Below are 144,179 nucleotides of genomic sequence, written 5' to 3'. Positions count from 1 at the left end.
ACCAGAGAGCTGGCACACTCTGCTTCTCTCCCCCTCCTTTCCTCCCTCCCTCTCTGCACATGCACCAAGGAAAGGCCTTGTGAGGACATAGTAAGAAGGCAGCCAGGAAGAGAACTCTCACCAGAAACCAAATCATCCTGAACCTTGATCTTGGACTTCTGGCCTCCAGAACTATGAGAAAATTAATTTCTGTTGTTTAAACCACCCAGTCCACAATATTTTGTTGTGGCAGCCCAAGCTGATGATTACATATACGATCCCTGTCTTCTCTTTTTTTATCTGTCTCTTTACCGTTTCCCTGGCAACCAGTCCCTAGGCTCTGGTCACCACAAACTCTGCTGCGCTGCATCTCTCACCATGCATGAAGGCTTTGAAAAAAATATTCCAGAAACTGAAAGACACTAAGGAGGAGAATAACTGAGCACAGTAATTTGGGGGCTGCATTCAATCTATGCTTACAACCTTAACATTAGCCTTGTCTAAAACTTTCAACAATAAAGATAATTTTTTTTTTAAAAAAGTGTACTCTATAATTTCATTTAAAAAAACAATAATAACTTTTTTCCTTATTAGATAAGTGTTCAGTTCTATAAGTGATGTTTCTGTAAAATTGGCAAAATTAACAAGTGTGCTCCTGTGGCCTGATTTCATGGGATGGTGTGTCCTTATTGGACACCAGCACAATCTCCTCCCATCCCATTTCCTTACTCTTCCTGTTTTTCTTAATATGATTAGCCCAGTCTCACTCCATTCTCAGGCCTTTCCCTCCTAATACATTATCAGCAAGTGATCTCAATATGGCCTATTTCTCTGCTGTCATTCATTTTAATTTGTGAAAACTAGGTTCTCATAAGATATACTCCAGATAGCTATCCTATAAGCCTTATAAACAATAAGATAATCTAAGAGAAGTATAGATGCTTAGAGGTATAACAAGGCTAATAGTGTTCAATTAATAGTTTTTGGCCAAGAAAAAAAGTCATCGATTCAGATAACAAGCATTTCCTCTACAGCGTACATGCTTAAAACGTTCTTTAAAAATTCTCCCTGAGAGCTAAAATATTCTTTATTTGCATTGCATGACAAATTATGCCACTGGAAATGAGTCCATTTTGACTTTTCCTTTTTTAGGTATAGAAGCAAAGAAATGGCACATTTACTTACTTAAAATTCTATTTGGACATTTTTACCAAAATAAATAAATAAATAAATCTAAAAAGTGGTTGAACTTTATAGATTCCTGTGTGGATAGACTTCAATGAGAGGTAATGTTAGTGAAACCCAGTAAAAATAATAAATGAGCTTAAATGTGATTTGAAAATACTTTATGAGTGACTAAAAAAAATTCTTTAAAATCTTCTGGATGAGCTTGTCAAGAATAGCCTTCTGGGCCATTAAAAACTGAATAAAGTTAAACGACTCAAGATGCAACAGTGCCCAAATATAGAACAGCCAGGTCCACTTAGCTGTCAAGCTTGGATGCAAGTGTGCCTCTATACACGGCTCTAGAAAACATCATTAGTCAGAAAAGTGAGCACCAGACCTCACTAATTTAAGAATTAAAGTACTTAGCGTTTTCTAGAAATGCCCAAAAAGGTGTTTCATGGGATCCCCAATACAGGCCTTTCTAGTTTTCAGTTCCACAATCCTATCACAGACCTCATTCTGCAGTCGAAGTAAATTCCTCCCCGACCACTCACGCTCTATATTACTTTACGTTGTTTCCTGCATAAAACCTATACTATCTGAAATTATCTAATTGATTTGTTTGCTGTCTGTCCCTTACCTCTCAGAATGTAAGTCTCATGAGAACAAAGATTTTTCCTTGTTTAGTGCTAGATCTCCAGGGTCTAAGACAGTGTTTGTCACATAGTAGCTACTTTATAAATATTTATGGAATGAATGAATGAATGACATAGTTCCCATAAACATATGAACTTAATTGCCTCTGTGCCTTTTCATATACAGCTTCATCCATCTAGATTGCCTATACACTCCTTCCTCTATACATCTTCATGGTCCATTTGAAATTTTATAACCTTCAGGCTTATGTCAGAGTTGCCATGTACAAGCTTCAGCTCCCTTCACAGAGTGGGAGATATTTAAGGGATCAGCCTTTGATGGTTTCTGTTCACACATACAGACACACACACACACACACACACACAAGCACAGTATCACTCAACAAGCATTTATTACATTAATAAATGAACCTAATGTAACATTCACCTTAGCTAAAAATTCAACAAGAAAAGTGAACCCATTATTTAATTAGTGTTGTGAAACAATAGGAGAAAGATATCAGTTACATGTATTCGACCCACATAGAAACAGCCAGAGTGACAAAATTCTGATCACTAGTTAATAAACCTGGATTTAATTTTGCCATGTTAAGGTCGGTTGTCTCCTGCCTGGCTCCTGGGACAGACCCAGGGCTCCCTATGGCATTCTGATGGGAGTTTGGAAACAAAGAGAGGGAAAGAAGGAAAAACAGAATCTTCCCGAACCTACATAAATCTGCAAGGGCCTCATGTCTGTCGGTTTATGTCAGGCTGACCTCTGCTCTGCTCTAGTTGGAGACTCTGGCTGGAACAGGTCAGCCGTGATTTATGAAGGCAGAAAGCGAAATGCTTTTGTTCACCCCTGAACTGGAAGGTCTCAGGACCAGGTCAGTCATGCTAGTCCCGCTCATTTACTCAGCCACCAGTTCCCTCTTCTCCTCCCTCTCCCTCCAGGCATTCGGTCTCCAACAGCCTATTTAGTAACAAGTTCTTTCAGCTCTAAACAAGAATCCTCATGACTTGTAATGACAGTGAGTTCTCTGACTATAAAAAGTATCAATGTTTAATCTCATTCTTTTTCTCTACTCTGTACTCAGTCTTTGCCTTATAACACAGAAGTGTGTCTTTTTTATTTCATGTTGCTGTGTAGTATCTCTGGCCGGGTCTGGAAGGGAGTGAAATCTGTGGATGCTAGCACAGTTGGCGCCTGTATTTTGTTTTTTTTGTCAAGTGTGAACGGGGACTTACAAATTGACCAGTGAGTCCCAAAGTCCATTTTGTGATACCCAGGTTGTGATAGCCCAAAAGGTATTATAAAATTCTTAAAACTAAATTAATGTGGATTCACCTTTAAATTTCTGAGATAAATATGGGGCAACAGAATTCCCGGACACAAAACATGACAAAAATTGTTGCATCTCCAAACAGATTAGGAACTGTTGTTCCCAGAGGGAGAGACCTAGTCCATCTCATGAGTACTGTTCAGTTACTTACCACAACGTTTAGATGTTCTGTCATGATAATAAATGAATTCGTGTTTCCTGCATTTAAAGCCTTTGTATTTTAAACTATTCACCCCCTCTGTAAGCCCTTGGAATTAGAAACCTGACGTGGGCGGGCGAGTTACATAGACAACTACTAGGAGTTACTTGCACCAAGTGTTACTTCCAGGCCTTAGGATGACTTGCGAGCATTAGAAGACAGGCAAGAGTTACCCTGTGGACGAGACACAAGACAGTGGCGCGGGTAACAGCGGCCCCGCCGCCTCCCGCAACCACATCAAAATTACAACTAAAACACAGAACCACCATCACTCAGGGCCTCCTGAAACCTGCCTGAACAGAAGCCCCACAGCCAGGGAGCTGAAGAGGCATCGAGACCGGTGGGAGGGGCGGAGACGCGGCCGCGGGCCCACACCAGGTGCCTCGGGTTAAACCCGGGAGGGAATCTCGGCGGTGGGGGTTTCCCGGAGGAGAGAGGGGCCCAGCCCCACATGGGGCCCCCCGCTCAGGGCTCCAGGGCTGGGAAGAGACGTCCCCACAGCTTCAGGCTGTGGAAACCAGCAGGGACTGTCGCTAGGGGAGCCCCAGGCTTTCCTCTTAAGGGGCCCACGAACACACGCGGACTCACTCGGACGCTCCCTCTGAGCCCAGCGCCGGGCGGCAGCCTGAAAGGACCCGGGACACTCGGGGAGGAACTAACCTGCCTGGAATCGGGGCGAGAGGCGGAGGGGCGGCTTCCTCCCAGGCAGAAGGGCTGGCGGAGGCCATGGCTCCTTTGGCGAGTCCTCCCCACACATAGCGGGCAGGCAGGCGCCATGTTTGAGTCGCCAGCCCCTGACTCGCACCTTTGGCCCTGCCCCGTGATCCCGGAGGCCCCGCCCCTCCCCACCTGCAGCTCATCCAGTTCCAGGGGCTTTTCTGTGCAAGTGGCCTCTCAAGCTCCATGCTTAGGACTCTCCTAAAATCTCTCAAACAACCTGTACAAATTGGGATGTAAATTAGGAACAAGAGGAGGTGATAGGAAGGGTTCCTTGTGCAGCCTCAATCCCAACTGCACAGTGCTTAGAGATGGAAAGTATTTTGCTTGGTACCAGGGCACTCAACACAAGTAACATTTGATACTTATTTACTTAATAGTATTTAGAACTTATTAGCTAGGTTTTATTTAGTACTTAATATGTGCCAGGAATTGTTCAAAGTCCTTTAACACATTAGTCATTTAAACTTCACAACAGGTAGGAGGAGGTAGGCAACTGTTGCTGTTTCTGCCATTTTACAAGTGAAGAAACCGAGACACAAAGAGAATAGGCAACTTGCCCTAAGTCATATGGGCATTGAGTGGCAGAGCTGTTTCAAAGCTGGGGATTTATGGCTCCAGAACCCATACCATTAACTGCTATGCTACATGCTTAAGGGGTTATAAAGCATGCCTATAAAACTCTAGTGAAAGATATCTTGAAGTTACAGAATATTCAAGAAGCATTGCACAAGAACAAGAAAAGTGATGCCAATCCAAGGGAATGCATTGCTGCAAACAACCCCAGAGAGACCGCAGACTAATCTAGATCCGTGCAGACTGAAGTTACCAAGATGGGTGCACACATGACCTGCATCATCACTAAAGGAAGACATTCCACAACTGCAAAAGAGGAAACCTTTAAAAACCATCCAGAAAAAAAATTATGCATTTATTGTAGACAAATCAAATTACTAAGAAGCATGGTAAGTACTATAATGATGGGTTTTCCTCAGTCATATTTAAGGGAACGTTAGATATACCCTTCTTGGCATGACAGCTGCAAACAGGTATGCAAGAAAGGAAATGAGCAAATATCGAGTATGACAATGAGGCATCGTTGAACAAAGGTCACAATAATCGTGAGGGCACTGGAGGTGTTTTGAAGAAACTTCATTACTCCTTCAAAATCATTTCTCTTTTAACGGAGTATATCCATGGTCAGCACAAAAACTCCTTTAGGCCATGTGAGGAGCTGAATCAGTGATGAACAGGTTGGAGTTCCATTACTAGTTAATAGTTTTCCTTGTTTCTTACTTACATCTTCATTTCCTCTTCGCTCATTCTTCTTTCTCCTCCTGGCATCAACATACACGGCAGCGATACACAGTTTTACAAGGGAAGAACTCCATCTAAACCAGGCAGGCCCAGAGGCGGCACCTAAACATGCCTGGATTGGTGAATCCTACCATATATTGCTATCACCTTGGTAGAAGTAACCAAAATTACGGAGATATTACTTCAAGAAGCCAGCCTTAGAGGATCATGACTTAAAAATCCATGCTTTGAGTCTAATAGAGACTCAAACTTGTAGATATTATTAAATAAATTAAATGCTACTATTTCAGCAACAGGAAATATTACAGCCGTCCTATTAGTTCTCACTGAGAATGGTGATACCCAAATGCCCATGTTAGCAACCAAGATAATGAATAAAAGGAACTGCTTGCCTTATGAGATACAAGTTTGATGTTATAATCAGTGAGATCATATGAAATGCAGCATTTCTAATCTATTGATTTACTTAGTAGATCACTTGAACAATTATTTAGCCTTAACTAAAAATTTTATTTTGCACATAGGAACTATAAATATTTTACTCATACTGGTTTATTTTTAGGAAAGTAAATACAAAGTTAAAAATTAAATTATACCTGCAAGTGGAAAATAAATGACATAAACATATTTAATTATCTACAGGCAATATTAAGACACCTTAAGATATGCAGAGCATTTAACCATGTCTTCAAATAACACCTTTGTCAGTGGCAAATGAGTTGCTAATGAGTTACATTTAAGCCTTTATGATTTTTAATAAACCCGTAGACTTAAAGCTTCAGCAACATAGTGTTTTAGCATTTACTCTCTGGCTCATGCCAGTGATTATGTAAACTAATAAAATTATAAAAACAAATATTTTATTATTATTAAAGTCCATTAAGACAAACACCATCATTCTCACATATATTTTTTAATAAAATAACTAAAAAGTAATAATAATGCTGAATTATGTGCTATTATAATTAGGACATCAGGGACATTGTACCCAGATTAAACTGCCTGAACTAAAAATGTTATGGTACAAAATCTTCCTGAGGAAATAAATGTATTTCATTGGTTCATTTATTCATTTATTCAATAAATAATTATTGAGTGGCTACAAAATGATGTAACATATGTTGTACTGCCTACTAACTTTTGATAAGTATTAATATATTAATTTATTGTATTTTTTTATTCATACAGTCTATTGTAAGTGCAATTAAACATTGTTCTTCTTAGATGCATTTAATGAATTCAATATTGAAACTCTTGAGAAAATCCCATATAGTTTCCTCAAAATGTTGTCTCTGGGACCAATTTTTAATTGTAGAGAAATGCACATCAAAAAATGGGGGCGCCTGGCCCGGCATAGCTCAGCAGTTGAGCATTGATCTAGGATCCAGGCGATTGGGGTTCAATTCCCAGTCAGGGCACATGCCCGGGTTTCGGGCTGCAGCCGGTCAATGACTCTCTCATCATTGATGTTTCTATCTCTCTCTCTCTCCCCCTTCTTTCCTCTCTCTGAAATCAATAAAGGTATATTAAAAAATGAATTAAATTAAAATTAAAAAAAAATTAAAAATGGGGGCAATGGACCACATCAGCAACTTACTCCCAAACGTTTCAAAGGAAGAAATTACTGTGCTGTACTTGAGCCTTTTCGGTGTCGGATTTCTTTTTCAAACTGGTTTTGGGTTTTTTTTAATATTGAAAAAGAATAAAAAGACAGGCTAGAAATTGCATTCTTTGAGACTCTTGAATAGCTCCACTGTAGAATTAAGCGGGAAGGCTCTAAGTGTCCTTGCTTTCCTTCCGCATGATCAGTCCTCCGGCGTTGGGGCCTGTGTGCTTGAGTTCTTTCTGCGAGGAATGCCTCACCCCGAAGACGTCCGTGGCTTTGTTCCTCACTGCACTCGGGTCTTTGCTCAAATACCATCTTCTCTGGCAGTGCACGCCTCGGTCACTCTCCATTCTTTCCCCCGCTGTAATAGACTTATGTGAATCTGCTTTGAAACATTGTGCTTGAAATAGCACCAAGAAGTGCATGTGAAATGGACTCAGCATTAAGATGTCCCCGTAGCATGGATCCTGAAGCCAATCTTAGCATTATTCAGCCTTACACATCAATAAAGATTCTATTTCCAGACATAATGACATCTACTGGCTTGGAAACTATTTTCGTCTTAATAGTAAAGACTACTACTTTCATTAAAACTCTGATGACATTTGCTGAGTGAATTTGAAAGTCAAGTTTCTGAATTTGAGAGCGAGTCCACCTCAGGCACTAGAAATGTGGCTTTTGAAGTTAGATAAACTTGGCTTCAAATCTCAGGTCTGCAACTGACCAGCACATAAGCACACCACTGAAACTACTCTCATTAAAAGCACCTAAAACCTTCTCATAGTTTAATCTGGGGGATTCCAAGACGGCAGATTAAGTGGAAGCCAAGCTGACACTCTCCCAGGACCAAACTGGAATTACAACTAAAATATAGAGGGAAGAGACAGGGGATGACTGTGGATGGATTAAGTTTTTTGGGGGGGAAGGGGAAAAAGGGGCCTAAAATTAGATTGTGGCGATCGTTGCATAACCCAGTGAATATTTGAAAACACACTGAATTGTACCCTTTAAATGGATGAATTGTATGGTATGTTAATTATATTTCAATGATTTATAGGATAACATCATTTACTAATTCAGCTCCGTGATCAGCAGGCACAGAATTGACTGTCACGAATCTTCACCGCTTTACCCTGTCACAGCAGCGTTCTCCGTGCAGTGATGGCTTTGCTTTCAAGCTCCTTGCCTCTGCCTCCCCTGCCCCTCGATGAGCGGAGAGTAAAGTTCAGAGTTTCTTCTTAAGCCTGTTACATCCAAGACCTTGTCATTCCAATGAAAAGATTGTTGCGTGCGCTCCTCAGGTCTGAGCTGTCTATTTGGGGGAACCTTGAACACTGCTCAAAAATATAGAGACGTACACCCTTTTCGCACGTTCCCTCTGGTCTGGTTTTACTGATTTGCCAGTGACCCTTTACCATTAGGGTTGGGAGTGATTGCTATTTTCATTAAAGATGTTTTCTACTCTGTTTTTAACCATGGTGTTGCTTTTAATTATTTTGGAGATAACAAGGGGGTAGAGTTGCCTTTACCATTTTTTAACCAGAATTTCCTCATAATTAGCAATGTGAACTATCATTAACACTTCAAATGTTCTAGCCCTCTTGAGCACAATTGGAATTCGAGCATGCAGTCTCCCAGCTCCCTGTCTCCCGGCTCCCTGCCGAGGTGCAGGTGCCATGGGCTGCCTCTCACCAGCCATACAGCCCTGGGCCTAGATTTAGTCCCAAAACTCTTTTCAGCCTAGCTTTCCAGGTACCGCTACTGATTGATGAAAGTGAGCACATGGCAAGATAATCATTTTTCATTCTGTGTCTATATTTGTGATTCTTGCATAAATAAATCATTTACTTGTGAAATCCCTCCTTTGTAACTTCAAACAGTGCCATTTGTCCAGTTAATCTTAGGGAGATTTTTTTCCAGTGACATCACTGGTGGATCATCTTTGCTGATGTTTGGATTTCTGAAAATCCAACTTGATTCACGGTCTTGACTTCCAACATGATCCATAGTCAGAGCAAGTTTTAAAGCTTCTGACTTGAAGGCACAGACACATATTAGAGAAATCTGAGAGAGGAGCCTTACCAGATGCTGACCCTAAGTGTCTCTTTACCTGTGAGCCAGGGTTGAGTCCGTTCCACTTTCACCACTCTGCACAGACTCTCAAAATTCTAGCTAGAATTTATAATCTGCAAATGGATGGAACACATTACTAAATAAATCAAATTTCCTATTTATTCTGGACTGCCTAAGATTAAACTACTAGCTTTGGATTTATAGGTTTTGCTCTCCGAAAAAATACATATGTTTTTAGACATTGCCGTTGAATGATAATCGAAAACCTTTGGAGTTATTCTCTTTGTAAAGATAATTCTAAAATAAGGCAAGTTTAATAGGATATTAAATTTGATTTTTTTGGTTCCTCTTTTTTTATACAACATATTCCATTACGTACATCATAAAACAAGGTGTTTGACTACTTCTTTATTTATTCACTTATTCATATGTTCAACATCTGTTGAGTACCTACTATGTGTCAGGTACTCTTCTAACACCTAATGATACACCAATAAACAAAACAGACAAAAATGCCTGCTTTGTTGCCACTTACGTTCCAGTGGGCATCAAAGGCCCTGGGAGACCAGCTCCTCAGCCCCCTCTGGATGGCTCAGAATCCACTGGGGTGGTAAAGGGGCTGGTAAGGGGAGCTCAAAAGAGCCATTTGAAACACTAATCTATATTCTCCAGAATTAGAGGAACACAGAGGCAAGTTGCTTGATCCATTACTGAATAAAAAAGCAATGTGTGTAGCCAGAGTTACATATGGAAGAAAAGTCTGTATCAGTTGAGAGCTGGGCAGAGGGGTCTGTTTTCCACGGATAAGGGACAGACCCTGTGGGATGACTGACAGTCAAATCCACTAGCTGGCCACGAGTTCCACCAAAATCTCCTGGCAAAAGTGAGGCAGCTTCAATGGCGAGAGAATGAAGGTGTCCCATGGATGCAGAAGCGGGGTGCAGGGGTGAAGTAGGCCCCCTGGCAGCAGCATTGCTCATGCTGAGAAGTGCAGGTGCCGGTTTCAGGGAAAAGCAGCACCCCAGAGGGAAAGGTGAGCCTTGCTTTTCCATCACGCTCAGCTGCCAGGGTCACCGCTTTATAACTTTACCAGTCCAGGACTTTTTCTGCCCCCCACTTCCTCCTCTGTTCCCTTATAAAAGGGCCTCAGAACAGCAGCTTTTCAGTGGGGAACTCAGTAAAGTGAGAAAAGAAAAGCGTCAGACCGAAACCCCTCCCTACCCCATCCTTTCAATCCCCTGAACCCGAGGCAGACCTCAAGTGGGGAAGAAGAGATTTTACAGTGAATGAGGTTTGGGGCTTTTGATATTCATCTGTACCGTGCTTTTAATTATTTAGTGAGACAGAAAAACCTTGGGACCTGACAGATTCTATGCCAGGGGCAGGAAATAACTAATACAAAAAACAAGCGAAGAGGAGTAAAGATGCTTTCTGCTACACTTTAGTGAGTGCAGCTCGTTCAATAACCAATTAAATAAGTTTAGCTGTCATGAGTAGGAAGAAATCCACAGTTAGAAAAATGTCTGAGTTAGACATACTGGAAAAACGGGGTGACATAACTGTGGACTCTTTTGATATTGGAAGTGAAGCTAAACAAAGCCTCCTTGATCAATTTCTAAATACTCTATGTCATGGACAACAGGGTGGTGATTGCTAGGGGGAGAGCGAGGGGGTGGGGGTGGAAGAAGACATAGAGGGGGTAAACAGTGATGGAAAAATAAAACAATACATAAAATTAATAAATAGTTAATAAAATATAAATACCCTATATCAATGGAAGATTAGAGATTCATAGACAATTAATAATATATAGCCCACTATTGGGCATCTTTATTGAATATTCCAAATATTCTACTAATTCCTGTAATTCAGGATAGGGAGATTGTGACCCATGAACTACAGAGCTCCCAGGTGAGTAATTATTTTTCTTTTTTACTGAAGCTGAATTTGAGCATCAAGGCCTGTAAAAAGGTTCAACTGTGGTCAAATAAACACAGTTTCTACCGCCTTTTCAATAGGATGCAAAGTTCAACCAGGACAGGAGATAAAGGAGTCAGGTGAAATATTGTAGATGTTTTCGGATCGGCATGCCCTGGTAGCACAGATCCAGGAATATTTAAGACATGTCCTAAACTTATCATAGAAACATCTTTCTGGACACATGGTGGGCGGCTGCGAAGCCGAAACATAGAGAAAGGACATGGGTAGGACCTACCTCTGGAGAAGAAAATGAAGTAATAACCCTAAAAATTATAGCCTGGTAACCTTAACTTTTATACCTGAAAAGACCAAACTCATCAATCACTTCATTTATAAAACACTAAAAAATCACAGGGTGCCAGTGACTGGGAAGCTGGACTTCGGGAGGCTAAATCAGCCAGACCTATGCGCTATCAGACTGCCAGCCGTTATTGATGGAAAGGGAAGAAGAAAGCCCTTAATCCTGGTCTTAAAGGACATGCTCATAAATAAAGCCGGGAGAATGTTTTCAAAGTGTGTAACTGTAAGAATTCTCAACTTATTAGAAAGCAAAACAGATGGGGTTTATTCTCCCCTTTTCTTTCCTGGAGAGAGGGCAGCGAGAGGAATGGCTAAACCTTAATTGAATAGATCGGGGTGGGAGTGACCCGCTGCCAAATTTTTGTAAATTGGGATGATGTGATTTCATTCTGCAGTTGGAGAAAGCACACTTTCTTCACTTGGAATATTGTAAATATTCCCCGTCTGCAATATCCATCTGTAAATGGCTTTGCAGATGGATTTATTTTATGCTACACTAATCCAAAAAGAATCAAAAGCTAGGGGATATTGCTCCCAAGAAAAAACGAGAGGGGTTCAAGGGATTCAGAAAACGTAAGCTGGCTGGGGAAAACCAGGACAAGCGGAACAACCAGGCCGAGAGGAATTCATGGGATCTGAGTAAGTTTTACCATACTGAGGAATGGAAAGGACTTTCATCCATGTAGATAGACTCACAAGAGGATAGGAATTGGGTGCCGGATTTCGTTGACTTTGAAACCATTTTGACCTGAAGCTAAAAGGGCACACTCCCACAGGGACCAAAGAGGGATTACTCAGGGGGATTACTCAAACTGTAGCAGACCATTCGAAAGTCTCGGAATTTTCTGCAAATGTTGCCTCAACTGAAATGTGCCTTTGCTATGATAATACAACTACCTTGGAACCTTTCTCACCAATGGAAGCCATTCTTTTCCCCAGTCCCTGTCTTTTTTTTAAAAATATATCTTTATTGGTTTCAGAGAGAGGAAAGGAGAGGGAGAGAGATAGAAACAGCAATGATGAGAGAGTCATTGATCGGCTGCCTCCTGCACACCCCTGACTGGGGATCGAGCCCGCAACCCGGGCATGTGCCCTGACCAGGAATAGAAGCCCGATCACCTGGATCCTAGGTCAACGCTTAACCCCTGACCCACGCCCGGCTGGGCCAGTCCCTGTCCTTAACTGGGCAAGAGGAGATACAGCTCTGAATGGTCTTTGCTCCAAACTACTCCATCAACAACTCCTAACAGCTTTTATTACTCATTGCTATTACTTACAGGTCATGTCACCATTCCTGATGACTTTAATCAATGAACTAGTCTTTCTATTCATCTGATGCCCTACCCAATGCCATCCCTGTTCTTATCAACTTAACACCTAGCTCCATGGCTACAGAATTCCTCCATTCCCATGATACCTACGAATGCTTTATTTCAGTTGCAAGATGGCATGACCACACTGGGTTTTATTATATAACATTGCTTCACCTCCAAATTTATAAAACCTGGGTTTCTTCTATACAACACTTTCATTCCCTCACTTGTATTAAACTCTTTCTTAAACTTCACTAGGATCCCTAAACCTTGGACACTAGAATAAACAAAACTAAATTTAAATACAAACTTTCACACTTGCAGGCCATATGCCTTTATAAAAAGTTACTCCCCAAATCTCAGGCTGTTTCTTGGTATAGCAGCCTACCAGCATTGCCTGATAAAACTCAGTGCACCCTCAATTTAACATTAAAAACCCATGACAATACACGAAATGACAAGAACAGACTACAACATCGTCAGCTAAAGATGAGAAGACCACATGTCACGTCTGAGTGGAACTTCCACGAGCTGCATTGTCATTCAACATGGATTAAGAAAAATCCTTGGACTGTAAATCACGTTTTCCACAATCTCAATAAAATAGCACAGAAACACAACCCTACCACCCCAAAAAAGGGAGAAAAAAGCTTTGCCTCTCCCTTGCTATATGTTGTCAACTCTGCAATACAAGGACTATAATAACCAGCAAAACAAACCAGTGTTCCTCAACCCTATCAACCAAAACCAGAATCTGAAATAGTCGTGTTCTTTGGTTTCTCTACTTTATTATATTCGTGGGTCCATATGATATAAAAAATGATTGATTGAATAAGGAAGTACATGGTGGAGAAGAGACAAACCTGCCATGTAGAATTATAAATAATTTATGTAGGTGCTTCGCTCTCATGGAGGTGGAGCATAGCTCCCTGTCCTTGACAATGAACTGGACACAGTGACTTCTTTCCAAAGACTATAGTATGGAAAGAAGGGTGGTCAGGGGAAGAAACCTTACGGTAGGGAAACCTGACGAACACCTGGTGATCTTGTGGTGATCAGTGATAAGTCATGATGCTAGAAAGTATTTTTGACATAATGTAATGAAAAGGGTAATTTACCTTTGTGATCTTGCTCCCCCAAACCCATAAGTTCAGTCTAGTCATGAGGAAAAAAATCAGGCAAATCCCAATTGAGGGACAATTTGCACAACATCTGACCAGTAGTCCTCAAAACAATCACAGTTATTTTAAAAAGTACACAGAAAACAAGTCTGAGAAACCATCACATCCAAGAATTGTCTAAGAAGACATGATGGCTACGTGGAATTTGCCCTGGAGAGGATCCTGTAACAGAAGTACCTCGGATAAAAACTAAGGAAATCTGAATGTGTGGACTTCAATTGATAATAACATATCAATACTGATTCATCAATTGTAATAAAAGTACCATTCTAATGTAAGATGTTAATAATAGTGGAAGCTGGATGTGGAGTTTATGGGAGCTCTCTATTTAACTCATTCATTTTCTGTAAATCTAAAACTATTCTAAAAAATAAACTTTATTAAAAACACACACACACAATTTCTCCCTCTCTAGGAGCAGGCTCACACAGTGCCACCCCCAACCCCACCATTAGTACCCCACTGGAAGGGAATGTTTCTTTTAAGAAATTACTATAAATTCAACAAAAACATCACATTAAAATTTTTAAAAGAAATAACTGGAGCAGGGAGAGCAAAGGAGAGACAGTAGATGAGGCTAGAGAGCTAGGAAGAAGGCCCTCAGGCTGTAGGAAGATTTTGAACTTCACCTAAGGGAGGCACTAGTTTTCAGCAAGGAAGTGACATAATACAATTTGCATTTGCAGCAGTTTTAAAATGGTATCCATAATGGCATGTGCAAAAATATAAACTCATTTTCTATAACACAACTAGCTTAAAAGTCCTCACTTCCTCTTAGTAGCAAAAATAAAGACCCGTTTTTAAGGGTAACAGTCACTCTGGGGGAAAAACTTAAGTACTTCTTAAGTAACTCAGTTTCTTTGAGATTAGATATTTAGTGTTTCTTTCTCAGCCCTCAGCCCTCAGCCCTTGATACTAGAGGGCGAGAATTCTGGGTGACTTATGTGATGTCTGTTATTAGACAGAATTGTACGGTACCTTTCTTTGGTACTTCGGCCTCTTGTTCCTGTGCAATTTTCTTGTCTCAGCACATCCTTCAACACACACTGGCATCTACTGAAGCATAATTGTTCCAGCCTGGCCTTAGGTATTAGGGAACAGAGGAAGTTTTGCATGGTGATTTGAAAACCTGAGTGCTGGAGCCACATGGCCTAGATTAAAACTCCAGTTCTGCCACTTACTAACAATCTCTGTACTGGACTTTCCTCTTCTGTAAAACTTAGATGCTTATAACACCCACCATACAGGGTTATTTTTCTGGTGAGGACAGAGTTAGTTAGCCTAAGTGTAGAACTTAAAACAATATTTATCATATAGTAAGTGCTATGTAAGTGTCAGCTGCTATTATTAATGAACATAGGTTCCAACTTTACACTTGAAATAAATAATTTACTTTTAAATAATTTTAGATATGCAAAAACAATAGAATTCCCATGTACCCTTCACCCGGTTCCCCCTAAAGTTAATATCATGCACAACCATGATACATTCACCAAAACTAAAAGATGAATGTTGGTACATTTATTTCGTTAACTCCAAACTTTATTTGGATTTTGCCAGTTTTTAAATTAATGCCCCTTTTCTCTCCCAGAATCCAATCCAGGATAGCACATTGCATTTAGTTTATTATATTTCTAAAATATCACACAGGAGCTTCTGCTTCTAGCCACGGCAGAGGAATGAAAACCAGACTCTCAAATACAACTATGGACAAACTAAAGTGTTCAGGCAATGAGCAACAGTCAGCAAGTGAATGAGCATTGAAAAAGTAGACACACTCAACGGGAGCCCCACAGTCACCTCGGATGTTTGTCAGGAGAGACAGAAGAAGAAAGCAGAGGCCTGGTGGCACAGTGTACTTGTTGGGCTGAAGTGTTAGAGACTTCTGAAGCAGCTGGGATTTGTGGAGCAGGGTACCTGAAAACAGGGAGCTGCCTATGACCAGAAGGCCAAATGTCTGTGTGGAACTCACCACAAGGTCATGTCCATGGGCTGGGCCACCTAAGCACAGAACAAGACTGCTCAAGGCCTAGCAGGAATTACCTGCAACAGAGATGAGAGCTACATTATGATCATACATTGAAGCCCCAACTCAGCCAGAGCTGAGAGGTCTCACTGACCATCTCAGAAACATCCTTGGAGCTTCAGAAAGTCCATGTCTTAAGAAAGAACCACGCTCCAGAATAAAAGCACATCCTAGAAATAGGCTCAAAATTGAAGACTGACAAGACCAAAAGGGTCTACCAGTAGTTCACTTGACCACAAGAACAAAATTTAATATTTTTTATAGTGGAAAAAGTCATAATCCAGGCTCCCAACAACATACCATCCATAATCCATACATTATAATAGATGCGTGCATGTTTATAAATATAGAGAGCATGAAAGACAGGAGTGGCAAAGGATCATACATTTTATATAAAATTTTACGCAGTCTTGACTCTAAGTAGGCTGTTTTTAGTATGCATGCTGTAGTCCTGAGAGCCACCCTGGAACATAATGTGAAGAAGTACTGCTGAAAAGGCTACAGAGTGATTATACTAGAATACTAAAATAATATTCTATTAACCCAAAAGAAGTCAGGAAAGGAGAACGAGAAAAATAAATTGATACATTTGGCAAATCAGAAGCAAGTGACAAAAAGGACAGACCTAAATCAAACGGTATCATTAATTTCATTAAATGTTAAAAAAAATAGGTTTGAAAGAAAAAGAATGAAAAAGATACACCATGTAAATGGTATGCAAAAGAAAGCTAAACGAGTTTTATTACTATTAGACTTAATGGGCCCAAAGACAAGAAGAATTCTCAGAGACAGAGACATTTATGATGATAAATGGGTCTATCCATGGAGAAGACATAGCGAATCTAAAATGTAGGTGGCTAATAACTGAGCTTAAAAATAGATGAAGCAAAAGCTGACTGAACTAAAGAGACAAATAGAGAAATCTACAATCAGAAGTAGACATATTAATTTCCTCTTTAATAGCCAGATATTACAGAAGGATGTGGAAGATCTAAAAATAACGATTAACCGCTCTAACCTAACTGACCTTTATAGAACAATTTATCCAGTAACCGCAAAATTCACATTTTTTCCATGTGCCCACAGAGCATTAACCAAGATAGACCTTGTGCTAGGACATAAAACAAATCTCAGTACATTATAAGTTTGAAATTTTAGAGGATATTTTCTCTAAACACAACGAAATTAAATGAGAAATCAGTAACAATTAGATAGCTGACTCCCATCCTTTGCCTTCCTCTGGGAAAAGAACTCCTTCTAATCTGCTGTTCTAGTTAATATATCTTTTTCCTCTGAATACTGCTCCTCACTAAAAGCAAACTCCACTTGTCCCAGGATACCTAGGCTGGCATCTATCTCTCCCAAGGCCCTTTTCTGACTTGCAGGTAATTGTTGTTTAATCCACTGTGCATTTTATTGTAATCACGTGTTGTTGATCTGGGTCCATTTAGGATACATATTTTGTACCCAAAAAATGTTGGGTCCTCCAACTAGGATTAAATGAGTGGTAGTCAAAGCCAGCTTTAATTTGGTTTGAGTATGTATGCCATAAGGCCTCCCACAGCCTTCCTCATCTCAGAGTGAGGCTGTTCCTCAGATCTCAGATCTACCGCTCAATGCCCAGGCTTTAATCTCATCAGGAACCCATTGCTTCCCTCCTTCCTGCTTAATAGCTTTCCATCCACAAAAACTGGGGTGATTTGCGTGCATGCATAACACACTGTGGCATATTGGGCATGCTGCCATTATATTTTTACTGTTATAACCAGAGACCTTGTTAAGCATCTGACCCAGCAATCAGTGTGCTATGAGCCACATACCACATGGTTTAAGGCCCCAGGAGGAAGCAATTCTTAGAAATTCTTTCCCAAATGATGCCCTTTGCAGTGGATGCAGCTTGAAAACAGTAGTCAAAGACACCAGCATATTGCTAGAGTTCAATTTAGTCATTAATAGTTTATCCAATTCAACAACATATCATATGACCAGAATGTCCCCCAGACTCAGGTTTGCAGACTGCCATCCAACCTTGTCAGCTTCCAAAAGCAGGGGTGGTCTCGGTAACCATAGCTCACTCTTCTGGGCATCTGGTATAATTATGCTCAGAGATAATGTTACTCTCTTACTCTGAGCTCTTGAGTTATTAATACAATGTTGGATTTCTCTCACTGAGTAACCCTCATACATTTCTTTACACTAAACTATTATTTCTCCTCTCGATTTGTCATTTTCCCAGCATGCTGTGACCAAGGCCCCAGATTGCTCTTAACTCACACGGTAGCCCCTACTTCCCGAGTTAGCAGTCCATTTTAAGTCATCAGCACGTCATTGGCACAGCAGTACCATAGACACCCACACGTGTTCCTTTGATATTAATAGAACATTCTTTTCCTGCCTACTGCCATCACGATGCACACAATTATAAATTATTCTCTTCTAGCCACCAAAAAGTATTCAGTTAACTTACTGTAAATTGGGAGAGTTGGCCTTCCTGCCTCTTTCCTTTGGAAAGTATAAAATAATCATATCTTTCCTGACATCCAAGGCTTTTTCTTACCACAATGTGGACTTGCCTTCCTCCCAGGCTTTATTATACTAATTCATGCCTAAAAGATAGGACTTATTACCATAAAAACAATTTACCATTTTGAAGGGTAGCAGAATACACCACCCCAAAATATGACTCTTTGGCATAAGGATTATTTTGAACTAATTATTTTAAGAAACTGTAGGCACAAGAGAAACTCTGAAAACAGTAGAAATTACCCGTCTGTAAGAGAAATCTACATTTGTAAAGGAAATTTACATTAGAAAGGGGGCCTGTACCATGAAGACACCTAGTCTGCAGATAAATTTTTCACCTGAGAAAATTATCTGCATGGCAGGGTAACCTTTGTTTACTAAATATTTCCTCTTCTCAACTTCCCCTGAATTGCCTTCCCTTCCCCTCTTTGAAGCCCCGGACCCTAACCCATTCCTTAGTTCACGGTATGTTATATAAGTCTCAAACCTCTGGCCGTCTTTTGAGTCATATCTTTGAGGGGCTCCTATAAGAACAAAAAAGCTAAGTAAATTTAAAGATCTAATTGATTTTATTGAATGATTCATGAATTGGGCAGAATCCCATCTAGTAAATGGAGAGGTGTTTTGAGAAGTGTACAGAAAGGAAGGTTTTTATAGGCAGAAATAGGGCAGGATGAGAAAGGGTAGGAGGGGTCTTATCAGTATAGCTCACTAGTGTTGATCGGGAAACTCCAGGCTGATTGGCTTAAAATTCACTCCTAAGAGGCTGAAACTGCGATTAAGTTAGGTATTAAGTCTTGGTGGGGCTTAGCACAAGTGACTTCATTTTGGGTCTGTTGTTTCTTTCTTAACAGTACATGACTAAAATAGGGTGTTGTTGTTCTTGTTTCTCCTGTTAATCTGTCTCCTTACTCCAAGCCCCTAAACTTCGGCCTACCTTCAACCTGAGCCCATGTACATCTCCTCCTGAGAAGAAACTGTCTTCAGGATAAAATGAAATACTCTCTGAGCTACTACCTGAATGTGCCGCCCATTCACCCCACTTGACCACACTTAGTTCTTTCCAGCTTTGCTTACTCTTCTCTTTTTGCTTGACTCTTGAGCCCTTGTGGTCAGTGTTCTCCTATCGCAATGATCTCCCGCCCCCATTTCCCCATTTGCAATCGTCCCTTCCCCTCTCTTGCAATAGTAGTTTTGAATAGAGTCTCTTGTTCACTAGATCCAGATTTGACTTTTATCCCAGTCTTGTCTGTCATTTTTCTTGCTATTACCTACCTTGTAACATTCAAACATAAGGGTTTTATGTTTCATGGTTAACCCTGAGTTAATGCTCGGGATGAAATAATGAGACACCACCTGGAGCAGAGGTCATCGTCGCCTGCAGCAGCCCCACTGACAGCCCAAGGAAGACCTGAAGGACTTCCCAGTGGAGCTCAGTAGGAAATGCCAGCCTGTAGAGTGATAAACTCAATAAATAGTGTTGTTTTAAGCCTCTAAGTTTATGGGCATTTGTTATGCAGCAAATGGATTAATAATACACTGGCTGAACACATGAGTGTGTCTGTATAAGAAATGTCCAAACCTGTAGAGAATTTTTATGAGTTTATTTAAGTCAAACTGATGACAATTGCCAGGAAGCAAAATCTGGATGGACTGAGAAAAATGCTCTGAAGAATGGCAGTTTTACAGCTTACTTTATACATGAAATTTGTTGGTGGTAGATTAGGGAGGTGGCAGAAAGCAAAGCGGGAGATCTCTGAGGTTGGATAAAGGCTAAAATGGAGAGACACATACTTTTTTTTACATTGTTGGGTACAGAAGAGTTAACAATGAACATTTACTGCACATAGAGATGGTATTGGGGGGAAATATAACAATGAGGGGTTCTGTGGTCTTGTGCCCTGAGGGCTCTGGACAAAGAGATTATGCTGACCTTCCAAAGGTATATTATCTTAGATGCAGAGAGACAATAGACAGGCTCCTTTAAGGTGAAAATTGACCTTTGTCAAGGAAGCTACAGGCCTAGGATGTAACTACCTGCCAGGGTCCACTTTTTAGTCAGGATTTTTATATCCAGACCATCCTATGTGGTTACTTTCGGTCTCTGACTTACTAGGGCCTGCCATGCAGGCCTCCCCTGATCTTGCCAGGTTCGGTATGTGGCCCATTTTTTTGTCCACAAATGGAAGAATTAACAAACAAATGAATAAAATAGATAACGTCAGTCTGGGATTGTGCTTCTTCCCAAGGAGGAAGGCAAACAAGGGGCTCCAAAGCAAGTTGCTACCGGTCCTTCTGTTCTGAGGTGATACATAGTACATGAGCTGACAAGGATGAAAATATGACTTTTGAGTATATTTCTGAAACTTCAGTTGCTATGGGGGTGTTTGGAAGTGTAGCAAATGTATCACCCACCAAAAATATGGAGTCGTCATGCTAAAAAAATATTAGTAACTTCTCTGTGAGTCATGCATTCACTCCGGACTAGAAAATATCTTTATGATGTTGTGAAAAGTCAAAATCACATAGGGAAATTGAATTGGTCTCTAAGGCATCTTTAAAACACGAGAGCATCTTCATTCAACATTGATTTAGTAAAATACATGAGCCTTGCCCTCTATATATCAGGTACTTTGCCAGATGCTAGGAATCGGCCAGAAAATAAATAGTCCTAGCAATCAAGAATCTGACAGTCTAGTTGAAAGAATTAACAATTACAATGCTAAGTGTAATAACAGCAGTAAGAAATTTATTGCCTGTGTAAATATTTTGGGTTAATGCTGATATCGGGTATGGCTGGATTCAGGGCTGAAATTATGTGATCAGAATTTCATTTCTCTCCACTTATTAATTCTGCTTTCCTCTATGGCAGTCTCATTTGTTCGGTTCTATATGGTAGCAAGATGGTACCAACAGTTTTAGTCCCTATGACCTCTGTGGCTTCAGATCCAAAGAAAAGAAAACAAACTCTCCTTCTTAGATGTCCCAGCAAAACCTCCTCTTCTTGAGTAATTTGTCTACTTCAGAATCAGTCATTCTGGAGGGGAGGGAGAGGCACTAAGACTGTGACTCATTAATTGGTCAAGTCTGGACTATATATTGAACTTGCTGGAATTCTGGGGTTCGAGCTCTCTCCAGAACCACATGAACTGAAAATGAGAAAGGGCAAGATCCCCACATGTCACCAGAAGTAGAGCAAATAAATGATGATATTCAAAGCACAATTACTGTGGATAATAGAGGACCTAGGACTTGTCATTCTTATTTACTGAAAAAATTTACCCACAGTTTATGGTTTGCCTTTTGACGTTGACATTTATGAGTTGAATTTTTATTGTTCTGGTTGTTAAAATATGTCCATGTTTTTCTCAGTGATTATTTCAGGAACTTCGGTGAAATTCTCCACAATTCTCACCACACTATTGGTTATGCTTTCTTTTTTTAATGGGAAAAAATGGAAATAAACTGTGAGTCTTATTATTCTCAAGAAAGCCCCACCAAATACACCTTAAAACAAGTGGAATATATAATTTTGTACAGTTTCCATGAATAAAATCTTTGTTCAACCTGTAGCAGTTTACTGTTAAAGGCTCCTGGTTACCTATATTAGTTTGCTAGGGCTGCTATAACAAAATACCACAGACTGGGTGGCTTAAACAATCAGAAATTTATTTTCTCACAGTTCTGGAGTCTAGAAGTCTGAGATCAAGGTATCAACAGGGTTGGTTTCTCCTGAGGCTCTCTTCTTGCACACGTCCACCACCTTCTTGCTGTGTCTTCACATGGCCTTTCCTCTGTATGTTTCCCCGGTGTCTCTCCCGGCCCAAATTTCCTCTTCTTAGAAGTACTCCAGTGAGATTGGATTAGGACCCACCCTAAAGGCCTCATTTTATGTAATCATGTCATTAAAGACCCTGTCTCCAAATGTAGTCACATTCTGAGGGATTAGGGGTTAGGGCTTCAACACACGAATTTAGGGGATACAATTAACCTCTAACACTACCTTTCTGACCTCAGCCACTTCTCAGACTTCCAATTCCGTTTCCTCAACTGAGAGAGAATATCTGGCACTGCCTAGGTGCCCCCTCCCTGTAGTGTGGCCTGGAGACGTTCTTCGGGCAGTAAGCTGGGGCTCATCTAATTTATTTCCCTTTCTCAGGGTTTATTCCACCTCTCCCTCTCCACATCCTCTGTGGGTATTAAATCTCTGCTTATCTAGGTGGTTCACATTCTTCAGAGAGCTCTTTCAGTTAGGGGCAAATACTATTACTGTTAGCTTTCTTAGATATAGCTGAATGGGAAAGGGCTTGATCACAGAGGCCCTGATTTTGATCTGCTAAACGTAAGCATCTCCTGCTGGGGGGTGGGGGGGATCAGTGCCCACTGTCAGCATGTATTAGCTTTAGAATTACCACAGTTATCCAATAAGACAAGAGTGAGTGACCAAAGGCACCATAACTGATTTAGTGAGTGATTCACAGTTTCAGTGCACTTAGACCAGCTGTCCCATGGATAATCTTTTCATTAATTAGCACAAATAATGCTTGAAGGCTTCACCATGCTTTGGGCTCTAGTGCTCTCCACTAACTTTCTTCTTAATATGTTTTGAGCTATGGACTCTTGTACTCTAGATTCTTCATTAGTCTATTACAATTTGCTATATAGGGTATTATATTGATAAAATTATATATACTAGCATAGCTAGTATATATACACTATCATATATATACTGGCATAGTAATATATATTACTACGTATTATATATACTCTATATTATACACACCATGTATATATGGGAAAACTCCCACACTTCTTGTTCACTATGGGTCTTCCATTGTGTTTTATGGTGCTGTTATGGATGCATTTTTTGATGGATATATATTCTTTTTTTTTTTTTTTTTTAATTGATTTGGGGGGGGGGGAAGAAACATTGATTTGTTGTTCCACTTATTTATGCATTCATTGGTTGATTCTTGTATGAGCCCAGACCAGGGATCAAACCTGATGTGAGAGTGACGTGAGAGTGAAATATCAATTGGCTGCCTCCTGCAAGCCCCCCACCTGGGATTGAGCCTGCAACCCAGGCATATGCTCTGACCGGGCATCGAACTGGCAACCTTCAGCGCATGGGACAATGCCCAACCAACAGAGCAACACCAGCCAGTGCTCACATAAGCTCTTGAAAAGTGGAGGAGGAAGATAGAGGAGTCCGTCAGACAGATGCAGTGTGAGAAGAACTTGACCCACTGTTGCTGGTGATGGATGAAGGGGACCCTGAGCCAAGGAATGCAGTGGCCTCTCCCTAAGCAGACAGCCAGTAAGGAAATAGGAGCATCAGACCTAGAACCACTGGGAATTCAGTTGTGCCAACAACCTGAATGGGCCTGGAGGCGGATTATCTACCTCCCAGAGCCTCCGGAAAGTAAAGCAGCCTTGCTGACAACTTAATTTGTCTTGTGAGACTCAGGCTGGGAAAACAGCGAGCCTCAATTGTGCTGTTTTCAGCCGCTAAACTTGTGCTAATTTGCTATGACAGCAGCAGAAAAGTAATACATTGCTATTGGCACTGCAGTGAGTAATACCAATACCAATCTAGATCTTCAGTATGGAATTAGCTTGTGACTTCTTCAGAGGCATTACTAACATTGGTTAACATCTTGGTACAAACCAAGCATTGGAAAGTGATGTAGTATCACACAGCAAAGGAAGGAAGAATGAAGAATAGTGTATGATACTCAATTTTCATTTGTGATTTTTGTTTCACAGAACTAATATATGCTCTTGTGTCAGTTGAATTACTATCAAACAGATCACCCGGATTCAACAACCCTCAGTTGTTGAATGTAAGTGGAGTATCGGGGTTTGGTCAGCAGCTTAGTGCCTTGACCTAATTTTTTCGAACTGAAGACAAGATAATACAAGTTTCTATTATCTCCCAATAAACTGTTAAGTGGGAATGCAGTTGATGAACTGGTTTAATAGATGCCCAAGGCTCTGTGTGGGAGGAATCAATGGGGTGAGAAAAGAAATGCCTGCCATAGCTGAGTAAAGCAAATTTAGAGTATAAGAATTACCATACAGACTGAGAGAACAGGAGGAAACATTGTCAGAAGGAATACTTCTTTTACTTGACGTCACTTTCAAAGGTTAAGAATAGGCTCCCAGACTAACTTCTCTCCCAGCTGGACATAAGTCTAAATAGAATTATTATATCCAAATACTATTCAACCTTTATTCTAAGTTGTTTAGACAAGTTCACAGTTAAGTGCTGCTTTAGCATTCCCGGTTTCTTACAGAATTCAGTGGGTTGACTGGAGATGGTGTCATAGTATGATTTGCGAGCAACTCCATCTGAATGGTCCACCAGGATAGTAGGCAGACAGAAGTACCACTCACGGTCTAGGGAGGAGCCCTGATGCAAACTGCAGTGGACAACGGGCCTTGATTCTAGCTCTACGCACTTTTCCAGACCACTTAGCTATGCCACATTGCACGCACGGGTTGTCAAACCCAAGGAGCCAAAGACTTGCAATGTCATCTGCTTCAGTTTCAAGGTTAAGTGGAGTTTGTTTTTTTCCTGACCTGCTATCTCATGATGACACCAATTGTTCTGGGGGGTTTTTTGTGTTTTTTTTTTTTTCCAGAATTCATTAGACCTCATTTTGTTTTGGCTTATGACCTTCAGGTGGATCTAAACCTACCCACGTATGTAGTCATAAAATATGTATACATTCACCGCATAATACAAGTAAATGTTTTTCTAGTCAATGTTGGTTTTTCCCAATCTTGCTTTTTTTTTTTTGTAGTAAACTTCTATGACTTTATTTGAGACAAACTACTGATGACATGTTATCGGGGAGCAAGATCTCAAATGCTGCCTTGTTCTTTTTTGTGTGTGTGTTTAAGCTGACTAATCCTATTTAGTAACCTGCATTCACACACATACAGCTCCACCTATATAATCTTTCATTGTCACAATTACTCTGATGGACCTAGGCCGTATTTTACAACTACCTTGGCTAAAATTGCTTAGCGATAGCTTACAAAAGAAGTGCTTTAATAAAGAACATTGACTTCTTTTAATATGATGACTGACTTAGCAAGGTGTTAGATCTATTAATTTACCTTCTCTAAAAAGTGCTTGTAATTTTATACAGGAAGACTGGGAGAGGAATAAAAGCTAATGATGCAATTCTAACAACGAAAACAGTGTGACGGACAATTTTGGAAAAGAGTATGCCCTCAAATAACAACTCTAAGACATTATTAGTTCTCCATAGGTAAGTGCCTACGTTGGGTTTTAATGTGTAAATTGGAGCTTTTCATTTTCCCGATTATGGATAATTTTCTGCTATATGCCTTATTATGCTATCAGGTTACAGAAACTTTTCCATTTCTTTCTTGTCTATTTATGCTGACAGAAAAATTTTTCTCCTCAATTTAGCTTTCAATACCATGGGTATTTCACACACCCCTCTTTTTAAAAAAAAAAACAGGGCAAACACATTAATTTTTTAAAAAATGACAGGACACTATTATTCAGAGAGATTTGGTGAGAGATTTGGTTAAACAGCAAACAGGGCTAACAGGTAGCAAACCCTTCAGATGAGTCAGGTAAATACAGCTTTTTAGGGAGGATCCTTTTGGGAGATTGGTTACCAAAGGGCAGGGCTAATGAGATGAAAACTAGCAGCCTCATTTCCCTTAAATATTATATTTGGATAAGACACCTTAGAAATATGTCTGGGAAGTTCAGTTCTCTAGGTAGTTCCACTTTACCTTAACTCCACTAGCTTTTACTTCAGTAGCAGTGTTTTTGTGGAAGACTTTGGGTTTTGGTCTTGTCAGTTTTGTCACTCACAGGATTAATGTATTTAACAATATGATGGAATTCTTTTAAATATTAGGGCTTAGTTTTGTGTGTTTTTTAAACCCTCACCCAAGGATACTTTTTTCCATTGCTTTTTCAGAGAGTGGAAGGAGAAACACCTTGATTGGTTGCCCCCCGCACGGGCCCCAACCAGGGCTGGGGTCGAGCCTGCAACTGAGGTAGGTGCCCTTGGCTGGAATCGAACCTGGGACCCTTCAGTCCACAGGCTGACCCTCTAACCACTGAGTCAAAACGGCTAGGGATAGGGCTGTTTTTATTTTACATTTACTTTCATTTCTCATTAATGCTTTCTTCCCTTCTGTTTACGTCTCCCGAGTTGTCTGACTTCCTTTTTATATTTCTGTGTTTTGCCATGCTTCCTCTTCTCTCTTCTGCTTCCTCAGAAGATCTTGCCAGTAGAAACTAATAAGGACTGTGTATTTCCAGAATAGTCTTTATACATTTATCTGGTATTTACCGAAGTATTACAAAAGTGGTAAAACTAAGCACTGACAGTGTTTTCCTCTGAGACTTCTAGGCTGGGGTCATATTTTTTGTCCCCTGAATAAGGCACCTAGACTATTTTATGTATTTCTCTTACATTACCTAAAATATCATGGCATTTCCCAAAGGGTTAGTCACCTGCGTGAGATTCACCTGGCTGCTGGTAAGAATGCATATCCATAGGCCTGACCCCAGACCTGTGGAGTCAGAATCTGGAGGAAGAAGCCAGGAATCTGGTTTTATTCCTCTCATGTGCTGAACTTTTTCCTGTGCCTTGGCCTGAATTTTCAATCACTGCCTGGATATACTTACCTGAATGTATTTTTATCCCATACTCACACAACACATCCAAAACTAAACCACCTATGGGCTGTTTCCAATTCTGTCCTCACGCCATTATCCCTGGAGTCATCTCTGGAATCACTCCTCTTCACATTCCATCATTTTTACTTCATCAGTTTGTCGGCCTTTGTACCAAGGACTGAGAAAGACAGTGATGAGCACAGACATGGGTCATGTCCTCAAGGGTTGCAAAGATTCTTTCATAGAGTAACTTACTCCTATAGATTCTTTTGTGTTTTTCTCAGGCTACTCCCTTTCCTTGTCAGCACCCTGATCTAAAATCTCACCACTTATGCTTGGACTGCTGTAATTTTTTCCTAATTAGTCTCTTTGCTCCTAATCTCCCATCTCTTCTGAAAGATTAATCTGCTGAAAGCTTAATCTTCAAAACACCACTTTGAATATAGTTTACCCCCACTTACTGTCTTCATTGTTCCTAATTGCTTACAGGCTATTTTCCAAAGCATATTCGAGGCCGTTTACAACCCACCCCACAAATGAATTTTTCCTGAATAAACTCTTTACCCTTATCAAATAGACATCTAAACTTAATGTAGGTATTTTTACTTATTTTTTGAGCTCATGACTTTAATCAAACTGATTGACCAGACCATACTTTTCTCTCTTAAGGCCTAACCTTCCCCCCACCAGCACAGCTGGCAGCAGCACTTGTTCTTGCTTCAGCTCCTGTGGTGATTCTGTTTTCCTCATTAAGCATTTTGCATGTGATCCTTGGTACTACTACTTCTTTACGTGCTTTTCTATTTCTTCAATTATATCATAAATTTCCTGGATATAGGAGCAATGTTTTATATGCTTCATTCACTTATGCACTCCATCAAAAAACTGAATGGCCATCGTGAACCAGTATGGTGCCATCTTTCATGGAGCTTACAATTTAGTTGGAAAGGGGTATTTTCAGCAAATAATTAAAATGAGATCAACTGCTTTATTCATCTGTTAGTCAAGAAATATTTGATAAGCAGCTATCACAGGCCAGGTATTGTTACATGCTGAGACTACGAAGTTGAAGCAGGTAGGCTGGTGGTGGTGGAGAACCATAAATAAACCACTAAAACGCAATGTTATAAGTGCAAACGAAATATCCTAGGCGCACATATGAAGGTGAAACTATCTCTGTCAAGGAGTATGGCAGGCTTCACATTTCAGGTGGGTTTTTGGGTTTGTTTTGCCCCCTTTTTTTTTTTGTATTTTCAGGTGGGTCTTGAAAGTGACTATGAACATGGGTTGGATCATGCAGTGTTCGTACAAGGAGAGTGGTTCTTGGAAAGCTGGTAAGGCCGTTCCTATATTATTCTGAGAAGAAACCCGAGCTGGGGATGGAGGGTGAGCAGCTAAGGCAGAGTCGAGGCGGATGGCAGCCTCCTGGTGGCTCGCTGCCCGGGCCAACCGCTAGGTTTTGTTGCTGGGCCTTCATTCTAGGCCCTTCCCTGGCCCTCCTCCCTCAGCGTGGATAGATGTTACTAGGGAAAGGCTCTCCTTGCCCTACAGTGTTCAAAGCTCGTGAAAATTAAGTCAGGGGTCTTTTCCCTCTAGAATCATACCACGGTAACAGAAAAAATACCAGAAATCACCCAGTTCAGTTTCTAATTTACATCCCCGAGAATCTTAGGGATTCTCAAAAAGGCAAATGAAAATCCGTAATCAAGTCTTACTATTCCAACAAGCCTACCAGAAATCGCACATATTTTCTGGTGGTTTTAAAGGCCAGACGTCCTTGTTCTGTGCTAGAATTCTATCAGATCCACGTGAAACCGGGGTCTTGACTGAGCTGTGCTCTGCTTAAACACGTTTTCCCATCGTTGATACGGTTCATTTGGTAAATAATTTTTCCAAATGCAAGAGTGAGCTCACGGTCGAGCCCACAGACGTGGTAACATGAGCTACGACGTTTCCCACTCACGAAGCACTGCCGACGGGCTTCACCTTTCTTCCTCACGATCCTGTGCAACGGCTTCAAACGCCAGAGCCGGGAGTCCCTGCCTCGCAGCCCAGCGCTCCCTAACTGCTCGGAGGTCCTGGGTCCCTGCAGTGCGTCCCGGGCCACAGGGGCTTCAGTTCCCTCCTCGGAAGCACCTGTCGCGCCTCGGCCGCCGGTCACGCCGCCCGCCTCCTGCCGCCGCGGCCGCTCCCGCCCCAGTTCAGGAATGCGGCGCTCCGCACGCATGCGCGGCTCGGCGGCTGCCCCTGGGCCGGGAGGCGGGGATCCTGGGTAACCCAGGGCGTGCGGGCCCGGCCGCTTTCTGAGCGCGTCCCCTCCACCCACGCCGCCACCCCGACCACGCATTCCGCTCTCCTCCACCTCATCACCCATTAAGAGTGCCTGCCCCGCGGTACGTCACGAACGAAAACAGCTCTCCTAGAGGGCCGCGCGGGCCCCGAGGCCGCCGCCGTCACCGGAGGCGCGCCGTGCGTGTCTGAGCAGCGCCCGGGCGGCGTCTGAAGTCGTCTCCCCCGCCGCTCCCGCCCCTTCCGCCGCTCGCGCACGCGCACAGCCGGCCCTCGGCGCGCCCGGGTTGGCTGCGGCGGGGACGGCGGCGGCGGCGGCCTCCGGAGCGGTAGTGGTTTCCACTCTGCGTAATTAGTTTCCTCCGCCCCCTCCCGTCGGACGCTGTTGTGTGGTCGCCTTACAAAAAAAAATCAACTTTATTGTTCCTCAGCCCCACCTCCTGGCGCGGCGCGCGTCCTCAGGATGCACTGAGGCGGCGGCGGCGGGTCGCGGGCCCTCTCCTCCGAGAGCCCGGCCGGAGGGGAGGGAGTCACGATGTCCGGGAGCCGCCAGGCGGGGTCGGGCTCCGCCGGGACCAGCCCAGGCTCCTCGGCGGCCTCCTCGGTGACTTCCGCCTCCTCGTCCCTGTCCTCTTCGCCGTCGCCCCCTTCCGTGGCGGCTTCGGCGGCGGCGCTGGTATCCGGCGGGGCGGCCCAGGCCGCGGGCTCCGGCGGCCTCGGGGGCCCGGCGCGGCCTGTGCTGGTGGCGGCCGCCGTGTCCGGCAGCGGCGGCGGCGGCGGCGGCGGGGTGGTGTCCGCGGGCCTGTCCCGGCTCGGCTGCGGCGCCAGGCCCAGCGCCGGCGGCGGAGGGAGCAGCTCCAGCCCCGGCAGCGGCAGCAGGAAGCGACCTCTGCTCGTCCCGCTCTGCAACGGGCTCATCAACTCCTACGAGGACAAAAGCAACGACTTCGTCTGGTGGGTTTGAAGAGCATCACTGCTCGCTCCCGTCGCTCGGGTCTGAGCTGCTGCGCTCGGGCTGGTGGGTCGGGTGAGGTGGGCTGTTGGGTGCAGCAGGGGCGCTGGGGCTGAGACGGGGGAATGTCGGGGTCCCGAGACGGGGTGGGGTGCAGACGAGGTAAGTCCTGCGGTGGCGGTGGGGGGTGAAGGGAGTTTAGGGAATAAATAAGGGGGGGCGAGATGGAAAGGCAGTAAATGGGTGTGCGTAAAGGGAGAAAGCTGGGCGGGGAGGTCGGGCCTTGAATTTTCCGGCTCCCTGGTGAATTAATTAGGCTCCTACCGGCCCGATTGCTGGTCGAAGTGGATTCAACTTGTAAAGGGAGAGGGTTAAGCTTTTCGGGGATGCTGAGGGATGGAGCTGTGGGCCGGAGTTTGCTTCCTGAGAGTGTGGTGCGCGGTGCCCTACGCACGGGTGTGGATGTTGTAAGCAGCCGTGTTTCGTGTAGGCGCCCGTGGGGTGTGTGTATAAACAGCTCCCGTTTCGGGGGGCGGGCCCCTTTGAAATATGCTGTTGAGGCTCCTGTCGTAAAGAAAGTCTGTTTGCCCCCCCCCCCCCCCAAATTTTACTTCTCAATGTCTTGAAAGAGGGAACCACGTTTACTAAATCTCGCCGGGTGTCGGCTGTAGCTCGCACCCGCGCGCGGCGCCGGAGGCTGCGCCGAGCTGCTGACCCGCGGCGCTGGGCATCGCTCAGTCCGGCGTCTCCAGAGGCTCAGCTCTGTCGTCGTCGGTCGCGATGGAGGAGACAGCGGCCGGAGGTGGACGACGGAGCTGGCCCTTTGGTTGAGAGTGTTTTGGGATTTTCATTGGGTTTGTATCCAAAACAAACGGTCAGATTGGTAGAATTGTGGGAAAGGAATCGCGTTTGGGCGAGTGAGAATGGGTAGGATTTTGTGGTTTTTCTCCGGAGGAAATTGTATGTAGACTTAGAATATTAGTGATATAGGAAGTTGGCTTGCACGCTCTCATAGGGGAAGTTGATTCATTTTCAGGGCCAAAGATGATCTGAGTCGGTGTCATTACAGGGGTTTGAAGTGCCCGGGTCCATTTGTAGGTGGAATTTTTTCAATAAATACGGTTGGCCCTTGGCTCCGTGGTTTCCAATCTATAGATTGAACCGACGCTGAACAAAGACAGTGTTTCGCATACCTAAGGGCAGATAGGAGATACTGTTTTCGGTCCCTGATGAGTTGAGTCCACCTTGCCAAGGGCCAACCTTAGAGGTAGAAGTTATAAGTGGATTTTCAGCTGTGTAGGGGTTGGTGCCCCTAGCCCCGGTGTTATTCAAGGGTCAGCTGTAAATGTGATAGGAAGTTATTGATTAGACTTAATAATTTCTAGTTCTTGCAGTCAATAATGTCTTCATGTTTTTGCTTTTGTCTTAAATTTTTCTGGATTCCGAATTAATTTATTTTTAATTGAAACTGGCCTATAATTGCGATTGTTACTTATAAATAAATTACTTAAGTAGCTTATGATTGGGTCTAAAGGTGTTTGGGGTCATACTCAATAGAGAGCGCCATATGATAAAGTAGAAGCTAATGGAACAAAGTGAGGGTTTGCAGGATTCAGTTGTCTTATTGATTGATTGAATGATTTTAGAGAGAGAGGAAGAGAGACAGACAGACATTGATTTTTGCTCCACTTATTCATGCACTCACTGATTGATTCTCGATTGTGCCCTGACTGGGAATCGAACCAATTATATCTTTTTAGGCACCGTTTGCATTTCAGTTTTCTGTAGGCTAAAAGAAAACATGCCAGCATTCGTGTAAGTACACTAAAATAGTGTAAAAGATGTGAGAAGTAAGGGAATCAGGTATTCATTCAGCAGGTATTTATTTGGCACTCACTGTCTGCCAGGCACCATATGAGTTTCACTGTATTTACTACAGGCTATTTTATAGGAAATTGAGAGTGATGGGGGAGTATAAGTAGCTGGCACTTTTTTTAGGGGTAAGGTTATTTTTGGTGAAGTTGACTATTTAGAAGAATTCATTAATGGGAACCTAGTTTCCTGATTCTCAAGCTAGATTTGATTTTGCCAATCTTTTGGGGTAGAAAGATATGGATTAGGCAAGGCTCAAGGAATCCTTTTCATTTCTAATTGACTCTGGGTATGGTTGGTCTTGTATGCTTCAAGGTCAAACTGAACCAATCTCAATTACTCCATGCTTTTACATCTAAATGAGGTTGAAGTTTGAATAATGATGATACTTTCTTATTCATTACATTTTAAAGATGTTTATACTTCACATTGCATTTTATCCTTAGAGAAATTCTGTGAAGTTATATAGACTTCCAATTTTAATACAATACTAATGTAATTATATTTTGATTTCAGAGAGAGGAAGGAAGGTGGAAAGAGAGAGAGAAACATCAGTCTCCTGGTTCATGGTTCTGCACTCAGCCACTGAGCCATGCTAGCTGGGCTAATTATATTTCTATTGAGGTACAAAGAAGTTATGTAACTTTGTTTCAAATTGGACGGCTAAGGGACAAAATCAGAACTCAGATCTCCCAGTTCTGGACTTAGTGCTTTCTTTGTATGGAATTAGAAGACTCCAGACCCACAGGTTTGAGTACAAGTATTTAGCCTAGTGGTAGATTGGAGGGAAACAGTTGTTTCATAATCACATGAGATAAATGGTTTTAATCCCTAATCGGTCCCTCCCCCTCCCTGTCAGCCTGCTCACATCCTCAGAGGACGCATCAGAATTGAGGCTGGAGCAAGGCAATGTAGTTTTCAAAAGCTCCCCTGGTGATGATGACTTATTGTCTTCTTGAGAACATTCGAATTAAAGTCGAATGCTTAATTTTCAGTAACACATATTGGCTTGCCTAGACTTATATCATATATAAAAATAAGTTTATGTTTAATTGCAGAATTGATGAACATTTTAGGGATTTATAGTTTTCACTTTAATATTTTCTTTCTCACAAAGGATCGAAAGTACCTATTAAATTGCAAGTACTTCTAAGTGATTTTATAGATAGAGAATGTATAGTACAGGAGAGAGTAGTATTTAACTTGAAGTTGGGAAGATCTTTGACATTCAAAGGAAATCTTTGTTTCTTTGATTTTTCAAATGTTTCTTCATGATCCATTTAACTAAAATTACTTGAGTCTAGCCTGTATTTGAAAGATGACTTCTTATTTTATCATGGTACTACTTACTGCCTTTGCATTAGCTTTTCGACTGCCTGAAATGCTTTTTTATACCTCTGCAAGGCCCAGTTATTCTCTTAAGTTGCAGCAGAAATAAGTGTTTTTAAGTAGATAGTAAGCCCCTTGTGGGAAGGGTTAACTCTAATCATCTGTCTGATAGGAAGTAGGTAGGATCTACATTAAATAGACCTACCATTTATGAAATCTGTCACTGCCTCTGAGTCAAACTATTAATAATAGACTATCCTGAAGGCTCTCACGCTTAATGCAAAGAAAGACTTTTTAATAATTGTGTCATATCCTGGCATCATTGCTTTACTTAGGTGTTAAATACTCTTCTGAATTCAGATGTTATCTCACTGCATTGCACCCTAGGCAGCCATTACCTATAAATCACACTTAGCACTAAAGATGAAACCTGGACCATTCTTGCTTCTATGTTTTCCAAACCATTAAAAAGTGTTTTTAGGAGATGTTAAAGCATATTCAACTGCTGAAATAAACTAGAATTCATCAGATTGTTATTATAGCAGCATCAGTCAAGCACTTCCTTGAATCTGCAAAACAAAACTTGGCCCTGGCTAGTGTGGCTCCTTTGGTTGGAGCATGGTCCTTTACACAAAAAGGTTGCAGGGTTCCATTCTGGGTCAGGGCACATGCCCAGGTTTTGGGTTCAATCCCTGGTAGGGGTGAGTTTGGGAGGCAGTCTATTGAGGAGGTGTCTCTCTCACCTTGTTGTTTCTCTCTCCTCCCACCCCTCTCCCCACTTTACCCTTTCTCCCCCCCTTTCCTTCCTCTCTCAATTAAAAAAAACTAAAAACAAAACTTTTTTTAAAAAAATTTGTTTTTATTGTTGAGGGTATTACATTTGCCCCCCCCCACACCTCTTTGCTCCCCTTGCCCAGCTCCTGCCCCACCCCAGGCCATTATTGCGCTATTGTCTGTGTCCCTAGCCTATGCATATATGCACATAAATTCTTTGGTTAATCTCTTCCTGCACCCACCCCGCACTTTACCTCTGAGATCTGTCAGTCTGTTCCATGCTTCCATGTCCTGGACCTGTTTATTTGTCAGTTTATTTTATTCATTAAAAACAAAACAAAGCAACAGAAAAAACCCACCTTGATTCTTTTGCTTTATAATACATGTGTTGTTTGGATGACGATGGTAATGAAAGGTACTTTGCAGAATTTGTCAAATCATAGCAGTTCATTATGGTCCTTTTGTCAGTGTCAACACAAGATTTAGGTGCATCAGATGGCAGAGAAAATGAATGAAGATCATGAAGCAGGATATAAATACTATTATTAACTTGAATTCTGGTCTATAAATTGAGAGGGAGGTACTTGTGGAGTAGTTTATTACCAAAGAATGTACTGATTGAAGGCTACCTTTTCCCTTTACGAACCTTTCTTGATAATGAACCAACATTCTTTAGTTAACCCTATTCCACCTAAGAATTGGTAAAATAACTACAACCTTAAACTCTGTTGCTTATTTTTTCTCCTTGCATGCTCAAGTTTGTGCTTGATGGTGATTTCTTTCTGTTTTAAGTTTAGCCTGCAACCCTTTTCCCTCAAAGCTTTAGCTTGGGAGGAAGGCTTTGACAGTCATTCTTCTTTTTCCTGTTAAAATTTGTATTGTGTGAAATTAAAATGATTCTTAAATTCTTGACTTGTTTTTAACATGTGTCATCTCCCCATCTTTGCCTCTCACCTTGCTTGTTCTTTGCCCTGCCTTTTCTCACGTATGCATGTGTCAGGTTCTGTTTGTATAGTCCCTACCATCTCAAATAATACTGTCATTGGGCAACATGTTTTCTCTTCATATTCTCATATATAAAAGTTAACTGTCCTTTCATTTTTCAAAATTAAGTTTAATGAACTGATTTTTGTCTCTGTTTTTATGTAGAGAGAAAGGTGGATTATAATAGATGATCTGATTTCAGTTTGTATTTCTGGTATCTTTGGGGGTCCATCCTTCTCTCTTCCTAATCTGTGTGGTTTGGGGTGGGTGCTCTTTGTCCCCACATTCAGAGCTGGAACACATGATCCTAGGCCCAAGTAATCTAGTGTATTTGAATCCTCTGCCCTCAGTATTAGTTCAAGGATGAGCATTTGGCTCAAACAGAAATAATGAGACAAACTGGATTAAGTAAAAATTACAGATAACTGTTTGGGGACTTTTTTATAGATACTTGAAACTCAAAGGTCGTAAGTGCGAAGTCCACTCTAAAGTGAAGATTGAATGTGCTATACTAACAATTGGTTCGGTATATTAATAATAATAGTATGTGCTCTCATGTAAGCTGTTGTTATTTGCCAGGCCTATTTTAAAGGTTTAACTTACTCATTGCAACAACTGTTTGATACAGATACTTTTATAATTCCCACTTTAATAGATGAGGAAATGAGGGTTAGAGAGATTATGTTACTTGTCTCAGTTCATACAGTTAATAATGGTGGTATCAATATTTATATTCAGACATTATGGCTCAGGGCCCAGGTTCTTTTTTTTTTTTAAATATATCTTTATTGACTTCAAAGAGAGGAAGGGAGAGAGAGGGAGATAGAAACATCAATGATGAGAGAGTCATTGATCGTCTGCCTCCTGCACACCCCTGACTGGGGATTGAGCCCACAACCTGGGCATGTGCCCTGACCGGGAATTGAACCGCGATCTCCTGAATCCTAGGTCGATGCTCAACTGTTGAGCCACACCCGGCCAGGCCCTGGTTCTTAACCATTATGCTACCTTGCCTTTATTTAGAGGCTGGAGATTTTGTTTAAAATCAGCTTTATTAAGATATAATTTGCAGCCAGGCCGGGCGTGGCTCAGTGGTTGAGCGTTGACTTAGGATCCAGGTGATCAGGGTTCGATTCCTGGTCAGGGCACATGCCCGGGTTGTGGGCTGCAGCCGATCAGTGACTCTCTCATCATTGATGTTTCTGTCTCTCTCTCTCCCTCTCCCTTCCTCTCTCTGAAATCAATAAAGATATATTTTAAAAAAAAAAGATATGATTTGCATACCATAGAACATACCAGTTATAAGTGTATACAGTGTTTTGACAAATGAATACATCTGTGTAACCACTACTCTAATCAAGATATAAAACATTTTCATCACCAGAAAGTTTACTTGCACTCTGTCTTCTAACCTTACCTTTGACACCTGGCAACCAGTGACCTGATCTGTTTTCTGTCACTGTAGTTTTGCCTTTTCTAGGATTTTATTAATGGAATCATTCAGTACATTGTCTTTTGTGTCTGACTTCTTTCATTTGCCATAATATTTTTGAGATTCACATTAAACCATAGTAAATGTATACATAGGTGTGTATGTACTTATGTGCATAAATGTGGTTATTTTTTAACTGATCATGTGGAGTTTTACTCTGGTCGTATATGAGTAGTATTCAGCAGTGGATTTGAAGAAAGCCCTGTATAGATTTGTAGAATTCTTTGTCCTTATAGCTCCTTCCTCTGGTGTCCTGTCCTGTAAATTCTTTTCCCTTTACCTTTCTGGGCCTGTGAATCTCTCTGTGACAACAGAAAACTGGTCTGTGATGGTGCTCACTTACTTGTTCATCTTCCCTCAAAAATATCAGTACGGTGTTGCTTAGAGTCTGGTGTCTGAAAGCAGTGGTTTCATTTACCCTCCTCCCCAGTTTTCTAAGTGTATGTAGAAAGAACATATGTCTGCTTGCAGTTAAATTTTAACCTCAAGAGAACTGTGAGTTTTGTGTTTCACTTTGTCCATTGGCCCATCCAAGGCTCCTTTCTTGCTTTGTTTTACTTTGTTATATTTCTTTTATTTTGAATTGAACACTTTTTCTTCAACACTTTGGCATCTCTGAAAATTGGATTATGTGTTACAGATGATGAAATTTAAAAAAACTTCTGTGGGTTAACTGGCCATTGGATATAGTAGCCATCGTTTCATGCAGGTGTGTGAATGTAGAAAATGCCTGCCTCAAAACTTGAATATAGGTGTCAGCAGATTGGAAGAAATTCTCTGAGACAATTGTGAATTACTGTTTTATTCCTTATGAACTAAATGTTTGTTATGTGGGAGTGAGGGGTGGAGGAGATTCTGGGATGTGGTGAATTAGACATGCTTAGCAACATTCCTAAAGCTGGAGTCAGATGTAGTTTAGCTGGCTGAATGTAAACCTGGCTTAAGATACCAATACCAATCAATGGCTTTTAGTTCTATTATATATTCTCTTAATAAATGCTACTTCACCAAAGTAATGGAAAATATTGTGTGGGAAAATCTGGATATCAGTGAGTTAGTCAAATATTGATTTAGAGAAGTTAGACACCGAAGAATGAGAATTTGCAGGAAAATCCTAATTTTCCTGCAAATCCTAATTATGTGTGTATACGTACATATATGTTTTTCTCGTAAAAGTAATACATGATAAAACTGTTTAAGTCTAAAAGAGCTTTGTAGAGAAGCATAAAATAAAACTCCTAACTGGCAGGAAAATATGATGATAGGTTAATTAGTAGAGTTGCTTCTTATTTAGAAGTATGCAACGGTAAATTGTATTGTTGGTGACATTTTTAGCCCCTAGTGAGTAAGGGACTGCACCCCCCCACACTTCAGTTATCCTTGTCTCCTGGCTTTCTGTTCCGTTGTGATTTATGCATGTCTTTGAATGTGTGTATCCCTGCGAAATGCGTATTTTACATGTTTTAAATGTATATAAGTTGTATCATGCCACAGATCTCATTTCATTTCTATTTTCACTTGACAAAACATTTAGCTATGTTCTGTGTACCTTTGGTTCATTCCTCATGACTGTTGCATGATGTTTTATAGTATGTATCCAAGTGTATTTTACTTCTCCATTCTAGTAATTGTGAGCATAAGGCTGCTTCTAATTCCCTGTCACAATAAGTACCTGGCTTGTTACAAGTATTCTCATACACATTCCAGGCAAATGTGGGTGTTTTTCTTGGCTGTACACATACACACACACAGCCACATATATATGCACATAAATGCATATACACCTATGTATATGTTTACATATATATACACATACATATACTCAGGGATAAGTAGATGTACTGTATATATCTGTATTTAAATATAATCTCAAGAGTGGGATTACAGGGGTATGTGCCCTGACCGGGAATCAAACCCACCACCTTCTGGTGTATGGGATGACACTCCAGCCAACTGATCCACAGTTGCTAGGTCAGGGAAAATTGTTTGTTTGGTTTTTTTATAATGCTATGCATTTTTTTCTGATAGTGTGCCTTCTGAGATTAGTAACTATCATTTGTTGGCCAGAACTACGTCATAGTTGTAGGACTTGGTATTTAACTCATAGTGTCTGGAAGTAGTATACAGTTATGGTTAAGATCATGGACCTAAGTTTGAACATCTCTGTACCTCAACTTTTTCATCTATAAAATGGGTCCAGTAATAAGTACCTGCCAACACTGTGTTGTTGAAAGGAATAAATGGGTTAATAAATGTCATTGTTTTAATGGATATAGATTGTTCTATTTTAAATATTAGCTATCATTACCATCTTCATTACCTGGAAGAGTTATTGAAATTAGAATTGTAAATTTATCACTCAAGGAATTAGTTTTCTTTGAGATGGGAAATAAAAGAGCAATTGTGAATTAGTAGGTCTGGGTAGTTGTTTTTGAATGTGGATGATCAAAGAAGATGATAGAGCTTTCTTAAGGACTCTTGTGATTGTATTGCACCGTTCACAATTATGGGTGAGTTCAAGTATTGAATTAATATACTTACTTAATTCACTATAGAGCTTGATGACCCTTAGGGCCATCTTGAACAAATTGTCATTTCACCTGCAATCCCCTGAAGTTTATTCAGCTCAATAGACATTTCATCTCTTATTGATAGGATGTTTGGAGACTTAGCTGTGTATGGAAGTAGGATTTTGTTGTATTGTTGCTCGCCTTTTCCAATTTGAAATCACTCTACTTTAAAAAAAAATGTCAATTATTTTTCTGTTTTCTTTTTAGCCCTATCTGCTTTGATATGATCGAGGAAGCATACATGACGAAATGTGGCCACAGCTTTTGGTAAGATGATTTTATTTAGCAAATTGTCTTTTGGCAGTCTTAAACTTGTGTGTAAATATAGTCAGTGAGAGGTTATTTTTTTAAAACTAATTTTGGTTATCTTGTAATCATATTATTTCTTTGGCTGATCTTTACAGGTTCTTTGGCTCAAGGCAATAAGCATATGGTTGGTGCATTGTATCTGTGAAATACTTAGATTTACCATAGGCCTTACAGGTGGATTTTAAAACATTTGGGTTTATTAATTGTTAAAGAGCTATCTTAGAAAATTGGGGTGGTGGTGCTGGGTAATCAGGATGAAGCACCTATACGTCACTTGTGGGGATAGGTATGAGGCCCAGTAAAGCAGGCTAGAAGGACATTGGGAAAGATATAGAGGATTAAAAAGTTCTGTGTTCTCTTCTTTAATACTTTTCTCAGTGTCATTAATATGTATATATTTAAAAAATTTTAGTTGTGGTAAAATACATATAATAAAAGTTACCATCTTAACCATTTTTAAGTTGAGTAACGTTAAGAACATGCACATTGTTGCTCAGTCAATCTCTAGACCTTTTTCTTGAAAAACAGGAACTGTATACCCATTAAACAACTCCTTATTTTTTCTTTCCCCAGCCTCTCTGTCAGTTGCCATTTAACTTTCTGTTTCTGTAAATTTGACTATTCTAAACCTCATATAGCTGGAATCAAATAGTATTTGTCCTTTTTGTGACTGCTTATTTTACTTAGAATAATGTCCTCAAGTTTCATCCATATTATAGCATGTGTCAAAATTTCCTTTTTAAGGCTGAATAATAATATTCCATTGCATGTATATATTTTGTTTGTCTATTCATCTGTCAGTGGACACTTGGGTTGCTTCTACCTCTTAACCATTGTTAATAATGCTGCTTTGAACATTGATGTATAAATATCTCCTTGAGACCCTGTTTTCCGTTCCTTTGGTTATATATTCAGAATTGGAATTGCTGGATCGTAGGTAATACTATGATTAATTTTTTTTTGAGGATCAGCCACACCGTTTTCTATAGCTGCTGTACTATTTTACATCTCCACTAACAGTGCACAAGAGTTCCACTTTTTCCACATCCTTACCAACACTTGTTATTTTCTGCCTTTTAAAAAAAATAGTAGCAGTCCAAATCGGTATGTAATCTGTGAATGTGTAATTTGTTTATTTTTTGTTTTGGGGTGGTGTATTCTGCTTGCAATCAATCATCTCCATAAATTATTTACACTATTGGTATATTACTTTAGCCTTAGTATTTTTGTTGTGTTCTAATTGTCATTATATTCTACTTCATGTTGGAGTTAGAGCCATAATTTTATACTGGAGTTGAATATGGTTTCTGTTAGGTTATTAATACATTAGTCAAGAATCTGGAGTCTGAGGCTTCACTGATAGGTATGTCCAATCTGCCAGTCATTTAAAAAGTAGTTTAGAATAAAAATCGCTTTCTTAGCTAACATTATTATGTTTCATGAATCACTTTCTGCTCTATGCTGCTATTGAAATTCTGGTCATGTGGATCTTGCTTCCAGGCTGAGACATGTATGGTCTTGGTCTTCTCAGGTAGATGATTTAGCAGGAGTGTTCTCTTTGGCCCATGAATTGATTCAGCACCTTAGCATTCCATAGGAAACCATGTACTTCTCTTAGAGACTTTGGATTTTGATCATTCTAGAACATTTAGATAGAACAGGTGATTTATATAGAACAGGCTTTCTCAGCTTTGGTAGTATCGACATACTAAACCAGATAATTCTTTGTTCTGGGTGACTACCATGGGTATTGTAGATTGTTTAGTAGTGTCCCTGGCCTCTAACCAATAGCAACCCCTGTCCCCTCATTCATGACAACCAAAAATGTCTCCAGACATTGCCTGATATCCCTTAGGGGACAAAATTGCCCTCAGTTGAGAACTATTGAGATAGAGCTAAAAGAGCAAGCTCTTGAAGTTTGCAGACCAGGGTTCTAGCTCCGGCTTTAAAGCTTATCTTACCTTTGTCAAGTCACTCAACCTCTCTCTTCTGCTGCTGCTCACTACCCCTCCCCCATCCTCTTCCTCCTTCTTCACCTCTTCTTTCACAGATTTGAAGGTGTTGGAGTGTGAAACAGACTGTTAAGTGAGGCTTTAATTTTTCCTGACTGCCCTCTAACTTCTGTGTTCACTTTGGCATTTAAAAAATGTGTGGAAGAGTCTGCTGAATCAGTTCAGTAATCTTGCTTGATTATGTGGTGAAGTGTTATCAATTACTGATTGGCTTTATAACTAGACAGGGCTGGCCTCTTCAGTGAGTCCTATAATCTTCATGGTGTGTCTGTGTCATTGGAAAGCTTCAGTGTGGGGTTTTTTTTCAATTACAGATTGCATTCAATATTATATATTAGTTTCAGGTGTATTGCATAGTGATTAGACATGTAATTTACAAAGCGATCCCCTCCATAAGTCTAGTCTTTGGTTTCTTAAGTATCTGTTTTCCCCCTTCAAATAAAAATAGTTTAAACTTACTCCTTGTTACAATTCAAGTTATGTTACACCCTGATGTGAATGTGTTTTAAAGTATCTACTAACGAGCAGCTTTTGGTTGGATAGAGACTACAGCTTTGCAGGAGCTAATAAACCTGGAGGTCCTCATTCCCATTGTCAGGCTTGCTACGCTGTGAAACACTTCTGCACTTTGTTTAAAGCAAAAGCTCATAATTATTTACCCTATCCTAACATGTGAGACCTTTGAAACTTCAATTAACAGTAGCCTGTTGTATCAACTCTTTGCTAATTTGAACCCTGGCTGGTAATCTGGAGCAAGAAGTGTACCACTTCAAGTCTCCATCCAAATTATTAGCATTAAATTGAATTAGACTACATTAACTGTTTATCCCTTGTCCTGCTTATAAATGATGGTAACTCTTTGCTACTAATAGGTTGGAGACAATGTAACAGGAACTTCTTTCACTTTATTCATTCCCACTTGACAGTGAACCTGCGATTAGCTGTAGCATAACTGAAATTCAATAATAAAAATTCTGGCTTCTATATGATACAGAAATAAGGATTGCTCTCTCTCTTTGTCCCTTTACTGCCTCTAGCTTGTCCACTGCACCTTACTTCTCAGACCTCATGTCTATCAAGTCCTCATTTACTATTTTGCTTCATTAAAAATAAGTTGTAATTCACAGATTCCCTCAGTGTTGTCATCTTCCAACATATTCTCTCAAACCTGGGTGCCAGCTTGCCTTTGGGGACTTTTGACTAATTCATCATCTTGCACCTTGCTATTAGTCTTTCTTTATTCCTGGTCACTATATATGACCACTGTTTCTGATTTGTCTTTGCTATTCTTGTTATAGTCCCTTCTAGAATTTTATGATTAGTCGCAATTTTCTACTTTTATTTATCTCTCTTTACACGGACAGAAAAAAAAATCATATTTTGCAAATAGACATATACTTGATAGAAGAAACGGCAGCCATATGTAGCTATAGAGAAATATTCATTTTCTATTATCAGATATATACTTAACAGAGGACACAGGCATCCTTTTATATCAGCACATTGTAGTACTGAATAGTTTTTTTTGAGAGTTGCAGTGTAGCTCAGTTGGGCATCACCCCATGCACCAAAAGGTTGGATTCCCTTTCAAGGCACATGCCTGGGTTGCAGGTTTGATCCCTGGTAGGAGGCGTTCAGGAGGCAGCTGATTGATGTTCATTTCTCATATTACTCTTTCTCTCCCTCTCCCTCCCCCTTTCTCTAAAAATCAATAAATATATATTTTAAAGGTTGCAGTGTGAGTAGCTATTGAAAATTGCTCAGGTTTGGTTGAATAATATTTTAAAAGTTTTTTATTATAAGAAAATACACAATTGTAAAAAGCCTAACATTACAGAAATTTATAAGGTAAGAAAGAAAAAATGTTTTGTAATAACATTTCTTCAGGTATAACTATTATTAGTAATTTTTCATGGCCATACTTACATATTATAATGTGTTTTTTATTGGCTATATACAGTACATTGGATTGATATTTACAAATTTGTTTAGTCAATTTCCTAGTATTTTGATTGCTTCTAATTCATTTTGTTATTTACAGATAACTTTGAGTTGAACACATGTCTACATATGTATTTCTGCTTATTTCCTTAGGATAAATTCCTAGAAGTAAAATCGCTACATCAAAGGGGATGTACATACAGCCTTAAGGTTTTTCATGTAATTTGCCTTCTAAAAAGTGGCAGTTACATTTCCTGCAACAGTACATGAGATTGTTCATATCCACATGTACTCCGTAACTTTGACACTGTTTTCTTTATTTTTCCATTTTAATTGGTAGAAACTAGAATATAATTTTAAATCAGTTTTTCATCCTAGTGAAGGTGATGGTTTACTCATGCTTATTGACTAATTTCTATCATGTTGATTTTTCTGTTTTTCCCTTCTTTTCTTTTTTTTTTTTTTAATTTGAATGAGCTCTTTTTGTATTTAAGGATATTAACACTCCAGGAACACAGATAGTCTGCTTAATTAAATCATAGGCAGTTGCTTTTCATGGTGTTGTAATATACTATTTAAATTGCATAAACTTAAAAGTTAGTACATCTTATTAAATTTTATATTTAGTAGATTTGCTACTTTTCAATAACTTGTATACTGTTGTCTAATAAATACCCTGTGTATCTTCTTTAAGATGTAAAAATATAGGCTGAAATAAATTGGATAACCTTTTGATTACTTATGTTGAAAATGAGGAATAGAAAACTAATAGGCATTATTATGTGACCAGTTTATTAATCTATCACTGACTTAATCAAACCTATTTTATTTTTTCTCTGCTAATAGCTACAAATGTATTCATCAGAGTTTGGAGGATAATAATAGATGTCCCAAGTGTAACTATGTTGTGGATAATATTGACCATCTGTATCCTAATTTCTTAGGTGAGTCTTTGGAATGATTTTTTATATTTTAAATATTCTTTCTCCCAAAGTGTATGCTAGCACTAATTTATTCAGAAAACATAGCTTAGAGTAAGCAAGTCTCTCTTTCCTACTCACCAGCTGCTTTCCCCAGTCTTATCTGGGTTGTGACAGATTCCACACCATATCATATTATTTTTAAGTTTCTTTAAAAAAATTTGATTCACACAACTCTTAGATTCTTAGATAGATGGCTGGACAGAATGTGAGGCTAAAGGAGAATGCAAGATGTTTAGAATACTTGTCTCTATATAGTGTTGTGCATTCCTGCTGTTTCTGCTTCAGGGGTAGAAGTGAGAAACAATGGAAGAAAGGGTTAGTATAGAGGGGGAAAGGCAACAAACACCCTTTTGGGTATGAGAGTCTGTGACCCCGGAGGCAATAGAAAAGTAAGAACTGGGGAGGGAAGACATGGATGTAGAACTTTTAAGAGGGGGATGGTAGCTGGGGAAGAGAGACAATATAGGGAACCCTTAGAATAAATGATAAATGGTTGATAATCATCTAGTCAGAGACAGATTGTGATTATCTAAAAATTCTACATGTTCAAAAGCCTAAAATATTGTAGGAAACCTTTAGATTGGATTTTTAGGAATGAAGATTATTTTTCAGATCTGCCAGGCATGAAGTAGGGTGTTACTGGGTATATTTGTCAAAAAGGCGAATTCTTCATTATAAACGGTTACATTCTCAGAGTTAGGGTGTGAGATTTACTTGTATATTAGATTCTGACCTGCCATTGCTTCACTTGCAGTTTGACTTTCTCAGCTCAAATGCTAGTTTATAATCAACCATGAATTTGAACCTTTTTAGCTGTGGCTTTTGTTTCTACCTCTGCTCCAAACTTGCATTGGCCACGATCCTTACTATTTTCTCTTTTCATTACAATTCAGTATTTTTTCATTAAGGCAAATCACTGGATGATTGCACAGCAGAAAGGAACCTTGGAGGAAATAATGTGAAGATTTTCTGTTGGAATAACAAGTTCTTCTACATAGATAAAGTTTTATGATAAATTTGTAGCAGGAGTGTAGGAAATGAGGAAACACTGAGTGGTTTGATACTCTGCAGGACTGGACTTCATGGGCCAGGTTAAATAAAAGGGAGAGCAACGAACCCTTTGTTCCTCAACTCAGATTGGTGCTGCTGTGAGCTCTAGAATCACTTTTCTGTCAGTTGCATAGCTTTGGAAAACAATTTCTTTCGGAACAGTTAAGTGTAGAAAGGAATCTAAAGTTCTAAAAATTTTGATATTTACTAAATTTTTCAAGCACCGTTTTCCTTAATGAGTCCACAAGTTAGAAATTCTGTTATGTGAGTTTCTAAATGGAGAGAGAGAGAGGTACTACACTATACACTAGCATGGAAGGAATATAAATAAGTTTATACTATATATGTGTGTGTTTATATGTATTCACTAGTGAACAGTGAAATCACAATTACTGATTTTTCTAAGCTAGAAATTATCTTGGTGATGATATAATTTTTAACCTCTTTTTATGGATAAAAAATTTTGGTTTTGGGTAATTGCAGGGTAAGTATTTTTAAAATCTTTTAATCATAGTGCAGCTTCCAACAATATTTTATATGTCAACTGTGGAACATTTCATCCTGATACATCTATTTGTTTTTCTGCCCATCTTCATTCTTTACCTTTGTATAGTGATGGTGAAATCCTTAGGTTTCCTCACAGTAGGTAAATCAGGATTATATTTCTTGTGCACTCAGGGTACCACTGAGATCTGTTTCTAAAATGGAATACCACTTGGGTTTTTTTCTATACTGTAAAGCTCTTCTAAGTTATTTACTTCCATTGCTTCATCTTGAGGTTATATGATTTGTTTGATGCTTGTACTTTTGGGTTGGGGTAAGAAGACCCTGAACCTTTTAAAGTAATTTTAGATTCCTTCCTGAGCATGGTAAAATAACTATATGTTATATGATTCTGAAATATTCTGAGTAGCCTTGCACCATTTTTTTGATTGATTTTGGACCCTTCACTTTTAATGCTATACACCTGAGTCATGGGTAGAGGGCTGGACTACACATTTTCTATAGCAGTAGTCTTCAAACCTTTTTGCTTGGATGACGCATATAAAAATTCTGAAAAATTATGTACTTCCTCACACATTGATGCCAGGTTTTAAATAGCATCCACAATTTTTCATTATAAGTTTAAGTGGATGTAAAGTAATGTAATTTTAGGAGTACTGTAAATAGTTATCTATAAATACAACTCTCATTTCTTTTTCAGATGTATTCTGTGAAATCTGAATATCATAGTGATGTAATACTTATTGATTTGAAAATAGACACTTTAATTATCAATGTGAAATTTATTCATTCCTTTTCTGTTTGAATTAAGCAGAATTCTATCTAAATTGCATATTGCCCACATAATTATATCGTTTATATTAATGTATTTTCATGCTTGAAATTCATATTGATCTACCTGTAATACTTTTCTGTAACAGAAATGTATGTAAATAAAAAATTATAGATTTAGAAGTTTCTTTTGAACGTAATTTGCTATTAAGTATTAAACTTAAATATTTTGGGGTGTTATTGTAATTAGTAGTATGCAATTGATCAAACAAATACTTACAAATTTTATAAAGTATTAAACAATAAAAATTTATTGTAAATATGCTACTTAATGTTTGACGGTGCCCTTCTCAGTTAGTGCCAGTGCCATTGCTGGTTATTACTAGGACGAGGCTTCAGTTTCATATGTGTTCTTTTTATTATTTATTTATTCAGGATCATTACAGTGTTTTAAATTGACATATAATATTGTGTAAGTTTAAGATTTTTCTCCTTTTTATTTTTAAAAGTGTAAGTCTTGAGAAACTTTGCTTTAGGTTGATGGGGATTGAATGAATTTTGTTACTGTGATTTCACTCATTTCTTTAACCACCTTCTGAATTATGTGCTGAAACAACAGCACTTACTGATTTATTGTCAGAGAATTTGTTAATGCTCTATTAGTTAACAGGTTAAGTCCTTCCTTCTGTTTTAATGAAAGCAAAGAATTGGAAGCCAGACACAAAAAGAATTTGGTTTTCTGTTCATTAGAGTCATATACTTTTTGTCAAGACATATTTTTTCCTTTCCTGCCATAACTACTACACTGCAGTTCCTCCTTCTATGACTCCTTCCCCCTTCGTCTACCTTCCACAGCATTCTCTCTCCCTCCTACCAACTCCCTCCCACCTCCTCAGCGGCACACTCTCTCTTCTCCTTTCCACCCTTCTGGGTCTTGAGAGCTTTCAGAGCTCTCTCCTGACCTTGCGGCTCATGTGGGGTGAGGGCTTGGGTGGCAGTGCCTCCTCCACCCTCCCTCTCCTGCAGTTCTGTGATTGCTCTCCTCCACTTTGCCAAGGCCTGCTCTCTAGTCTCCCCATTCCTTCGTGGTACAAGATCACTTCAGCTGCCTCTTCCTTTCCCTCTCTCTCTCTCTCACTGTCTCTCTCTCTCTCTCTTTCCCTCTCTCCCCCTCTCTCTCTCCTTGCTTCCCCTGTATATAAAATTTGTAAATTAATTTTAAAATCTTCCTAATGAATGAACCTCTTTTTAAAGTAAAGGCCAATGTGTATGCAAAGTTTAAAATCTCTATTTTTTTTTTTTTAAAGTAGCTAATGCATGTAACATCCTTACTATTGCCAGGCACTGTCCTAAGTGCTTTATGTGTGTTAACTCATTTAATTCTCAGTTCTATAAGGTAGGCACTGTTGTCATCTTCATTCCTCAGGTGAGGAAAGTAAGGCAGAATTTAACTATGTAAAAGTTTCACAGCTAGTAAGTGGCAGAATTGGGATTTGGTCCTAAGCAGTGTGGCTCAAGAGTCTGTGCTTTTACTACACTATCCTGCATCTAAAAAGAGTTGCTAAAATGGAAAATTTAAAAAAGAAATGCATTGTTTGTGCTTAGTACTATGGCTGTTATAAGAATCCAAAGAATTATAATTATGAATATAGACTGTCTTTCAGTTTCAGTGGTATATGAGATATCTTGGTAACATGCAATGTAGTATATACATGTAAAGTATTAAAATTATTTAAGTCATATTTTTATTTAAATGATTAATTCTGTAACTGAAACATTAAGCTCTTATTTATATATCCTGTTTATTCCCAGTACTACATTATTTCAAGCTTTCTCTTTTATCTTCCCTGGATTATGGTGATAACTTTACTTGTGAGATACATACCAGGCTCTTCAGAATCAGGCTTCAGTCTATATTTCCTCTTAGTTCTTAGCTCCTGTTAATCATTAACAGAATCACTGTGACCCTGTGTTCAGCCATATTGATTTTAAATCATTTTATCTCCTGCTGTTTTATGACTTTGCCCCTTGCCGCCTCCTCCCCCATCTGAATTCTTTTCCAAGCTTTTTTCTGTTTAGCTAAACTCTGTTCCTGTTTTGGCCCAATTCTAGTGCCTCCTTTTTTTGGAAGCCTGTTTCTTCAATTTTGATTGCTCCTCTTCTGTGTTCTTTGTAAATCTTTCAACGATAGCACTGATTTTCACATTATATTACAACTACTGCATCATATATATTTATCTTCCTACTCTGAGCTGCTTGAGTCTTCGATTGAGTGTTAGATTTAGTCTTACTTATGTTTGAAGATTGGATCTCTAGTATGGGCTTGATACCTTCCTTGTTTGTTAAAAATTATTTACAGTTGGATTGTGGTGTAGTGGAAATTATTAGATAGTTGTGTTTGTATCCCCAACTGTCATGTACTATATGTACACGTCACCTTGGTAAAGGTCCTCTCTAATATTCATTCCCTCATCTCTAAATGGGAAAAACAACCAATGGGATAATGTCTGTAAAATTAAAGTACCTACCTAGCCTGGTGCTAGTTTCCTTTATCATTTTTTTAATCTGCTGGCTGATAAAGACAGAACAGTTCAATTAAAAGTGGCTTAAACATTAAAGAAAATGTATTGAGTACCATAAAAAGAATTTCTAGAGCTAGTTAATTCTGTGGTTCTGTAATATTATCAAGTTCTTTCCATCTTTCTGTTCCTCCGTACTCAGCATATGTGTTGGTCTTTGGCTAGATCCCTTCGAGACTGCAAGATGGCTCTAAGCAGTTTCAGGCATCATCTGTTTATGAGGGCGAGGAAAGAGCTCATTTTTCTCCTCTCCTTGTTCTGAAAGACAGCATACCCCTCACTGGTCAAAACTAGGTCACATACTTAACCCTGTGTCAGTCACTGACTAGAGTATAAATGACTAGATTTATTTATCTTAGTTAAGAATCATACCATGGATGTGGGGAGTGGTCTAGCCTCTGCAAGTATGTGGTAATCTGACACTTGGGAAAAATCATGCTGTTATTTAAATAAAAGGTGGGATGGTTTTTGGATAGATAACTGACATTGTCTGCCATGATATTTATAAAATAGTCAAACAAACCAAAAGAAAAAAATATAAATCTTTAGTGCTACCTCATAGAATCAGCCAGTTACCATGGAGAGCATGATACAGTCTCACACAGTGAAGAATTGTCTCTCCAAGTGCCAGTAGTGTCACCATTGAAATGTGTAAGAGTGCGTACATATTCTGAAGAAGCCTCCGTAGTAACAGTAGTGGTAACAAGACCAATAGTTTTACCAAGAGGAGCCTGTGACAAAACTGTTTCTAATTTGAAATTTCCGCTTGCATCTTTTTAATTTGGGGCTTTTTAAAGTTAAAATACAGTTTATCTAAACAGAACAATTAGATATCTTTAACAAAATATAAATTAAGTGTGTTTCTTGTTTTTATTTTCAGTGAATGAGCTCATTCTCAAACAGAAGCAAAGGTTTGAGGAAAAAAGGTTCAAATTGGACCACTCAGTGAGTAGCACCGTATGTTTCAACTCTTTTTACTATTTTTAATAAATTTTAACTCATTGTTTTTATTGGTTTAATATTATTCAAATTTAGTATATTGTTGATTTTTCTTAAAGAGATTTGTTTAAGATTGTTTTGTTCAATAAAGAACTTTAAGTGCATTGTTTAAAATTTACTCTAGTGATCATCTTTTGAAAGGTCTGGTGGGATCACACTGACACCGTTGACCTGTAGTACATGACAGTTGAAGGGTAATATGGCAGGGTGAAACTATGTGGTAATTTGGGAAAACTTTTGAAAGATTCTCAATTTAAGAGGATTAGTCCCAAATTATTGAGGCAAGTGAGCCAAAATTAATACCTTACAACCAAATACAAAGTTGAAAATATGGTTAGAAAAATAATTAAAATCCAGGCACTTATTTTGAAGGAATTATATATACCTGTAGAGATGCTGACTTAACAGTTTTCTTGATATCCCTTTCATATCTGTTATCGAAATTTATGTAAGGGGAAAATAGTGTTTAAATGATAATAAGAAGGCAGTGGGAAGCTACCAGCTGAGAAAGAGTAGGTTGGAATATTACAGTATATTTTTGATATCTGTATAATAAACGTATTAGGAAGTAGGAGTTAAACATTTGTTTTAGACTCTCTAAAACAATCTTTTTAGAAAGGTATTGTGTTTCTTTTCTTCATTTTTAGAATGGCCACAGGTGGCAAATCTTTCAGGATTTACTGGGAACTGACCAAGATAACCTTGATTTGGCCAATGTCAACCTCATGTTGGAATTACTAGTGCAGAAGAAGAAACAACTGGAAGCAGTAAGTGGCAGCTGAACTTGAAAAAAACAAAAACTTGATTTAAATGGTACTCTTTATTGCACTGTAAAAGACCTAGAAATGTTTATAAATAATAGGGTAGTGTCACTTAATCCATCCAGTTTTATTCAGCAAGAAACATCTTCAAGGTGTCACTTCTAATGCAACCCCCTTTTTTCAAGTAAAAGAAAGTACAAATTGCTTGTAATATAACTTAGAGTGGCCAGTTTGTATTAACAAAAGCTGAGTATTAAGAAAGATTATGAGAAAGTACAATTTCATTTTAATAAGGAACAATCCTATCGGTCATTTTTCTTCTAATATCTTCTTTGCCGTATTGTCCCCTCTTTACGTACAAGATTTGAAGGAGAAAATAGAGATTATTTTTATCTACATAAAATCCTCTCAGCAGGTGTCCATTGGCAGAGCAATAGTCTGTTGCTTAACTAAGGGCATTTAGAAAGGTGGGAACTGGAACTGAATATATCCAGTTTCATATAATGAAATGTAAATAATGTGAATTTACATGTATTAGGAATTGAATCTGATGCATCATAAGTGACACATATCTTAAGCAAATACCCACCCTGACCAAGCTTAAATAAGAAGGGGGTATTTATAGATAGGATAAAGGAGTGAGTAGCTCACATACATAAAAAGAAAGAGCTTAACAGCCAGATGTTGGAAAGATTGGAACCATGGCTTTTCTGGAAACTGTAGGGAAATGAGATTAGGCGCTTGAATGTTGAGAGTTTGTCTTTTGGGCTTCTCGTGTGTGTGTGTGTGTGTGTGTGTGTGTGAGTGACAGGTATGTTGGTTTTTTTGAAGTGTGGCTTAATCTTTTATTTATTTTAGCTTTATTGAGATATAATTGACATATAGCACTGTATAATTTTAGCGTTTTTTTCCCTCTTGTGATGAGAACTTTAGAAATTTACTTTTAGCAACTTTCAAGTATAGGAGTGTTAACTATAGTCATCGTATTGTACATTATTGCATCCTCAGAACTTAACTTATAACTGGAAGTTTCTACCTTTGGTCACCTTTATCCAATTCCCCTTCCCCCTGATTTTGGTGACCACAAATCTGATCTCTTTTTGTATGGGGTTCTTGTGGGGTTTTTTAAGATTCCACAAGTAAGTGAGATCATACAGTATTTGTCTTTCTCTGACTTATTTTACTTAACATAATGTTCTCAAGGTCCATCCATGTTGTTGCAAATGACAAGATTATCTTCTTTTTATGGCTGAGTACAGTAGTATTTTGTGTGTGTGTGTGTGTGTGTGTGTAGGTTGCCTTCATTTTGTTAATCATTTCTTTTGTTGTGTAGAAGTTTTTTAGTTTCATGTAGTCCCACTTACTTGTTTTTGATTTTGTTGCTTAGGCCTTAGGTGTCATATTTTGAAAATTGTTGCCAAGACTTTCGAATGGTTTTAAACAGTTTTCTGTTAGCATCTACCATGTGCTAAGAGTTGTGTTAAGGGCTGTGGAAGAGACACGGTTCTACTCTTGGGGGTGGTGCAGGGTGAGGATAGAAACTAAATTAAGTAAATATGTTCACATAGTGATAATTGATATAAAGAGACTTCTCTATAGATTGAGCATATGCAGCTACCATGCTCCCTTAATAGTATGAAAATGAGATGTAAAGGGATTTTTAAAAGACAAAAGAATGGGTGAAGAGACGATGGTAGCAGTGTTTTGGAAGCTCTAAAGCAAATGGACGAAAAGTAATTGATGAGGAGACCTGAGAAACTTGACTCTACTAGGCCAGCAGTGGGGAAATAGCCAAGAACCAACCCTATCTATACTGTGGAACAAAAGCCTTGGAATTGGGAGCACTAGGGACCTCATATAGTATTAGTTGAGGGTCTGACTAAGAAGCAGTTGGAATCTCTGGTCCCTTCCTGTACAACTCACAGCAAGTGATTCTCCCTTCTCTACCTTAGGATAGTACTAGAATTTTTTTACCCTGGTGGTGGGAAAAGAGAGGCTCTCGGGACTACTGCCTACTGCGCAATAGGCGTACTTAAAGGGGTGGGGTACCATACTGAAGACAGACAAGTGTACGTGTTGGATGTGAGAACTGTTAACCTTCCCACCTTTTGATGTGCCAACATTAATCTTTGCTTGTTTTTGGCTTTTCATCTTGGAATAGAAGAAATACAGGTATCTTAGTTTTAGGCCACAGATCCTTTTCTAATATTTCTTAAAGAGGGAGCCATCTCAGAAGCTAAATTCTTAGATTAGGCTCTATAGCTTTTTTACATTATTGTTTTCCTAATTTACTTTGCATTATCATTTAACTTGAATATTTTCAACATGTAGAAAAGTACAGAAAATAATGAGTCTCTTGACATACCTTGTTTCAGTTTCACTAATTATTAACACTTTGCCAAATATGTCTTAGATCTGCCTTTTGAGAATTAAATATTTTTTTATACTTAAGCCCTCTCATCTCTCATCTTATTTCATTCCCCCAGATGAAACTGGCAAGTATTTTTCTCAAGCACGTATATGCTTTTCTTACATGTATTTGTATCTACAGTTATATAAAGTATTGTTTGTATAATTTAGACGTTTATATGAAGAGTTTCATGCTGTAGTTATCCTTTTGACATATTCTTTGTTTACTTTTGAGGTTCACGTCGATACGCATAGATCTAGTTTATTTTAACTTCTTATAGGAATCCATTGCAAGAACATATCTCTTCCCCTGTACGTAGATGTTTAAGTTCTCCCCAATTCTTGGATATGAATGACAATACTGCATTTAATATTGTTATACGTGTCTCCTTGTGTCATACATGTACAGAGTGTCCTGAAAAAGTGTATACATACTTTGAATAACTTAACATCAGTTGAGCTATCAGCTGCTAAATGTGTACACATTTTGGGGGGATACACTGTATATTCCACTTAGTGAGTTAAGAAGTGGAATTGCTGTAGGGTTTGCATGCACATTTTAACTTACTAAATATTACTAAATATTGCCAAATTACTCTTCTTTGAGTTTGTACCATATTAACACTTGCTATTTTCTCTTTTTTAGTTTCTGCCTAACTGATAGTTGTCAGATGCTTGTGTGTGTGCATGTGTGTGTGTATTTTGGATATTGCTACTTTGCCAAAAATATATTTAGGTAATCAAATTCTAGTTGAATTGCATTGTGGCCAGGTAACATGATTTTAAAAGTCGTATATTTACTCATATATTTTCCACTTCTGGTGCACTTCATTCTTTTATTTTCATTCATTCTTTTGAATTCCATCTGTAATTTTCCTTCTGCCTGAAGGACAACGTTTATCATTTCTTTAATGCAGATCTGGTGATGAATTTTTTAGCTTCTTTGTCTGAGCAAGCCTTTATTTTGCCTTTGTGTTTGAGAAAGGTACTTCCAAATAAGTATAGAATTCTAGATTATTTTAGATCTAGAATTTTAATTTCAGTATTTTAAAGATGTTTCTCCATTTTCTTCTGTCTTACATTGCTTCAGATGAGAAGTCTGCTGCCATTCTTATTGCTGGTACTCAGGCTAGAATATATTTCTCCAAGTGTAAGATGCTCTCATTATGGTTTTAAGCATTTTGATTTTGATATGCCTTAGTATAGTTCTCCTTCACTCTCACCTCCACCCCCATTCCCCATGTTTCTTGTTCCTGAGGTTCTTTGAGAATCTTGGATCTGTGGGTTTATAGTTTCTATGAGATTTGGAAAATTTTCAGTCCTTAGTTTTTCAAATATTTTCCTGTCCCCTCTTCCACTTTGGGAACTTCAATTACACAAACTATTAGGCTAGTTGAAGTTACTCCATAGTCCATTGATAAACAGCTCTGTTCATTTATGTTTTATCTTTTAACTTTAGTTCATTTTGGATAGTTTCTATTTTTGTTGTCAAATTCACTAATCATTTCTATCTTCCATGTGCCTCCGTAACATGCTTATGCTTTCCTCTAACTTCTAGAACATAGGTAGTTATAATAATTCTTTTAATGTTTTTAATAATTCTGTTATTTGTGTCATTTCTATATACCCCTTTTTATTGCTGACTTTCCCCCTTATTATGGATGTACTTTCCTTCTTATTTGTATGATTATTAATTTTTTGATTGTATGCCAGAAATTGTCAATTTTACCTTGTTTAATGCTGGGTATTTTTGCATTCCTTTATGCATTCCTAAACTTTGTTCTGGCATGTAATTAGGTTACTTGGGAAAAGTTTGATTCTCTTGGAGCTTGTTTTTAAGGTTTGTTAGGTTGGACCAGAGCAGATATTTGTCTAGGCTAACTTGCTCTCCTACTTGAGGTAACCTTTTTGAGTATTCTACCTAATGCCTGTGTATTTCAAGGTTTTTCCACTCTGGCTCCTGGGAAAATGTAATATTTCTGATTCTTTGTCTGAAAACCATTGTTTCATATCTGGCTTTCTGTTTTGTTGTTTAAGGAGGAGTGTAAATTCTGTATTTCTCACCGCATTTTAGCCAGATGTAAAAGTTCAATTTGTATGCTTTTGGCCTGTTGAAATTTATTGTGATTTTCATTGTATGATGTATGGTCTATTTTGTTAAATGATCACTTGCATTTGAAAACAGCATGCTCTTTGTTGTAATGCTTTTATAAATGTTGTTATGTAGTTTGTTAATATTATTCAAATCTTGTATTCCTCCTGGCTCTATCAGTTACTGATAGGGATATGTTAAAAATATAATTTCAGTTGTCTAGTTTTCATTGTTTTCTGTGATTTTTGCTTCATTTGTTTGGAAGCTCCTTATTAGGTGCATCCATGTCTAGGATTGTTACATCTTCTGGATGAATCATTCCCTTTATTATTCTGAATTGTATGTGGTTACCTCTTGAGGTGTCCCTTGTCTGAAGCTGGTGTATCAGTTATAATACCAGAAGTGCATATCCTTTAGACTGTTTTCACAGTAGATTTAAGGAAAAGAATGTATTGATACAGAGAAAACTACCACCTAAGTCATAGTAACAATTACATAAGATATACGGCAAAGTGACTCTCATTTGTGAAATGTTACCTCCTTATTTTATAGATAGGGACTTGAAGCCAAGTAGGGGAGGCACTCATAAAGTTTTACAAGGTTTTTAAGTTAGAATCCTAAAACTTTGACTTTCTGTTATAATGGAAAGTCAAGTCTTGTCTTCTCTTCTGTCTACTCCATCTCCTCCCCTTCTTACTTTTCTTTCCTCTTTCTTTCCCTTAAAATCCAAGTAATAAATAGCACTCCTAATTTACAAAGTCAAATGACATTACAAGGTCAAAGGAAAACTGGCTTGTTTTGTTTTTTTTACCATAAAGCTGGGGGGTCTCGCTCCCCTTTCTACAAATCACGAGCATTATTAACCTGTTTATGTCTTAGTTGGTAGATATGAAGTATTCAAACTTACTATTTTGAGGATAGTTTGTACATTTCCTTTGCAAATGAAGTGTGTTATTTATTAGCAGTCTTGGTTGTGCATGTTCTTTTTTGTATAAAGATGTGATCTTGGCTCTAGCCATTAATCATCTGTAGACAGTTATAAATAATCAGTGTGAAGAGTCCCAAGAAAGGTGCAGAGGATCCGAGGATACATTGTCATATTGTTGGGACACAGAGCCCTTGTGAGTTTGTTCTTTGGGATAGTTTACTTCGCAGGAATGTGTCTCAGGTTCAATAAATGACAGTTTGTTATGCAAGAAAAAAACCTCACTTTTAAATCTCTCATCACACCATGCTTTACAAATGTATTTATTTAATTGTTTATTTTGATTTTGAGAGTATGTTTATTAAAGCTGGGGATGGTGAAACAAGGAAGGGCTTAAGATAGAAGGAGCAACAGGAGAGACTAGGCAGGGCTGCTTTGGCTCTCTAGAGACATGGGAAAGAGGCGAGCCAAGGTGGGGCTGCAGTCAGCTCACTGGAGAGTCAGAGAAAACGGGGCCTTGGGGACGGGTTCAGGGGGTTAGCCTAGGAGTAGCTGCCTCTGCCCATTGCTTCCCTGTTTGGAAGTCTCCTTAGGTCCCTTAGAGTTTAGGAGATACAGGCCTTTGAGGGAAGAAGAGGGGGAAGGGAAAGGTGCAGGCTTGCTCCCAGGAGGGAGAGTGCACCTATTTAGTTGTGATTTGTTAATTGTGTTTGTTAATCCTAATGTGACTGTCAGTTCAAATTTGTCCTCCTTTGTCCTTGTCTTGACTTAAACATTTCATTGATCTATTTTGCCTTTTATTCTTTAAAATGCAAAGATTTCCTCCCTCTCCCCAAAGGGGTGATGTACTCCGGGAGTGGAGGCGAGGTGGCCATGCTCTTTTGTAGTACATGTAATATCTTACTGCTTCTTCAAATTTTGATAGGCTTATTCTTATCATCTGGGGACTTGTTAAACATATGGATTCCTGGAATCTTTTCTAGAGTAATAGAATCAGGTAAAATCTGTCCCAGTGTTTATTTTAACAACTGGATCCTATAATTCTGTTGCGTAGCCAGGTAAATGAAAGTTTTATTAATCCCTCTTATTTTGCTTGTTTTGGAAGTGTTCCACTGGGCATTTTTATTGTATTTTTCAAATATATATTAAAAAATTGGAATTATATTTGTTCATAAACTTATCTTGTTGCAATTTCATTTTTACCTTTTGGTTTTCTTTTTACATATATTTATTGAGACACTTGGAATTCCTTGGTTCTTTATGTTAATTTTAACATTAAAAGACATATTTTTTGTAATTGTATTTTTTGATACCCAGAAAATGTCAACCTTATAATTATCATTTATCCGTTACATTTTTGTTTGTTACCAATTTGGGCTATTTACCCCTTCTGTCACTTGATTATTTTAAAATTTGTTTTTAATTGTTTGATTTTGACTGAAATCTTCTATAGAACTATATTGTCACATCTATGAGCAGGTAATAACCAGAAATAGTAAATTTAACTTCTGAAGGTATGGATTTCTTTTCATTTATCGTGCTTCTTACTCCCCTGCAAATAAACTTCTTATGGGGAAAGTGATGTTAGGGTCTAAAAACTCTACTCTGTTGGTTCCAGTGTGATTTTTGCCTTGATGTTGTAGTAGTGTGATTGGGAAGTAGAAAGGTAGGGCAGATAGCAGAATTAGCACTTCCCTTGAGTAGTTTCTCACTCAGCAAGGGAGATGAAAAATGAATTTAAAGCACCTGTTTCTTAAAATTAGTTTTAGTTTTGGGGAAAAATGGCTTGCTTTTTAAAATTTCAATTAGCAAATGGGAAAACTGAATAGAAGTAATAGACTGACTTAAGTGGATGCATTAAGTTGTTTCATGCTGATTATATTGTGGTGTTAAAACTTTGAACTCATACATTATATTTTTAAAAGAACAATTATAATTTTCTATTATAGGAATCACATGCAGCCCAACTACAGATCCTTATGGAATTCCTCAAGGTTGCAAGAAGAAATAAGAGAGAGGTATATTATTTTGTGTATTTTACATAATGTTTTATTTACTGTTGTTGACTATTCCCATTTCCCCCCATTTTTGTAAAGGCATATCAGGCTAAAAATTTTTTTTTAAACGTTTAAAAGCATTTGTGTTTTCATGAGTTTTTCTTGCGCTTTGTTATTTTAACTTCTTTTACCTTTACAACTTGGTTCTTTAAAAATCCTTTATCTGGAGATGTGCTGAAAAGTCTTATATAGGAATGAATGCAATGACTTCCTTCAAAGCTATAAAAAATATAAAATAGAATTATCAAATGACAGCCTACCCTTTACCCTGAAAGAAAATTTAGATAATAGAGACTTAGATAGAAAGGGTTACAATTTTCGTAATGGTAAAAATGCATGACTGGGTAAAAACATGGCTACCTATTTAGAACTTGAAAGGTGTAAGTCAGCAGGATAGCTAGAAGATAATTTTTTATTAACAATTTTATAACTGGAATGCTCTAATTTAACATTTTTGAAGTTCCTTAGTTATAGCACACTTGCACTGAATATGTAAAAATCAAAGTCAGGCTCCTGTGCCCTGGGCAGCATGCTACAGTAACCTGGAAGTTGTTTTTATGTCTAAGCCCCTAACTACCTCAGATCTCATGTGTTTTTATTTTAGTTGTCTAAGTGAGGTACTTTTTACTCATGAGATCTGACCACCTCGTATGTGCTAGACCCTAGGCTATCTTTATTATTTTTGAAAATTAAAAGATGAGAAATGTCTTTATTTTGATGAAATACTTTAAGTGTGCATTGCCAGAACCTTATATTGTCTTAATTTGATATTTCCCCTTTTTTGATTATTCATGATGTGTATCTTTAACTTTTTCTTAGCTTGTTCAGACAGACTTTTTTTGTGTTATGTTAGTGTTTATAGCTAATTATTTTTACATGGCTTGTGACTGTTATCCTTAACTTTTGTTAACAATTTTGATTTTAATATGTCTGTTATCAAAAACACTATCTTCATTATAAATTTAAGATTGATTTATTCTGCTTTTTTCTGTGTTTGTGGGAATACTTCTTAAACTTTTATATGTGTGTGAGAATCACCTGAGGATCTTGTTAGAATCCCAAGTTCTGATTAAAAGGGTGTGTGTTGGAGTCTGATAATCTACATTTCTAGCAAGCTCCTGGTGGTGATGCTCTTGGTCCTTGGACTACACTTTGAATAACAAAGTTAAATTTTATAATATATGGAAATAAAATTATTAATTGAATATGCACACTCAACATTTTTTGCTATAGAAAGCTCTTTAGAAAAGTGATAATTTTTCATATTCTATACAGTACTCTCCACCCCCCCTTTTAAAACAGAATGTGAAATTGTTTTGCAGTAGTTGTATATGTTTCTTCTTCCCTTAGACTTTGAACTCTTTGAGAATGAGATTTGGTACTTAGGAAATTGCCTGATAATGAATGAATAAATCAGTTAAGTATCTGGGGGTTAAATGAAATGGCTGGTCATTGTCTGTGCCCTGTTATTTAAGGTTTTCATTAGCCCCTGCGATTTCTTAGTGCTTCTCTAGGGGTCTATTAATGCTTGCAATAAATTGTTAGATTTGAAATTGTTTCAGGTAATGAGGACATAGCATATAACTGTTAAAAAAGCTGTAAAGGTCTGAGATTTTTATCTTACTAGCAAGTTAACAAGGTAGCCTGCCACAGTTTATAGATGCTGGGAGAAGATGTGCGACTCCTGGGTAGGAGATAAAGTACTTAATTACATCACACCTGGCATCATCAGCCCCATGTTTATATCAGTTCCTTGTGACCCCCAAGTTCTACAGGGGCAATGTAGAGATGGACACAGGTTGACACTGCACATACAATGGATTTATATTACAACTAAGGAACCCTGAACTTAGGAAACCTCAGTCTTTTAAAGGGGTCTGCTAGCAAACCTGTCCAGTCTTTGATGCAGGGACACACACTATTTTTATTATATTGATCAGAAAATAAATCTGCCCTATTTCCTGGAAGAAGGCACTGTTTCTGCCTTGCCAGAGCATTCTTTATACATCATTGAAAAGATAATTTGAAACAAAAGCTATCACACAATGAGCAGAAATGTGAGAGATCAGTGGAGAACTGATTCTTAACAATAACTCTTTCTTGTGAGCCTAATTTGTCCTCTCTCTGATTGGTTGATGGCCTCCAGTAACACCCTTTATGATATTGCCTTTGATCACATAGCTTTTAGTATCAGTGTTTCTATATTTTTGTTATTAAATGTCTAGGGTAATTGTGTTGTAGAATTTTTCAGCTTACCTTTAGTTCGAAGTAATGTGATCTTGTGAATGATACATTTTCTTTAACCCTGGTCCATATTTTATTATGGTAAGCAGTTTAATGAAGACACATACTACTGTAGTTCCAGGTACTTTTGAATATTGGTGCCTCTCCTGTATACTGATTATATTGTCAATAATACATTTTGGTTTTCTTGTGTTCAATGTATCCATCATTCAGTGATTTTTGAGTATTTCAAGTTTAATTACACAAGGGACTTTGAAGAGCTAGGTTAACAAAATTTGAAACATTTGAAAATTTGGAGCTAGGTTAACAGACTTTTAAAAATTTACCTGTTACTTTGATTACATTTCATAAATTTCTTCCATAATTGGAGTTGGGTACATTAGTGATTTGTAATCATAATGAACTTTACTCTAGAAAATATAGTGGATTAATATCTCAAGATTTAGTGCAGACAGAATGAAGTGAGTGGTTATATTTTTTGCAAAATTATAAAGTATATGTTCATGTTTAATCCTCAAAATGAATATAATTGTTAGAGGTCTTATCTCTTGTAGTATAGTTTATACTTGAACTTATTCAAGCAAAATACAAAATGATCAGGAGGCATACTACTGCTTTTGCATTTATTTTCCTAAGATAAGCATTCAGACTTTGAAAATTAACTTTGTGATTTCATACTTATTTATTTATCTGTTCCTCACCCGAGGAATAAATTGATTTATTGATTGATTGATTGGTAGCCTCCTGTACACTCCCTTATCTGGAGATCAAACCCGAAACCTAGGTGTGTGCCCTGACTGGGAATTGAACCCGCAACTTTTTAGTGTATGGGATGACACTCCAACCAACTGAGCGACCTGGCCAGGGCCATACTTAACTTCTCATTGGGGTTTTGATGAGTCTTGATTTAGATATCAATATATACCAAAAAGAAGTTAAATCTGCTTTTAAAATTTAACATATTTATTCCACTGCCCCATCTCACTAGTATTTTAGGGCTATTAGAATCTTAATTTAATCTTCATTTTTGACTTATTTTATCCTACTGACTCTTTTGAATATTAAGAGACAGGAATGTGCACTTAGTATATCTCTGAATTAGTTTTCTATTGCTGTGTAACAAGTTACCCTCAAATTTAATGGCTTAAAACATCAAACGTTTATTGAATATCTTGGGTCAGGAACGTTGATGCAGTGTAACTGAGTGCCTTGGCTCAGGGTTTCTTACTAAGCTACAATCAAGCTGTTGACCAGGACAGCAGTTATCTCAGTCCCACTGGGATAGGACCATTTCAAGCTCACTCACTGGCTCTTGGAAAGAAATGCCAGTTTCTTGCCACATGGGCTTCTCCATAGGATAGCTTACTACATGACAGCTAGCTTCCCTCAGGAAGTACGTGAGAAAGCAAGAGAGAGTTTTGAAAACAGCAGTCACATAGTTTTTGTAACTGAATCTTAGAAGTGACATCCCAACATGTGTACTGTTTTCTGTTCGTTAGAAGCAAATCATTAGGTCCAGCCTGCACAAAGAGAGGACATTACAGAAGGATGTGAATACTGAGAGGTGGGGATCTTTGGAGGCCTGCCTATACACATATTTAATCAATATATGTGTATAACTGAACATGTTATTCTTCATGTTCAGATTGAACAATTGGGCTTCGGTTTCCATGAAAAGCCAGTTTCATCTGTGCAAATTTGTATTAGCACTTGAACGAGTTGCTGTATATTTCATTTGATTTCATTTTAAAATATGCTTCTGGACATTTGTGGTACCTATTTAATTTGCTGTAATGGGGCAGTTTTGATGAGCCCTGGTTTCTTTTTGGTTTTGTTTGGAATGTTAATGAATTGAATGTTTCAATGTTTTTATGTGAAGTACACAGAAAAGTTTATTAAGCAGATTTACAGTTTAAAGAATCATAGTAGAGTGCCCATCCATGTACCACCATCCTGATTAAGCAATAGGTTATTGCTAGGAATTCTGAAGCTTTCTTCCCTTTCCAGTTTATATCCTTCCTCTTTGCCCATTAGGTAGTTAATATTCTGATATTTACGATAATCACCTCCTGTTTTTCTTAAGTGTTTTGATGCCTAAGTATTTATGTCTCTCTTTTTTTCAACTTACATAAATGCACTTCTATAGTAATATGTTGTTATTGTCTTCCTTGGCTCAGTGTTAAGATTCATCCGTATTGTTCTATGTGGCTGTAGTTGATTATTTTTGTTGTATTCTATTACATGAATATACCCCACTTTTGTTGCTGATGGACTATTAAGTTGTTCTTGGTTTGCAGCTATTCACAAAAGGCTCTACTGTCTTACATATGTATCCAGATGTATGTTAGCATATATATCTGTATGGAATGTATATAGAAGTGGGATTGATGAGTCATAGGATATGAACAAACTGTTTTCCTAAGCACTTGTATTACTTTAGTTACACTTCCTACGGGCATTGTATGAGTCTTCCTATTGCACTGAACTTATGCCAATACTTGCTATCAATAGACTTTTCAGTTTAGCTAATCTTTGGGGTATGTATTGCTATCTCTTTATGGTTTTAATTTGCATTTTTCTGATGACTAATTATGTTGAGCACCTGGTACTATGTTTATTGGCTATTTAAAGTTTTTGTGTATGTGTGAATTACTTGCTTAAGGCTTTTTGCATCTTTTCTGTTTTGTTAGTTGATTTTCTTAATGGTTTGTTGTTTATATAGTCTAGATAAAAGTTCTTTGTCCTATCTATCTATCTATCTATCTATCTATCTATCTATCTATCTATCTATCTATCTATCTATCTATCATCTATCTATCTATCTATCTATCTATCTATCTATCATCGCAAATATTTCCCTCTCTAATTGGGCTGCTTTTTTCATTGTCTTAATTGATGTTGTTTGATGAGCAAGTTTCTGTCTTTACTAGAGTCAAGTTTATTCATATTTCCTGTTATAATTAGTGCCTTTTGTGTCAGGTAAGAATAATTCTCCACTGGAGGTCATAAAGACATTTTTGCTATATTGTTTATTTGAATCTTTAATTCCTTATTTTTCACATTCAGATCTGTAATTTACTTGGAAATTTATTGTGTATAGTGTGAAGGATAGGAAACTTTTCATATAGATAACCAGTCATCTAAGCATCCTTAATTAAAGGGTTCTTTCCCCATTGCTTTAAAGTACTGTCTTTGTCATACATTATGTGTCCATATATGTGTGGGTCTGTTTCTAGGCTCTCTCATATGTGCCACTGGTTTATTTGTCTTATTATTTGCAGTACCACATTGTATTAAGTACTGGAACTTTAAAGTAAGCTACTGTTCTTTAGGAATGTCTCAGCTATTCACGGCTATTTGTATTTCTATATAAATTTTAGAACCAGCTGTATATTTTGGTGATAAACCTGTGATTTTTATTGGGATTACTCTGTAGGTCAGTGTGGGAGACTATATCTTTACAACATTGAGTCTTCTAACCCATAAACATGGTATTTCTTTCCGTATAGTTGGGTCCTTAAGAATGTCCTACAGAATTTTGATATGTTTCAGGGTATTATTCTTATACATCTTTATTTAGATTTGTTCTTAGGTCTTCAATCATTTTTTTATGCTATTGTAAATGAAGTGTATCTTTAATTTCAGTTTCTTGCTGTTTGTTGCTGGTATATAGAAATAGAGTTGATTTTTACACATACATGTTTTTGTATATAGCAACCTCGTTAAACTCTCATTCTAATAATTTGTAGATTCTTTTATGTTTTCTGTGTACACATCATCATCTGCAAATAAGTTTAGTTTCTTTCTTTATGATTCTTATATCTTTTATTTATTTTTCTTGTCTTACTCTGCTGGCTAGGACATCCGGTACAATGATGAATAGAAGTGGTGATAGCGGGGCATCCTAGTCTTGGTGCTGATCTCAAAGTGAAAGCTTTCGGCGTGTCACCATTAGGTATGATGTTTTCTGTAGGTTTTTCCTAGGTACTTTTTATCATTCAAGGAAGTAAATTTCTGTTCCCAGTTTCGTAAGAGGATCTTTTCCTCTTATCATTAGTGGGGTTTGAGTATTCTCCAGAATTTTTGTGCATTTGAGACGATAAGAAATTTTTTGCATTCTGTTAATGTGAATAATTACATTGGTTTAATATTAAAAAGTAAATCAACTGAGCACAAGAATACCAACCGTCCTGATTTGCCCAGGAGTATCCTAGATTTATCACAGAATGTTCTGCATTCTAGGAGACCCCACCAGGACTGTTGTTCGCCTCACTTGCGTCCCTTATGGAAATCAGACTTGGCATGATGTACACCCTCGTCTAGGTGGTTTGGTGTGCTGATACTTCATTTGGGATTTTTGCATCCTGTGTTCATTAGTACTGTTGTCCTATAATTTTTTTATACTGGTCTTGCCCAGTTTTGCTCTAAATATTGTTTGTTAACAAATGAGTTGGGGAATGTACCCTTTTTACCTTTTTCTGGAAGAATCTGTGTAGTCTAGGAAGGATATCTTGGCTGAATGTTTAAAGATCTTGCTGGAGAAGCTATCTGGACCCGTTGTTTGTTTGCAGAGTTTTAAACTATTGATTCAGTTGCTTCAACAGTTATATGCCTGTTCAGGTTTTTGTTTTAGATGTCATTTTTGATATGTTATACACATTCTAGGAGTTGTCTATTTCATCTGACTTTTCTATTTATTGGTATAAGATCTGTTTCAATGTTAAATTTTTAATGTTCCCAGAGTTTTTAGTGGTGTCCTTCATTCCTGACTCTGCTGATTATGATGTGGCTTTTCCTCTTTTTTTCTTGATTGGTTCTTGCCAGGGATGTATCAGTTTTGAGTCTTATCTAAAAACCAGCTTTTGCCTTTATGTTCTTTACTTTAGTTTTGTTTTCTATTTTATTAATTTATGTTCTCTATAATTTCCATCCTTCTACTTTGTTTGTTGTTGTTGTTGTTCTTTTTCTAATTTGTTAACTTGGTTGTACATATGCAGACTTTTTTCTAATATAGCATTTAAGGCCAAAATTTTTTTAAAGGCTGAAACTATTTTCATATGGCATTTTGTTCGTTATTCCTTAGTTTAAAATAGTTTTAAGTCAGTGAGCTGTTTATAAATAATTACTTATTACTTGGACATGAGGATTTTCTTGTGTTTTTATTACAGATTTCTGTTATAATTGGATTATCAGAAAATTTGTTTTGTTCGTTTGAATATGATATTTGCACTATCACCTAGTAGTTGGTTACATTGAGAAATGTTTGTGCTTGAAAAGAATGTGTTTTTTGCAGTTGCATGGCGCAATGTAAACTTAAATGTATGGTGATAATTTTCTGCATTCTTACCGATTCTTTGTTACATCAATTCCTTGTTACATGAATTACTGAATCATATTTGAAGGGAGTTTCTTATACAGAAGAGGTTTGAATTCCCATTTTGATTTGTTTATAATGTCTTTTAATATATCTTTTTGTATATTTTTTTAGGGGTTAGTCTAGGTTTTACATTATACATCCTAACTTATTACAGTCTACTAGTACTGACATCTGTTTACATTTGCTTTTAAATAAGCCATCTTAATATTCCCCCTATAGTCCAGTTAATTTTTTGGTTGGGGGAAGGTTCTTGCTTATTCTGTATTTTCTTCTCAACTTAAAAAAAAAGTTTTCTGTGGAAGGGCTGAGTCAAGCCTGCCAGTACAGGACATAGATATTATTAATTTTTACTTCATATGACTAAATTTGCTTTGCTTTTGGTGGTAACTTTATTAGAATTTGTGTGTGTGTGTTTAAAAACTTTTTTTAGAGCAGTTTTAGGTTGACAGCAAATTGAGAGGAAGGTGCGGAGGTTTCCCGTATACCCCTGCCCTCACAAATGCATAGCCTCCTCCATCATCAATATCCCTCACCAGCGGGTACATTGGTTACAATTCATGAGTCTACACTTACTCATCATAATAATCCAAAGTCCGTAGTTTACTTTAGGGTTTTTATTCTTGGTTTTATACATTATGTGGGTTTGGAGAAGCATAATTACATGTATCTATCATTATAGTATCATACAGAGTATTTTCAGTGCCCTAAAATTTCTCTGTTCTCCACCCATTCATCCCTTCCCATATTCCCAAACCCTGGCAATCACTGATTTTTACTGTCTCCATAATTTTGCCTCTTCCAAAATTTCATAGAGTTGGAATCATACAGTTTATAACCTTTTATTTTATTATTTTTAATTTTTTTTAGTTTATAGCCTTTTCGATTGACTTTTTGAATGTAGTAATATGCATTTAATTTTCCTCCATGTCTTTTCAGGCTTGACAGCTCATTCCTTCCTAGTACTGAATAATATTCCATTGTATGGATGGTAACAGTGTTTATCCATTCACCTACTGAAAGATGTCTTGGTTGGCAGTTATGAATAAAGCTGCTATAAACATGTTTTTGTGTGGTTACAAGTTTCCAATTCCTTTGGGTAAATACCAAGGAGTGTAATTACTAGATCATATGATAAGAGTAGTTTGGGGTTTTCTTTTTTCTTTTTAAAGAAACTACCGAACTGTTTTTCAAAGTGTCTATACCATTTTGCATTCCCATTCACAACAAATGAGAGTTTGTGTTGCTCCACATCTTCATCAGCATTTGGTGTTGTCAGTGTTCTGGATTTTGGATGCTGTAATAGGTGTGCAGTGGTAATCTCATTTTTATATATTCAGTTTTGCTACTCTGTTTTTAAACCAGCTTTTTTCTGAAAGTGTACCAGTGTTCTCTTGTTCAGTTTTGAATGTCATCTGATTGAAGTAGTCTTAGAGTATTGTAAAAAAAAAACTTAGGGTGGAGGGAAGTTTATTAGATGGAAGAGTTGAAAGCATTTGACAACTCAAGAGTGCTAATCACTTTTTTTATACCCCACCCCTGGTTTCTAGTATGGGTCTTTTCTCCTAGTTTTGTACCTACCACTTTGCCCTTGATAGTTAATGCAGGGTCTCGCCTTCCCTTGCCCGTCTCTTATATTGGTGGTCCCTACTATCCAGTTCTTGTTTTCATCTCTTCTGGCTTTGCTGGTTGACATCGGGGTGATTTTGTTCATTGTCATAGCTTCAGATTTATTATTTTTCATAGCTTTTGTTCCTTTGTATGTATTATTATTATTTGCCCTGCTTATTTGTATTTTCCCACTGTTTTCTACCTGGAAAAATTCTAATCCTTTAAGCCTCAGCCTTTCATTTAATTTCAGATGTACTTTCAGTTATCCAGTTACCCATTCCCTACCCCTGAGCTTTCCATCTAGGTTAGGAGCAATCTATGTTCCCTTAACTATGCATACCATCCTCATCATGCTTACTGTGGTGTAACTATTGGTTTACTTGTTTGCTATCTTCCCTAGACTAAGTTCTATGAGGGCAAGGGCTATAGTTTTCTATTTTTTTTATTTTTTTTTATATCTTTATTGATTTCAGAGAGAGGAAAGGAGGGGGAGAGAGAGAGAGAAACATCAGTGATGAGAGAGTCATTGATCGAGCCTGTAACCCGGGCATGTGCCCTGACTGGGAATCGAACCCCGATCTCCTGGATCCTAGATTGATGCTCAACCGCTGAGCCACACCCGGCTAGCCAAAATGTTTGCATTTAAATGGCATGGGAAAAGTTTATGATGCAATAAGATATCAAAGAAAGAACATATTTTTTTTAAAAAAGTATCTTTATTGTCAAAAGTATTACAGATTCCCCCCCCTTTTTTTTAAGTTTTGCCTTCAGGGATATTTATTTATTCATTTATTTATTTTGATGTATCTTTATTGATTCAGAGAGAGAAAGGGAGAGGAAGAGAGAGAGAGAGAAACATCAATGATGAGTCATTGATTGGCTGCCTCCTGCACGCCCCCTGCTGGAGATGGAGCCCGCAACCCAGGCATGTGCACTGACCTGGAATCGAACTGCGTCTCCTGGATCCTAGGTTCATGCTCAACCCCTGAGCTATGCCCAGCTGGGCCACATGTCTCCTTTTTTCCCCATTGACCCTTTCCACCGAACACCCACTCCCTGCCCCAGGCCTTCACCACACTGTTGTCTGTGTCTGTGGGTTATGCATTTATATATGCATATAAATTCTTTGCTTAATCTCTCCCTACCTACCCACCCACCACCACCTTCCCTCCGAGATTTATCAGTCTGTTCCATACTTCTGTCACTTATCTATTTTGTTCTTCAGTTTATTATGTTCTTTAGATTCTACATATAAGTGAGATTATGTGATGTTTGAAAATGCTTAAGAAGGAAATGTTAAGATGCTAACTTGTGGTTGCTTTTGGATGGTGGAATATAATCTCTGTGAGGCTAATTTTTATTTTTAAAAATGGGGTTAACAACTGGCATGCTAACATTAATTGCTGACAATGGAATGAGGTTCTTTGGATGTCTTGTATTTTTATTTAGTGAGTCACGTTGTCATTGTTCATCTTTTTATTATAAATGCAATTCTTGCATTAAAAAAGTACATTTTGTTTTCTTAAATATTAAGTCTCTTCATTTACATTTTAACATAGGACTTCCAGATCTTTTTGTGTATGGGTTTTCATCTCTACAATTTATCATTAGTGCCTAGTTTTCTAGAAATTATTTTTCAAATGTAAAGTTATTTTGTAATCTGCTGTCAGTATGGTTCGATTTACACTTTCTCTTTTTCTCTTTTATCTGCAGCAACTGGAACAGATCCAGAAGGAGCTAAGTGTTTTGGAAGAAGATATTAAAAGAGTGGAAGTAAGATATCAGGAATTTCTCACCTCTAGCAATTTTTCAATTTCATGCAATTGTCACTTTTTCTTTAAATTGCTGCATTAAATTTATGGGATTGGGCTTCTCTGAATAAAAAGTAACAAATGTTGCTTTAATTTTAATTGAGAGTGCATTTTTTATAGGAAAGGTATCGCTTTCTTGATGATAAAATGTATCCTAAATTTGTTTTCAGTGTGTTTTATTGCCGTAATTAGTTTTGGGCAGGTTGAAAATATTATTCAATTTTTTGTGTGCCATCATATTAACTTAAATCAACTCCCACAAAACCCTCCATTATTAATATTAAAATATCACAATTCCATTCTTTTATTAAGTAAATATTGTTTTACATACCTACTGTGCATTACTAGGTGCTAATGTTAATTTTAAAAAAGATATGAAACCAATAATATTCTTACCAATAATCTAAGAATTTATCGTATGATACAGTTTACTTATAGAAACCCATGGGAGGATCTTTTAGAGGCTCATAGGCTATTATGATGTGAGGCTATTATCTTTAGCTGTATTTAAATTTACTGTATGTTTTTAATTATTCACAGGTGTTACACTTTTGCTGATACATGTTAATTGACATTGAGTTTACTGTTAGTGGAAGTTCAGTATCTATATTGATGTCCCTTGCTTGGCTATATGATTGAATTGAGTTTGGATCAGTCAGAAATAATTCTGCTTCACTATGTATCTTTAGTGGCATTTTAAAATTTGCTATATTTCCATTAATCAAAATATAGAACATAAAAAAGGAAGCCACGTTGTTGGTATGATTCAAAGGCATAATTTATGCAATAATGCTTAATTAGGAGTCCTTTTGCTCTGGGTTAATGATCAAACTTAGAGTTTAAGTCTTTATTAAAGCTAATACTGAATCAAGGGAAGTGTTACTTTTTTTAATGTTTGCAGAGGTTATTTTTAAAGAAGAGACTGACACGTTCTGTTCTTCGGGACTTCAGAGAATTGAACCTGATGATCCAGTTATCATATTGTCATATTTATCAGTAGTCTCACCAAGATCAGTGATTAACCAGTTCACTGTTCACATAGTGTACTGTGTATCTCATTTAGAATACTGTTGACCCTTGAACAACACAGATTTGAACAGTGCAGATCCACTTACATGCAGGTTTTTCTTTTCAACAAATACTGTAAATGTATTTTCTCTTATAATTTTCTGTTTTTTAAATATGTTTTTATTGATTTCAAAGAGAGGAAGAGAGAGAGAGAGGGAGAGAGAGAAACACAGTGATGAGAGAGAGTCATTGATTGGTTGCCTCCTGCATGCCCACTGGGGATCGAGCCTGCAACCGAGGCATGTGCCCTGACTGGCAATCAAATGGTTCATAGGTCGACGTTCAGCCATTGAGCTGTGCCGGCTGGGCATGATTTTCTTAATAACAATTTCTTTTCTCTAGCTTACTTTATTTTAAGAATACAGTATATATAATGCATATAACACAAAATATGTGTTGACTGTTTACATTATCAGTAAGGCTTCTGGTCAATAATAGGCTAATAGTAGTGAAATTTTGGGGGAGTCAAAAGTTATAGCAGATATATAGGGAGGTTGGGGGTTGGTGCCCCAACCACCATGTTGTTCAAGGACCAACTATATTTACATTTGTCTTTTTTTGCATTGGTGGCTTTATTAATGATGAACAATATTTGTTGAAGAGTATCTAGTTTTTAAGAATATGTATCTAGAAAAGCTTACCTCTTAACTTTGTGGATACTCTTGAGCTTTTGCACTCTGTGGAGAGGAAGCCTTGAGAAAGTTGGATGTTGATACAAAAAAGGACTGATAAAAACCTGGTCATATCTGGTTTTGATTTTTACATCTTCTGTTTGGAGTACCTACTATAACTCAAATAATTATGCTTTCAGGAAATGAGTGGCTTATACTCTCCTGTCAGCGAGGATAGCACAGTGCCTCAATTTGAAGCTCCTTCTCCATCACACAGGTACAAAACTTCAAACTTGTAATTGCATAGGATTTATGTTACAAAGTGCACCTATGGTACTAGTCCTTGGGGACCTTTTCCATGTAATGTACAAAACACCGGAGAAATTACTTTTGGTCATGATCTAGAAATGAGATTCAGGTTACCCACCTGTTTCTTTAATGCTTTGAATTTTCATACCAGGTATAGAATATTATAATATTATGAATTCACTGTTGGATTAAAGGTTTGGTGGATTTCTTAAAATAATGGTAGCTTTAAATATCTAGTGAATTAAAAAATCAGATAACATTAAAAAGCTATAATTTTAGGACATAAAATGGTAGTATTAGGGGAAATTTAATAAAGTAAAACCTTGAGCTTTTTCCATAATTTATTGAATTTTCTTCAGCAGATCACTTTCCCCAGATTTAAAATGAGGGCATTTAGATAGGTGAGTTTAGATCTCCCTGGCATCGTCTCATAACTCTTATTAAGTTAATTAAGTCTTTTTTTCTATATACTTTATTAGAGCAGGGTTTATATTTGTCTAGCTTGCGACTGTTTCCCTAGGTTTTAGAGTGACTGGCCTCGTTTAGTATTTGTGAGATAAAGAAAATGTCTGTGGTTCCTTCTGAAGTTCTATTTGATGAAATAAGTACTACCTAAATTCTGAAAATTTTTGCTTGAAATATTTAAAGAGCAATATTCCATGTTTTTAACTGGCTAATCCATTTAGGCTAATGGTCCAATGGGAGCTTTTTATTTTATTTTTAAAGATTTTTTAAATGGATTTTTTTTAGAGAGATAGGAAGGCAGAGAAAAACATTGAGCCTGCAACCTGAGCATGTGCCCTGACTGGGAATCAAACAGGCAACTTTTGGTGCATTGGACGGCACACTCAACCCAGTGAACCATACAGGCCAGGGTCAGTGGAAGCTTTTTAGACAAATAGGTTTTGGATAACGTGGGTTATCATGCAGTTTAATGCCAACATGAGAGATTATAGTAGCCTTCAGAACCTGTGAGTTCAGGAAAGCTATAGTGGGTCTAGTTTGGTACGATATGTGGGGAATGGGACACAGGGATATGTTCTAGTTAAAGAGCTTTCCTGAAATGTTTGCTATTTTCCCCATTAACCATTTTATGGAAATCCTTGTGAATTCTAGTTAATTTGGGGGTCACTTTAGCTAAGTAATTCAGATTGCTTTTCTCCAAGCTTATTTAAAACAGTTGGAAATGACTCCATCTCTGGTATATTGTTATATTTAAGCTTAGCTTTCACTTTCTAATATACATGGGATCTTTATCCATGAAATATTTTCTGTGTGAGTACATACAGGCAAGCAAAAGTTGTCATGTCACAAAATATTCACTAATAAACTGACAGTTCCCATTATCATATCCCTGTCTGTGTAATAATAGTAGCATGCCTTTTAGTCTGTTGTGCCCAGGTCTTTATTACTCAGTCTCTCACTGATGGCTTTTACTAACACGTGACAAGATAGTATTATATTCATGTAACTGGCTCTATTTATTCAATACTTCTGATGTGCTTGATACTGTTAAATGTTGAATCTAGTTGGCAAAGCCCCTAATGGTATTTACCTTTTGGGGGAGTGTGTGTGTGGATGTTGAGGAAGATACTAAATAAGCAAAGTTATAATGTAGGAGTAGTAGGTAATGTGTAAATAGTACCTCAGGAGGTAAAATTAGGCCTACTAGGGGTTTGCAGAGGTTCTATTTTAGTTTAGAAAGTCAGGCTTCTCCAAGGAGCTGGCATTTAAGCTGATACATGAATGAAATGTAAATATTGAAAGTCATGGGAGAGTTTTGAACAGGATGTGATTTAGATTTTAAAGTGTGTACTGGGGTTTCCATGTGGAGCACAGAGAAGAGTTGTGTCCCTTTCAGCCCCCTGCATGGGAAGCCGGGAAGAAAGTGAGAAGCATTCCAACAGTCCGAGGAGAGGAGAGGATGACTGGGATTAAGATTTTATCGATGGAAGAGATGAGAAGTGGTTGCATTGTAAAATAAATTAGCATATCTTATAAAAGATACAGGGTTTCATGAAATCTATGAAAATGTTGGAAAATTGCTAAAAAGCATGCAAAGCTATCAACAGATAAGATTCTGGTAGACTTAGACTGGTGAATAGTTGAAGAAGGGAAAATAGGCAGACATATTTTCTTCAAAAGAGTGTTTTGACATTTTATTAAAACAAGTAGTTTTAATATTCCTCAGAATTTGAGAGAGGCACTTGGGGAAAATGTTGTTGCCCTTAAATACTCTTGAAAAATGATCTTTAAGTTTGGGATATGAAATTGAACATGTTGAGAAGACTGTCATGTTATACTATCAATATTTGATTTTTCTTTATTTTTAAGAAATAGTATGTAGTTGCAATTATAATTCTCCCCCTGATTATTAGCTTTATTATTTAAATGCCGAACACTTTTTGTTTTTATTCCTCACTGTAATGTTTTGATTTCTCTTTTAAGCAGGTTTATTATTTTAAAAGCCTATTTGTAGAGTTGTTTATTTCTGTGATGAGGATTTTCTTTATATTTCAGCTTATTGAATTCTGTATAGACTCTGGGTCTATGATTAGCTTATGCGTTTAAATGTAAAGAGAGGAGGACGGATAACGGACCTCCCGCCCCCAGGACTTTGTCTTCTCTATACCATGATTCGCTGTGACTATCATAGCCTGTCCCTTCTCCTTGTGCTGCCTTGTTTAGACTCAGTATCACATAGAGTCCAGCAGTGGTTTTTAACTATTTTACAGCATATTGCCAGAAATCTGATCACACTTCTTTCCTCCTTAAAGTTCTTCAGTGGCTTTCCATTGTATGTAAATTGGTTTAGATCCAGCTTTTTTGCATGGTCTTTCACACTCACCTATACCCTTCCTACCATTTTTTCTTATTAGAATTTAATTTAACTCCCCAAACAGGATGTTAGGGTACCTTTATATATACTGCTCTTTTTGCCTAGAAACTTTGTGGATTCATCTCTTCAATAGCTTCTCCCCAAGGTTAGGTAATTACAAACATATTTTAAGAAATCTCTGCTATCGATCTATGATGCAGGAGATCTAGATTCTATTTCCGGTCAGGGCACATGCCCAGGTTGAGGGCTCGATCCCCAGCTGGGGGCGTGCAAGAGGCAGCCAATCAGTGACTCTCTCATCATTGATGTTTCTCTCTCCCTCTACCTTCCTCTCTCTGAAACCAATAAAAATAGATTTAAGAAAAAAAAAAAAAGAAATCTCTACTATACATGCATGGAGGACTTTTGAATATGAATGATGTTTTGCCATATTTTAATGAAGTTTATTGTGTGGAAGAAGTAGTAAAACCAATTGATTGTTTTACTGTTGGGAGTACAGGGGATACTTACCTTAACTCTGACCCTGTACCATGCAGAGGAGTTCAACTTGATGTCATAGGCAATGGAAGACCATTAAAGAATCTTACAGAATTTTTAACTTGAACTAAAACAAAAAAGAAACACAAAACACAGAAATCAAACCCCATGGCAGTAATAGAGAGGGTATTCTTCCTACATCTATAATTTTTCATTAAATTGGTAGGTAATAGAAATGTAGCGAGTTATGGAAACCATTTTTGAAATGGTGCAGTTTCTTTTTTTTTTTTAAATATATCTTTATTGATTTCAGAGAGAGGAAAGGAGAGGGAGAGAGAGAAACAGAAACATCAATAAGGAGAGAGTCATTGACCAAGCCCGCAACCGGGCATGTGCCCTGACCGGGAATCGAACCCTGATCGCCTGGATCCTAGGCTGATGCTTAACCACTGAGCCACGCCTGGCTGGGCGGTGCAATTTCTTTTATTTAGAATATTTGAAGAATTTTTTCTTAGTCATTCAGCTAGTTTTGGGGGGTGTATCAGGCATGTATAGAACACTGTTTCAGGCACTGGGAATACAGTTGTGAATATGACAGACCCTAGAATCCTGCTATTATAGTTCCATAGCCTTAGGATGGAAAATAAGTTATGCTAGAATATGGTATAAACAGACCTTCAATTCCAAGAGTTAAAATAATCAAAATGAATTTAACTCTAAAACTTTAGTAATCATAATTTGATTAGTAGGCATTTCAGGATTTTTTAAGAAATACCTTTAGGTTCTTGTTATAAACAAGAATTTTCACTGTTTAACGAAGCTATTGATAGTCATCCCTTCCAATTCTGAATTCTGAGGTATGAATAGGCCAAATTTCAATAAACATTCTCAGGCGTGCATCTGAAAAAAAAGGGCAAAATTAGAAAGGTTTATTTTTCAGATTTCTTCTGTCTGGTCTGTATGCAATAATAAATTTTTCTTAGTGAATAAAATTAAAACCTGATATAAAATAAAAATCAAATTCTGCAGACTAAAGTACCATTTGAAACTTGTAATTTCAATATCATCAACAAATTGATGAGTATTTTTAAATTGAATTTATTGGAGTGACATTGGTTAATAAAATTATATAGGTTTCAGGTATATAATTCTATAATACATCATCTGTATATTGTATTGTGTGTTCACCACTCCAAGTCAAGTTTCCTTCCATCACCATTTATCCCCCCTTTACCCTCTCCTACCAGCCCCCTGTCCCCCTGGTAATCACCGTGCTATTGTCTGTGTCTGATGAGCATTTCTTATACACACTAATACATCAATATTATTGTTCAGACTTGTGATCAAAGAAATCTGAATTATAACACCATAAAAATCATATCTAGAAATTCCTCTATTCTATTGACCTCTAAATACACAGCTACATAATTTTATTAATGTTTATACAAATGCTAGGGGATTGGGTTTTATTAGTAAAAGTAACAGAGATTTTTGAATGCATGGCATCTCCTTATTTTTAGCCCTATTAGTCCCTGGATGGAGTATACTGAAAATAACATGTGATCTTGTCATACTCTGTGCAAGGAAGGTGAGCGTTGGTTATATTTCATCAAAAGAAACCCGTTATGTGTTAATTCTTTAATTTTTAGTGTAAGTGCTTAGAAGGCTTTCTTGTATAATTGAGTCTTATTATAGAAACAGTTAAGGACATAGTGACTTAAGATCTGTTAATATGTGTTGCTTTTTAAAAAGACTACTGTGAGGACAGTTCCATCTGATTTATTATATTTTTGAAAATGTGAGGTTGAATGTTACTAATTTTATTACTAGAGGGTAAAATTTATTGAATTTTTACTATTTTTTGGCATTGCACTGAGAACTTAACACACTTATTTTAATGTCATATCTCTCTGAAGTGTTTTCCTCATTTAATAGATGGAGAAACTAGAAACCAAATTAACGTTAGTAACTTGCCCAGGGTCATTTAGCTGCTAAGGGATGAAATTCAAACTCACTCTGTGCTCTTAAGAGTGCCTCTCATATTATAACCTTTGAGGTTATTTGTGTACTAACATAAAATAATGATTATGTGTAATTGTGTAGAGAGAACCATTTAAATACCCTCAATTGCTTAATGTATTAGGATAGACAAGAATATAAATATTTTTATAGTAGAAATAAGGAAAAGGAGTTTTTAAAATATAAATAACTGTTGGTTTATCATGGCTGGTATATATGTTATGCCATTTTCAGGTGTTAATAGTTTTCATAGGCAAATTTATTGTGTTTAAAAATGGGAAGGCAGTAAGAGTAATGAACTGATAAGATAGAAATGGCAAGATAGAACTAATAGGAATAAAAAGATAGTCTGGACTTCTAGAGTTACGCAGAAGAATGCACAGACGGTGTAACCAAATGTAAAGAACCAATGCAGAAAGCAAATTATATTTGACCAGAGCAGAGCAAACTGGTATATAGGTTTGAGATTATGAAAGAAAGATTATTGGTATTTTACCATTTATTCCATTCTTTTGATAGTTTTCTTTAATGTGAGATGATTATCATAACATTGGACCTGGAAGGGACTCTGGATATTGTAGAGATAAGTTTAGTTCCCACTCATCTCACTTTGCAGATAGGAAACTGAGTGGTTTTAAAGTACTTGTACAAGGGCACATAGCTCTTTAGTGCACAGCAGCATTTGTTAACCATTGCTTTTAATTGCATGCTTGTGCTCTTTTCCCAATACTCTTCTTTAAATGGGGTTCCAAACAACGTATTAATGTAATGTATCTGAAAACCAGATTGAAGCAAATATATCTATGTATACACCTGTCCAGTGACTATTTTCTGTTGATATTCTTTCATGGTTGCATGTTTAAGGTAGTGGGGTAAAGGGATAAATTGTTTAAATATTTGCTGATTTTTTTGTTGTCATTTAAGGGTTATGCATTTATTTGATGTCTCATTAAATTATTGGTAATATTTTCTTTGCTTAGAAATTAGAAATATTGGATTCACGTATTTTAGTTTTACTTTTTCTCTTGATAAAGTAATATAAACACTGAAATCACATTTTTTCTCTTCATTTTGCAGTAGTATTATTGATTCCACAGAATACAGCCAACCTCCAGGTTTCAGTGGCAGTTCTCAGGTAAATTATATAGTTAACAATAGGTTTCAGTGGTACCATGAATATAATCATCCGAGTTATAAAATCAGAGATTGGTTTACTGTAGAGGCCTATAATAAATACTACTGTTTTGAATACTGTGTCATTGATTAGGACTTGAGTAGTTTTGAGGCATAATCAGCTATTTATTTGCTCATCAATGATGAGTTAAAAGGTTTTTTTAAACATACTGGTAATGGTAACATCAGACCTCTAGAAGAAGGAAATACTGTAAGAAGAAATTATGAATAATCAAGGTATTGTTTCTCAGTATAAGAAAGTAATAATCTGCTGATGAATTACTCATCATTGTGTTGAGCCAAGTGATGTGTATTTACCAAAAATTATGAGGCAACCTAGTTTTGGATGGGTTAAAATGGAATTGCACTGAATAAATAAATTCAAGAAAAGCTTAGACGGAATATTAGCAAAATAATTGTGAAGGTAAATTATGCTATAAAAACTGGAAGCCAAACCAAATAGTGTTGAGTACTCTTTGTTTGTGTTACATGTCATATTCCTGATTTTTGTTATTGTAATTCTCATGTTTAAAGACTATGAAATCTTTTCTCTTTCTACATGGAGCTGATCACATTTTTTAAAATCTAGAGTTTTCTCCCTTAAAAATTACAAAATATGTGTTGGTACATAAAAGGAATATATTTTATGAATATGTAAATCAGAAGCATAATAATAACAAAAAAACTTATGAACCAAGCTCCTGTATTAATTACTGGAACTTTAATGGTACCATTCAAGTTACCAATGTTCTCCTAACAAATTCCATCACCCTACCTCATGTCAAGAGGTAATCACTTTTCTGATATTTGTGTTTATCAATGTGTTGACTTTTAATAAGTTACATGTTTTTCAGAGTCTATTAATTTAGAACTCCCACCAGAGTAGTATATGAGTTCCAGTTTCTCCACATTGTTGACACTGTTGAATTTCTAAATGGTTGCTGCTGTAGTGGGTAATACTAAATGGAACTTAGTTGTAGTTTTACTTTGCATTTTCCTGTCAATAAGGTCAGCATCTTTTCCTATGGCCATTCATGTTTTATCTTTTGTGAAATGGCATTTCGTGTCTTTCTCCCCTTTTTTTGTATCAGTCTTTTTCTTATTTACTTGTAGGAGTGTTTTTAAAATGTATTCCGGATACTAATAATTTGTTCCTTATGTGTTGCTTATGGCTTATGATCTCCAGAATTTCTGTGTCTGTATTCAGTACTAGAAATTTGTCAACATCAATTCTTTAATTGTTTCTCCTTCAGTATGTTACATTTTCTGAGTCTGAGTATTTAAATCTTACTGTCTTTTATGTTTCTTACCCTCTCTTTCAAGTTTTCTATCTTCTTTACTTTTATCCTTCATTGTGAATAATTCATTCTATTCATTTGCAATTTCTCTTTTCAGTCTCCAAATCTCAGTTCTAGCACTTGTCCTTTTGTAGGTATTGACCCCAAGTAGGTATTGTTCTCTTCCTCTTTCCGCTGTCTGCACCCTTATCCGTATTTTGTTTACCATCACCTCTCTCCTGAGTTCAGCTTCCTGTTTAGTTGTTTATCTGTTATATCTTTGGAAATTGTCTTACTTTCTCGTGATTCAAGCACTGCTTTAAAATAGTGCCTACCATCTAGTTTTAGTGGGGGTCCACTTTAGTGTTTCTTCATAATAATGCCTTAATATTTCTTAATACATTTACAGTTGTGGCATAGTTATCCGTGAACTTGTGTCATCTCTCGTTTTGTATCTTATCTCTGTATCTGTTTCTGTGCCGCAAGCATAATCGATAATAACCACCTGTGGAAGAATTGTCTTATCACTTCAATTAACATATGTAGGTAATATTATACACAGTTGACCCTTGAACAACACGGGGTATGCTATTATATGCATTATATACTATATTCTTACAATAAAGTAAGCTAGAAAAAAGAAAATGTTCTTAAGAAAATCATAAGGAAGAGAAAATACATACAGTATTTATTGAAAAACAATCCATGTATAGGTGGACCTATGCAGTTTAAACCTGTGTTGTTCAAGGGTCAACTGTATTTTGTTTTTTATAGGAATTATGTGCCAGTACATTTCAGATTTGTTGTCTTTGTCCATATATATATGATTTAGTTACTTTGATCTTCTAAACTATATGTCAGACTATTCAGTGCATACATATTACTCCCCCTAATCTCATTCAGTTTAAACTCAGGGACATGTTCTGTACAGTCAAGCACAGTTTCTGTTATGCAGAAGAGTTCAAGGCTACAATACAGGGATGATGAAAAAGTGGTTTGCTTTATAATTGTCTTCTAACCATTTCTGCATATTGACTTTCTTAAAATTCTAAATTTTAGAATGAGTTATAATGGATTTTATCTTTATTTAATTTGGAGATTTTGAAAGAAGCTTTTTATTTTTACAAAATTGGCCTTAAGAGCCTATGTTTTCACTTTAAATCAGAAATTGGAAAATGTGGTGTAAGAACTATGGCTTTTTACCATTTGTAATTATTTTAATGTGATGAACTTTTGAAATTATTTATCCTGTGCAGAAAAAAAGTATGTTTTTTTTCCTGAGTTATAAGTGTCTTGTCTTGTTATCACTTTAGACAAAGAAACAGCCTTGGTATAATAGCACATTAGCTTCAAGACGAAAACGACTCACTGCTCATTTTGAAGACTTAGAACAATGTTACTTTTCTACAAGGATGTCTCGTATCTCAGGTACACATTTAGGACTTCTTTTTTTAAAAATTTAATTTAAATTTTATGTGTGTGTGTGTGTGTGTGTGTATGTGTGTGTTTTGTCTGGCCCCCAGTGGCCAGACATTACATAACTTAATACATGTTCATCCCAATAAAGTATCTCAAATTTATATTTCAGATCCATCTCTAGCTTCCTATGCTGGATTTATGGAAAGTTCTATTTATAAAACAAAAGCGTGTATTTTTGACATAGTCTACCAGAGCTTTGTGAAGATTCTTAAAGATCTTGGAAAACATTGCTTTCCCATAGCTAGTTTTGTTCTCTTTCTGTGTTTGGAATTTTAATCTTTATATAGTGAGCTATATAAAGTTAAAAAAAAGTAACCATGAATATGTAGCTAGCAAAAATAAGTTTCATTCAGTTGCCTCCTGTTATTCAACATTTATTAAATTCTAAATGTCTTCTGTGCTAAGAATGAAAAGATGTAAGAACTGGTTTTTGTTGTCAAGGAGTAGTATAAACTTAGTGGGAGAATGCAACAGGTAAATAATCACTGTAGGGATTTCTTAAGAGTTGTATTTAGTCAAGACTAGTATTAATGAGCTAAAAAAGGTAAGCAGAAACATATTCAAAGTAGAAGAAATAACTTTTGTAAAGGCATGAATGTAATAGTATGGGATATTTTTATTGCTTTTTGTTAGCTCCCTGATCTTTAGCTTTTCTTGGCATCTTTGCTCACTAACGAAGTTGGGACATTAATACCAATCCTACACGTTTTGAGGTGGTTTTTTTAAGTTGTTCAGGTGATATATATAATTTACAGTGATTGATATAAGTTGGGTGCCCAGTTAGTTAATGTCATTAGCAGTACACCTGCTCAAAATGAAGGCCACCAAGAAAACAAATGTCTGATACTTTATTAGTTGTTTAAAATTTAGCCTTGGTTTTCTCTTGAGTTGGCACGTTTGTATTATAATTTACGCATTGCTTAGATCCTTTGGCCAAATATGCCTCAAGATTGGTGGTGCAGGGAAAAAAAATATTAGATTTACGTAGCACTTATCCTGTGAAGAGTATGAGGAATCCAAGGTTGTTGATAAGTGTGTTTGAAATTAACAATCAACAATTAATATACATATGGAAAGCTTTTATTTTCTTGCCTAGGAATTGAATCCCTTATTGAACCTCTCTAATAGTCCATAAATTACAACAGGAAGCTGTTAAGTTGAAAGTGATCTGAGACAAGTTCATGATAGCCCTTTCAGACATCATATGTTGGTATGATGTTGAAATACAACCCCAGGCAAGTGGTGGACATTTAAAAAGAGATCAGAAAGAGAGATTGGGCTAGGCTATTGTTATTAATAATTTTTAACTAGCAGCATAGGCATGCCGTGGGATAGTGAAGGTAATCACAAACCAATTTAATTTATTTTGGGGATGTAGCTTTATAGGAAAGTAAAATGATAAGTGAAGACCAGGAGGAAGATTAGATTTTTATTTTTGTGGGCATAGCTGTATTATACTTAATACACATTGTCCTTAGTTTTTAGGAATCTCAAGCTTATCCTATCAAATGTGCACATTGACTACACCAATCATATTGCTGAATGTGAAGTTCTAGGGTACCTAAAAGTTTGGTGGTTCTTTTGTATATTTTCAAATGAGAACCTGCCCTACACCCCCCTTTCTCAACTTTTATTTTCTGCTATGAAAATGAAAGTTGAAGATTAAGAAATTAATGCCTTGGCTCTCAATTGTAATTGAAAGAGGAGGTAAATTATAAAGCATTAGAAGAGAGAAAAGAGACACTGGATACATTTTTACAAACTAATCTGTAATTAGGATAGGAGAGGTGATATGGCAGCAGATATGTATGGATGTTCATAAACCAACCAAGCAAATAAAATCCTACCTTTTTATAATCAGATAAGTGAAATGTAATTCCTATACTTTCAGATACAGAAATAACTATTTTTAGTACTTTCTTTATAACTTCTGTTGAAAGTAGGTGTTAATGTAATGAATGGTGGTGTAATGGCCAGAGGTTCAGCTACCCTAGAAAAGGATTATGGTCTTCAACAGAATACACATTCTTTTTTTTTTCTTCTTTTTTTTAATTTATCTTTATTAGTTTCAAAGAGAGGAAGGAGAGGGAGAGAGGGAGAGAGAATGTGTGTTCTTGCCGGGCCAGGCATCGCTCAGCGGTTAATCGTCGACCTAGGATCCAGGTGATCGGGGCTCGATCCCCAGTCGGGGGCAGGCAGGAGGCAGCTGATCAATGACTCTCTCATCATTGATGTTTCTATCTCTCTCTCCCTCTCCTTGCCTCTTTCTGAAATCAATAAAGATATATTTTTTAAAAAAAGAATTATTGTTTGTATTTAGAATATTATTCTTAATCTGTGGATATTGCTCTTTGATGCTATAGTTCACTTATTATGTTTTTTTAATATAGATGACAGTCGAACAGCAAGCCAGTTGGATGAATTTCAGGAATGCTTGTCCAAGTTTACTCGATATAATTCAGTGCGACCTTTGGCTACCCTGTCATATGCTAGTGATCTCTATAATGGTTCCAGCATAGTCTCTAGGTAAGTACTGGGCAGCGCGCCTTAGTATTTTCTTTTGCAAGAGTATCTAGAATTTAATTGAATTTGAGAAGCAGTTATAGTGTTATGGTTAAGAGACTGTGTTCTGAAGTCAGTTACCTCCTAATTTTTAGTTCTGTGGTCTTAGGCCAGTTTTTATTCTCTTTAGCCCTCAGTCTCTTCATCTCCAGAATGGGATGATTAATAGTATCCATCTCATAGGGTCACAGTTGTGTTCCTGTAATGTCTTTGACTGGTTTGGTGACAAGGTATACTGTCCTCATAAGTGCTTCCTCTTCTCCAGTTTTCTGGATGCGTTTGTAAAGAATTGTCATTATTTCTTCCTTATATTTTGTAGAATTCTCCAATGAAGCAGTATTGACCTTGAGTTTTTTCTGAGGGAAGATTTTAAATACAAATTTAATTTTCAATATATGTAGGGCTAACCAAATATCCATTTCTTTTTGATTGTGCATTATTTTTAGTTTGTCTTTCAAGGAATTTGTCCATTTCATTTAGGTTGTTGAATTTATTTGCATACAAGTGTTTATAATATTCCTTTATTATCCTTTGAATATCTTTAAATTCTATAATGATATTCCCTTTCTCATCCCTGGTATTGGAAATTTCTCCCCCTCCCCCCCCCCCTTAGTAGTCTGACTTAGCAGTTTTGTAATTTTATCTTCTTAAGTAGCCAGCTCTTGGTTTATTGATCATCTCTGTTTTTCTGTTCTCTGTTTCATTGATTTCTATTCTTTATTGCCTTTTTTGGTTTCTTTAGGTTCAATTTGCCCTTATCTTTTCAGTTTCTTAGGATAGAAACTATCTGAAGTTGAAATCTTTCTTCTCTATTGTAGATAATTTGCGTTATAAATTTTCCTCCTAGCACTGTATTAGCTACATGCCATAGATTTTGATGTAGCATCTTTCCTTTTCTCCAAATTTTTTTTATTGTGGTAAATACACATAATGCAAAATTTATCATCTTAACAAGTTAATATTCAGTGATACTAAATACATTCCTAATACTGTGCTACCCTCACCACCATCCATCTCCGTAATACTTGCCATCTTGTAAAACTGAAAGTCAGTGCTCACTGAAAAAAATAACTCCTCATTCTCCCCATTCGCCAGTCCTGGTGACCACCATTCTACTTTCTGTCTCTCTGATTTTGACTAAATATCTCATATAAGTGTAAGCAATATTTTTAATAACATTTCTGAAAGAAAAATTTCCAATATTCAAAGTTTATTAGGACAGATGAAGACTAGTAGGCAGCAACAAGGGAAAATAGCATACAAAGAATTGAAGGGACTTTGAAACTTTAATAGAACCAATGATTTTTTTGATTTTCCTAGTTTCTCACATTCAGATACATTATTGGTTATAAGTTTATTTTAAAGGCTTTTAATTCCTCTCAAAAAAAGACATTTAATGAATTTATTTTGGGCCCTGGCTGGGTTGCTCGGTTGGAGCATTGTCCTGTACACCAAAAGGTTATGGCTTCCATTGCCAGTCAGGGCACGTACCTAGGTTGCAGGTTGGATCCCCAGTCAGGGCGCATACATGAGGCAACCGATTGATATTTCTCTCACATCAATGTTTCTCTCTCTCTCTCTCTCTCTCTCTCTCTCTCAAAATCAATAAAAACATATCCTGGGGTGAGGATCTAAAAAATAAAGAAAGGATTTATTTGGGGAAGAGGGGTAAGACATTAGAGATGAAAAATGATGTTGAATTTGGTCCATTATTTCATATTGTAGAAGAAATTATTCTTACTGTAAAATTGTAAGAAATGTATCTACTTCTGATCACTTATTTGCAGTGAGAATCTCCCTGAGAGAAAAAGCTGAACCAGAAACTTTGCTTTTAAATTTTTTCTTCCTTTACTTCTGGGTAATTTCAGGTTATTTAATGCCATACTCATAAATCCACAAGGGGGCAGTATTTGTTTACCATAACTGTGTCTCAGCTAATACACAATAGGTATAGAAATTTTTGCTTAGGATGAAGTACATAGAGAGCTCATCTTACACTTAGCAGTAATGCCACTTTTGCACTTTTTCTTAAATTAGGTATTCAGTAGCCACCAGAGAAGAATGATTTAAAGCATAGTTTAAACTCTGACTAAGTAGCAATGGCTGTTCTCTATTCTTGGGTTGAATTTTACATAACCTAGATTGTTATGTTTAAAACCACTATACACTCCATTTGTAGTCTAGAGATTATTTTAACATTTTTGCTTATGTTTTCTCAAATTTTTGAAATAGAATTACAACAGACATTAGTAAATTCATAAGAAAATGGTTATATATTGTGTCATTCATTGCTGCTAGATCAATCACTACACGGGTGATGTGGCGTTTGATTACTTCTTTTCAGACACCATTATAAGTATTTTATGACATTGTAAGTATTTCACTGACTCATTTAATCTTTATATTAACCCTGTGGAGTTAGGCATTGCTGTTAATTCCATTCTACCGATAAGGAATTGAGGTGAAGAGAAATTCTCTAACTTGTGTAAGATCAGCACAGTGCTAGTAAATGACATAACTAAGATTTGAGCTAAGATATTCTTGCTCCCTAGTTCTGTTCTGAGTCCCTTTGGATCTTTTGAAACCTTTGGATAAGTTTCAGAAAACACTTTACTTTTGAGACACTCAAACGAATAAAAAGAATTAATTTTTTTGAGTTTCTGATAATTTGTACCCCTGTTACTGTCTTGTCTAACTTGGTTTTAATAGTGAACATTGTTTTGGGTTTTAATTTAATGCAGACATTACATTCAGATGCATGTGTGTGTGTGTGTGTGTGTGTGTGTGTGTGTGTCCCCGGTTTGGAACTATTCAAATTAAACTTTTTTTTTGTAAAAGCCAGTTATAAAGATTGTTTTTTACTAAACTTCAGTTTATAATGCTAGGCAGTGCTGATCCAGATTTAGGGTAACGTTTAATACATTCTCTATTACAGAATGGTGTGAGTGTTTCATTTGTATACTTAAAAACAGATCTCCGGGTAATTATTGACTTGTTTTCTAAGGAATAAGTATGATTTTTAGGATTGTTAATGTACTTTCTCTTTTAGTCAGATATTTCTGTTACTGTCTTAAGTTACTGGTCCGTCTGGGGTTTGTGAGGAATGTGAGTACCAAATTACATGTTTCTGGAAAATCACCCTACTATCATCAGTGCTTCAAATGGATTAGAAAAGAGGAAACTCAGTGGTAGCAGACAGACTTGGTAAAGAGGCTGTTGGCAATAGCCCAGGTTAGCGTTAATACAGTCCTAGTTCATATTTCTGTGAACTTCTCACATGTTGTTTTCTGGTTTTTATAATCCTGGTTTTCCATTAGCTAGGTTGGGCAGATAACAGGCACACTGGATCTTTGATTCCTGAGGATATTCATGCATCATCCGTTTTCTTTCCATGGGCCTCAGCACTCCTTGAGTTCATGTAGCATATGTGTCCTTATCATTTGGCATTTGCTTATATTGTCTATAATCTTTCCTACCAATTATAAACTGTTAGGCTGTCTTACTCTCTTTTTATCTCCCTGTGTTTAACTTGTTGCACAGGATGAATTATTATGTTATCATTAACATATATATAATATAGTATATGTCATTATTCTGTGTTAGTATTCTTGTTTATTTTGCCTTTGAATGTGTTCTTTGAAGACCCGCCCTTTTTTCCTGTCATTAAAATTGGAATTTTGCACAGTTATTGAGAGCATAGACTATGGAACCAGATTGCTTAAATTTGAATTATTTAGTGAACCTTGTGCAAAGAACTTAACATTAGTATACATCAGTTTCCTTAGCTATACATTGGAGATTTGAAGATTAAATATATTTTATGTAAAGTGTTTAAAATAATGCTTGACACATAGTAAGTGTTAGATATGTTATGAAAGTTTTAGCTGTTTTATAGATTCATTTGGGAGAAAGTTGAATAACGTCAGTATTAATTTACTTTGCCTATGTTTATATTCTTTAAAGATCTGCCCACTTCTTTCATTACAATGGCCAGTTTCTCAACCTTTCTTTGTTTCCTTGAAATTATAGTTGTCACTGTCTCTTGAGTCATACTATCATGGTAATGAATTAGACCTTTAACAACTGTGTTCACTTTACAGTTTCTTTTGATAAATTGGATTCTAGTGTTCAGGGATATTAATCCGCCTTGTTTGTCCATACCTGTTTTATAATTTCAAAAAATATGACAGACAATGGGAACACTGACAAAATTTCTTTCTTGGGACACTGATGTCTTTGCATCACCTTGTGCCACACTGTACTGAGGTGGCATTAATCAGCTCCCCTGTGTGATCTGTTGCCTTGATGCCTAATCACTTGACTGATGGCCCTTTTGACAAAGAATATAGCCAGTTTCCTACATCTGAATTACATTTTACAACTGTTTAAATACATCACTTTTTAAAAACAGTTGACACATTTCTTCAAGTGTGAAAGAAAAATGCAGTTTATTTCCATGTTTAAAGTAAGTCTCCATTAATATTACTTTTCACGGAAAATATGTTTGTGTATTTTGAAATTTAAAAAATTTTATGAAACAATTTGTCATTGCAATGACTTTCAAACCACTTGTTTTAAGAATGACTGGTGATAGTGGATAGCAGAAATGAATTTTATATAACAAGCAAGATTTCTTACAATTCTCTTGTGAATTTAATTGTAGAAGCAGGTATGTTTTACTTAATTTGTTTACCTTTTACTTTGTTTTTGTTTTATCCAGGCTGGTCACTGTTTATTATTTTTGTTTACATTTCCTAATTAAAGCAGCTGAAATATTGTATTGTGAAATAAGAGGTCTATTTTGGATAAGCTCTGAAAAGCTCTAAAACCGACATTGTCCACTTGTGTTATTTCATGATCTGCTCTAGGTCCTAATTATGTTTATGTTTGGGAACAGATATGCTTAACTCTGTCCAAGATTGGGAGCAAATGGCTCAGTGTTTGAAAGTACTTAAATCCAGAGTTTCAGTTATGTGCAAGTACTTGCATATTTTAAAAAGGCAGCTGTTTTTCTTTCTTTCTCTTTCAATCAAAATTTATGATATTATATTATTTATAGTAAATAATATTATTCTTTACACTTTTTGGTCAGTATTTCTATTAAAATCTTATTGCTTTAAACTGTAAAGAACCTCAATGTCCCAGAATATAAAAAAGGATACTGTACAGGTCCTTCATACCCCAATACATTAAGAGCAAAACATAACCAAAATGTAAGAAAATAATAGCAGTGAAGTCAAAACAAAAAGTTAATTTTTTAGTATGAGGATAAAGAATGAGTAAATGTCGATAATTAATCTTTGTTGAAAAAAGACAGAGGAAGTAGTGACAGAAGAAATAATAGACTTACATCATTAAGTCGGTTTTTTTGACAGGTAGCATTTTTATTTATATGTCAGTTTTCTCCTTTCAGTGTCTTTGGACTGTTGTTTTGATAAGTTAATGTTTAAACTTTCTTTATATTTTAAGAACTATAGTTTGGAAAGGTCATGTTAACTCATGGTACAACATTGGGATGTTGTTGGTTAGCCATGTATGTTTGTAGGTGGAGGAAAGGTATTTAGGGATAATATAACTGGTTCTTCCATGAAGTCTCAGCTATACCAAAACCGCCTAAGTTAAGAGTAGGATTTCAACTCCAATAACTCTGTCCTTTGCCAGACACAGGAACATTTTTTCTTCAGTGGCATGAGGTTGTGGGTATAGAATGAGTCAGGAGAGCTGAATAGTTGACATCAATATAGTTAAGTTGCACTAGAATCCATACGACAGAAGCTGAGCTAGGAGTTCAGTTGAAGTTGTTGTGCAAATAAATCTATTGCATTGCTACATAGTCCTATTTTATTGGAGGCAACATTGGCTGAATTGTGCTATAGTCAATGATATTTAGTGAAATTCCTTTAAAACTTTTATAAAATTAAGAAAGATTTAGAACTGTAATGAAAAGTGAGCACCTCAACGTGTTTTTATGGGAACTATTTTTAATGTATACTTATTTTCCTTATTCATCTCATCATCAGCTCAGCAAAGCTTCTCATTAAATTATTAACTAACCATTAACTGTTCTGTGAAAGAATATCACAGGTAACCCATAAAGAAAGTGTGTCATATAGGGATTGGTGTGCATTTAATGAGTGATTGATATATGCAGAGTACTTCTAGCATATCATCTTAGCCACTTACTAGCCGGCTAATTTTGGGCAAATTACTTCACCTCTAATCTTCCATTTTCTCATGTGTGAAAGGTGGATAAAAATAATACCTATCTCATAGAGTTATTATGAAAATTAAATGAGTTCATATGTGTATTGGTTGGAGTGGGTGAGTCGTCAGTGAGTCTTAGCTATTATTATGTAATCGTAGATCAGTGAGAATTCTTATATAATCTCTAGCCTTGTGGCTAAGCAGAACTCATTGACAAATAATGTCTGTGATGATCCATTTCATTCTTAATTCCTTTAGGTCACTCAGGTTTCTTGCTGGTTATATAATAACTTTGTTGAGGCTGCAAATTAAGTTCTGTGAAGGTAAATAAGGTCTTAGGCTTTGCTTTGAAGTAGCTTATTTAAGAACTTTATAAAATAAAGTCAGAGGGGTGGGTACATTCCCAAGTAACTCTAAAAGAAGGGAGATTTTTAGTTTTTCCCTTGTTTGTTTGTGGTATAAGGAACCTGTATTGAGGTTCATAAGTCAGAGATCATATATGTTTGGGAGATTAGAAATGAAATTGGAGAAACATAATGATAATTTGATGATTCCATTTTTATGTGTATTTTATCCCTTTGTCACCACCCCTCCCTTTCCTGTTTCAGTAATTCCTTTTATATACTAATTTATTTATTAAAATGACATTAATTGCTGTGAAATTCTAGGAAGGGGAATAGCTATAATTTATGAAAAAATTAATTGATAATTCTTTTTTATTTATTTTTAATATCTCAAACCATTAAGTCTCTTCTCACTACTTTTACAGTATAACTTGTTAGCCTTGACAGTTGGGTAAGTGGTAATATGGTTACTAAAGCTGAAATGAAAAATATGCCAAGCTTCTGGGAGCAAAAGAACCATCTATAAGCAGAATTGGGTAGCTATGCACATTTTGCCACCACTTGTAATTTGATATGTCTTGATCATGACTTAATCTGGACTTAGGGCCTGGTACAGTTTGAGGGCCTTTCAAGTAGATCTCTTATCATTGTAGACAGAATCACTTCAGAAATAGAAAAAAACAGATTCTGAATAGTTGTCATTGTAAACATCACAAGTACAGGTAAATAGTCTTATCAAGTATATGCTTTATTTTCCTAGTATTGAATTTGACCGGGATTGTGACTATTTTGCAATTGCTGGGGTTACAAAGAAGATTAAAGTCTATGAATATGGCACAGTCATTCAGGATGCAGTGGATATTCACTACCCTGAAAATGAAATGACCTGCAATTCCAAAATCAGGTACCTACATTTTTTTCTTGGCATAATGCAGTCTGTATATAACAATTGGTATCTATAATTAGTTTGAGTTTGTTATTTTACTTTTCTGTGAAACTCCTTACTTATTCATGGTGAACACTATAATTGCCTACAGAGGATACATCAGAATATCTTTCTTAGTAGGTTTGATTGCTTTTCCCCTGTAGTTACTGTTTTTCAGTTTATCAAGTGAAAGCTATTTTTCTTTCACTTAATCAAGTAAAGGTCTTTGTTGTAGATGGCCTTTCATGAGGTGTTGAATAAAGGATTACTGCAGCTTATGAATAGTGTCTGAAAGTCAGGAAGTTTTCCCCTGGTATGCACATCTCTAAATATTATAATTGTTTATAGTTTTAAGAATTCTTTTCATAAGAACATTCTGCTTCTTTTCATTGAGGGCATAATATGTGTGTGTATATATATATATGTATATATATATATTTTAAATATATCTTTATTGATTTCATAGAGAGGAAAGGAGAGGGATAGAGAGATAGAAACACCCATGATGAGAAAGTCATGGATTGGCTGCCTACTGCACGCCCCCAACTGGGGATCGAGCCTGCCACCCAGGCATGTGTCCTGACCAGGAATCGAACCCCGATCGCCTGGATCCTGGGTCGACGCTTAACCACTTAGCCATGCCCGGCTGGGCAAGGGCATAATATTTAAGTTGCATGTACTAGGGGTTAGAGTTCATATTGAGTACAGTAAAATACTGCATTTTTTTACAGTGTTTAAACCTGGGATACTGTTAAAAATTCAGGAACCGGGCTGTATTTCTGGTTTGCAACCCAAAAATCTTAGAGGAATCCTAGAATCTTAATTTTCAAAATAAGTTTCCTAAGCTGGTCTCATGGGCACTGGCTTAAAGGGGAATAATATAAGGAAATCATCTAATAATAAATTATTTAGAGCTTTGAACATTTCCCAGTCATCTTTGTACCCTTTTTATTTGAATGAATGACATATATAGTAGGTGTGTGTTTAATAATGTTAATTATATAGTATTACAGTCTTTACATAATTTGTTGTAGCTTTCCTTTTTGTTTTCTAATTCATTCATAAAAATGGTATACTCATAATTTGTGAGTCTGCTCAGTTATCAATGGCAGACATTGCCCTAAGTGCATTGTCTTAAGCAGACCTATGAGATAGTTACTGTTATTGCCCTATTTTATAGACAAGGAGACTGAAGCACAGAAAAGTTAATGAACTTGCTTCGGATTACACAGCTAGTCTCTGGAGGTACCAGGATTCAAACAGGTAGTTTGGTTCTGGAGTCTGTGCTCTTAACCGTTTTATACTCCACATTTATAAAATGGAGAATGTAAGAGTAATACCTGTTTTATAAGATTGTACTTTAAATAAATCCACATAATGCACTCAGCACAATACTTGGCCCATATCAAGAATTCGTAGCAAATGTTACTTTATTGAAAATGTGGATTAGAGAGTTTATCCTTTCTGTCTTGACACATGTAAAAATATAGCAATACTTTAGGTACCTTGGAGTAAATGGAGGATGCTTTTCAAGACAGGACACTATGGGCTTAGGGCTCAAAGAATCAATATGTAAGCATATCTAAAACCAGTTTGGAGCAGGGCAACAGTGAATGTGAAGTAAATTACCCAAAGCCACAGCTAGTCAGTGGCAGATCTGGAATTTGAGCTCAGGTCTATCTGAATCCAGTTTAGCTCTTAACTGTTCCATGTAATTTCACCCAGAAATTCAAGTAAGTATATTTAAACATGCAAATTAATTCTTCCAATCTCTGAAATTTAGCATGAATGCAACTAGTAGAGAGCAAAATATTTTATTATGTTCATATGCTTGGAAGTCATCTAGGTTAATTGCTTTCAAAGTGGCTTCTTAATATACTATATGCTTTTCTATATGCACAGTTCACATCTGTGTCTCACCAAAAATGTACATTTTTAGACGTTGCATTTGCAATTTTGGAGTGCCTGAGAATAGAAACCATAAATGTTAAAAGTTTAAATCTCACTGTTAAATGCTGTTCATTGGAATTTCAGTCATAAGATTCTGTTGGTTAAGATTTTTTTTTAATGTAAACTGAAGCTCAATTTAAACTAGTTTTTATTGGCTTTTATAATTTGCTACAACTGAATTCAGGGACCTAAACAGTATGATTATGTCATTCTGCCGTGGCATGCTTTGTGCTCCCTTGGCCTCTATTATCTTCACACATGTGTATACTTTCCTCATGTATCAAAGATGGCCACTGGCAGCTTTACGCTCATATCCATCTTTTAGCTAGTGATCAGAGTGAAAAGTGGTATGGGTCATTACTTGGTAGTTTCAGTGGGAAAATATGGGAATTATTTTATCCATTTTATTCCAGATTTGTTGTGAGCAGAAAAATGATTGTGAACTTATATAGAACATTTCAGAAGGGTTCTAATCTTTCTGGCCACATCAAAATCCTTTCTGTCCATTGTTATTTTTACATAAAGTGAGGCTTAAATATATTTCTTTCAGCTGTATCAGTTGGAGTAGTTACCATAAGAACCTGTTAGCAAGCAGTGATTATGAAGGCACCGTCATCCTATGGGATGGATTCACAGGACAGAGGTCAAAGGTCTATCAGGTAAATAAGGATACTAGTTACTTGTTTTGAAAATCAGATTTTCACTTTCTTAATAATTGCAAATCTTCATATGCTTCATAATTTAAAAAATTTAAAGTCACTATTTAGCATTTTTTACACCTATATAATACTAAATAATGCTTTTGGAAGCATCTTCTCAGACTTTTGCATTTGTAGAATGTATCACATATTAGTAAATGCATATTATATATAAAAAGTTTGGGAACTACTTTGCATCTCTTTTGTTTTCATATCCTGTTCTCTCTCCCTCCCACCACAGCAACAAATTGGTATCAAGGTTTGGGGTTTTTTTTTGCTGTATTTATTTTAAGATCTGTATTCTGTCTGAGACTACTTTGTCTTCCTTCTACATCCAGGAGCATGAGAAGAGGTGTTGGAGTGTTGACTTTAATTTGATGGATCCAAAACTCTTGGCTTCCGGTTCTGATGATGCAAAAGGTACTGTTTGAATCATTTTTCCTTCCCCCCACCCCCTTCATTCCTTTTACTGTCAGACATACAAGTATTTATTGAAACTCACAGCAATCCTTTGTGATTACTGATTGTTCCAAAAATAACCTAAGCCCAAAAATCTTTATCTCTTTTGAAATGAAAGAAAAATAGGTATACTGCATCGTCATTATATTTTCTGGATACATGCCACATTGTGAAATTTTTGTAGCTAATTCCTTTATATATACCACTGAATGAACTTTTTTCACCCTGAAACATTTAGACATCTTTGCATTCTGAATTATATTAAATTTCCAGTGTATACTAAAATTTTTGAATAAAGTTAATCATGTTTCAAGGCAAAAATTCTACATCTTTCTGCCAACTTAGTTGACCTCTCTCTTTTTTCTTTTATATTTATCTTTATTATTTACTCTTTTCTGTTATCCTTACTGTCCTGTTTGGCCTGGTTCTTCTCACCGTTAGATTTATAAAGCCCTATTAACAATTATTTTATCTTAGAGTTAGTAGCCTTAATTTCTTTGTATTTTTTTCCTTCTTTTCTACATGTAACTTCCAGAAGCAGTAGTTGTTGAGACCATTTTTACTTTTACAAATTATTGTATTGGTATTCCTTAAAATTTTACTATGCCTCCACCCCTAATACTGGTTTTCAACCCCAAATGCACATTAGAATCTCTGAGAGAGCTTTAAAAAACACTAATATTTGGACCTACCTCATCTCGGTATTGTCCTGGATGGGACGTTGGGACCAATCAAAAGATGAATGGGAAGGTTTTTGTTACTCTTATTGTTAATGTTTATTATTCTATTATGCAACCAGGATTGTGACCTATATCCTGAAAACATTTTATATGTGTGTTCTAGTGCCTACTAGGACATTCTGTTTAAAAATGGCATGATGGTTGCTCTCATACCTCACAAGACAACAGCCCATTTTTCTACTTGTGCTTTCAGATCTGACCTGCTCTGATCAGTCAGCTTTCTTCTCCCTATCATTACAAATCTCAGTATATATCACTGGAATGGATTTAGTTATGGGATCCTGTTACCTCTTATTTTACATAGAATATCTGTTTGTTTTCTGACTTTGAAACTAAGCTCTCTTGGTTTCAGTACACTGTTCTATTATTTACTTGTTACGTTAAAAATTTTTGGTCCTGGTAAATGAAAATGCTTTAGATTAGCTCAAAAACATAGCTGTAGCAATAAGCAAACTTTCTAAGTTACAGAAGCATTTGCTAATGATTGTTTATTTTTATTTTCCTTTATTCTTAGTGAAGCTGTGGTCTACCAACCTAGACAACTCAGTGGCAAGCATTGAGGCAAAGGCTAATGTGTGCTGTGTTAAATTCAGCCCCTCTTCTAGATACCATTTGGCTTTCGGCTGTGCTGGTAAGAAATACAAGTAGATTTGTCTTCTTTTGGTGTTGGTTGAGAATCATGTGTAAGATACAAGGGTATTGTAAAAACAAATAATTTTCTTTGTAGGTTTAAATTGTGTTTTCATTGTTAGACTCTAAATTAGAAGTATGCAGTATGCTGTCATTACTCATTTGTTGCTGTGCCTTCATTTCAGTATTTTGTCATAATGTTCAGTACATAGGTATGGGTTTGTTTATTTTTGTCATGGTTCCTCTAAGGTCTTGTATGTGTGAATTAATGCTTGCTTATTCACAAACGTAGGTCATGATGCTTAAACCATTAAGGTATATTGTATAGACACAGGAATTTTTTTTATTAAAGGAAACTGATTAATTAGTTCAACAGCTATTTATTGAGTGCCTCCTATGCACAAATTACCTACCTAGGGACAATGAATAAAACACTTAAAGCCTTATGTCATGGAGTGCTTAATAATATAGTAAGTATTCATAAAAATGCTTGCTGTTATAATAATAGCAAAGAATTTTTTGCTAAAGTACTTTTTTTATAACTAGGGTGACCAAATGTCTAGGTTTTCCTGGGGCGGTTCAAGTTTATACTTGTACCAATGTAATTACTATTACACCTGTAGTTGAACTTCTGCATTGTGAAATCCCCTTGGTTCTTTTTTTATTGATAATCTGTTTTTTAAGATAAGCTAGCATCATATCATGAGCAAAATATCACCTTTTAAAAGAGAAAAGCACAATTTAAATCTTAATATGTCATTACACCTTTTTCTCATTTCAATGAATTATTTATTTCACTTGGATACTGACATAATTTCATAGTTAAATTCAAGGAGGGTATGGACTAACATGTATGTGTGGGTAGAATTCTCATTTCTTTAACATACAGAATTTTTGTTCATGATTAAGTGCTATTCTTTTTCATTTGAACTTCTTCCTTATTTAAGTTTTTGTTTTGTTACTGACTAGAAATGTGACTTTCACAGTTCTTCACAGGTAAGTGTGGTATTAGCTGTAGGATTTTTGTAGACATCCTTTATCAGCTGAGGAAATGAATAAGTTTCCACCTATTCCTAGTTTGAGTATTTATTATGAATGAGTGTTGGATTTTGTCAAATGCTTTTTCTGCCTCTATTAAGATGATCTTGTGATTTATGTCCTTTATTGTAATAACATGGAACCAACCTTCCTTCTTCCTTTCTTCCTTTTTTATGTTAAACCACCCTTCCATTTCTGGGAAAAATCTCTCTTGGCCATGATCTAAGATCCTATTTATATGTTATTGGATTTGGTTTGCTGTAGCCTTTTTCCTTAGCTGTTTTCTGGCTTTGATAGCAGAGTACTAATGGCCTCATAGAATGAGCTGGGAAGTGTTTCTTCCTTTGTTTACTGAATGAGTTTGTGAAAGATAGGCATTATTTCACCTTTATAGACTTTATCAGTGAAACCATCTGGACTTGGACTTTCTTTTGTGGGGAGATTTTAAATTTCTAATTCAATTTCTTTACTTCTTATAAGTCTATTTAGATTTTTAATTTCTTCTTGAAGTTGGTTTTGATAGTTACTGTCTTTATAGGAATTTATAAATTTAATTTTTTAAATTTGTTGGCATAAAGTTGTTTATAACATTCTCTTATAATCCTTTTAATTTTCATAGTGTCAGTTAATAATGTCCCTTCTTTTATTCCTGATTGGTCATTTGTGTCTTCTCTCTTTTTTCTTGGTCAGTCTAGCTAAATATCTGTCAGTTTCTTCAAGGTGTATTTGTCTGTGTATGTAGGGGTGTGTGTGGATTGGAGGTGCTTCAGGCCAGAACACCACATAATATTCTTACCCAAACTTAATTATTGGAAGGGTTGAATATCTGTAGGCTGAGCCTCCTGGAATGACTCTTAACTCACCATGAGTTCAGATAGGCTAAGAGAACTTTCTTTCTCAGCTATTAGAACTTTTGAGATCAAGAACATGATGCCCTTGCTATAACCAAGGGCTCAGAAATCTTTCACTGTATCTGCGACAGAGATAGAGACTGGACACTGGAACACTACCACAGAGAACCTCCTTTACAATGGTGCTTTCAGTGGAAATATTCAAAGCAGAATGACCATAAAATTTCTACCTTGAAAATCTTACATAAGTGTACCTCATTGGTGGAATCTAATTCACATCCAGAAGCATAGCTGCAAGGGGATCTGGGCAATGTAGTTTTTAGCTTTCCACCTTCCATAAGCTATAAATAGTATAAGGTGGTAGGAATGGATGCTGAGTGTCATCGGCCCTAGCCAGCACAGTGAGGTTTGACATGACTTAAAGACTTGTTTTTTGACATTGAAATAGAGGTATCAGAACAGGCATTAATTAAACCAGTAGTCCTTACTTTTCTCACTACTTTTAATTGTACCTTTCACTTACTGAAACATGCCTTTAATCATAAGAAAAACCTTTACTACTAGAAAACAATGACTGTTGTTGAATCATCTTCATTTAGAATTGAAAGATTTCTTTAAATGTAGACTATTATCTACATGTTTCTCTTTAAGCTATAAAACATCACTCTCTAGCTGTACCATTTATTTTACCACTGAGAGCAGTACACAGTCATATTCACAAGATTGCTTATTAAATACCATTTGTAATGATGAATTTGACATTAGGAATGGGCTGTACATTGCTAAACATTGCTTTTGGAGTTATGAGAAATAGATAATTAGTATGTGAGCTACCTACCAATTATATTTTGACTTCCTGTTACAAGGACACTGTGGATCCTACTTGGGTAGTGATGCATTGTGCTAATTCTAAGCTTCTCTGCCGTCTGTACCGTCGTTTAGATCTTATATTTCTGTTTCATATAATGAATTCATTTCTCTCTGTTTTTTTACTTCATTATTTTATTCTTTTATCGTAATATAAAATGATGTCTAGTTGCTCTTTTTTGTTGTTGATTTTTTTGGTTTTGTTTTTTTACTGGAGCTTATACCATGAAGTTTCTCAAGGTGGACTAAAAAACACAAGCATTTCTGTTAAAATAGCAAATCCTAAGTCATGGTCTCCTTGAAAATAATAGATTAGGAATTTTAAACTACCTCTTTGTGATTAGTATTGAGAAAAAAGCTTTATAAATCATTTAAAATCTATTCCTAAGCCCTGAGATTATTCAGAACGTGCTTTTACCAAAAGAGAGGATATTTTTAACATAAAGGTAAAGGTGTTTATTAATTGTCTGTTACTTGTTTAACAAGGACATTTTCTTATTGTGTAGGAAAAGGCAGAAAACAACTTTTTCTCCAGCTTATATTCTCTAAAGCCAATTTGGGAGAGCCATTGTAAGACTAAAGTAAATAGAACTAGCAATCTGTGGTTTTAATAAAATATTAGAGTTGCTTGCATGCTAACTTGAATCATCTTACAATTTTTAAAATTGTAATTATTGTAACAGGAAATATGGGTACTTTTAAAGTGTTCTACTTAAAGTAATAATAGTCGCCACCACCACCCCGAAATTAGTGATATAAGTCAAAGATAAAATTAGTATTAATCTGTTTCAGAAGTGGCATTTATGCTAATAACATATTCACTGGGAAGAAATAATGTTCCTAGAACAAATAAACAGAAATTCTGAAATATTCTACTTAACTGTGTTATCAATAAACATAGTTTTGGTTACTGTTACTCTCAGTAAGCTAATCAGTTCACACACATAAATACCATTTGTTTTCCCATTTTCAATACTTTCTAGTTGTTGTGATTTGGCATAGGATAGCTCAGTCTTCAAAAGGAAAAAATAAACCTTTCAGGGTTTGGAGGGTTGATTAATTTATTGCCCTTACTTGAACACTTTTAGCAGCTTCTCATTGCCTAAAGAATAAATACAGATTCTCTTGCTTTCTGTTCTAGGCCTTTCATGGTCAACTTCAATATTCCTTATATGTTACACATGTTGTTTAATTTCTGAACATTTTCGGTCAAAAGAATTTTTATGAAGCTGCTTCCATGAAGACTCTTGATTCTCAGTAAAGCTATCTGAGCTATCTTATATTTGTGGCTTAAAAAAAAATTACCTGCATTTAAGATTGTTTATATTTAATTATACAAATAGTGTAAGATTATATCCTCATTCTCAACTTTTATATGTTATAAAGCTTAAGTTCCCCTTGATCAAACATTATTAAACAAACTCCCTCCTCAAAGGTACTACTGGTGATAGTTTTACAGGTATCTTTCCACAAATACATAGTAGTTCTTCAGGAGGCCAATAGTATTTTTCTTTATTTAGACCTATATATATAATTTTAAATCAGAGTAGATTCTGAAAGATGAATATCTGTACTATACAAAACACATACAAATTTAGAATATCTTTAGATCTCTGAAGTTAGTTTATGGACTACCTTCTGCTCTCCTCCCTCTTCTCCCAACATCCCTGTCACCAAAATATAATTAATTCTTTCAACTTGAGAACCTGGTGTTTAGTTTAAGTAGCTATGACACCTAATTTAATTCATGATATAGAGTTAACATAGAGAAATTGAGTAAGGTAGATATGTAATTGCTCAGGGTGACTTTTACTATATTTTCCTGTCTTATCTAAGTAATGGGAAACATTTTAGATTTGTTAGGTTTATAAATCTGCCTTGTCTTTTATACAGCATTTCCCAGTGGGGATGATGTTTTTCCTTCACATTTAAATAAATTGAATGTCTGAATATTTATTTAATAAATCTTGATTAATGTCGTAACATTCATGAACATGTGTTTCAGCTATCTATACTACATAGATAATGGGGGGAGGGGTGAATATCAAGGACATTTTATTTTTAAGTTTCCAAGTAATTTGAGTGAACTCATATGGAAGTGGCATGCATAAAGTCAGTATTCATGAAACAAATTGTTCTATTACTTTGTCATACATAAAATGTATTTTTTAGAGTGCTAGAATCTAAAAACAACTTTGAAGCATCCAGTAAATCTATTTATGTCTGTCTTGCCTTCCAGCCTGTAATAAGCACTCTAGCTAGATCTTTTAAAAAATGAGCTTCACAAGAAATTTTATATTTATGGTAAATGCAGAGATATTTTAAAGTCAGGCATCTTTTACTTAGCTGTTAACTAATATTGAGTAATCACTATGAACACTTGGAAAGTATGAAATACATGATATGATTTTGAGGGAAACCATTAAAATAATAGAACCAAAGTACAAAATCCAAACTATTACTGGGAGAAGAGGGGAAGGAGTAAAATGTTTGCCTAATCCAAAAGCAAACAGGAAAGGGAACGTGGGGGGAAGCATAGAAAACTTGGGGTAATTTTTTTTAAAAGACCCCAACAAAATAAGCTCATTGATAGAAATTCAAATATATCTAATTATAATAAATGGAAATGGATTAGCGAGTCCAAATAAAAAAGACAGTTAAACTGTTCAAAGTGCAATACTATACTCTTTATAAGAGACACATTTAAAACAAGGATAAGGAAAAGTGAATGAAAACAGCTTTATTGAATGCAGGAGTAGATACCTGACAAAGATTATATTGCATAGGAGTTTGGAAAATATGGAATTTTTGGACAGTTGATATGGGGAAATGATGGTGTAATTCTACCTTATGAAATACACAAAACCAATTCCAGGGATCAAATGACCTAAATGTGAGCAGCAAAACTATAAACTGTTTATAAGACAGTATTTAAGAGAGAATATCTTCACAATCTTGTTGCAGGGAATGCCTTAAGATACAAGAACTATGAACTATAAATGAAAGGTAGATAAACTTGGCTATTTTAAAAGTTAATACTTTTGTTCATCAAATAATACCTGAAAGAAATAATTTTTAAAAGCATTAATTGGGGTGAGATATTTAGAACACATATACAGAATACACAAAGAACTCTTTCTAGTAAGATAATAATAAATGTACTCTATAGCCTTGCTACTCAAAGTGTAGTCTGCCCAGTGGAACAAATTGAGAACCCAGAAATAAACCCAAAACCATCATGCATCACTGCTGGGAATGTAAAAATGGTGCAGTCAACAGTTTGTCAGTTTCTTTAAAAGTTAAACACAAAATCTAGGCATTTCCCAGTAATTACACTTTTATAGGTATCTCCCTAAGATCTGAATACATGTCCACAGAAAGACTTGAATGTGATTGCTCATAGCAGCATTATTAATGATAACCAAAAAAAAAAAAAAAGTGGATAGACAAAATTGGTATATCATATACTGGATACTCTTCAACAATAAAATGGAAAAAACTGCTGACACATGGTAAAGCATGGATGAATTTCAAAAACATTATGTGAAGTATAAGAAACCATACAGAAGAGCTATGTATTATAATGATTCCATTTATGTAAATTGTCCAGGAAAGGCAAATTTATAGATAGGTAGTTACATTGATAGCCCAGGGCAGTGGGTGACAAATGGGCATGAGGGATCTTACTAGATGAGGAAAATGTTTTAAAACATTTATGGTGATGGTTACACCACTGAGTAAATTTAGTGAAAATCATTGAATTTTATTCTTACCATTTTTATTATATGTACAATGTCTCTCAAGAAAGTGTTTTTACAACAGCAAGTGTTGGAAATAAAATTATATAGCATTATGTTTAGCAAGAAGCCCAAAATATGCTTTTTAATAAAGCCATCAAAATTTAAGATTTGTTTTTAAATTTCCAGTTACTTTGAACCCTTAGGAACTGTCAGTGGAACTTCTGAATTCCCTTTCAGACTGACATTGGCATGTGTGTATGTTTATGTTTTTTAATGCAGCCATATTTTCCTAGATTTAAAAAAGAAAACCCATTATATCTTCCTTATCTTTGAAAATGAGTCATAGCCCTTAGTTTTCTATTAACAGGTTGACATTGTCCATGAAACATTTGATAACACCAAAACCAGTTAAAATTAGCTTTGCTTCCCACTTCTTCATTTACTACATTTTTCTGTTTTGTTTTGTTATAGATCACTGTGTCCACTACTATGATCTTCGTAACACTAAACAGCCAATTATGGTATTCAAAGGGCACCGAAAAGCAGTTTCTTATGCAAAGTTTGTGAGTGGTGAGGAAATTGTGTCTGCGTGAGTATTACTCTTTTCAGAGGCTGAACTGAGCATAGAGCTCTGTCATCCTTACCATTTTGTAATGTCACCATGGATATGTATATAAAGAGTAACACCATGGGTGTGTGCACTTTTTCTTAAATAGTAGATTTTTATAACTTGCCTAATTAAAGTACATGCATATTCTGATCTGTATTGCTCACTTTAATATGTAAGTTGTGAATTAAATCCTGATTATACTAATTTTTAATGTCGCCCCTTAAATATTTGAACTTCCGATTGAATTTCAGCCACTGCTTCTCTGGAAGAAGAAACAACATAATTGAGGAAATAGAATGAGAAAGTGTTTTATTTAAGTCAACTAATGTTATTCCATATATATATATATATATATATCTACATTGCAATACTGTAATATTATTTTTGGTTTAAGTAATAGTTGGTTGACTTTTATGATTCCATGTTACTTGATCTCCTTATGATTTCATGGTGAGTTTTACGTGTGTTTTGAAGAGAACTTTCCCACTATGACTGCTTATACCCTACAAATGCCCTTTTAGAACCGTCTGACCTAGGGACTTATATATAGTACAGTTTTTAGTTGTCTTTTGTTGAAGGTAACAAGATGTCAACCAGGTAAATAAATCTCATTTGCCAAAATATTGTTGACAAAGCTTTTCTGCTAACGGAGACAGTCCTTTCTTTCTGTGATCCGTTTTATAGTTCTCTTTATTCGGTATTACCCTAGTAAATACCCATTCTTAATATCTCTCATTTTCATATTTATCATTTCTTCTCAAGCTAAATGGTATATTGTTTTCTTTTTTCACTTAGTTTCTAATCTCTCTTAGGAAATTATTAATGCCAGAGCCTTATATTTGGTATTTCCCACCACATCTTCCTTCATGCTGTTTGCCCTAGATAAGAATTTGGTAATTTGAATTGAGTTACAAAAAAGGGAACAAAAGAAAGTGGGAACTGAGCTTTACAAGGGGAGTAGTATAGGTCATTGGTTCACAAATCTAAATTTGTAACCAGTCAAAAAACATTCTATCATTAGGAGTAATAATAGACAATAAATAATTAAAATTTTATTCAGATTTAAATACGATAAAAATATTTTTCTTTAATTTCAGATTTATGTATGTTGAATCAGTTTGTTTCAACTAAAGTATATGTATACTCAGTTGTATATATTGGACATCTTAGTTGACCTTATTAACGTGGATATATTGTTTGTATTTTTACTAATTTTTTAATCTTAGTTTTTATAAATCAAGATGATTTTTCTCTTCGACATACTGGAGTTTAGAAATATTTAGAACAAATTCATTACAAGTATACTTGGAAATATTGAAAAGTAAGATTAAAATACACACATTGCTGTAACCTCTGAAATCTTGGCCAATTAAAAAATATATATACACATAAAGGGATATTCATAAACCAAATTTAAAACAACATAAATACCTAAGAATAGAGAAGTATTTCAAGAGTTTAGGGTTTGGTCTCTGAAATAAGATTCAGTCTTGACTCTACTATTTACTAGCTGTGGTACCTTAAAAATGTCTTCAACCTTCTGAATCTCAGTTTACTCATCTATAAATAATAGTACTAATCTTATGTTGTGAGTCCTTAAATAAAATAGTGTATGTAAATCACTTATCATGGTTCCTTATTCTATGAATGTTAGAGTAAGAAAAAAGATGATTTATTGTGTAGTCATTAATAAAGTAATTATTTTACAGCAAAAAAATAACTCAAATTTATGAATGAAGGAGAAGCAATTTACAAAATGTGTGGTATGATCCAGTTTTTTTTTTTTAACAAAGAAAAACAAAACATGTAGTTTTAAGTCCCGAGACTGTCTCTGTATAATAGAATTACCAGTGATTTCTATATTAGTTATTTTTTTGGTAAATAACTGCATTTGCATATTATTTCAGTAAGATAAGCTACTTTATATAGACCATTCAACAATTTATAGTATTCTACCCCTGCAGGTACAGCTAAGCTATGAATATAGTTTATATTCAGTATACAATTCAAGAATTGAAAAGTAAACTAACCCTAGCCAGCTGGGCTCCGTGGTTAGAGCGTCGGCCTGCGGACTGAAGGATCCCGGGTTCAGTTCCAGCCAAGGGCATGTACCTCAGTTGCAGACTCATCCTCGCCCTGGTCAGGGTGCTTCAGGAGGCAGCCAGTCGATGTGTCTGGCACTTCGGTCTCTCTTTCTCTCTCTCTCTCTCTCTCTCTCTCTCTCTCTCTCTCTCTCTCTCTCTCTCTCACCCTTCCACTCTCTCTGAAAAGCGATGGAAAAAAATATCCTCGGGTGAGGATTAAAAAAATTTTTTTTTAAGAAAAAGTGAATCAAACAAGTGGAACAAGTTGTATCTGTGAAATTAGCACAGCTTTCAATAGAGCATTCTCATTTGATGGTGGTGGTATGGTGTTACGAATGATGTTACTAATGCTTAGAGATTATTAAAAGCATTTGAATGAATTAATTTCATTTTCAAAATTTTATAAGATTCATCTAATACGATAGGGTAAGAATCATTATATCTCACATTCAACTGATGAAAAAAAACTTAGGCCAGAGAGGTTGTATAACTTTCCCAAGGTTAAAAACAAATTAATGGCATACTAAGCATTCCAACAGGCTGGTTTCAGATTTTGCATTCTTAACCACCAAACTAGATTGCCTGTAATTAGTAGTGATGAGTTTCTGCCATGAAATCTTAAATGTGTTCTAACTTTTTGTGTTTATCTTAGCTCAACGGACAGCCAGCTAAAGCTGTGGAATGTAGGGAAACCATACTGTCTACGTTCCTTCAAGGGTCATATCAATGAAAAAAACTTTGTAGGCCTCGCTTCCAATGGAGATTACATAGCTTGTGGTAAGTGAAACTGTCTTTTCCTAGATCTTTTTAACAGGTATCTGTTACTGAAATTGCATTCAGTGGAACTATAGTACATACCAAGTCACGAAATGATCTCTACACTCAGAAAGTAGCATATTGAATTTTCCTCAAATTATTCTGCATTAGTCCTTCCCTTCTGAACTGAACACTAACAAATCCTAACCTCATGGAATAGCATAAGATTTTTAAATATGTTGTTTTAGTTCTCCGTTATATAGATATTATGTAAAAGACAGAAAATATTAATTTCTGCTAATTTTGGAGGCATTATTTATGTTCTTGAGCTTGATACTCATTTTCCCCTATAAAGTGTTTTCTTCATTAAGCAATCTATTGGAGTAATCTTGATCTGCTCCTGTGGGGCTTTTATTGTTGATAATTTATACATTTTAAAATCAGAAGTAGAAAAATCAAGTACAGTATTGTTCGACTGCTCTAATATATGTAATGCCTGAATATATGAACTTTCATCAGTACCTTCAAATCACTTGGCCTTTATTGAATAAAATTGACTCTCCACATGTATGTGAACCTAAACCCTGCCAAAGCAAGTCTCTGCATAATTATCCAGCTTCTCATAGGCTGCTCAAAAAACAGGTTTCTAGACCACTCACCTAGTAGAGTAATGCCTTTATTGGGGAATGGCAGATAACTTTTGTAGGTTATTAAAATTTGCCTTTATAGGTGCAATAACTTTCTTTTTCTTCTCTAGATGAAATCGTTCTGGATATAATTAAAGATTCATGCAATAATAACAAATTTCTGATTCTTCTTAGGACCTTTCCTAGAAATGATGTTTATATGGTAATTTCAGCCTTAGAATTCCCAGTGTTGTCATTCAGCAGTGATTATTTCTTTAGATTAGTGAAGTGTAGCTTTTTTCTGTGGAATCTTTTCTAACATGATTCCCATGAGGTTCTATGCTCTGGTCTTTCAAACTTAACCATAAAAGATACTAGTCTTTGAGTTTAAACACTGAGTGGTAAAGTAACTTATGAATGTGCTGTCCTTATTCTGAGTTATCCCATTCTAAAAAACTATTTTTTTTTTTTAACTTTTTAGGAAGCGAGAACAACTCTCTTTACCTATATTATAAAGGACTTTCTAAGACTTTGCTAACTTTTAAGTTTGATACAGTTAAAAGTGTTCTTGACAAAGACCGAAAAGAAGATGATACAAACGAATTTGTCAGTGCCGTGTGCTGGAGGGCGCTGCCTGATGGGGTGAGTTTTCATATCAGGTTTTTTCCCCCCCACCTTGGTGTCCTATATAATTCTTTATGTTTATGTATATACAGGTGAGTTTTTTAAAGTTTAAAATATAAATTGATATGTGATATGCATTTTTTTTTTTTTTTTTTGCTTAGCCTTGCATTGCTAAAAGAAACAAGCATTTTAGGTATTAATGGAAATGTCACTAATGGAAGTGTCATGCTTACATGATGTTTCTCCTGTGTACCTACAGCATTTTGTGTATACCTCTGTACAGCCATTATCACAGTGTCTCTTTATAGCTCTTCTATAAAACTGGAAATTTCTCCAGAGTATATACTGTATCTTATTTTTCTTTATGATCACATGCAGTATATGCTTAACAGATATTTATCTGAACCTGGTATTAGGAAGAAAAAGGTTTGATGTAGATAAAGGGGAATGGTCTATTATATACAACTAATTAAATACTATTTCAGGGTAGAATTGCTTTCTACAAAATACATATATACAAGAATATTTAAACATTTAATTCCTTAAGAAAGTTGCACTTCTAGGTTGCAAAAAAATGTTTTCTCCAACTTGTCACTTACTCAAACATTTTTAAAGTACGTGCTTTCTAATAAAGTATATGAAGAAATAATTTATCTTGATTTTTGTAAACATTAGTCATTCTTTAATGTCATCTTTTTTAAAAATAGAATTTTAGGTGCTTGTTTGGTTGGTTTTATTTTTGACAGAAAAAATTCTTGATGGGTATAGTAAGATATCTGAGTTCCAGGTACAGTTTAACTTGAATTAGATATATTCCATTGCTATATTGTTTAAAGTTCTTCTACTCAATTTTTAGCTTTGGTAATGGCAGACTAAGTGATTTGGACCAGTCCTCTCTCTAAGTAGAACTAGAAAAGGGACCAAGTATATGTATTTTAAAAACAAAAATCTGTTTGAAGACATTGAGAAGTAAACAAGATAGAAAAGAATTACCAGCCTAGAAATGTGAGCCTGACTTTTGAGTATACTTTTTGCCTGGGAGCATTTCCCAGTTTTGGTGGAATGGCGGAGAGCACTTATGGTAGCTTCAAAGGGGCACAGGTGTCTAGTGCTTACCCCACTATATTGGTTAATTCTTTTGGTTTAGGTTCTCAAAGGGCTGTAGTCTAGGGTACCAGTAGAAGAAGATAAGCCCTCACAGTGATTGCAGCTCAACTTCAAATCGTATCAGTCCTGAAATTAAAGGGAAATGATCCTGCATTGCTAGAGTCCACAGAATGCAAAATTAAGTCCTTTCTGAAAGGTCTTCTAAAGAAGATCATCTGAAGATTTCATTTATTTTTTTCAAAATTGCAAATGCAATAACGGGGGCACAATAAAAAAATAAACAGACCTAGGAAAAAGCAAGGCAGCATGAGTACATCCAGCAGAAGCAATGGACAGTAGAAACAAAAGTCACAGCGTCTCTGGATATTGGATTTATCAGACATAGTTTGAAAATATCCATGCTGATGAGATTAAAGACAATATTGAAAATTTTAACTGGGAACTAAAAACTTTTTAAAATGAAGATTCTAGAGCTGAAAATATATAATTAACAAAATTAAGAACTCAGGATGGGTTGAATGGAAGATAAGACACAGTTGAAAAGAGAATTAATGAACTGATAGGTAAGTTAGAAGAAAATATACAGAAGTAAGCATGGAGAGATAAAGTGATGAGAAAATACAGAAAGGAAATAGAAGATGAAGAAAGTTTAACATATTTAGTAGGAGACCTAAAAGGAGAGATGAGAAATAATACTGCTGAAGCAAATGTTAGAAAAGATTGTTGTTAAGAACTTGACAGAATTGATGAAAGACCTCAAGGCAGAGATTCAGTAAGCCTTTGTATCCCAGAGAATAAATGATTTGCAGTCTACAGTGTGAGATGAGGTTTAATATTTAACCTGGACCTCGAGTAGACCTAGGTCTGCCTGAAAAATCTGACCTTGGGTCTGCCTTCTCATATGGAAATAAACTGAGTTTAGACAAATATGGAATGTTATGTGCTAGTTATCTTAAATTTACTCTGAAACTTCATCTGTGGTATTTCATCTGAAGTGAGAGAACTGTGAGTTGGCATATAGGCCTTTATTCAAAGTGAAGAATATAAGACTAGCAGGAAAACAAGGCACACCTCTGTATGGGGGTTTACCACTTGCACCTTAACTGCCCTTGGCAACTCTGTGTACTCTGTGTGAGTTGGGGAGAAAGCCAAGAAACTGTGCGTGTAAATAGTTGCTTGGCCCCCTGATGAGTTTGAAGGCACTGTGCATGCTCAATTTCTCATCCTATATCCTTCTGTAAAGCTAACTAACTTAGTGCTAGATTAAAGGAGTCGTATCTGATCCTGTGACCCCCCCTCCTGATGGTGGGACAGTCATAACTTGACACATAGTAAAACTGCTGAAAATAAAATACAAATGGGATATTTTAAAAGGGCCAGAGGAAAAGTAGTCTTCAAAGGACCAGCAATTAGACTGACGGCCAACTTCTTTTTTTCTTTTTTTTTTTAATATATCTTTATTGTGTGCTACGCAAACCAGCCGTATCAGCATCACTCAGGAACTTGCTTTATTTCACAATAAAAAGATTAAAAGTTCTATAACTCACTTCAGATTGCTTTAAATATGATTTTTATATAACTGTCACTGTTATTAACCACAAAAGTAACTATTTTCTTATTTTAGATGAGGCAAAGGGTATAAAAGACTCCTTTGTTCATTTATTCAAATATTTATTATGTGCAATCACAGTACTAGACACTAGAGATAAACTGTGAACAAAACTGTTAAAAAAGTTCTGGCCCTCATAGGCTACTTAGAATTTTATGTGCTGAAGGAGACTGAAAACAAAATAAATAGGTTGTTATATTAGAAGGAACGAGTGCTTTGGAGAAAAACAAAGCCAGAAAGTGGGAGAGGGAGTGCTGGAGTAGGGAGCTTTAGTTTTAAATCGGTGGTGACAGAATGCCTACCTGAGCAGCTGACTTAGAGCAAAGACTAGGAGATGAAGGCATAATCCATGTTTAAATGTGGGAGAAGAGTATTTCAGGCAAAGCAAACAGTTCAGATGCTTTTTAAGTAAGAATGTGATTAGTGTTCAAGGATCAGAAAGAAGGCAGGTTGCTGCACTACAGTGAGCTAGGTGGAGAGTAGCAGGTATTTCAGAGTGGTGAAGAGGAGCTGTTTCAGTAGAGCTTTGTTTACCATTGTCAGGACTTTGGCTTTTACTAGGAGTGAGTTGGGAACCATTGTAAGATGTATCCCCCCCTCCTGTCTCTTCCTCCCTCCCACCCCCCTCTCTTTCTCCATTCCTCTCTAGGCATGTCCTCTGGTGAGGATTTTTTAAAAATTTTAAAAACTAAAAAAAAACTTGGCTTGGGAGTCAACTATGTTATCACCTATACTATACAAAATTATAACCATATGAGGTGAAAACATCTTTTTTAGTCATAAATATATTCTTTCTGAAATACATTCTTTCTGTTCTTATTTCTAACAAAGTTTTCTATAATGAAACACTTATTCTAAACTGTTTTTAACTAAATTTTGTGTTCTTAAGTAGATCTTTACCTAAATCTCTCAGGATTTCTATCCATTAAAAATATTTGCTGAATGAATTAATATAGTGCCTTATACTGTTATTTGTGTTCATGTCACAAATTTCTTGCTAACCTGCAAACTCCTTGAAAAGAGGCATCATAGGGTATTGAATAAGAGAGAGCACAGACTGTAGAGCCAGGGTGCCTAGGTTCAAATCTGATTGTCCAATTACTGCATCTGTTACCTTGCTGAATTTCCTTAACTGCACTGTGCTTCAGTTTCCAGTCCATAAAGTGCTGGTGCTAATAGTAACATGCCTCTTAGGGTTTTTATATAGTTAAAATTAGTTAATGTAAATAAAGGGTTTAGAATAGTTTTTGGCATATAGTAAGAGACATATAAGTGTTTGCTATTAGCATCATTCAGTTTTTAATTACTTCTAGCACCAAGCAAATTGTTTGCACATAATGTGTAGATAATATATAATTTTTGTAATGAGTGATACAGTCCTTCAGGCTTGGCCATTATCTTGTTTGTTGCATAATTAAATAGTAATTTTTGAAACCAAAGAAATGCTGGAATAGTGGTAGGAGATACTTTGAATAGCTAATAGAGTCACTTACTCATCAGGACTACATTAGTTTAAGGAAACAGATTTTCTGACATGAGCATTCATTGGTACCTATACAATTTTTTTCATAATTATCATTTGCCCCTTGGGATATAACCTCCAGGCTTTTGCCTATTTTCAAAAGCAATGAAAATTTTAAAGTGTGTACCGCTATAGGGTAATTGATATTATTGACTTAATATTTTTGTTACGTTTATAGCCTGTTCCTTCTTTTCTTTCTCTATTTCGTTAGCACTGTTTCACAACTCAGTCTTCTCTCAAAGAGACTTAACATACCTGTTTTTCCAATTTTTATATGTTTTTATCTAAGAGATAGCATCCCTTCTGACTTAGTAAATGCTTTGTATAAAGCAGATTGCAATAAATACTGGGGGAGTTAAAGCACATGTGAAAAGCCAGTCTACTTCCATTAATGTGTAGAACACATCTATAATAAAATATATTTATACCAGTGATTTCCAAACCGGGGTGATCATCAGAATCACATTGGGATCCCCCCACCCTCAGTAACAAAACAGTTCTATTCTTAGACCCATGAACCCATATTTTGGGAGAGGAAGCTGGGAGGGTAAATATTCGTATTTTGAGAAGTTCCTCAGGTCTCCTTGGAAAATTATATGAACAGTCAAGTTTGGAAACAGATGATTCATATTACCACTGGAAAGAGATTTGTTATACATTGTAACCAAGAGGCATAAATGGCTCTTGAGCATCTGCTAAAGAGGGAATCATTTTAATTATGAATACCTAACTTCTGTTAGATTTTGCTACTTTCTTACCCCCTCAGGAAGAAACACAACTAAAAATACAGATGTGGTCTTTTTCCTTTTCTTTAGTTTAAACACACACACACACGAAAAAAACCCACTACCTTTAAAATATATTGACTTCCCACACTTATAATCTATTTCTCATCCTAAATTCTCAGTGAACACTGAGAAGACTATATAGGAGCATCTTTTTCTTCTCTCCTTTCTTCATTTGTTTCCCTTTTTCCTTTTATCTTTCCTTTCCTTTCTTTCCTCTAGCCGGATGGTTTATAACAGTGTAGAAAATTTTCCTGACTGGAGGAGGGCCAATCTGAATGAACTCTTGTCTGTCTTGGGCGTGGAAGGAAAGAAGATTCTGAGCATGGACCCTGACTTCAGGAAGACTGTGGCTCACATCCCCTCCTAAGTGCCCCACTCTTCCCTTAATGTCCACACTGGAGTGGGTGGGGGAGTAGAAACGAGAGGAATCAAGCAGGTGGTGGGAAACTGAAGCAAACCTGTAATTAAGTATAAATATTACTTAACCTTAATGTCCAGTAATGTATGGACAGCCTCTGTGAAAACATTCATTGCATTAGATAGTTTATGGTGAATATTGTAATGAAAACAACAAAATATAATTTAATGGGTCTTTTAATTGACATTTTTAATATTTTATTGTCATTTTCATATGTGTTACAATGGAATTTGACCTCTATTAGAATGGTTCTTACAATTTTTTTCTCATTAAATACTTTTAAAAAAATAGTATTTGTCCTTCTGAAGTATGCCAATTTTGAAGCCTAGAATTGGCACAGATCTTTAATCTACTTGGTTTTTCATGTGTTTTTTTTCTTTTTTAAGGGAAAAAAGAAATTTATTAATTTAAGAATGCATTCTGAATTATGCTGTTAACTTAAAATTTCGTTATTACCCCACCACGCTAAAAAATGCCCCAAGATATTTTGAGATGGGAAGGGATTTAACTTTGGTCTCTAAATGTTTATCTGCTGATAGTTTCTATAAATTCCCATATTAGTAATAGAAAGAGAGTGAATATTGAATATCATTTTCTTAGTTTAGAAGATTTTAATAAACACTACTTGAATTGATTGCATATGCTGAAGTATATGTATGGAAAAACATGATTATTGGTTACAGAATAAAATGTAAGCTTCCTTATGTAACATCTAATATCCTCTTTCATCAGACCCCTGCCTGACTCCCCAGCATGGTCATCTACCGCTCGCATAGGCACATTTAACACCCAGCAACATTGAACTGCTTATAGAGCCTCAAACACCCCATGATGAATTTTGTTTTGTTTTATTACATTTGTGCCTTTGTCCTTGTTGCTCGCTGTGCCCAGATATCCTTTCCTGCCCTTCTTTTGGATACATATTGTGATGCTATTTGACTGGAAGCCCCTTAAGTAGAGAGTTTTGTAGCTACCGAAGTAGTGGAGTATTCATTGGGTGGATGATTACCATTAGACTCATGTAGCCTTACCTTTTTTCTATTGTAGGAATGATTTATATTTCTAGTGGAGTATCCTTCAGACTTTCTGAATACTCCTGGTGATAAGAATCTCCTGCTTCACCAGGAAGCCAGTTACAGTTTTCCATAATTCTAAATCTTATAAAGTTGTCTCATAAGAACAACTCTCATTTCTTCTTCCCATCTCTTCATAAATAAACATTTTTTTAAAATGTGTAATGTTATGAACTTGTGCTTCCACATGCAGTAAAAGTCAACATTTTCTGAATTAATTTTCATTGTGTTTACCCCACTTTTACTTGAGTCCTTTAAGGGTACAATGTCACTTGATAATGTGGGCAAAAAGTTCAAAACTGCATTCTATAAAGCTATGCTGACTTCATATATTTTACTTTATCATGACTACTTTTAAAATATGGGAATGAGAGGGTGAAAGAAAAGAAGGGGACATTTTATAGTATATGTCAACTGCACTAGTGTAGGTAACAACCCAGTTCTCAGCTTCCCAGTCCATTTTATTAATTCAAAGTCTCATAGGTCTCCATTTGTGAAGTTAACTTTTCTACTAAATTTCTGTGAGCCATTTATGTAATTCCAATTCAAGTACTGAATATATGTCTTTTTTAACCAAATAAATTTATATAGATTTGTGGAAGTGTTACAACTAAATTTTTACATGTATAATCATTCTCCCTAAACTTAAAATCTTCCTTAGGTTTAAAACTCTTGTCCTATTAATCTTTGTATTCTCTTGTCCTTGCATGGGATCTGTAAATAGGCACTCAAGTTTTTTAAAAAAAATAAACAAGTAAATCTTTACTCTTCACTTCCCACCTCGCCAGCCCCCTGACCACAAGCAGAAAAGTGCAGATTTCTCCTTTCTCTGAGTTCAACATTTATAGACAGTTTTCAGTATCTATACTAGTCTTTTTCAAAGTATAGCCCACTAATACCTACTTCAGAATTATTAATTACCTGGAATATGTATTTAAAAAGCAAATTTCTAAACCCCCAGACTTATAAGTCAGAGTTTCTGAAGGTGAGACCCAGGAACCTTCATTTTTTTGGTTGTTTCTTTATGAGACACATAAATCTCTTATTTTATTAAATAGCCTAGAATTGAGTGGGAGAAAGAAGTAAAGATCCCATCCCTGACGCACCCAGTTTTCATCCCACTTGTGGAAATTTGTAGAGATCCAACAGTATTTCCATGTGAGAAGGGAGAAAAAGGTGTTTCCAAAGTATTCCCAACAACGGCTACCACAGAACTGTTCTTTATTTCATAGGAGTAATAGGTACTATATCTCAAATGCTTCCAAGAGCCACATAAGAAGGCTTTCCCAGTCCCCTTTGGAAGAGGTTGTGAAGACCAACTCTAAGGGCAACATGGGGTAGTAATAGGCAGGGGTTCTCTTTGATCTCCTCACTGGCACAAAGAAAGGCTAGAACATTCTTGTAGTGCTTGTCCTAAATCAGAATCTTAAAGCTGGAGTCAAAGATCTGTCTCCCAGAAGGCAGCACCTGTTGGTGTTCAACCAGCCAAATTTGATCAAATGCTTACCAGTTTATTATAAAGGCTATAGCTCAGGAACAGCCAAATGGGAAAGATGCATAGGGAAAGGTATTGGTGAGGGTGGTGTGGGATGGGGCTTCCATGCCTCCTGTGGGTAAGCTGTCTTTCCATTTCCATCACCAGTATGTTCACCAACACAGAAGCTCCAGAACTTCCATTTTTAAAACACTGCCCATGGGATTCATATATACTTGAGTGCTATAACATAATCAGGTTCTGAGCCTTTTTATTTTTGTATTTGCTTTATAAAAAAATGTGTTGCATTAGCAAGTTAGATTTTACTTAATTAAATTTTCAAAGACCCTAACTGGCCAAAAAAAAAGAAGTGAGGGCAATTTAAATCAGGCAGTGAGGTCTTTGGGAATTTATTCTGAAATGCTATTCCTTTGATTTTTTCCTTTCAGCCTCTGACAGATTAACATCCTTGTTTCCTTTTGGCTTTGTCATTCTTCTAAGTCATGTAATCCCCAAACTCCTAAATCATTCTTGTTGCATCTCTTTTTTATCTTCTAATTATTCATCAAACAGCAATAGTACTTTGTTTGAAATATCCTGTATTTTTCATTTATTTGTGTTTTTCATCTCCTCATTCCTGTCGCTCCCCTCCTTGCATAGATTACTTCCAGCACCTTTATCTCCCTCTTAGATTACCTTCGTACACTGCTGCCAAATGTCTGTAGTCATTACACAGGAATTCACAGAGTCAAACATTGCTTATTACCTTTAAATTGACCCTAGGCCATTCAGAAAACCTACTTTCAAACTCAGTATTTGCATGGAACTCCAACTTGGATATTTGGCCATCATTGAAAATTAGAATATAATTTCATAAATGTATTTTCTCAACTTGATTGTTTTACTTATTTCACTTCAGGTGCCTTTGATTTAAAAATTGTATTTTACCTTCCCAGTTAAATAAGATCCTTAAGAAAATTCTATTTCAATTATAGGAAAAAAATACCCAGAAGAACAGATTCAAAGGTAGCTCAGATTTCAAATTTAAGTAATTAATTAGAAGTCAGCCTTTAAAATAAATATAGAGTAATCATAGATGTGATTTTTAATGTCTTCTCTCCTTTATTTCTCTTTCCTCATATGTTTGATCTTAGGCATTATATCTAAACTACTAGTGGTGTTCAAGACTTAAGAATCTGAAATAATGCTACTTGTCCAACCTTATTTCTATTTTCTAGCACAAAACATCTATTAAGAAAGTTTTATTGTCCCATTCTGTGTGTTCTTACCTCTGAACTTGTGTTTGTGTTGTTCCCAGTCTATCTGTATTGCCTTATTCTCTCCCTCCCCCTTATCTAAATCCTCTCATCCTTTTTTTTTTTTTTTAACCCAACCCCTACTTTTCTATCCCTTTCTTAACCATCTCATCTCCTTCATTTCTGGCTTCTCACAGCTGCTGATACACCTATAGAATGCACTCCGCCAGCGGCCATTCAGGTATATTCTTCTCTAATTGTGCTTCATTAGTGTGGCCCCAGTTATATTCCTGGCTTCTGCTTTGAGAGCAAAAAAAAATTCAAAACCAGCAGCTACTTAGTTTCTAAGAGTTAGAATTATAATAAAATTTAAGTCTACTTAACCTGGAGAACCTACTTTATGGTTTTAATCAATTTTATAAGATCATAAATATGGTGACTAGAAAGATACACTAGTAGTCATAGGACAAGGACAGCTGTCCTTTATTGAAAAGACATTTGGGCGTTTTAATAAGAATAACTGCCATGTATTTTTTGAGGGCCTATAATATTCTTGTTCCTTTTTGGTTAGGTACTAGACTGTGTTTTGAGTTTTTATAAAAATTCTATGAAGTACCAAAGATTATCTGTTTTATAGTTGAAGAAATTGAGTCTCTTTTAAGAGGTTTAAGAACCCAGGTCTCCCTGTCTTACATCCATTGCTGTTTCTGTTGTGTTACATGGTATAGCTAAAATAGTACAGAAGCTTTGAAACAGCTTTGCCCCAAAATATTCTGGAGGAACTTTGCACATAGCGCCAGTAGATACTCATAGTTCCATGCTCAGAGGCCCCCCTCAATATGGAGTTTTTCCCGTCAGATGTGTCATTGCAAGCCTGTGGTTCTCCAGCTTTATTCAGGTGAGCACTCAAAGGCCTAGAGGTTTTAGCATGTGAAGGAAACTGTAGGTTTCTGGAGATAATATTTGAGTGCTGTGTGGCAGGGAAAATTAAGTTGTTCAAGTCTTCTTGGTGAGAAGGAGAAGACTTGGGAAAGCATTGGGAATGAAGGAAAGGTAGTGAATGTATGGGATATTTTTGTGTATATCTCAGTCTTCCTTTCCTTGTACATGTTCTTTACAACCTTTTCTCTCTGAGTAAAGATCACTGAGTTGGTATGTTGTGTGTCTTTTTAATGGTTCTCCAATCCTGTTTATTTTCCATAACTTGTTTGAATGCATTCAAGTGTGTTTAAATGAAAATCTGATGCAGTCAGGAAGTTGGTATAGAGAAAACTGGATAGCAAAATGTTTCTTAGTAATGAAGCACAGCAAAAATGGAACCTGCAGGTACCAACCATGTGGACAAATGAAAAATGCCTTTGTCTACAAATTGCAGTGATCCTACATAAACATGGAGGTCTCTGTCTGGCTTAGCACAGCTGGCTAAGTCTGATCGTTCCCCTCCATACAGCCTTTGAAACCTGCATTCTATGTGCTGCTTTCCTTGCCATTTGCTTAATATCTCTGCTGATTAAGTGTACTGGATTTTTAAAAAAATTTTATTGAACTTCTTAGGGTGACATTTGGTTAATAAAATAATACAGCTTCCAGGTGTACCATTCTATAATATAGCATCTGTATACATTATATTGTATCATGTGTTCACCACCCAAAGTAAAGTCTCCTTCCATTATTCCCCCTTTACCCTCTTCTTCCTCCCTCCACAGTATATTGGATTATTAATGGACTACCAAGTGAGGTTACTTCTGCATCCATCTTAACTGGTTTTTGAGGAACCGTATGGTTTTTTAAAATAGGTATTGTTTGTCTGTTTCAGGAAGCTACAGACAGGAAGTGGAATGAATATAGAAATACTTTTCTGAGGGACCACATTAGTTTAACTAACCCAGGGTTATCAGTAAAGGTCAATCAGTATTTTAGAGCTAATCAGAGGTGGCTTTCATGAAGGTTTTCTCATTAAGGATTGATTTGTCATTAAGAAAGTGGGCTTTTTCCAAAATACAATTTATGTAATTTTTTTACTGAAATAAATTCAGAAATGACCATTTACAGGGAAAAATGCTGGCTATTAAGTATTAACTTCTAGTACTAAATTTGAAATCTTAGTTTTTCATGGAGTGTGTTCTGCTGTAGGTGTGAGATGGGGTGGGGATGGGGAGGGAGCGGCAGTGGCATTTCTAATACACTGAGGTGTGACATGTAGCACCAGGGTGTGCTAATAAGCAAGCTACAGCTGTGAATTTATTTATAACTGATGGTGTGAGAGTCCTGTTTGTGGTTCTGAAAACCCCATATTTTTTACTCTGAGCAGTTTTTGCATCAGACAGTTGTTGGATAACTAGCCTTATATTTCTGGGCTCTTTAGAAGTCCTTAGTCTACTCTAGTCTTCATTTTAATGAACCATTTTAAGATTTTCTACTTGTGTTATTTTTACTCTGTTTCTTTGCATGATAAATTCAAATCTAGATTCAAGACCCTTCACTAAAATGACCTCCAGCTAAAAATCATGAACACAAGGGAATAGAATGCCTTATGACTGAACATATGTATCCAATGTACTTGAGAGATGTTGTCACTGCTCTTTATCACTTTCTAGGATGTCTCACCCAAGGCCAAGAGATGTCCGTGTTCTTAAACCCTTTGCTACCACATTCTTTCTGAGGCTGCTCGCTGCCGTATTCTTCCATGTAACTGCATGTGTGTCCTCACCCTTTTCTGCAGTATCATATATGCCCCTAAAAATTTCTGCACAAAATCCAGTAAATGTAGGTGTAGGTGACCGCAGGCTTCTACTCAAACTAGACCTATGAATATTGAAATCAAGTGATCCTCATATATAACAAATCAAAGCTGATGATTTTAATTAAAGTCGACTTATTTGAATATAAAGGCAGGTGTTTTTTACACTGTACCAATACATCAGTTTCACATTGTTCTTTGCTGTTTGAGGTTTTATGGAACCTCAGACTTTGATCCTCATTATATAAATTTTAAATTCCATTAGATGGATATTTATTCTGATGGATATTTACATATGATGGATATTTACTATGTCTTTACTGTTATACTTAAATATTGGATGGAACTGTAACTACTTCTATGGCCAAGGATATGCTAAAATCATGGACAGTCAGGGACAGATATGTAATGATATACCTGTACTAGTTTTTATGACTGGTGCCTATGCCTGTTGTTAAATATTTGTAACATCCACCCCTACGAGCAGCTTATAATATGTATTCCCTAATTGTGAACACAAGTTCCTTTGGATGCCTAAAAAAAAAGATTAGGTCTTAAAAAAATTTAAGTTGGGTGTAGGGAGGAGATAGGACAATGTGTGCTACTTTGCTATACAAATTCCAGCTGTCCTACAGATACCCTGAGCTCATGTCTCTATCTCCTGTGCTCTACTTAGATTCCTCTATGCTCTATATGGATTCCCCTTGTTTGCTATGTGGTCCAGAAATTGCCTCCAAGCAGAAAGCCAGGGCAGTTATAGGACTCACCTCATTTGTTTCCCTTCTAAGAATCACAGTCCTGCACTGCTTGTTGTCCAATGTTGTCTTATATATTTTGTTTAATTTTCTAGCTGGTAAGAGCAAATTTGTTCCACTTACTCTGCCATGGCCAGAAATGGAAGTTGTTTGGTTTTTTTAGAGCACAAATTCCTTATAGCAAAGAAAGCAAGTTTAACTCAGATTAGCTGAAGGAACTTTCCCAGTATACAAATCAAGAGTTTTCTTTCTTGCCTGCATCACTTTGTCATGAAACCTGTAGGATAGTCAGGTAGACCCTATTCTTCACTGAGTCTTGACCCTTTATCTGTTTCTCATGGCTGCTGTTTAAACTTGGTCGTTCTGTTAGCCATGTGGCCCCTGTGGCAGTTTGAGCCTGTCTACCTCCTTTTAGCTGCTTACTCGGAAAAGCAAAAGGACTTTTATACACATTCAAGCTCCAGAGCTCCAGACTCCTCATTTCCAACTGGAGACACGTCCTAGTCTTCCTACTTAATGAGATTCCTCTGGTAAACTAAGTCTTGTCCATTTTTTTCCCACTCTTCCTACTTACCAGAGAAATGTTTTTTCCTAAAGCTTTTAGAATATAAAAATACGTTACCACATACATTTTATTTCAGGTAACCAACAAAGTTATTAAAAATGTATGTACTGAGGGATAGAATAATTACAAAGAGAGATAACCTTCCTTCCCCCAGATGAAGATTCACACTTGTTTTCTTATACCAAACAGCTGTCCCCAGAAATTTATGCCAGAGATATTGACCGCATTTACATCAATTACTGGTATTTAATGGGAGAAAATGAATAAAGGGGGAGTTTTCTATGGAAAGGAGTGTGGACTTTATGTTTTTCAAGTTACTTTTATTGGTGTTTTATTCTAGCCTTTGTTTCTCTTGACTTTCCTTCTAATTGTAATCTATTTCTCCTTTACTTTTCTCTACATTTGAACGTTTCCTACTCTGCTTCTAACTTTATTATTTTTATTAAAACTTAATCCTCGCCCGGCCGGGCGTGGCTCAGCGGTTGAGTGTTGACCTAGGATCCAGGCGATCGGGGTTCAATTCCCGGTCAGGGCACATGCCCAATGTGTGGGCTCGATCAATGACTCTCTCATCATTGATGTTTCTATCTCTCTCTCCCTCTCCTTTCCTCTCTCTGAAATCAATAAAGATATATTTTTAAAAAAACCAAAAAACTTAATCCTCAAAGTATGGGATTTTGTGTTTAAAATTTGTAGTTAAAAACATGTTAGCTGGTTTCCCACTTTAGATTCGTTGGTGTCATAGGATGAAGGGGAGAGAGAAAGATGAAGAGGAACTTCCTCTCTGGGACTGCCCTCCAGAAAGGCCTTCTCTGTACTTTAAAAGTTCTTGTTCTTTTCCAGGAGTCCAATGTGCTGATTGCTGCTAACAGTCAGGGCACAATTAAGGTAAGCTATTTATTTTATACATCTCCATTTTCAACTCAGTTCCATTTTTAGATTACCGGACTGTACCCATGACATGGAAATACAGAGTTGTGCTAATCTTAGAGGTATTTCCAAATCATGGGTCTCTGCTTGGACATGGTTTTGATTGAAGGGGAAAGAATAAGTAGCTTGCAGCTGTGGAGGTGAAAGTACTTGTTGGGGTATATGAATGCTGAGTGGATTGATCAGTGGTGAGAAGGAAACAAGGGCAAGGCTGTTAGCATCTGCTGCCAGCCAGGTGCTGTTCAGCTTCTGTTATGCCAGTGCAACTGCCCCTCAGGGCACCTGTGGACAAGGGCCAGATTAGAGCTGGAATGCTTAGACAGTCGCCAGATTACAAAAATCCCTTACTTGTATGCTTCATGCCCTCTTCCCTGACAAGTAGGTTTTTCCTCAGTTGCCGAGGGAAGGAAAGGTATTTTAGTAGTCCTTTGAAAATTGATCAATCATGTGATCTTGCCGTTAGTGTAATCCGAAACTTAAATGTCTGTGGGCACACAGTCTCAGTGTCAAATCCATACATAGTTTGCCACCTACTTTTCTTTGTAGTTAGGAACTTACAGAAGTAAAAACTATACCTAATTATACCATTGGATATTTAGCACTTGGGCACTATACATTGGACAAATCCTGAGCTAAGCCGTGAACTTTTAAAACAAAATACTATTTTGGAGGAGGTTTTTAGTGCAGGGGTTTGATCGGCACATTCTGTGAATACCAATTCTTTCTACATATTCTCTGCTAATATAAAGATATCAGGAAGTTGTTTATTTTCTTAAATATGTATCTATTTCCCCTGCCACTTAGCATGAATCTTGCCATGGCTTCCTTATACTCATCCTGAGTGGGGAATGACCTAGCAACCAAGGGAGCAAATCCAAGCCTAACACCCTGTCCTACAGGTGAAGGGAGCAAACTCAAAGCAGAGCTGCGCCGTTTGCCAGTCAGACTAATCGATTGGTGTACTCCTTTCCATGCAGTTAGTTTCTCTACTTGGGAAGCCTCTTTAGAGAGCCACGGACAGCTTAAATGAAAGCCAGGCTTTTGACTGATCAGTGTCATGTTCTAGAGGCCTCCAGCAAGGTGATAGAAGGTCTTGGAATCTGTTTTAAGTGGCTCTTTGTAGTCTCTCAGTCTCCCCTTATCTTATTCTCATGATAAGCCGTTTACTGAAAAAGCCACGCCTATCCCTCTGCGAGTGTGGCCTTTGAGGCAGTTGGGATTGCTAGGGTAGGCACAGAAGCTGAGCGTACCATATGTGTGCATGAAGCCTTAGTGGCAAACCTAAGATTTTGTTCAACAGCATTGACCTCCTATGTTAAGTAGCCTGCTTGCTAACAATAAAGACAAAAACTAGTATGGAAGCAGAGGTCTAAGTCAAGCCTTAGCAGTAACAGAACGGGGCATAGTTGTTCCTTCAAATCTTTCCACCTAGAATTGCAGTCTCCATCTTACATTTCTTTTTCACAGTAACTTGTAATTTTCCTCATGTTCTATGTTCTTTCTTGGCCATTTCTTCTACTCTTTTTATAACTGATCATTGCTGCTTGTTATTTTTAATTTTAGCAATATCACACCTTTCTTGTATGATAAGATTCTACCTTAATAACTAACAAAATATTTTGACACCATATGATTAACTAGAAAATATGTGAAGCAGTAGGCAAAGGCAAGATATTAGGTCCTGTATACCTTGATTACTATAAACTGTTTATTAATGGAAGAAATGAATAGATTAAAATCCTGAACAGAGATACTTAAAATTTTCTTAAGAATGTGGAAAGATACCAACATACAGGGTGTGGCAAAAATAGGTTTATAGTTGTATCCACTTCTGAATACAATACTTAATTAATAAATAACACAAGAATAAACTTTCTGTTTCACATACTCAAATTTATTCTTGTATTTTTTTTATTCAAAAGTGGACACAACTGTAAACCTACTTTTGCCCCACCCTGTATCTATTCCAAAAATGTAGTATCCATGCTTCTCTGTTTCACATACTCAAATTTATTCTTGTATTTTTATTTATTCAAAAGTGGACACAACTGTAAACCTACTTTTGCCCTACCCTGTATCTATTCCAAAAATGTAGTATCCATGCTTCGCATCAGCCACTTTCTTTCTAGTTGATGATGGAGATAACTAATCTCAAAGCATTCATCTAACTGTTGAATTGAAAGTAAGAAAGGACTAATGTCTGATTCCTTCAAATTCTTGCGCATTTTAGCAGTAGGAACAGTTTTCCTGATTTAGTTCTCCATTTATAATGTAGTAAAGATTTATTACACTCTATATTTTAAAACTTTTTATTAAACTGATCCTTTTCCTCCTTAATTAGGTGCTGGAGTTGGTATGAAGGGTTTACTCAAGTTCAGTTGTACTTGGTCCTGCTGAAGTACATCTGCAGCTGACAATGAGAGAAGACAGAGACTGTCACTTTAGTCTGTCCCCAGCGTCGTTGTGGGTTTTGGATCTGTTCTGAGTATGTTTTCTCCTACTTTCTCCTGCCTTGTGCCTGTTGGGACGTGGGGATACCCAGTGAACTCTCCACCATCGGTGTAGCTCTGTGGACTTGCTGCTCTTGGTGGTGTGGGCATCTGATTTTTGTGATAGGGAAACAAATTCTTTTGAATAAAAATAAATAACAAAAATAATAAAAGTTTATTGAGCCACAGTTGAGCTGGGAAAGTTTTTGTCAGTTGTGGCAAAAGTTGGTAATCTTCTCAAGAAGTAGCACACATGAGCCATAGAGTAATGTGCAAGTGAGTAATTTTTAAGGCCCGTATTTCCCTGCCTCTTTGGAATTATGCACATCAATGTAAATATAAAAGTACATTGGTTCCTTTCAGTGAATTTAATGTTTACAGTAGGTGGGAAGATTAATAGCTTTACCTTATGAATTCCTTTCTTCATTCTCTGACCAGATTTCTATCATCAGCAAGTACTATACTCCTCAGCCCCTCTGGTTCTGACCAAGGGTTGAAAATTTTGACTCATTGAGACCACATTCAAACAGAAAGGGAATGTCAATCTGTGACAGGGAGCTCTGCCTTTAAAGTGTCATACATATACTAAGCCCTAAATGCAGGCAAACCAACTTATTTTATAAAATCATAGCTATCACATAGTCATAGCTATTAGTACCATCCTGGGCGGAACGTAGACTCAGTGCAGGGGTCAGCAAACTTTCTGTAAAGAGCCAAATAGTAAAAGTTTTGGCTTTGCAGGTCATAAGGTTTGTGTCGCAACTCTGCCTTTTAGCAGGAAAGCAGGCACAGACAGCATGTAAACAAGCGAGTGTGGCTGTGTAACGGATGGAGGGTTGGGTTTGCCCGTAGACCGTGGTTTGTCAGCCCCTGGCAAAGAAGAAAAGAATTTGAAGCCCTGTTACCCAAATGTCCAAGCCACATAATCTCTTAGACTAGTTAATTTTCTAAATAGTTTCCCATTTGTAAAATTAAAGAAGTTAGTAGAGTAGCAAGTCAAGCAAAAGCAACGTGAAGCCTTCTGTTTGAGCTACTTTAAAAGTCTGAACGCTTTTTAGAAAAAGATATAAACAGAATTAACTCCACATATTTTATGAAAATAGACTCTTGGAGAAGCTCGGTGTGAATACTCTATGAACAATACATGTTTTGTAACACCCTCCAACAGGATCTGGAAAATAAATACGTTACTCCCAAACACGTTAATATTCTGCAGCAAAATGTATGAGCGTTCACCTGACGGGATTAATCAGGGCTAAAAATAGTCTTACATCAATTCAGGTCAGGTTTTTTTTTAATCCTCACCCAAGGATATGTTTTCATTGAATTTTATTTATTTATTTATTTATTTATTTATTTATTTATTTATTTATTTATTGGGGGGGGGGCATCAATCAGTTACCCTCCCACATGCGCCCTCACCAGAGAGAGAGAGCTCACAACCATTTGGTGTACAAGACAATGCTCCAACCAACAGAGCCGCCCAGCCAGGGCCAGATCAGTTTTTACCATCCAATGAGTTTACTTTAAACTTAGGTGAAATTTTTTTAGTTTCAGCCTCACAGTTATATCTTAACTAACTTCTGGGAGTTGAGAACCTGATATACTTTTGGACTGAGTTCTGAGAGGAAAGGTCACTGTCATTAAAAAGTTATACCTGTCATCAGCCAGAACAATGTTAGTTGACCTTTGTTTCCAAGATTAATGAACAGCCTCTTGCAGAGGTGTAGAGGGAATATTAAAGTGTCAAAAAAATTGAACTTTACTTAGGCAGATAGGTCCAGAAAATCATCAAAACAAGAAGCAGAGAGTTGATATCTCTTTGAATGTGTTTATATAGAAGCAGATTATTATGGTATTTTATGTGGTCTGATTTTTAAAAATATTTTACTTTAAGTGTCAACATTGTAGGGTCGTGTTAATTTTCATGTGTTTGGATGGATGCAATAAGGTACCTTTAGTTATCAGAGGGACTCAGTTTTTAAATGAATTATTTTAAGAAGGCAGTACTTTATTTAAAATGTTTTAACTCCTTTTCTTGTAAATAGTGAGAAACTATTTTTAAATTTGTGGTAGTCTTTGTAGGATATCAACATCAAACTAATATTACTATTTCTTGGAAAAAATAACATAACAGTTTTATGCTTAAAGATAATGTACATTTTTAACACCAAAAAACCCACAAACCTTTTAACTCAAGAAGAATTTGTGTTTTCATTTTTCAGTCTAATCTCTGTTTAAGCAGATTGGTAGAGGGTTTCTTAGACAAAGTTGCCTTTGTTCTCAGGCACACAACACATGCATAAGAAACATTAAAGATTGAAGAACTCCGTAAAGTTCTTGTAAGAAGATGGCGTTACTGGACATCAAAAAATTTATGGGACTGAGCCACAGCTTCAGAAAGATGAGCATGGCTGCCATTAATAGGCAAGGAAGAAACAAGTATGGGATGAGTTTGAAGAGGTAGAGGAACCCACTAGGTACATGGAGCCTTCTAGGGCTGGTTGAGCATTTGAATTTTGTTATAAAAGCAGTTCAAAGGAAGGGTTAAGTGGAACGACATGATCTCATTTCTTGTGAATGGATAGATGCAGCAAGAGTACAATTAGGAAAGTGATCAGTCAAGAGTTAATGGTGACTTGGACTAGGATGGTAGCATGGTCCAACCTAAAAACTGTTTCAGCTTAGTTTATCGGTCTTAATTCCTTTATCTTGAAAGAGTCTTGATAAATTTTTAAATTTTTTCTTAATCCTTACCTGAGGATATTTTTTTCCGTTGCTTTTCAGAGAGAGTAGAAGGGGGAAAGGGAGAGAGAACCATAGATAGATTGGTTGCCTCCCACACACGCCCCAACCAGGGCCAGGGATTGAGCCTGCAACCAAGGTACGTGCCCTTGGCCGGAATCAAACTTGGGACCCTTCAGTCCTCAGGCCAACGCTCCAACCACCAAGCCAAACCAGCTAGGGCTAGTCTTGTTTAATTTTAAAGTCATTTTCTCATAATAAGTTCTGACAAGAATACAATTTAGCAAATTTATTTCTCCAGTGGTTATGTAATCCTCAACTAGCAGTAAGTCACTTGGGACCCTCATAACTAAAATGTGTATGTGCTATTATGGGGACGCCACTTCTCTAAGGTAAGCAATTCTAGAAGCTACCTATTCTTTGGTTCTAGACATAAAGGTAATTGGTCATTGCTCTTAATGTAATTATGCAAATGTGACTGAGATTAATAGTCAGGAAATATCAGGCTTACTTGAATTAAGACATGAAATTACTTAAATCCTGAGCCTGTCATGTTACATGACCGACTAACACAATAGTAGCACCTTGTAGTTCCTCCCAGAGCAGTTAGTTACCAACTTCTGTGTGGCTTCTGGTTAGTATCTTAGGCACTCCTGGACTTTTGGACTAAAGAGAAACCATAATGATCATTCTAGAAATATTTGTTAAGCTTCTGCTTTGTGCAAGTGAGACACTATGTACTACATACATACTAGACATATAAAATAAGATGACCCCTATCCTCAAAAAGCTTATCGTCCAGAGGGAAAGATGGATAAGTATACAGTGTATAAATACCATAATCGATGTAAATTTTAGATGTACATAGGAAAAAACATAACCTAGAGTGACAGGAGGGAAAGGGCTGGGAGTAGGGGTGGTTTGCAGGAATTTTTTTCCTTGGAGTAGGTAACATCTCAGCCAAATCCTGAAAACCAAGGGAACATTCGAAACCAAGGGAAGCAAAGAAGACATGAGTAGTAGCACCTATTGGCCAAAGGTGGAACAATTTGAGCAACAAAATAAATGATATAAATGACTGAATAAACAAGTGGAATGAAGAGAGGAATTTTTCGTGGAACACAATTCCTCACTTCTGCATATGGGCTGTGCATAGTGACTTTCTTCCACAGGGTCCAGAATAGAAGAAAAGAAGAGAAACTATACAGTGAGACACCTGACAAACATGACCGGAGCCAGGTGATCAGGGTCAACATGAAAAGTTGTGTTGATGCTAGTATGTACTCTTGATATGATATACTGAAAATGGCACATTAACTGTGGGATCTTCCTCTCCTAATTCATAACCCCAGTCTAAATGAGAAAAATACCAGATGAATCCCTACTGAGGTGCCTCCTCCTAACTAGCTTACCTGTCCTCCACACTGTCAAGGTCACAAAACAAGGAGAGTGAGAGACTTACAGCCACCAGGAGCCTAAGGTGACATGACAGTGTAACGTCACGTCTTGGATGGGATCCCAAAACAAAGGACGTTACATGAAAGCTTAAAGTTAGGACTCGTTGATATTGATGTATTAGTATTCATTAATTGTAACCAATGTACCATACTAATGTAAGATGTTAATAATAGGGGATATGGAGTATAGAATCTATGAGAACTCTTGGTTTCTTTGCAATTTTTCTATAAATCTAAAAAACCCACAAAGCTGTGTCAAAAATAAAAGGTATGAGGATAGCTTCAGCATACGCTAAACAAAGTGCAAGCCAGCAGTGTGGGTTGAAGCTGGAGAAGTACACGAATAAATCACAGTGGTCTGTTCCAGTTGTCACTTAAAAAGAAAGAGGCAAACATGGAGGTTTTTTTTTTACAGTCTCCATTTTGTCACTAAGAAATTGTATAATTTTGCAAGATAGTAAACCCCTGTACTCCATATTTATCTCTAAATTCTACTGGCCAATAGTGATACTCTCCTTGTTAATAAGGAAGGTCGTACTATACTAAGTCTGTGGTCATTCTTGTGATTTAGTCGCTCATATGTGAGTGCTTGCAATTAGTTTCTTTTTACCTGAGGTCATTACAGCTTCTCAACACGAGAATCAAGAAATGTGTTCATTTGCATATGGTTTTAATTTTTTCTTGCCGCTTTGTGAGTTACTTGCCCTTCATCAGTTTTAGAAGCAAACTCTCTAGTGCCCAAGTTCTGAAGGAGATCCTGGGTTGGAATGGGGTAAGGACCCAGGAATTCTAGGTTTAAGTTCCCAAAGGTGGTAACGGTCCAGGTTAACCAGCTACTTGGCAGAGTTATTTGCTGTGTCTCTCGAGGATGATTTTATGGGTTTTTGTTTACGCCCTGCTTTTGCCCTATTGCCAGTGCTAGTCTGTGACCAGTAGTTTAGGAGCCTTTTGGAAGAACCACATAAAAAAAAAAAATCTTCAGGATTTTCAAGAGAAAGAACCAAGGCAAATATAAGTAATGACATACTTCTGGACTCAAAACTTAAAGATTCATCTTTAATTTTATACACCTGAAAAGAGGTTTTATCCCAGGAATGTTTCTGTGAATGAGCTTCAATGGAATAGCAGCCGAGTAATAACTCAGTGCAGTCCCATGGCTGGGATCCTAAGCTAGTGGTCTCTAATGGACATGGGCTGTTGCTCAAAAGGAATGAATTCAAGTCCTGTTCATTCAGCAAAATTGGAGTGCCTATTATGAGGTGGTCTGTTCTAGGCTAGGGGTCAGGAGACTTTTGTAAAGGGCAGGTAATAAATAGTTTAGGCTTTGTGGGCCATACAGTCTCTGTCACAACTACTCAACTCTACTCTTGGACCAGGTGAAAACAGTCCTAGCCAAATGCAAACAAATGAGTGTGGCTGGGTTCCAATGAGATTTTATGAATGGACACTGAAATCTGTCATTTAATTGTCATGTGTCACAATATTTTTTTAAAATTATTTTTCAAGCATTTAAAAATGTAATAAACTTGCTAATGAGTCATTAAAAAAAAAAATTCACCAGCTATGGGTGGGCTTGTGGGCCATGGTTTACTGACCTCTGTTCTAGGTGCTCACCATGTAGCAGTGGCAGGAGAAAAAGAAAAACCATGAAAAAATCCAATCTCTCCTGAGCTTGCATTCTAATGATTAAAGTGTTTTTGCAACAATGGCGTTCTTTTTCCATAATGATGTGTGTCCAGCACAAGGACCTGGAAGGCCATTTTGGAGGGCACACTACGTAACTGAAAGCTTTTTTTTGTTGAGTTGCACAGCAATTTCCACGGGAGTGCACACAAGCAGTATTGTGTATATTGCTGTGTGTGTTTTCGGAGAACCAGTGGATGCTTTTCTGTTAAAGCTCAGTAAACAACGAGACACTTTGGACATTTTATTGAGTGGAATATAAAGAGCTCTACGATGTTCTGAAAGGTTTGCTTAAGGCAGCCTGTTGAGTGTTGGAAAGCAGAGAGTATTTTGCAAGATTGGCTTTTCCACCCTTCTGGTTCTTTCATCCTGAGCTATTAAAGTTTCCTTTCTGAATATAAAAGAAGCTTCTCAGCTCACAGCACTTACCTGAAGATGTTTTCTTGGAATGACTCAGTCTCTGACAGGTAAGCATACATATTTTATGTCTGATGTTTGAACTCTGGCCAATTTTGAGGGGTTAAATTTTGAAAGATGCAATAAAATTACTTTTTTCCTAAATTAACCAGTTAAAAGCTAGCCCTAATTGCACTTTGTATTTTTTCAATATTTTTCATGTTTAAAGACCAAACTGGTCAGTGTTTATACTGTAAGAAAGAGTCCATACTCCCGCTTCCCAGATTATTTGGCCAGGTCCAGGAGAGACTTCCCACTGGCATGTGGGCTTCCTGTGCTATTGAATTGCAAGGCTTTGCAATACAGTGTCAGTGATGCATCTTCTCTGGAAAGACCTCAGCACTCTTGGAAATTAAAAAGCACTCCATGAATACAGGGCAACATTAGCATATGCACAACAAAATTTTAGTTTCCATTATGAATAATAATGAAGTATAATATAAAAATTGGAAACAACAAAAAATGGGAAGTTGAAAGGTTAGATTAGCTCTTCTGGAAGTTTCACTGGGTCCATAAAATGGCATTATTGCTTGTGTTCTCTCATCATGGCATCTGCCTGTGAGCTGACCTGCCAATAGCCACCCTCACAGTGGCCGTGAGAAGCTAGCATAGGGAAATGCTCAAAGTGAGATTTCTGAAATGTCTCTTCCTACCACATGCCCAGTGCATTCTCTCCCTAGAGATTTTTAGTAGGAGTTAGGTAACTACGGGCTGGAAAGCTGCATCACCTCTACAGGAGGCTTATTTATTTACTTACTTATTGTCACCCAAGGATATTTTTTCCATTGCTTTTTCAGGGAGCGTGGGAGGGAGGGGGGGATAGCGAGGAACATCTATTGGTTGCCTCCTGCTCATGTCCTGTCTGGGGTGGAGCCTACAACTGAGGTACATGCCCTTGGCCGGAATCAAACCCAGGGCCCTTCAGTTCCCGGGCCAATGCTCTAACCACTGGGCAAAACCCACCAGGGCTACAGGAGTCTTCTTAGTCTTATTTCTCTCCCAGGCAACAAGAGTGGAGAAGGGAGAGGGAATTGTGACTACAGGAAAGAGAAAAAATTGGTTATCAGGGAAAAGTCACATCTATAGAGCCACAGATGGAGGCCAGAGATGTTTCTTGAATGTTTCACTCCCAGGAAGTGTTCTGTTCTTCCAGCATCTACCCACCCTCTGGTTGTCTAATTGCATTGTAACGAATCTTTGTGACGGGAGAGAATGGAAACCTTAGGTCACTTATTTGCATGTCCCATATGCTAGGCTAGCAATCTTACAATCGCATAAAACCCAGCACTTGTCAGTGTGCCATCAAATGAGCAAGCATTGTTATCCAGTTCTAATGGGCTTGGAAGAGATGCAATCTCCTATACCCGGCTACCTTCTTACAAGATCCTTGTCAAATAGATAGTCATAACTGGACAAGAAGAGTAACGGAAGAAGACACTAGGCCTCAAACTGATTTATCACACATCCGAGTTTAAATTGCAGGTTTGGCCCAGCCAGCGTGGCTCAGTGGTTGAGTGTCGGCCTATGATCCAGGAGATCGCCTTTCAATTCCCGGTCAGGGCACCTGCCCAGGTTTCGGGCTCGATCCCCAGTAGGGGGCATGCAGGAGGCAGCAGATCAATGACTCATCATTGATGTTTCTCTCTCTCCCTCTCCCTTTCTCTCTGAAATCAATAAAAATTTATTTAAAAAATAAATAACATGCAGGTTTGATCATGTTTGCTGATAGGTCAGGTACCCAGAATAAGAATCGTCTACTTAAGGCTTCCTGTGCTGTAGTGACTTCCCAGGAAATTTTTGAGGCTTACGCTCTGTCTGGAATGAAATCAGTGCAAGCAGCTGAGTTAATAGCAGCTACTAGAGGTGCAGTACCTGGTTCTGGACATAAGTGGATACATGTATCGATAGTAAATATGTGGTGTCTGTCATGCAACAAATCAAAAATTTTTAAAAACAAGACTTTTGATATCAATGAGAATAAAAAAATCTCGTGTCAGATTCATAGCTGATTAGTTAGGGGCTTTACAACTACCTGCTCAGATATCAGTAATTAATAACAAATCACCTAGGGAGGGTGGCGTGTCCCCTGCTCCACACCACAGCTCATCCCTCACCCAGGCAGGAGCCCACCCTCCACCCCTCAGGGCCTGGGCTCTGTGCTATTGATCACTCTCCTTCCTCCCTCCTAAACCCTCAACCTCTGCCTCTGTGTGAGTGCAGATCCTTCCCCTCTGTACTTCTATCCTCAAGTGCTCCTCATCCAGAAAAGCAGCAGCAATAACCACATCATCCCACTGTAGTCTCTGCTCTGTTGCCTTTCGTCTTGAAAATGTTGCCCACCCTGTGTGTCTGCTTCCTCCCTCCTCTCCCGCCCCTTCCTTTCTGGGAAGCAAGCCTGGCTGAGGGCAGCAGCGAACAGCATGACCACCCCGCAGGTCTGCAGGATCACCTCCCGAGCCACGCAGCTTCTGGAAAGCTCTTGATGATCACGACGCCCTGCCTGCCTCCCCTCTGTACCCAGCACTCCTCTTAGAACGCATTGTAGTGTATGAAGCTGGTTTCTTTCATTGTCTCTGCCACCCAGCTCTGCCTTCACACGCTTGTCAGTTCCTCTCTAGGGACACTTAATCTTAGACCCTTGCTCTGTTCCTGTCCCATAGTAAGCGCTCAGAAAACATTTGTTAAGTGAATTAACGGAAGGCATGCTGTCTGCTTTAGGGGCTTGCCTTCTATTGGAAGAGACGGGTTATAAATATAACGTGTAGTGTCAGATCTGGTGCAGACTTTACATGGGCCTGGGAATGCGGAGGAGGACTCCCAGTGTGAGCTTGACTTGCTCCGGAGTGACATCCCCTCGTCTGTGTGAGGCTGCCTGCTGGTGGCAGTGCACCAAACAGTCCCTGGGACAGACAGCATGGGCAGCTGGTTAATGCTCTGTCAGTACTTGGGAATGTAAATGTATCTGTGTTTGTATGAATAAATATACAATTCAACAGCTATATGTGACACTGGAGAGGGAAAATGGCCTGGTGGCACCGCCATCTGGCAGCTCCAGCACCAACAAATGCACAGTGCCACCTTCTTTTCAGTGTTGGTCCAGGTCCCGTTTCTATCAAGAATGAAGTCCATGTCTCAGGCTGGGGAATTGCTTTCATGTCCCAGATCTGCCTCGCTTCATCCTTAGCTGTGTGGTCTCCATTCTCAGGCCCATCACCTGCAGAGCGGGGGTAGGAATAGCATGGAGCTGTTGTGAGCATTAAATGAATTAACGTGGGTAATACAGGCCAACACTTAGGACAGGGCCCGGCCCATTAAGACATAGCAGGCACCAGGCTTTTACTATCTCCTCGATCTGGGGCGTTTGTTATCCTCTCTACAAGGCGCCCAGCTCTGTGCATGTGCAAACACTTTCTATAGGATGTGGAAAATGCCAGCTGGTGGCTTCCTGGGAGCCATGGATTAGGGGTGGGTGCCCCCTGGAAGTAAGGGTGCCAGATGTAGCAAATGAAATACTGGATATTCTGTTAAATTTTAATGTCAGACAAATGGCAACTGATGTTTTAGTATATGTCCCATGCAATATTTGGGACATAGTTACATTAAAAAGGGTCTTACACTAAAAAAGCAACACCACTGGCAGGTTTCTCAGGGCCTTGCCATCTGACCTGGAAGCCTTGTAGTTAGTTGGCCCTAGTGGAGGAACAGGCAGGAGCCAGGATGTAAAACCTAATAGCCCAGACCCAGTATGTAAGTGTGGTCTCTCGTGGCCTCAGACCTTGGCCAGAACTCTTCGCTGTGTCTCCCCAGCATCACCCGACACAGAGCAGGCATGCAGGGGAAACTGCTCACTCGTTGACTGACTTACTAAATGAATGAGGTGTAGAGAGCCTGTGGCCTGTGGTGCATGATTTGAGGGGCTTGGATGCCTCCATCCTCAATGTTTCTAGCTCATGTTTCCCTGGAGGTCTGCAAACTTCACCACCAGAGAACCAGCCCTTGGAGCCTCTTGTCCTGGAGCCTCCTTCAAAGTAGAGTGGCCCTGCAGAGTGACCCTGTACACAGACACTAAGCCACCAGCAGCCATCACATTGGCAGGTTCTGAGGGTGTGGTTAGGTGGGAGTACTAGGGGCCAAATCTGAGCCTTTTCCTCCAGCAGGTCTGGTGGGAGAAGAGACAGAGGTCCCACCATCTCCCTGTGCAGACGCTGCCCTCAGGGAGGCCATCAGGTGGAAAAGCCAGTAAAACAAAAGGACACTTTAAATGCAGAATAGCCCTAGCCTCACTCTCACATGAGCCTAATTCCGCCATCGCTTTGGCTCTTTTTGTTTTAATTATCCTAACATTTTTATTCAGTTGCAACCAGAGTGTGCACTGCTTTATATTCTGCCATGAAAATCTCTGCATAGTCTTTCTAATTATCATTGTAATGAGCACACAGCTTGGCATCCTGCGGCCTGGGTTCCAGTCCCCGCTTCTGCCAGCATGCTGCGGGCACCCATGGCCGGCCACTGCTCCTCTCCACTAGCTGGTCGTGTTCTGCTGTGCCAGCCCCTTATGTTCTCTTCCTTGTTTTAGCCTCCAGCCCCTGTGCCCTCACTATGCTGCTTTCCTGCCACTCAAGGCAGTCATAGGATGTCATACCCATTAAGACACTGTCCATGGGGACCACAAGAACAGCTATTTTAGATGTTACCTGTTAGGCCATCCTTTGCCAGTAACCACCACCATTTATGGAGCTAGGCTACCACGGCCCACCCTGGGCTGTGCATTTGGCTTACACTATCTCAGGCCATTCTCAAGGTGACCCATGGGACAGCCATACACATCTCCGCATTACAGATGGGAAAAGTGGGGCTCAGAGAGGCTAGGCAAGTGACCCCAGGCCACAGAGCCACTATAAGACAGAGCAGGGATTGAGTCTCGGGTCTATAACACTTCTAAGCCTAGGCTTATGCCCTGCCTACATTTCAGGAGCTTGATCTGACTCACTGCGTGTTTGTGCCCTTGTGAAAATGAGTTGCAGCAAACCTCGATGATCTTGTACTTTTCCACTGCAGGCTTACAGACATGCTGTTTCGCTCTTACGGGTGAAAGGCATTTCTCCTCAGCCCACTGTTGCAGACTGAGCAATTGAGGCACAGACACAGGAGGCCACTGAGTGAGAGAAGGGTGGAATACGAGAACTCAGACCTCACCGAGGGCAGGTAGAAGGCCAAGGTGAGAATGGGGTCGTCAGAGGGGAGGTGCCGTGGTGGGCAGGTCCATCTGCAGTTCAGCTCCTGTGAGCTCCTGGCACCAGAGTCGAACCATCCCACCTCTGCACCTTCCTCAGGAATACCCTTTGCCCACTGTGCCCAGCCCCATGCCACCCTCCTCCCCGGCCTCGCCTGGCCATGCCCACCAAGGCAATCACGCGCTCCTCTGAACTCCTCAGCAATTATAGCTTCAATAATTCATTTGGCAATTAATCATACCCTGCCTCGTGACATCTCTTCTATTCCGTGTCGAGCTGTTATTTAGAAGTGCAATTGTTTAACTTCCCAGGAGCAGCAGATGCTGCCTTGCTAATCTAGATGGGTTTTTGTTATTTATTTCCTGGCAGTCAGTCAAACCAGGAGAAGTCTGAGGCCCACACGGGGTTGGGGGTGGGACGAGGGTGAGCAGGGATCCTCTCGGCAGAGGCTGTGGGAGCAGAGCTAGGAACCCTTCTGACAACAGCTTCTTGGAGAGTTAGACAGCTGTGACACTCCTTGGAGTCCTTTCCCCGATTCCCCGGTAATGAAACAGCTCTGGACAGTCTCAGGAATTTTCCATGCATTTGTACAGTCTCCTTGACTGCACTACATTTCCTGTGGGCAGGGACCATTCATTCTGTTTCCACTGAGGCTTCTTAACATGATGTGGCCAACTCTGAAATTAGAGAGAGAACCCCAGATGGGAGCCTTGGCTCTGCCACTTCCTAGCTGTAAGCCTGGGTAAGTCATTTCCCCTGCAAACCTAGGGCCAAATCCATAGAAATATCATTAACTCTTTTTTTTCTGCACCCCCATATCTGAGCCACCAGCCAACCCAGTTGGCTCCTACCTTCAAAATACATCCAGGATCCACCTGCCATCTGCCTTCCCCAGGTTTCTGGCATAGCCTCCTTGCATTAATACTACATTCAGCACGTGTGTATTTAAAACAAAGAACTTACATGCTTATATGCATAACCTATGGACACAGACATTGGTATGGGGAAGGCTTGGGGGTGGGATGGATGTGGGGTGGAGGGGATCAATTGGGGGGGAATGGGGACATCTGTAATACTTTCAACAATAAAGATAAATTTAAAAAAAATAAAAAAACACGCATCAGGTCTTGAACTCCCTCAAACAACCTAGTGGCCCCCGTTGCGCGCAGAGGAACAGCCAGCAATTACAGCTAGCGGCCCATAAGCCTACGGGGCCTGGCTTCTCATCAGCTCTCCAGCCTCCCCGCTACCCACACTGCCTCACTCAGCCTCTGGCACACTGGCCCGGCTGCTTTCCCCAAATACCAGGCACGCCCCGCCTCGGGCCTGCGCACTCACCTGTCAGCCCACCCTTTCTGGATGGCTCTGCCCCCAGATACCTGCATGGCTCCAGTTTTCACAGTCACATCATGTCCAAACTTTCTCCGCCACCCCCCCCCACCTACCTTGTCTATTCCTATCTTGTCTGTATTGTTTCTCTTCAGTACACTTAACACTTTCCATTTATTCTATAACTTATTTATTCCCCCTTGCACAATGTCACCCCACCACCATATCCCTGACTTTTAGAACCATGTCTGGCTTGATGAATGAATGGATGTGGGGTGATTGCCAGACGTGCAGGGGTGAGTGAAGGCCCTGCCGGCCTGGGGAGGGAGGGCGGTCGGCTGCCGTCAGAACCCAGCTTGCTGCGGCTGCAACCCTGCAGCCTCTCCGCCTTACTCCGTATCATAAAGACACAGCTCTCTCCTCCCGGCACAATCAGTTCAGAATCAGTGAAACTGTCTCTCTTGCTCTCTGTAAGAGCCATGCTTTGAGTGAACGCTGCAAGGCCATCTCTCCCTCGAGGTTAGAAGGGTCTGCACCCTTGATTGAGGCTAGAGACTTAAGGGACCAGGGAGGTTTTCCTGTTTCAGTCGGAGCGAGGAGCAGGGGTGTCTGCCTCTGGCAGGGGCGACCTGAGCTGCTCGGTCTGACGGAAAGGCTCCGGATGGGGTGACTGGGGAGGGAGGCAGAGGCCAGCTGCACAAGGGGCCTCCCAGGACGGCTCCAGGAGAGGTGTGGGGAGATGGGACAGAGGCACATGGAGATGTCTCCCCCAGACAGGTAGGCGAGGTGGCAGAAAATGGGGACCACCTGTGCCGTTGTTAGACATCCCAAGTAGAGCCAGGTTCCCAGCACAAAGAAAACAGCCCTTCAAAGGGAGGCGAGAGAGAGAAGAAAACAAACACACAGCAGCCAGCAACCTGCACGTGCGCGCACCTCTTCTAATCCTGAAAACATATTCCAGACGGGATCCGGAGCTGCCCTTGGGGGGACGTTTGAAATATATACGTCCATCCCTGAAATGCTAGCTGTCAGAGCCCTCAGGAAGTGGCTCTGCTTGAACAGACTTTCATGGACCTTCATCTCATGAATGCTGAAAAGAGAATGTTTATAAGACAAAGCCAGACAGAGCCAGTGACGATTGTTCTCAAAGGCCCTTCCCTATTTTCTCTTCCTTCTATCCACCCCACCCCAGCTGCATTTCTCTCGCTCCCCGAAGACACCACAGCTCTTCTGGAAGCTCGGAGGGCGTTCTTTTCATTACATGGGGTCAGGAGTATGAGGAGGGGAAGGCGACTGTGGGGACAGGCGCAGCCTCAGGTGTCGTAGAACACAGAAGTGTGAAGCCGAAGAGCTGCAATTGGGAGTCCACTTCCTACAGGGCTGGTGAGCTCACCCCTAAGCACTTCGGGCCTCAGTCTTCTCGTCTGTGTAACGGGTATGCTAGCAATCACCGCACAGGGCTGTCGTGAGGCTACGAGGGGATGATGGATGTAAACCGATGGTGAGGATCAGGTCCTTGAGAAAGGCTTTGCTTTGAGGACCCTTTTCTTTATGATCTTGGACCTGGGCCAGTCCTTTTGACAGGAAATTGAGGACCTGAGTGGTTAAGTGACCTGCCTGGGTGTCCCCACACCACTTGCACCAGCCATGGGAAAGTCAAGGTGGCCAGTGTGTGCTTGGTGCGTGGAGATCCCTGCAGCCCCTGAGCCACCTGCTGGTGATGGACCCCAGCCTCCAGATACAGTACAGGAGTACAAGCAGGCGGGGACTGGGCCAGGCCAGGGCTTGAGGGGACCTGGCCCTGACCCCAAAGCATGTTGGTGGCTAGACATTTCCTTCCAACTAATAAACAATCATTATTTTTCTCCAGGCAAATGGAAGCTGGCCTCAGAGTGCTCAGCGAGAGAACAGTAATCATGGGTTATTGACAGACGGGGAGCGCCTAATAGGCCACAGACCCACGAGGATCCGAGATGGGTGAGGGCTGTGCTATTGATTACTGGAGCCCCTCCCAGCCTTCTCAGAGGCTCTCCCCACACTCTGTTTCTCTCCTGGCCAGGGCTCCAACAGCACCCCAAGCAATCAGCTGGACTCTGGGGAGGGCTGTGCCCTGTCCACCCAGATCCCAAGGGGAAGGACTCGTAAGGAACATGACAGACATCAGAAGTGACAGACTAGCCACAAATCCTGGATACTCAAGTCGTGGTTCTTGTGTTTGCAAAACAGCAAACCTTGTGTCAAGATGGAAAACTACCGCCACAGAAGCTCTGCCACGCCCCCCCCCCCATCCCTTGGGACCCAGAGTCAGCCTGAAAGCTCTCTCTTGTCTGGCTGAGCCCAGGGTTCTTGGAGCTGGAGGGAGGTGACCACTGCCCACCCAGTCTGCACTGCCTGGCCAGAGCATGGAATGACAAAGTGAGAGGGACCAGGGAGGCCCTGGAAGATCAGCCACCCCTGTAAAATTGAGGGGGAAATCTTGTATGTGTGGCCCATAGCATTTATGTGATTTTTTAAAGGGGTCCATGCAAGCTGAGTACCAGGATCTGGGCCCCCATGTTGCCTGGCCCCCTCTCTTGGTCTCTGGTGCCCCGTGAGCAGCAGCTCCATGCCCTGTTTCCCCAGCACAGTGCTCAGCCAAGGAAGCCCACAGGGCCCCTCTCTTTGGTCCATCAGCCCATGACACCCCTCCTCCCTCCTGCCGCACCCATTCCTAATCCTCTGGGCATAAGACAAGACAATTGGCCCTGCAAGAGCCGCTCCTGCAACCCTCATTCAGAGGGTCCCCAGGCCCCCACTGTGAGTGCCCAGGCCTCATGCCCACCAGGGTCAGGCAGGGCCTCTGCAGGGTGGCCTGTGTGACTCGTGGCAATGCTTCTGGATGGGGAAATGGCCAGCGGTTCTGATGATGCTGAAGAGGAATTGCTTCCTTGAAGGAATCCTAAGGCAGGTTGAATGACAGCCTCTGGAGTCTTCAGAAGGGTAACCAGGATGATCAGGGGGCCTGGAAATGGTCCAGGGGATGGAGGAGCTGGAATTAGCCTGGGGAGGGGGAGGTATGCGGGGAATGGGGTGAGGGGCTTCCAGTGTGTGGATGGCTACCTTGGGCCAGTTTTCTCTTCTGCCAGGAGAGTCTTGTTTTTGACAGTGAATTGGGAAGTCGGAGCTTCCTTGGGGAGACATTCACTTCTGGGTGGGGTCAATGAGATGAGCCGCGGCCTCCCTTTGGGGGTCACCTTAAGCAAGTGAGAGCAACATTGTACTAGAAGGGCGTTTATGCAGGCCAGGTAGGAGACAGGGGCATGGACAGGATGAGAGTTTCTGTCAGCCTAGGATTGTAAGCTTTCCTGCTGGGCTGTGGGATCAGGGAGCAGCTGGCAGCAGACAACAGGGGCTGCCAAACAGTAGGAGGTCAGCGTGTGGCCGCAGCAGGAGCCAGGAAGGCCAGAAGGACAAGCCCAGGTGCTTCCAGGTGGAGGATGAGTCTGGGAGAGGCGCCGGGCTCAGCAGGGAGCCAGGAAGTCAGTCTGTTTAGGCCTCAAAAGCAGGACCATTTCACTGTGTGGGTCGCAGCCCGAGTCTGGAAGAACAGGAAGGACCCAGAGGCGGCCAAGCAGCTGGCTGGGCCATTAGAGAGAGAGGAGCGGTGGGAGCCAGAAAGGTTGGGGGGTGGTCCAGCGTTAACCAGTTGGTTATGGGGAAGGTGAGCTGACTCACAAGGTTGGTGGAATAATGAGATGTTGTGTCAGGACCCCAGTCAGAGCTCAAGCTAGGATTTTCATTTTTCCTCAGTGATGGAAAAGTTTATTAGATGTAGAACCAGCCAGCCAGACTCAGTTAATCCTGATTTTGTTTTCGGCACCCGCAGCACCACAGTCTAACCTGGGTCTTCTTGCCAGGCCGTGTGGTGGGCTCTCCGGTGATGAACACCCTCATGGCGTTGACCTCAGCCTTCTGTGTGACCCACTCTGTGTGCAGGTGAGGGTTTGGGGCTGGATTTGCATGAGGTCCAGTTCTGCCCCAGACTCTTCACTTGGAGTCTCCACCTGACAGGTGACTTGATCTGATATGCACCTGGCCCTCCTGGCAGGGGAGCTGTAGACAGAGAGCTGGCACCCCTGAGAGCAGCCACAGCTACATCAGGCTCCAAGATAAATGCGGACATTTAAGCTTTGGGGTCCAAAGTACAAATCAAAGAAGAGTTAGCACATGTTTGTTTGTTTTTATTATTATTAGATCTTTTTCTTTAAAACAATTTTAAACTGAGGTGACATTGGTCAATACCATTTTATGTTTCAGGTGGACAGTATTATAATTCGATATCTGTGTGCATTATGATGTGCTCACCCGCAGCCTCGTTTCCATCCATCACCATATTTTGCGTGGTTCTAATTGCTCTTTCCCACCGTGAGCCACAGGCGCAGCCACCGTATGGCCCCCCCCACACACACACACACACAGCCACACTCTGCACCAGATACAGGACACGAGTGAACAGTCAGGTCAGAAAACCGGGAAGAGCTGGGCCCGAGCCTAACCCACTTAGCATTGCCAGGCATGTCCCTCTCTGCAGTTATTGTCTTATCAAAGATTTATATCTGTCTCATAAGTGTCTTTAAATCCTGGTCTCTTGTGAGGCCCCAAGTCAAGAATTGACATTCCCTCAATGTAAATAGGAAATACTACAGAATGAGATGAGGTGGGTTTTATAAAAAATTGCTTTCTTGACTTTTAACCCTGCAGCCTTGCTGACTATTTAATTCTACTCCCAGTCACTCAGGAACCAGCCTGTGATTTCTTCAATGTGACACCTGGGATTTAAAGCAAACCATCCAACTCTCCAAATAGTGTCTGAGGTGAGCGGTGCCATGTCACAAAATGAACCCCGAAGTTACCGAGGGAGAGAGGATAGGTGTCGAGGGAGGGTCTCATGGCTGTGGGCCTGTGCAGCCTCCCCTGCCTGTAAATGAACTGCATTCATAGCTCCAGTCAGTTGGGTGACCACGTTAGTGACGGAGCTGGGTCCCTGGCAGGTTCCCAGGCTCATGCTGAACCCACAATGTCTTCAAGGTAGTTCTGCGCACCTGCTTATCGCCAGCCCTGTGGAACTGCTGTATTAGAAACGCTGTCCCTGCGGATGTGCACCACTGTGTGGGCTGGTCTTGTGAGCCCCAGTACCAGGCACACGCTGAGGCCTAGGGAGGCCGAGGGTCTTGGCAAGGTCACGGCTCTACAGCCCCCTGTGGTCAAGGTCCAAGGAGCTAGACCTAGAGAGCAGGGATTCCAGGGGGTGGAGATTGAGGGCAGGGTGTGAGCAGCAGAAGCTGGGCTCTGTGGTGAGGAGCTGGGTGAGAGGAGAGGGGACTGAGGCAATGGGCTGGAGGGGAAAATAAATGAGGGCCACCGCCTCCCTCTTCTCCTGTCTCCCCTGAGTCCCAGTTTCCCTTTCCTTGTCTCAGCCTTCCCTCTGCCCTCCTCTCTCCCTTCCCCCTCACCTGCTCTCCATCCCTCAGCTGCTCCCCCTGCCTTGGGCCAACTCCAGGGTGGTAGGAGGTGGGAGGGGAGGGTCACCCCAGGCACTGCCTGGCAGCAGCTGGAAGGGCACAAAGACACGCCCTCCTTTGCCAGCTCACAGGGGAAGGAAACACTCTGAGCATGTGGGAACAGGGGCTCCCTTCTTCAAACAGGCCCAGCACCCAGGCGAGCAGCTTCTGGAAGCTTACAGAGAACTTTTAGGCTGTTAAAGCAGATAAAGTGTGGTGAGTGTGTGAGTGTGTGTGTGTGTGTGAGTGTGTGTGTGTGTGTGTGTGCGTGTGTGTAGGGGCCACATTACCTTCATCAGTCACCTCATCAAGGTAACCCTAAACCTGGAGCTCCCCTGGTGCCTTCAAAGTGTCATTCAAATGGTAGACACCCACCCAACACTGATGCACAGAGATGCTGAGAAGGGACAGGCTCCTGGGGACAGGGACTGAGGAACTGCATCGGCTTCTTTGCTTCCTCAGGCTCCATTTCCCCAAACCATGAAGGTGTTCAGGTTTTGGTTCCTCACTGAAGGAGAGGAGATCCCCGCATTGCCCTTGTCTCTGTCAGCTGAGCAGACTCAGCTCCCGTGGGCAGGCCCTATGGCTCGGACAATAGTCCAGGGAAGAATGACCACCTCCCTCTACCAGCTCAGGGACAGGGGGCTTATTTTCTGCCTTTGCCCCTTCCCCCTTCCCCACTCGCAGGGAATGCGTGGGTTCGGCTGGCGCCGGGCCCCTGGGCACCATGGGCAGTGCCGTCCAGCGCCACTCGCGGCTCCGAGCCCTGTACCTCCAGAGCTGCCGAGACGGGGCGATGTTTCTGGATCAAGAGAGCTGCCGAGGCCGCTAGGATGGTATTTATAGAGCCAGCCTTGGAGAGCCGGCATGCTCATAGCCCTGGAACCCTCCCTCGTTCCGAAGTTTCTAAAGATAGAGCAGTGTGGCATCTGCAATAAGACGAGGTACGCTAATTCCCTTTAAATCCACTGAGAAGTTTTTCCTAGTAAATGCCGACCCGCCTCAGCCCTACTTCTTCCTCTCCCTTGCCACCCACTCTGTCCTGCCGCAGGTCTCGCTTATTGGAAGATAATAGTCCACCGGCAGGGAAACTGAGGGAGCAAGCAGGTGGGCCACTCGTAGGGCGACGTGGCATCTCTGTGACTATGCCAATCAAGGACTAGAATCAGCAGCGGGGGAAGAAAGGGGACAGCCCACACTTTTCCTGAGCGTGGTGACGTCTAGGTGACGTCTGCACAGTTTTGTTTCATGTGTGGAAATCTCAGGTCCCCAGGACACTGTGTGGTCCCCAGGCCCAGACCAGCTCTTGCCCCTCCCACCTTCACCCCCACGCAGGGAGGGCTGGAGAGCCAGAGGCCCTGAGGAAAATGTGCGGAGCCGAGCTGTGCTGGTTCCCATGCGGCCGCCTGGGATGCAGAGGGGAGATTGCTAGGATTCAGTTCCTTACTCACCCCACTGCTCTGTGTCTATGGAGACCTGCGCCTTCTCCCAGCTGCTCAGTGCCCCCTGAGCTGGGAGAAAATGGCCCTGTCCTTCACTCTGCCCGGACTAGTGATCAGGTGTCCTCTCAATTTAACAAAGAAAGGGTGACTACGGCCCCCACTTACTGGCCAGGGAGGCTCTTTAAAGAAAGGTACTGGTTGTAGTGACATCTTTCCTCCCCTTATTAAGAATCAGGATAATAATCTTAGCAGGTACTGATTTTACTGGGGCCCCACTGTCACTCAGCCTTGCCCTGAACCCCCGAGCCTGCCTGTGCTCGGCATGTGCACAGGAGCCTGACTGCAGGCTGGGCAGGGAGGGGTGGTCATCTCTGCCTCCTTGTGCCTTGCGGAGTTGTTTTTTAATAATTTTGGAATGGTTTCCATGTGGCCGGGTCTACGCCAAGAGCTTTATAAAGACTCCCTTCCCTTAATCCTGCCACAACTTGTACGCCCATTATACCAGTGAGGAATCCGGGGCACAGAGCTCAGCTGCTCAGCATCATCCAGAAAGTACAAGGTGGGGGTTCAAACCCCAGTCTGTCGGATTTCAGGGCCTACACACCTCAACACCCCCCATTCAGCAGCTACCATCGGATCGCAACAAGTGTTTGGTGAAGGAATGAGTGGGACAAACGAGTGAACGAGTGAGTGACAGGCACAGAAGGTGTTCTCTAGGGCCGCTGTCCCACCGAGTAATGGGCCACATGCCGGCCCTGACCCACTGGGTGCCAGGTGATTGCAGGGTCCAGCTGGGAATGGAGAGTGGCCTGCTCGGGAGGTAGACCTTGAAGGTGGTGTTGCTTCAGGTACCTGCTCCATCCTGGGCTCTGGGGTG

General features: G+C 38.2%; 1 protein-coding gene across 4 annotated transcripts; it reads left to right on the top strand.

The window, feature by feature from the left end:
- Window positions 1–29,803: 29,803 nt before the first annotated feature.
- Window positions 29,804–123,604, top strand: COP1 (COP1 E3 ubiquitin ligase). Of its 4 annotated transcripts, none has more exons than XM_081122292.1 (20): window positions 29,804–30,279; window positions 39,506–39,565; window positions 44,407–44,504; window positions 50,328–50,392; window positions 51,094–51,213; window positions 58,583–58,651; window positions 69,633–69,692; window positions 71,610–71,686; window positions 78,131–78,188; window positions 80,817–80,931; window positions 83,373–83,508; window positions 90,853–90,996; window positions 93,518–93,626; window positions 94,004–94,085; window positions 95,379–95,495; window positions 102,462–102,579; window positions 105,337–105,461; window positions 106,548–106,708; window positions 120,841–120,885; window positions 123,269–123,604. In XM_081122292.1, the coding sequence occupies exons 1-20, from the start codon at window positions 29,861–29,863 to the stop codon at window positions 123,284–123,286; spliced, it is 2,196 nt and encodes a 731-aa protein (XP_080978418.1). In that variant the 5' UTR covers window positions 29,804–29,860; the 3' UTR covers window positions 123,287–123,604. The 4 variants fall into 4 exon arrangements, with proteins under 4 accessions (XP_080978418.1, XP_080978417.1, XP_080978420.1 ...); XM_081122291.1 differs by having other exon boundaries at window positions 50,328–50,404; XM_081122294.1 differs by lacking the exon at window positions 58,583–58,651.
- Window positions 123,605–144,179: the final 20,575 nt, after the last annotated feature.

The sequence above is a fragment of the Miniopterus schreibersii genome, assembly GCF_964146895.1.
Source record: "Miniopterus schreibersii genome assembly, chromosome: 19".
Taxonomy (NCBI): Eukaryota; Metazoa; Chordata; class Mammalia; order Chiroptera; family Miniopteridae; genus Miniopterus; species Miniopterus schreibersii.
Note: the sequence above shows the minus strand (reverse complement) of the source record. Positions and strands in the feature narration are given on the sequence as shown.

Coding starts and splice junctions, on each gene's coding strand:
- COP1 (XM_081122291.1), top strand. CDS start 29,861: ATGTCCGGGAGCCGCCAGGCGGGGTCGGGCTCCGCCGGGACCAGCCCA. Junction 58,652..69,632: donor CAAGAAGAAATAAGAGAGAG/GTATATTATTTT, acceptor TTTTATCTGCAG/CAACTGGAACAGATCCAGAA. Junction 105,462..106,547: donor TGGAGATTACATAGCTTGTG/GTAAGTGAAACT, acceptor TTAACTTTTTAG/GAAGCGAGAACAACTCTCTT.